Source organism: Prunus avium, chromosome 6 (assembly GCF_965620075.1).
Source record: "Prunus avium chromosome 6, drPruAviu1.hap1.1, whole genome shotgun sequence".
Lineage (NCBI taxonomy): Eukaryota > Viridiplantae > Streptophyta > Magnoliopsida > Rosales > Rosaceae > Prunus > Prunus avium.
The window spans coordinates 13,031,546-13,172,626 of record NC_142289.1 but is presented as its reverse complement, the minus strand read 5'-3'; the positions used below and the strand labels follow the sequence as shown (position 1 = coordinate 13,172,626).

The 141,081-nt window shown below is 37.3% G+C and overlaps 14 protein-coding genes, 2 long non-coding RNA genes, 2 other non-coding genes and 6 pseudogenes across 25 annotated transcripts in view; 11 read left to right on the top strand and 13 right to left on the bottom strand.

Moving 5' to 3' along the window:
* The window catches only part of LOC110745484 (ARM-repeat/Tetratricopeptide repeat (TPR)-like protein), a 5,161-nt gene extending 417 nt beyond the window's left edge, over positions 1-4,744 (top strand). Inside the window, exons 2-4 of one of the 2 annotated variants that reach the window (XM_021945584.2) lie at positions 820-1,860; positions 2,372-3,305; positions 4,291-4,744. In XM_021945584.2, the coding sequence (XP_021801276.1) occupies positions 868-1,860; positions 2,372-3,305; positions 4,291-4,304 (1,941 nt within the window). In that variant the 5' untranslated portion in view covers positions 820-867 and the 3' untranslated portion in view covers positions 4,305-4,744. Of the gene's footprint in view, positions 1-819; positions 1,861-2,371; positions 3,306-4,264 lie in introns of both variants that reach the window. The other variant, XM_021945583.2, reaches the window with a different exon arrangement.
* A 2,574-nt stretch (positions 4,745-7,318) lies between these two features.
* On the top strand, positions 7,319-7,994 carry LOC110745481 (protein CYSTEINE-RICH TRANSMEMBRANE MODULE 9 pseudogene; annotated as a pseudogene).
* A 1,054-nt stretch (positions 7,995-9,048) lies between these two features.
* Positions 9,049-9,667, top strand: LOC148293701 (protein CYSTEINE-RICH TRANSMEMBRANE MODULE 6-like). Its single transcript, XM_088254363.1, has one exon. The coding sequence runs from the start codon at positions 9,231-9,233 to the stop codon at positions 9,453-9,455; it is 225 nt and encodes a 74-aa protein (XP_088110489.1). The 5' UTR covers positions 9,049-9,230; the 3' UTR covers positions 9,456-9,667.
* A 2,094-nt stretch (positions 9,668-11,761) lies between these two features.
* Positions 11,762-12,382, top strand: LOC110774560 (protein CYSTEINE-RICH TRANSMEMBRANE MODULE 6-like). The gene has a single exon (XM_088254378.1). It carries the CDS (start codon positions 11,946-11,948, stop codon positions 12,168-12,170), a length of 225 nt encoding a protein of 74 aa, XP_088110504.1. The 5' UTR covers positions 11,762-11,945; the 3' UTR covers positions 12,171-12,382.
* A 2,372-nt stretch (positions 12,383-14,754) lies between these two features.
* On the top strand, positions 14,755-15,262 carry LOC148293700 (protein CYSTEINE-RICH TRANSMEMBRANE MODULE 9 pseudogene; annotated as a pseudogene).
* Positions 15,263-21,027: 5,765 nt separating this feature from the next.
* On the bottom strand, positions 21,028-28,494 carry LOC148293699 (uncharacterized). Its single transcript, XM_088254567.1, has 7 exons — positions 28,441-28,494; positions 27,010-27,250; positions 26,394-26,920; positions 23,381-24,311; positions 22,746-23,270; positions 21,794-22,260; positions 21,028-21,072 (listed from the first exon to the last, which is right to left on the bottom strand). The coding sequence occupies exons 1-7, from the start codon at positions 28,492-28,494 to the stop codon at positions 21,028-21,030; spliced, it is 2,790 nt and encodes a 929-aa protein (XP_088110693.1).
* Positions 28,495-33,864: 5,370 nt separating this feature from the next.
* On the top strand, positions 33,865-36,009 carry LOC148293698 (protein neprosin-like). Of its 5 annotated transcripts, none has more exons than XR_015836295.1 (5): positions 33,865-34,415; positions 34,793-34,913; positions 35,027-35,125; positions 35,234-35,320; positions 35,456-36,009. XR_015836295.1 is itself a non-coding variant. In XM_088254133.1 (4 exons), the coding sequence occupies exons 1-4, from the start codon at positions 34,324-34,326 to the stop codon at positions 35,663-35,665; spliced, it is 492 nt and encodes a 163-aa protein (XP_088110259.1). In that variant the 5' UTR covers positions 33,872-34,323; the 3' UTR covers positions 35,666-36,009. The 5 variants fall into 5 exon arrangements, 2 of the variants coding, with proteins under 2 accessions (XP_088110259.1, XP_088110258.1); XR_015836293.1 differs by having other exon boundaries at positions 33,874-34,415; positions 35,027-35,106; XM_088254133.1 differs by lacking the exon at positions 35,027-35,125 and having other exon boundaries at positions 33,872-34,397.
* Positions 36,010-43,201: 7,192 nt separating this feature from the next.
* Positions 43,202-43,819, top strand: LOC148293697 (protein CYSTEINE-RICH TRANSMEMBRANE MODULE 9 pseudogene; annotated as a pseudogene).
* Positions 43,820-44,145: 326 nt separating this feature from the next.
* On the bottom strand, positions 44,146-46,145 carry LOC110746870 (putative xyloglucan galactosyltransferase GT17). The gene has a single exon (XM_021947098.2). It carries the CDS (start codon positions 46,143-46,145, stop codon positions 44,460-44,462), a length of 1,686 nt encoding a protein of 561 aa, XP_021802790.2. The 3' UTR covers positions 44,146-44,459.
* Positions 46,146-53,757: 7,612 nt separating this feature from the next.
* LOC110774241 (putative xyloglucan galactosyltransferase GT17 pseudogene) lies at positions 53,758-55,463 on the bottom strand (annotated as a pseudogene).
* Positions 55,464-63,445: 7,982 nt separating this feature from the next.
* On the bottom strand, positions 63,446-65,148 carry LOC110746248 (putative xyloglucan galactosyltransferase GT17 pseudogene; annotated as a pseudogene).
* Positions 65,149-68,860: 3,712 nt separating this feature from the next.
* LOC148293696 (protein FAR1-RELATED SEQUENCE 5-like) lies at positions 68,861-70,601 on the bottom strand. Its single transcript, XM_088254566.1, has 3 exons — positions 70,251-70,601; positions 68,980-69,993; positions 68,861-68,896 (listed from the first exon to the last, which is right to left on the bottom strand). Exons 1-3 carry the CDS (start codon positions 70,599-70,601, stop codon positions 68,861-68,863), a joined length of 1,401 nt encoding a protein of 466 aa, XP_088110692.1.
* Positions 70,602-73,752: 3,151 nt separating this feature from the next.
* On the top strand, positions 73,753-74,473 carry LOC110746254 (nitric oxide synthase-interacting protein). The gene has a single exon (XM_021946464.2). The coding sequence runs from the start codon at positions 73,843-73,845 to the stop codon at positions 74,452-74,454; it is 612 nt and encodes a 203-aa protein (XP_021802156.1). The 5' UTR covers positions 73,753-73,842; the 3' UTR covers positions 74,455-74,473.
* Positions 74,474-74,663: 190 nt separating this feature from the next.
* Positions 74,664-77,492, bottom strand: LOC110746253 (Tetratricopeptide repeat (TPR)-like superfamily protein). Its single transcript, XM_021946462.2, has 2 exons — positions 75,333-77,492; positions 74,664-75,106 (listed from the first exon to the last, which is right to left on the bottom strand). The coding sequence occupies exon 1, from the start codon at positions 77,231-77,233 to the stop codon at positions 75,464-75,466; it is 1,770 nt and encodes a 589-aa protein (XP_021802154.1). The 5' UTR covers positions 77,234-77,492; the 3' UTR covers positions 74,664-75,106; positions 75,333-75,463.
* A 673-nt stretch (positions 77,493-78,165) lies between these two features.
* On the top strand, positions 78,166-80,347 carry LOC110746252 (hematological/neurological-like protein). The gene is made up of 4 exons (XM_021946461.2): positions 78,166-78,371; positions 78,468-78,541; positions 78,892-79,333; positions 79,762-80,347. Exons 1-4 carry the CDS (start codon positions 78,252-78,254, stop codon positions 80,032-80,034), a joined length of 909 nt encoding a protein of 302 aa, XP_021802153.1. The 5' UTR covers positions 78,166-78,251; the 3' UTR covers positions 80,035-80,347.
* Positions 80,348-81,878: 1,531 nt separating this feature from the next.
* LOC110746249 (annexin Gh1-like) lies at positions 81,879-84,411 on the bottom strand (annotated as a pseudogene). The gene is made up of 4 exons (XR_015836589.1): positions 84,336-84,411; positions 83,110-83,245; positions 82,782-83,000; positions 81,879-82,573 (listed from the first exon to the last, which is right to left on the bottom strand). The product of XR_015836589.1 is annotated as an annexin Gh1-like (transcript).
* Positions 84,412-84,593: 182 nt separating this feature from the next.
* On the bottom strand, positions 84,594-88,149 carry LOC148293695 (Pentatricopeptide repeat (PPR) superfamily protein). Of its 2 annotated transcripts, none has more exons than XM_088255023.1 (2): positions 87,815-88,149; positions 84,594-87,007 (listed from the first exon to the last, which is right to left on the bottom strand). In XM_088255023.1, exon 2 carries the CDS (start codon positions 86,803-86,805, stop codon positions 84,601-84,603), a length of 2,205 nt encoding a protein of 734 aa, XP_088111149.1. In that variant the 5' UTR covers positions 86,806-87,007; positions 87,815-88,149; the 3' UTR covers positions 84,594-84,600. The 2 variants fall into 2 exon arrangements, with proteins under 2 accessions (XP_088111149.1, XP_088111148.1); XM_088255022.1 differs by having other exon boundaries at positions 84,594-87,198; positions 87,815-88,148.
* An 855-nt stretch (positions 88,150-89,004) lies between these two features.
* On the bottom strand, positions 89,005-91,491 carry LOC110746250 (annexin Gh1). Its single transcript, XM_021946459.2, has 4 exons — positions 91,326-91,491; positions 90,277-90,422; positions 89,954-90,172; positions 89,005-89,745 (listed from the first exon to the last, which is right to left on the bottom strand). Exons 1-4 carry the CDS (start codon positions 91,399-91,401, stop codon positions 89,236-89,238), a joined length of 951 nt encoding a protein of 316 aa, XP_021802151.2. The 5' UTR covers positions 91,402-91,491; the 3' UTR covers positions 89,005-89,235.
* A 631-nt stretch (positions 91,492-92,122) lies between these two features.
* On the bottom strand, positions 92,123-92,195 carry TRNAR-ACG (transfer RNA arginine (anticodon ACG)). Its single transcript has one exon. It is a non-coding gene; the product is annotated as a tRNA-Arg (tRNA).
* Positions 92,196-92,441: 246 nt separating this feature from the next.
* Positions 92,442-96,458, top strand: LOC110747475 (TLD-domain containing nucleolar protein). Its single transcript, XM_088254195.1, has 8 exons — positions 92,442-92,912; positions 93,557-94,083; positions 94,197-94,269; positions 94,598-94,675; positions 94,763-94,826; positions 95,586-95,673; positions 95,812-95,896; positions 96,081-96,458. Exons 1-8 carry the CDS (start codon positions 92,793-92,795, stop codon positions 96,162-96,164), a joined length of 1,119 nt encoding a protein of 372 aa, XP_088110321.1. The 5' UTR covers positions 92,442-92,792; the 3' UTR covers positions 96,165-96,458.
* Positions 96,459-96,897: 439 nt separating this feature from the next.
* ASN2 (asparagine synthetase 2) lies at positions 96,898-105,035 on the bottom strand. The gene is made up of 14 exons (XM_021946460.2): positions 104,833-105,035; positions 104,540-104,678; positions 103,879-103,974; positions 102,935-103,076; positions 102,459-102,554; positions 101,891-101,985; positions 100,834-100,995; positions 100,180-100,260; positions 99,527-99,748; positions 99,227-99,361; positions 98,498-98,578; positions 98,143-98,229; positions 97,711-97,818; positions 96,898-97,425 (listed from the first exon to the last, which is right to left on the bottom strand). The coding sequence occupies exons 1-14, from the start codon at positions 104,910-104,912 to the stop codon at positions 97,195-97,197; spliced, it is 1,755 nt and encodes a 584-aa protein (XP_021802152.2). The 5' UTR covers positions 104,913-105,035; the 3' UTR covers positions 96,898-97,194.
* A 1,045-nt stretch (positions 105,036-106,080) lies between these two features.
* Positions 106,081-106,888, bottom strand: LOC148293694 (uncharacterized). Its single transcript, XR_015836262.1, has 3 exons — positions 106,749-106,888; positions 106,515-106,651; positions 106,081-106,237 (listed from the first exon to the last, which is right to left on the bottom strand). It is a non-coding gene; the product is annotated as an uncharacterized LOC148293694 (long non-coding RNA).
* A 5,689-nt stretch (positions 106,889-112,577) lies between these two features.
* Positions 112,578-112,686, bottom strand: LOC148293693 (small nucleolar RNA R71). The gene has a single exon (XR_015836906.1). It is a non-coding gene; the product is annotated as a small nucleolar RNA R71 (small nucleolar RNA).
* Positions 112,687-122,780: 10,094 nt separating this feature from the next.
* On the top strand, positions 122,781-124,487 carry LOC110749171 (uncharacterized). Its single transcript, XR_002525573.2, has 2 exons — positions 122,781-123,420; positions 124,261-124,487. It is a non-coding gene; the product is annotated as an uncharacterized LOC110749171 (long non-coding RNA).
* The last annotated feature ends 16,594 nt before the right edge of the window (positions 124,488-141,081 follow it).

Sequence of the window (141,081 nt, the reverse complement as noted above, 5' to 3'; positions counted from 1 at the left end):
AAGGCTGTACCTTTGCTGATTGTTTGTGCTGGAATTGTCACTCTGTAACTTGATTCTGAATCTGGACTTCGAAATTGATTACTTTAATAAGGCATAAAGTGGTTTACATTTACTTTTCAAGTACGACAAGCAAAGGCTATATAGGCTTTAGTAGCATGTTAATTATTGGTTTTCAGAGAGGCCTACAGGGCTAAGGGGTTTTAGGTTTAGTAGGATCAAGATTGAGTATATATCAAATATTTAAATGTCAGATTGGGAACATTGAGAAATGTGGAATTGATACTCACTACTCATTGCTAAAGATTGATTGCTTTTGGCATCTCAGATTGTTGTTGGATTTTATTTTATTATATATATTTTATTTTGTTGGCTTGGTATTGTGAGTTAATAAGAATGAGGGCGGTGAATGGTTAACAGGATGGGTGGAATAGAAGAGAGAGTGCAATGGTTAATGGTACAGTGGAATTCCTTAGAGTTGAAGTGCGATAGTCTTGTGGTTATGCTTTAGGGTTTAGGATTAAATGTGGGGTGGTAAATGGTTTGCAAAAGTTTAACCAAGATGCAAATTTTAATGAACAACAATATGGAGAAAGATGGACTTAGGAATTGGGAATCGAGATATTATTCCAATGGAAGTGAGATGAGGAAAAGTTATTTCAGATAGTTTGGTCATGTTTAACGAAGACTTAAAATGCACCAACCTGAACGAGTGAGTTATTTGACTGACACATCCTCTCCTCGCTGCTGCAGTAATTATTTTATGTATGTTTTTCGATCGATGCCAAGCTAACATGTTAATTATGTTCTCTGTTCGTGTAGTTAATTTGATTCAGCTAAGAGATGAAGAGTTGACCTGCCCTGCTTTGTATGATCTTAAGTTGTAATCCGAACATGGATAAAGTGTCTTCTGACTGTCCATACCCAGGATGCTTCTTTTGTGTCATGAAGGAAGGGAATCCAAGCAAGCGAAGAGCAAGCATTCTGAAGTTCTTTAGAGAGCTTCCTGCACAGGATGACGATGGACAAGTTCTCCCTATCAGTGGCCTTTGGAACACTGCCATGGCACATCCAAATGATCCTGAGTTCATCGAGCTTGGCATCTTTGAATGTATGGCTGCATTAATATGGAAGGGTCTAAAGAATCGTCGCTGGCTTTCTCATGACCAGAATATATACATTCCTTATTATGCAGCCCATATTATTGGGTCATACACCATGAACATGGAAGAATTTGCAGAAAGTGCTGTGCATGCTGGGGTAATCCCTCCCTTAGTTGAACTTTTGAGAGGAAGGTTAACTTGGGTTGAACAGAGAGTTGCAGTTCGAGCTTTAGGGCACTTGGCTACCTATGCCAGCACTTTTCCTGCTGTAGCAAGTCATGGTGAAATTCTTGAGCTTTCCATTCAACTAGCAATGAGCTCACTAGAAATCGTTTATTCTCATTTTTACCAGTATGTTGACAGAAGGTTAAGCTATCATTGTGATCTGCTCACCCGCGGTATGGGAGGTGTTGAAATGGAGTCCAGAAAGGCAGAAGAATGGGCAAGTCAGTTACAATGCTGGTCCCTCCAGCTTATTAACTGCTTTGCCTTTAAACCAGAGTTTCTTCCTACCATATGCAAGCCTGAATTCTTAACAAAACTACCTGGCATGTGGGGTGGGCTTGTTAATGAAAACTCACCAGCTGGTATTGGTTTATTAAGAACAATCTGCCATCATAAGTTGGGTAGAGGACCTGTTGCTAGCTGTCCTGGTATTATCGAATCATTGTGTAATATTGCTCGGTCATCAGATGATTGGCAGTATATGACTATTGATTGTCTTCTTTGGTTGCTTCAAGACCCTAGTACATGTCATAAGGTTAGTGGTTCTTCATCTGGTCCTGCATAGTGCATACACTACTGTTTCTTTTAGTTTTCTTATTATATGCACGTCATGATACTGGTATTCCATTGGTGAGCCCTTTTTGTAATGGAAAATCCAACTTCTCTGATTGATATTCCTTAATGTTATCCAATAATTTAACTTTTTTTTTTGTCATATCATATCAAGTGTTTTTTTTCCTTCACGAATGCTTTGATGCATCATATATATTACCACCGGTTCAGAGCAGAAGTTATGAAGATCTGCATTGTCCTGTTTAAGTTTTTGTAAATCTCATTGGTGGAAGAGATGTTCTCAGAGTTTCTCTCCAATTTCAGTAATTGTGATCATCTTCTTTGAAAAGAATTTGTAAATATTGCCCTATTACATTTTGTATGCACGAGTTCAGAATACTTCACTTCATAAACTAACCTATTATTGTAGTATATATATCTTGTATGACATCATAATGTATAACGTACCTAATGCTACTGAAACTATTATATAGGTGATTGATAAGGCTGTACCTGCACTTGTTGACCTTGCGGAGATTACAACTCTGGGTGATCACAAGAAGCTTGGAGATTCCATTGTTAATGTTCTTGAGGAATGTGTCCAGTCACAAGGGACAGGACGCAACTCTTTCAATAACCGAACGAAGGAATTGATTGAGGAACTGTTGAATTCCAGACAGAGATTGAAATGGGAAAAGAATATGCCTAAAGAGGATCTCCATATTAAACAGGCAGCAGCTCTAGTGGTCAAGCTTGAAGGAAATTCATTATTTTCATCAGGAAATATATCTGGAGCTGCATCAAAGTACTCAGAAGCGTTGGCATTGTGTCCAATGAGATCCAAAAAGGAGAGAGTTGTTCTTTACAGTAATCGAGCACAGTGTCATCTTCTGTTGCAACAGCCCTTGGCAGCTATTAGTGATGCTACTCGTGCACTTTGTCTTCACAACCCACTGAACCGTCATGCCAAAAGTCTTTGGAGAAGAGCACAGGCTTATGACATGCTTGGGCTTGCAAAAGAGAGTTTGTTAGATGCCATTCTGTTCATAAACGAGTGCTCTCAGTCAAATGATCCTGATCTCTCGTTGAGGCAAAATAAGGTTCCTGACTATGCGGAACGATTGGTTAAAAAGCAGATGCGTGCAGCTTGGTTATTTAGAGAGGCAGCTATCAAACATGGGGGTGTCCACTGTGAGGGTGATGCTGGTGACATCTATGGCCGAGAGACCGATGATTCCGAATGGGAGACAGCAAGTGAGAGCGATATAGGAAATGATGGAAGAGATGAAATGGGCAATGATGATGATGATGATGAGGATGATGATGATAGTGAATGGAAGAAAGATGATAGTGAATGGAAGAATGATGATCGTGAATGGAAGAATGATGATGAGAGGAAAGAGAAATATGATAAGTCTTCAATGAAAGGTATCATTAAACATATTCAATACTTGGTATAAACATTTAATCTGTTTTTGTATAGTATTGGTGGAATACAATTAGGTTGGAGTAAATATTCCACCACCTAACACCTTTATTTTATTAGTTCCTTCATTTCCCTGGTCCTGGTAATATATGGTTACATTCTTGCTTCATCCCTTCTGGTGGCTAGACCATCTCTTCAATGAAGCTTCCTTTACGCATTCAGTGATTTTTGTGTAGATGGTGTAATTGGCCGGCCAAATTGGTTAGTAAACTATACATGTGTATATCATATCCAACTCATACCCACATTGATTTTACCACTTGTAGGTGTGAGCTTAATATACATTGTTGACCCATTCTTTGACAGCTTAAGCTTTTGGAGCTACTGGTTGTCTGACAGTAGGAACCTCAATTTTTTCATATTATTTCTGAAGTACAAGTAAATCATGATTTCTCTCTTAGATTAAAGAAAATCGAAGGAGGACGAATTTCGTGTAATCTTGCTTGTAGGTGAATGGGAATTTGCAAGAGTGTTAGTTCTAGTTTGATAATTGTTTGTTCATATCTGTGTAATACTGGATGGATATTTGATAAAGTTTAGTCTTTGGGATTATGTCATGATAGAATATTATGTATAAATAGTTGTAAACTTATCAAAATTTGTATTTCCATATCCATTAATTGGTCAAACTTAAACCTGTTACTTAAAATTTTACGCTGTGAAAGAGTTCACCTTGGAGTCATAAAGTTCAGTCAATTCCTGATGGTATTGAGTTGTTTTCAACATTCCATTGCTTGCTGATCTTGAATCCCTATTGCGACTGTCATATACTCTTTTGTCAACCTTTTGTCTTTTCCTTCTTAAGCTTTAGTTAACATGTGCAAAACCCTCTTGTATTTTAATGCGGGCATATTAGATTGAACATCTAAACATTTTACGTGGAAACCTTGACTTGTTACAGACCTAAAGCATGGATACAATGTGCAGCTTGCGGAAGATGAGCCATGAATTTGGACGTGGTGATCACCAATCAAACGTGAGCACAATGCAGCGACAGCAACAGAATGGAAACTTGGACGAAGCTTTGATTGACGTGATTTCATTTTCAGGATCACCTAGCCTTACAGAGGTTTCAACAGCAATTTTCATCACCTGTCTTGAAAGAATGCCGAAAAAGGAAACATATTCTGGTCAATTTGTGTCAAATATTTAAGGTTGTTATGTGCTTATTTTAAATGTTACTCTCAATTTTTTTTGTGTGTAAAATTTCAAGTGTAGAAAAGATAAGGTTTTGAAGTCTAGAGAGAAAGTTGAGTTTAGAAAGTGTGGAGCTTTGAGTGATTTAAGAGGGTTGTGTATATAAAACTTCAGGGGTTTTTGTTTTGACTTTTGAACTACCATTCATCAGCATTTGAATGGCAATTGTGATTTTCTTCTGCTACCTCTTTATCCTACACCATTTTGAGTTAATCAAATGTTCAAAACCTTATTTTTTTGGTGTATTTTCATGTTAGTGTCCATATGCATCTATTCTAGGGAAAATTTTACCATGATACATTGTTCAACAAGAAGCATAGAAACAACTTTGTGTACGGTATTACAGAGACTTATTGGTGTCATCTGCATTATGGAAGTGGGAGTTTTAACTTTCAACTTTAGGAATGAGGAAACATTTGAACAAGCAGATCATTGGCCTCAGAAAGAAAAATACTCAACAATCTTCTTCTTCTAGTGTTCCGAGACTTCTGCAACTTGAGGGATAGACCCTTTATCATCAACATACCACCAATAAGGGCATCCTTGTTGAGTTTTAGCTTTTCTCACTCAAACTCATCATCATAAAAGTACATTTCCTTAGCTTTTGTTTTTAGGTTTTTTAACCGTGAAAAAAGTTTGGGGGTTGCCAATTTCTTTTCAGTCATTTTAAGTAATTTTTTTTTGGTCGAACATTTTAAGTAATTTATACAAGGATAAAATTGTAATTAAGAATTTTATTAATAAATAATTCAGAAAATTATTAATATGAATAATTAAAAAAATCAATTAAAAAACAATTTGAAATTAGATGAAGTAGTCCCTTCACTAATCACACCATCTCGTTTTTTTCACACGATAGAGTAAAATAGGAAGATTAATTACTGGATAGTGGCCTTTTTACTGGTTTTATGTGTACAAAAGTAATTCTAATATATGTATACGTGGGTTAGGTCAGTTGGTCAAGACAGTAAGTCCGCCTCTTGCACTAAAGTTAGAACCCTCAATTTCTGTATATTAAATTACTTTGCAGTAATTTAGATTCTCGATTGTATAACAAAATAAAGTAATTCTAGTACATACACACCCAAAAAAAAAAAAAAACCCAAAACAAAAAGAATACAAATAGTTATAGTAGTAGAATTCCTTGTCTAGTGGTACTTGAAATCTCGACTTACTTCTCCCCCAAGCAAGTAGACGCGTTAAAAGGCACCAATTCTCACCTCCTTTAATTCGTCTCTGTCTATAAATTCATCCCACCAATTACCCAATCACCCAGCAAGTTAATTAGTATTTTCCCAATATTCTTTCCATTGTTTTGATCAGATCAGACCTATCGGGTTTTGAAGAGCCTCTTCCTGGTTTTTAAAGATGAGTTCAAGTACTGCATCCACAGTAGCATACCCTGAACCTTCTTATTACAAGTGGGCAACACCACCAAAGCCTGTTTACTTGTGGGCTTCAAAACTACAACCTGCGCGTTGTCCCAAAACAGCAGCCTCAAATCCTCCTCCTCCTCCTCCTCATCGACCTACCGACACCAAGACGAAGGATGGCGGATTCTGGAAGCGTTGGTTTGCTGGCTTCTGTTGCTGCTGCTGTTTTTGAATCCCATCATTCACTCCAATATGTCATATACATCTGTCTTTCTTTCTTTCTCTCGTTTTTTCTGTTTTATTTTTGGGTTTTTAGGGTTTGGGATGATGCTCGTTAGACGCTACTGCTTGTCAAATTTTTTGTCGTTAGTGTGATTGTTTGTTCTTTATTTCACGAAAAAAATAGTTACAGAAGTACTTTACCTAGTTGTCAGCACCTTGCACTCATAGTACTCGATTCTTGTAATGCATATATGTCTAGTGCTTGAATTTTGACTTCATGGTTATATGGCGTTTGGATGAGAAATTTGAAAGTACGTACCAAGAAAATGTAGAGTTACAGAATTTGCAAAATTTCTTATTTGACTAACCTCTTAAGAATGATGGAATTGGAAGGAATCCACACAGTATTAACGAACATGAGACTCACCATTGATTTTTTAAAAAAAATCATGTGCATCTTCAGAATTCTAAGTTCTAGTGGATGTTCAATAATAATTAGGTACTAGACGTTGAAAATTACGGTTAAATTCTCAGAAAAGAATGTTTTTTTTTTGGTTCAAACAACATTAATGTTGATGTGTACAGTGTATGATAATGTTTGAGTAAGTATATTGGAGGTTTGTCATGGCAGTTCCCCCACTGTTTCGGATCTTTGGTGCAATGCTCAATTGTTATCATTGTCTTTGTTTATTTTTTAAGGTTTGGCTGCTAGAACACCCACCATAGTTCAGAGGTTGCCATGAAAGTCATGTGATAATTTTAACATGACGTTGTAAGTACACAACTCGAATTGAGCAATATGAAGTTGGTACGTATATGTTAGGGTTGATCTATACAGTACTTGACTAATAAGGATAATAAACTTGCCGAGCTAGTGTTAAACACAAATAATCCGGTTTAGATGCAACAAAGCTATTGTTAATATGTACTATTTTTATGTGGTTCAAATATGACTAGCTAGTATCATCACGCGGTGATATGATATTCGCGCTAAAGTATTTTTCGTGAGAATTCGAGTTGAGAGGCCAATCCGTTATAACATGGGTGAATTTGATTATAACATGTATGGGGTGGTGTCACGGAATTTCTCATACATCACCATCTCTTTTTATACCTAGAAATATAATTCAGATGGAGTCAAAAACGAAAGGAAATTTGGGGATTGTGGTCTTTGACTAGTTACAACTTACACATCGAAGCCCATTGAACAAAGCGGCAGTCCTTTGCCTTGTTGTAATCGTCCTATTATTTTTTGTTCCCTGTGTACGTACGCGTTGTTGCCGCCCGGTAAAAGCAACCAAAAATATTACCGCCGCCTTCTGAGTTCTAAGAAGCAATCCACTCCGATTCTCAGCTGCTTTAATGAATTTCTCTCTCTATATAAATTCATCATCTGCAATCTTCTCAATAACCCATTACCTGATTTATTAGTATTGACCTGTTCATTCTTTTCATCACTTTGATTTCTTCTCTCCGTCGTCTACTTTAGTGATAATGAGTTCAGCTACTACTCAGACCACAGTAGCACACCCTGCACCTTATTATGTGCAGGCCCCACCACCAGCTGGGTATCCCACAAGAGATGACCAAAATCCTCCTGCTGCTGCTCATGGACCTGTAGAAACCAAGTCCAAGGGTGATGGCTTCTGGAAGGGATGTGCTGCTGCCTTGTGTTGCTGCTGTCTGTTGGATGCTTGCTTTTGAACTTCATCTAAATGTAATTTGAGTTTCTATTTTACTATTACTTGGTTTTTCTTTTTTACGTGATGAATGGTTTCGAATTAATTCACCTTGCGGTCATATCAGTCCCTCAGTTGATGATGTTAATTTGATCTCCATTTCTTGGCCTATTTTGTCATATATTCTCTTTTAGTTAATTTGCTACCTTATCTCGGGTTGGATTCTAATAAGGTCTGATTCCTTTTATTTATCTTTCTATTATACTTTCTTTCGTACTAATAGTGGAACGCTCGCAACTAATACAACCTTTCGGCCTATTGCTAGGGGAATTTTGGGATAAACACTACTTTGAGGATAAATTGTAAGTTATGTGCGCATATCCTATCTTATCATAATGTAATGTAGATGATAATTAGGTGTTTATCTAATGGGTATGTTAAGGTACTGAAAATACTACAAGAGCTTTATTTGATGTAAGATGTACTAATAGCCCATAAGATGAGGTCTGATGAGACGGAAAGCACCCAGTGCTCATCAAGAGCTTCAATCTGAAGCATCATTCATCTTCAATTTTTCGTATGAACATAAGCCTAGAATTTGGTATTTTTAAATTCTTGCTGATCAAAATCTTCATCATGAGATTAGTGAGTGATTAACACTGTTGAGGAATGCTTTTCTTCCCACCTCATGAGCAACATTTGATTTCTACAACCAGGATTATATTAAAAAAATTACTTCCAGGATTATATTAAAAAAATTACTTCTAGAAAGTGCCACTTTCCCAGAGAAGATATTCCTTCTTATTGCAAATCATAGTTTGACACATATGCAAAAATAATTCATAAAAAACACAAAAAGAAAAACTTATACTGCCATTTAATATAAATGTCGAAACTTCTTCCTTCACTTACGGAGAATGGAGGGAAGTATTTTCTATAATATAATTGCTCTTTCCTACGTAGGTCGTCCACTCCAAAAGTAATTAAGAGAACAGAATAGAGCCCATTGCTTTTTGCTTAGTAGTCTTTTTTTTTTCTTTCCTTCTTTTTTCTTCTTTTTGGGGTATGAACTGCCCCACATAGGTACACCGTGTACACTGTAGCCACCCGCGTAAAAGACACTAATAAGATATCAAATATGTATCTTCCCAGAAACAACCACTCCAACAATTGTCATCTGCTTTTCTTGATCTATAAATTGAGCTTCATCTATCATCTACCCAACAAACCAAACCCAGCTAAGTGTTTCACTTTGTTTTCATTCCTTTCTGCTTCTAGCTCCATCCAATACTTTGGCAATAAACCAAACCCAATTTAGCATTTCTCTTTGTTTTCATTATTTTCTTCTTCTAGCTCCATAGTATACTTTGAAGGCCCTTAGAAATATTATTCAAAGATGAGTTCATCAACTAACTCTGGAGCAGCATACCCTCCCCCGCCTTGTTCTACAGCGCCAGGTCCTTATCATGTGCAGGCTCCACCACCTGCTGGTTATCCAACAAGAGATGCCCCAAATCCCCATGGACATGGAGCTGTAGAAACAAAGTCAAAAGGTGATGGCTTCTGGAAGGGATGTTGTGCTGCCTTGTGCTGCTGTTGCGTTTTGGATGCCTGTTTTTGAACATCATCCAGGAGATTCTTGAATTGAGAGCCCAATAATCACATATATCTTTCATTTGTGAATTCTATTTCACACATTTATTTCTGTTTTTACGTTGTTATACTTATATGAGGAAGAGGCCGTGTCGATTTCCCATTTAGTGATACTACCGATTGTCCAATTCTTTTATTGTATAATGATTCTTATAATAAAATTTCTTCATTTGCAACTAATATATGGAAATCAACTAATCTAAAATCAATTGACAATGACTATAAGATATTGTTTACTTCCACTTCCTCATGAATTATATTTATCTTGAACCGGGATCTTTTGACTCAACTTTATCCCAATTCCACTGAGCGACCAACCCCATTTTTCACTTTGAATTGGTCAAAATATGTGGAATTTTTTACTTTTTATGGAGGATATATTAGATCCCGTAACTGAAGGTCATGGCTGACCCACACCATCATTTAGCTATTGCAATTCTTTTTTCGTGGTAGCGGGTCACATGTATAGAACCAATTGGGGCATTGGTCATGGTATAAAAGATATTTTAGAGGCTTATATTCCTAATGTGGGACATATCGCTTAACCCAACAATCTTAACTACTATAATACAAAAAATAAAGACAATGACTGATGTTTCATTTCCTTAATATGTCATATGAATTCCAATGCGCAACAAATAAATAGAAAAGCTTTATGACGTTTTTTTTTTTGTTGAGAAAGAGAATTCATTCAAAGAACCAAAGACGTACAAGTGACATGATATAGTGGCCTCGTTAAAACCTTCGTAAGACAACCTCATGGGACAAACCCCAGGGGAGGAAAGAGTACCACACATGTCATGGACTAACAAGAGAGTCCAATTCAGGTCACTTTGAACCATTACAATAAAATAACAAATAAAAAATGAAAACTAACACAAAGAGCTCCAATGAGAACTGCAACTAGAGACCAACACAGTAGACTCATATGAGAGGACTGCAGAAACCCCAAATAGTAAACCGACAGGAGAGGACCACAGAACATCCCAACTATCAAAAGAAGCCTTCTATGAGCAAAATAATAGTCATTTGACACCCACACAAACTGCAAGGCATACCATAGCAGAAACCAAGAGAGAACACGGAGGAGGAACACAGAAATAACAGTAAAAGGACTCCTGAGAAGCACTCCACTTCAACTCAGAACCTGACAAAGAAAAACTCCTATGACCAAGCATAGTTCTTCAGTTGGCACAGAGTAGAGAAGAGCACCACATCCCAACAACTACCACCAGCGTCGCTGCTGCTGCCGTCGTTAAAACATAGACAAAATATTAGCCACTAGGCAACTCTCCTGATGAGAGACACAATCCAGCGTCACTACTGTCGCTGGCCGCCGTCGAGACAAAGACAACACCAGTCACTTAGAACACTGCAAAAACAACCAAACAAAACAAACAGACAAACAGACCTAGATCCAAACAGATCTAGACTATTTGGGGAGGGGAAGGGGATAAGAGGAAGAGAAAAGATGGGAGAAAAAGAAGGGGAGATGAGGAGATGATGGGGAAGATGGGCGAAGGGGAGGAGGGGCAGTGGTCACCTCCCCCTCTTAGCTTCCTTGCGGTTGGTTGAAGGGGACTAAGGTGCGGCTCATGACGTTAAAAACTTAAAATTAAAAATAACATTAATTAAATTCAATAGGAAAAAAAAATTCGACGGTCCAAGAAAAATAAAATACACTTTGACATTTTACCTCTCTAGTGGGAGAATGTAAATTTCAGTTGAAAATGCATATTTAACATCCCAAAATCGGGTATGAACTTGTAAATGACCCTATCAGTTGGGGGGTTTTATGTAGTTTGTACATATAATTATAATGAGAATCCTTGGTGTGTAAGGAAAGAAAGTCAATGGTCCATAAGTCACGCCAACAGACACATGTGCAAAAATAATTCATAGAAAACACAAAAAAAAAAAACTTCTACACACATATTAAACTGCCATTAATGTAAATGTCAAAACTTCTTCCTTTACTTACGGGGAATGGAGGGAAGTATTTTCCATAATATAATTCCTACGTAGGTCGTCCACTCCAAAAGTAATTATGAGAACAGAATAGGGCCCATTTGCCTTTTGCTTAATAGTTTTTTAAATCTTTCTTTCTTATTTCTTCTTTTTGGGGTGTGAACTACCCCACATAGTTACACCGTGTACACTGTAGCCACCCGCGTAAAAGACACTAGTAAGATATCAAATATGTATCTTCCCAGAAACAACCACTCCAACAATTGTCATCTGCTTTTCTTGATCTATAAATTGAGCTTCATCTATCATCTACCCAACAAAACCAAACCCAGCTAAGTGTTTCACTTTGTTTCCATTACTTTCTGCTTCTAGATCCATCCAATACTTTGGCAATAAACCAAACCCAATTTAGCATTTCTCTTTGTTTTCATTATTTTCTTCTTCTAGCTCCATAGAATACTTTGAAGGCCCTTAGAAATATTATTCGAAGATGAGTTCATCAACTAACTCTGGAGCAGCATACCCTCCCCCGCCTTGTTCTACAGCGCCGGGTCCTTATCATGTGCAGGCTCCACCACCTGCTGGTTATCCAACAAGAGATGCCCCAAATCCCCATGGACATGGAGCTGTAGAAACAAAGTCAAAAGGTGATGGCTTCTGGAAGGGATGTTGTGCTGCCTTGTGCTGCTGTTGCGTTTTGGATGCATGTTTTTGAACATCATCCAGGAGATTCTTGAATTGAGAGCCCAATAATCACATATATCTTTCATTTGTGAATTCTATTTCACACATTTATTTCTGTTTTTACCTTGTTATACTTATATAAGGAAGGGGCCATGTCGATTTCCCCATTTAGTGATATTCCGATTGTCCAATTCTTTTATTGTATAATGATTCTTATAATAAAATTTATTCATTTGCAGCTAATATATGGAAATCAACTAATCTAAAATCAATTGAAAATATAAGATATTGTTTACTTCCATTTTCTCATGAATTTATCTTGAATCGGGATCTTTTGGCTCAACTTTATCCCAGTTTATTGAAGGAGCAACACCATTTTTCACCTTGAATTAGTCAAAATATGTGGAATTTCTTACTTTTTATGGAGGATTAGATCCAGTAACTGGAAGTCATGGTTGACTCACACCATCATTTCAATTGGGGCATTGGTCATGGTATAAAAGATATTTTAGAGGCTTACATTCCCAATGTGGGACATATTGCTTAACCCAACAATCTTAACGGGTTAATCATTTTATTAATCCCTGAATTTAGACCTGATTTGCATTTGAGTCTCTCAATTTCCAAAATCGTTCCCGTGGTCCTTCAACTTCAGTTTCGTTAGGGTAAATGGTTCTCCCGTCAATTTTATTAACTTTTCTGTTAAATACAGGGGCAAAATGGTATTTTTGTATCAAAATTGATTAAAATATGAATAATAAATTAAAATTAAACACTCTCTCTCCCCCTCTATCCCGATTTCTACTCCCCAAAACTTGATTTTTCTTTCTTTTTCTGGTTGGTTTTTTTATTTGATTTGATTTTATTATTATTTTAAAGATATAATTTTTAATTTCATTTTTTTGGTTTTAATATAAAAATACGATTTTATCCCTACATTTAACAGAAAAAGTTAACAAAATTGATGGCAGGGCCATTTGTCCTAACGGAAGTGAAGTTAAAGGACCAAGGGAACTATTTTGGAAATTGAGGGACACAAATGCAAATCGGGTTGAAGTTCAAGGACTAATAAAACGATTAACCCAAAATAAAAACAATGGCTAATGTTTCATTTCCTTAATATGTCTTATGAATTCCAATGCAAAAAATAAATAGAAAAGCTTTATGACGTTAAAAAATTAAGGGAGTTGATTTTCCCTCTGCCCTTTTCTCCACTTACACTCCCTTTTTCTTTTTAATATCTTTTAATCAAATTTGTTCTTTTTTATCTTTCTCTTTCCTATTATACCATTATCCTAAATTAACCTTTTGATAACTAAAATAAAGAAAAGTTAAACAAAAAAAATTAAAAATTAAAAAAGAAGTCAGAGCGTGAATCCAAAGAAGTTGTCACTATAGCCATTTGTCATCTTCTTGTTCAGTTCAGCCACAGACACTTGTTGTTGTTGAAGACCATTGCAATACTCCTGGAACCTTGTAGCGATTGAAGAACCTTGTTTCCAACTTTGATCTTCACTCGATTTTGCCCACCTATTGGGCACATAATCCGCCTTCAACCTCACACAGTCTGCAATCCTTAAATCAATCCACCTGGAGCTTGACGCGATTTCCATGACACTGCCATTTATGTGTCATCTCATGGGATTGAAATCAGTTTTGATGTCACCCTTTATGCCATGGATACAAGCTATCGGTTAACTAGTAGCAGTGTTTCTTACTAAGATCTTATGCTTGATAGGCTTTTTTCCAGGTAGTAGTGGAAATTGGGGTTGTCATATAAGAATGGGAAATTTTCTGAGAGTTTATCATATTTTGTTTTTGTTTTTGAGTTAGTTTCTGTGTTGGGTAAAATAGGCAGTGACGTAGCCACCATGGGGTCTTGGAAGTCATGAAATGACTGCAGAGGTTATGCTGAGCTGCTGGTGCGACCCCTTGAAGGCGCCTACCAGCTGCTCGACCAACTTGACTAAGCCCTTGCTTGCACTAGTGTTATATAACTATAAAACGTGAATGAAATCATTGATGCAAATGTGACGGCAAAAAAAGAAACTAAAAAATTTAATATAAAAAGTTTTTATCCACGTGTGAAACGTAGTGTAATTTATTTGTAAAGGATAAATATCAAGTGACTGCAAGTTGTTTTGGCTTTAACCTACAAACAACGAAGTAGGTTACCATCTTGAGGAATACTTCTAGAAAGCGAGACGCGCAAAGCTTGGCTCTTTAAAACTAAGGAGTTCATTCTTAAAGCAAATGGGATTTTGACACTTGTCAAATTTCAAAACAAAAAAAATTAAAAGAACCTCAAAAATAATAAAAATGAAATGAAAATGACAAGTGTCAAAAACCAATTTATCTTGAGAAGGAGCCAAAGCTTTTTTACAAGCCAACTGTAATGGATATCCTCTCACGAGTTGGATATAATATATGATTTGCTCTTTCCTATGTACCTTCCACTGGCTAGTCCAAAAGTAAATGAGAACAAAACATTTTGTATTTTTCTTCTCCACATACGTAATAGGATTTGAACGCGGTGTAGTGTAGTCGCCCGCGTTAAGACACTAGAATTTTTAACCTTCTAGGAAACGAACATCTACTCCAATTCTCATCTGGTTTTCTTCATGTATATATAAAATGGGGCTTCATTCATCAAATCAAACCATCCAAGAAACCAAACCCAAACTACAAATAATCAGCTTAATTTTCAACTAAGATGAGTTCGTCGACTAATTCCGCAGCAGCATACCCTCCTCATCCCCAACCTTACTCGACGGCGCCCGGACCTTATTACGTGCAGGCTCCGCCACCTGCTGGTTATCCCAAAAGAGATGCTCCAAATCCTGCTTCTGCTCATCATGGACCTGTAGAAACCAAGTCCAAGGGTGATGGCTTCTGGAAGGGATGCTGTGCTGCCATGTGTTGTTGTTGTCTCTTGGATGCTTGTTTTTGAACATCGTCGTCCTATGGGATTCTTGAATTCAGCCCAGTAATCATACATTTCTTTATTCGTTTGTGAATTATGTTTTCCTCACTTTTTTATAACTTTTACGTTATTATTCGATTATGTAATTCTTGTTGTTGCGTAATTATTCGTATAGTAAAATTCTTAGACAGTTTTGGGTATTTCTCAGATTCTTTGCTTAAGACAAAAGCCTAAGGCTTATACGAGGATAGATAAAATCCCAACCATCTATGCGGCATATTGACCGACCATACAATAAAGTTAAAAAGTCAAACTAAACAAAAGAATATTTAAAAGAAGTCCTAAGTTCAAATCTCCTCCCGTATTGATTTAAAAAAGAAGTCCATATTCAGTTTCGATTGGTCATGATGGATGTGAATACTAATTGTATAAGTATTAAAGGAGATACTACTTTAAACTTACATACCGTCTATACACATGAGCAGCATTCCATTTGTACAAGGATAATATCTAACAAGAACACTTGTGTGTTATTTTGAGGAGGTGGTTCGTAATTGGCTACAATATCATTCCTATTTCCCATGTACCCTCCAATCCAAAAGCACTGAGAACAAGAAAAGTTATCGTAGCCTTATAAAAGGCAAAGCCTTTTATAACAGAAAGTGCTCGAGCTGATTTCATCCGAAAGTTGGGTCGATAAATAATTTATTTGTTTTTCTTTTTATTTTTGCACAATAGAATTCAAATTAAGAGGATAAGACATATCCTTTCAGTTTCAAGTTAAATTAGAACAGGTTTCTAACTGCTGTGTTTGAAGGGGTGCCTTCTAATTTTTGTGTTTAAAGAACAGTATTATATATACCCAATATCCAACCGTCCGAAAAACTAACTTTCAACGTAAGAATACAACTTCATATTTTTCTTGCATTCTTTTTGGAGAAGAAGCACATCTAAGTTCGCCAAAGATCAATGATCTGGTGCTGGATCCTTGATTTACAGATAGTTGAATGCTGGGAGATAGACGTCCATTGAACTTTAAGCACTAAAAAAGGGTGAAATTAAGACATTGCCAACACAAGCCTCAATTTGGAAATAAAGTCAATGTTCTCTTATTTACTGTATTATTTCATTCTTGCAGTTTGTACTATTTGTTGTTTTATATAAATATTGTTCACTGTGTTAATATATTGATCCTAAGCATATAAGTCATTTACTGATTGTTCCTAACAATCTAAAGACAGAAACCATTATGGGAGAATCTGTAAATGGTGTGAAGTCAATGGCGTCAAAGCTCATGTTAAGGATCCAGAGAAATTCAAAAAACAAAAAAAAAGGGAACCAGAGAAATTCAAAGGGGTTGGATTTCAAACGCTGGCAACAGAAAATGTTGTTTTACTTGACAACACTGAATTTGGCTCATGTAGTCAAAGAAGAAGTTCTTGTGGCAATAGAGAATATGATACCTTTAGATAAGTTGAATGCTATTGATGTTTGGAAACATTTCGAGTTTCTCTATAGGAATTATATTCTCAGTTCACTAAATGACACCTTGTATGATGTTTACTCTTCATATATACAAGAGCAAGGAACTGTGGGAGTCTCTGTAAAAGAAGTACATAACTGAAGTTGCTGGCACAAAGAATTTTGTCCGACAAAGACCCACCACAAAGTGACAGGACCCGACCCAAATTCCACTTTGGAATCTGCGCCGGACCCTGTGTGTGTCTGACACCTGGCGGGTGCTGGGCACACTAGACCAATGTGCCCTTCTAATGGAAACCAAAGTTCTTTAGGGTTTGGCCTTTGTTAAAAATTCGACAGTCTCCCATGTAAATTGAATTTTTCCCAAAAATTCTCTACCTGTTAAAACACAATTAATATCCCCAACTAGCAGCACGCACAAGTTAACCTTCAAGCAGTTTACAAACTAAGCCTCTGGCCTTCAATAATTCAAAACAGAACCACCGGCACAACACTTGAATCAAATAAGGAGATTTACAAGGCCAGTAATGAAACTCGAACTAAATCATGTATACCCACCGTAATTAACGTAAAATGACTCCTCAAATTCCATTATACAATGTTTAACAACCCAACACAATCAGAAGTACTTTAGTTCGCGGCTACACCTGGATGGGACTCCAAGCTACCTACGTACCTTTACTGAGGGGTCAAGCCACACGTAGTTCTTCCATCTTATTATATTGCCCTGGTATCTCATGACAATTGTCATACTTTATTGTGATTATAGATCAATCCAAGTTCTTATATTAGTGATATGTTCAATCACATTCACAGACTTTAAAGTAACACTTTCCAACTTTCCCAATTCTCCAAACAGTTTATTCTTGCACGTACATGGGCTACTCACTGAATTTCCTCTAGTTCATAAAGCAGTTTATATATTACTTGATTTAAGTTTCCATATATATATATATATATATATATATATATATATATATATATATATAAGTAAAAATAGAAATGAAAATAAAACAAACAAGTTCCGAAAATACTTTTAGCCTTTCTTTCTAAACTCTCATAAGGCTAATTTATAATGTATATATATACATATTTATATATTTAAATAAATATTTAATTAACTTATTACATATAATTAGGAAAATGGAAAATTTATTAAAATAGCATTAATTGCTTGAAATCTGAATGTCAACGTCTACAATTGAAATAGGCTATATTTCTATTTGTTTCTTACATTAATCCGTCAATTCCCTGTGTCTCATTCCTCACAGGCCTCGGTAACACAAAGTCAACTCGAGCCGCATTCCTCGCAAGCCTCGCTGACACAAGGTCAACTCGAGCCGCATTCCTCGCAGAACTAGGGGGACATGTAGTCAGCTCGAGATCGCACATCCTCGCTCCACACGGTTCATGCATCCCTGAAACTCGTGGGACATGAGTATAAACGACAAAACTGTACCAAGGCAACTGGGGGTATTCTTGTAGTGAAGTTGAAAACCATATTGGTATTTATACTCATACATGAACCCATGAGGCAAACCATGAAAAGATGGAAATCAAAGCATTACTATCTATACATGATCCATCTATTATGTGCAGCAAGACAATACATAATACTACATTAGATGCAAATTTGCCTAATTGCTCAGAATTCATTTATAGGTCAATTGGCTAATTCACGGCCAAATCATACACAGTATAAAACCATTATAACATAGGAACATTCATTCCAATTGAAATGCAATACTGCATGGTCCATTCACAATTGGCAATTTGGGGACCCGATAGGTGAACAACCATTCGAAAGCAACTAATACTATTTATGGTTTAGGATGAACAACCAATACTAATCACCTTCGTATGCGCAGAGAAACAATCAAGCTATTCAAAATATAATAAAACCCACGACAACAGACTTCATCATTATTATTTATAAAATAACCTTTTTATCCAGGAAGCAACATAAACAAAAAAAAAAACTTATAATCTACACATAATAAAAACAATTCACCACTAGCCAAGCCTTGTTTATACGGTCGTTCTAGCACTTCTCGAAGGGTGAAACTATCCCGGAAAACTCACGGTCAACCGAGGGTCAAACTTCCTAAATCAGGTCAACCGGGCCCGTGGGGACCACGACCTCCCATTTCCGATCTGAGAGTTCCTACGAATTCAATAAGGTTTACTATACCTGTCCTGCAAGTTTGGTCCAAATCGAACGGTCGGATTGCTCACGATCGTACGATCAGACAGTTATCATTTATTAAACTTTGAATTATTGAATCGGAACATCCGGGGCTCCGATTCAAGATCCGCGAAATCCTACACGATCCTAGGAGTGCCTAGATCAACATGTATAAAATTGGAAGCGATCCAACGGTTTGAACATATCAAACCCGGATAACGCACAATAGGTGAAGTCCATTCGAGGTTTAAACAATATCCGAATTGAAATCCGAGCACACCTACGCGTTCGTGACTACATAGGGATCATTTTAGGATTCAATGTCGGACCACCACATGGCCCACGCGCCGGTAGCGTGTGGGTGCCTAGATAAATTTCCGGCGGTCGAAAAACTTCCAAACCGCCGGCCAAGATTCCTACCACAGGTTCAAGACATCGATTGGAGCCACTTTTGTTCTTGTACCTACCCCAAAAAATGACCGGAAGTGGCCGGAATTTCAAAGTGAAAACCGGCCAAACTTTGGATTGTGATTTGATCTACCTAGGCTATTAATCGTTCCAATCCTACCCAACCATAAGCTAAAGCTAGAAAAATAGATGAAAATCCATACCTTGTTTGGCGGAAATGGTGGCCGAAGGAAGGAGAACGAACGGCTGTAAGTTTCTACAAAATCGGTGCAATTTTGGCGAATTCCGGCGGCTGGTGCGGTTGATGATGGCTGGGACTGGCCGAGGTGGGGAGAGGAGGCAGTGAAGGTTCGATCTTGGCCGGACCTATGGCCAGCCGTGAGCTGTGGCGGCGGTGGTGGCTTGAAAAGCCACTGGCTGTCCTAAAAAAAAAACGAAGGTGGAGGGCTCGTGACGAGAGAGAGAGAGAGAGAGAGAGAGAGAAGAATTCTGGTTTTTAAAACCAGTTTTGCAAAATTACGATTTTGCCCATACTTGAATTTTAATCGTATCTCTCTCGTTATAACTTGGATTTGAACCCACTACGTGTCTACCGACTCATCTCGATGTACTCTACGCAACGGTACAAATGGAATTTCCAAATTCCTTCCCGAACTTAAAATGACCTTTTTGCCCCTTTCTAATATTAAATAATATTTTAATTTTCAAAAACCTTAATTAATTCAAATCATTTTATTTTATTGTTCATTTCAATTTATTTCCTCTTATTTAAATTATTTTATTACGTTTTCGAACCGGATGTTACAGTTTCACCAAAATCTTCCCTGAACAAAGAGGTCAACACTAAAATGATTTAAATATTCCCGAGGTAAAATTGTCTTTTTCTTGAATAATGTACTATTTAACTATTAATTTAGGGCCGGGTTGTTACAATCTACCCCCCTTATAAAATTTCATCCTCAAAATTTCATGCTCGTCACTTGAAGGGAAATGGATACTGGGCCCGCACCTACTACTCGGATTCCCAAGTAACCTCCTCCACAACTTGATATGACGGGAACTTTAACTTCAAAACATTCCAAAAGCTGGCCTTTAAAACATGAATATCACCAAAATGCAAACTTAAATGTCGGGACTCTAGTACCTCTCACAACATTTGTTCGCTATTAAGGACTCTAATCCCCCGATCAAATCCTGGTGAAACCAAATTCGGGACCTGTTGCGTTCAAAAGAAAAGGCCAAGCAAGTGATCGGCATGAGGAAAATTATAGATTTTGCAATCAAATCATGATCTAATCAGGAAAGGGTACTGGTTCATGTTGTGAACATCCACCTCATGCAATACTATACACCCCCTATATAATCAGACAAAAGCTCACAACTCATTCATTTCTAGGTAACTTGTCCATTGACTTTCTCTGACAATTTCGCTCCCGTAATTTCTTTTATGAAATGAATTAACCTTTGAAAGCTCCTGGCAATTTTTATCTCATCTCAGCGGATTCAGTATTTCCAGTACTTCTCAGAGGGAAAACTGTTATTTTCCTCTTTCATTAGAATCGACAGACGACGTTAGCAACACAATTCTTCGAAAAGAATCTTTTATCGACTTGTAATCATCATCCATCTCACCATGTTTATAGGCAACTTTTACCCAACAAACATCTATTGAATAAAACAATTAAAGCACTTTCATAATCTACTACTTATATTAAAAGATGACATTCTTTGTTCACCAAAAATAAAAAGATGACATTCTTAAAATCTCGTTTCCATTTATTCATAGGTACCCCCCTTATCCACACACACACACACACACACACATATATATATATATATATATATATATATATATAATAGTAAAGACAAACTAAACATGTCTCAACCAATTTAACTTGATCCACTTGGATTTAATTTCCATATCTTCTTCAAAACCTACAAATGAGAAATAACGCATTCCAGATAGTCATGAAAGTTTTATCCTCCCAAAAATATCCTCATGATTTTCCGAATAAAATGAAAATAAATCAAGCATCTCTCAACACCCTTAGCTCAAACTAGTCTAGATCAACGAAGGCATGCCAGTATCTACCATATATTCACACCTCAGATGCAGCTTGATAAAACTCAAGACTCATCAGCTGTCTAAAATTTACGTATTTAAAGCTTGTCATTACCATCTAAATTGCGTCAATGATTTGGGTCGACCCATAAATAAAACGGACCACCCAATATTGCCATATGAATTTCAAGCATTTAAAAAGTCTTCCTCTACAAAGAGTTTAAAGATTTCAACACATACTGTGCATACTCCTCATCCCTTATGTGAACAATGGCTAATGTAAGAGGGTAAACTTCCAAAGCTTAATTTATCTCTATCTTCCAGACTATAATCAACCAAATAAAGTAAAAATGAACATAGAATAATGTCTGCAAGATATATCCGGGTGCTGGCTTGATTGAGGTCCCCCTTATTCTAATGATCACTAACAACGTTCTAATGCCCTTTTCTCAACACACTTACGTTTGATTAAATTAGATGGAATGAAAATGTATAGATACCAGAAGTTCGAAACAAGTTGGTACTTGGATTTAAATGGAAAGATATATATAACCCTTGCTTAGATGCATGCTGTCTTAATAGGGTGTCTAGTACTCTCAGAGCTTCTTGGGGATTCTCTGACTTTTGACTACACAGAGCATCTCCATTTACTTTCATGGGAATTTTTGCACTATAGCTAATCTCTACATTGAATGTTTTAGACTGATTTGGGCGCCTTAATCTCTTCCGATCATTCTCATTTGGACTCCCATGTCCATCCGGGATAGTGTTTCCACCATTTCTGTTCGATGGCATATCCTCAAGCACAACGGCAAATTCAAGTTTGTTTCGTGGAAGGGAACCAACAGTGAAGAGGCTCTTCTCCCCATCATAAGCAAAGTCCTTTCCACCTAACTCAGAGTGATAAGTCTCAAGCACCCTATCGACTATTCTTCTTCCAGCACCCTTGCCACCAAGAGGACGACCATCTTTATAGGGACCAGAAACACTGTAGTGGTAGTGGATGATGTAACCATCAATATTAATAACATTCACTTTGAAGTGATTAGTGACCAGAGAAACTAAGTTAAGGCTACAAATTAGGGATAAGAAATAACGCATGCAAACAATTGAAAAAACAAAGCATTGAAAGCAACAAACACTTTAACCATTGAAGGCCCCTATATCAAATTGAAACTAAGTTCAATAATCAAGCTCTTTCTAACCTGGTTTGTTCAAGCTTCCACTGCCTTCTCCTATGCTCTTTGTCATTTTGGTTGTGTAACCAGCTCCTTCAATCGATTAACTTTTACGCACATATGAGAAATTTTCAATTAAATCCCTAATTTATGTTTGAGGATTCGAGCCTTTGTGTTCTCTTTCTCTAGAGTAAGAAGAATGAGAATGTTGGGTTATTCCACTGTGGCACGAGTAAGAAGAATGAGAATGTTGGGTTATTCCACTGTGGCACGAGTAAGAAGAATGAGAATGTTGGGTTATCCCTCACGGAGCCAATGATCCTTCCAAAACAAAACATTATCACCCCGACCAAGCCTCCAACTCATACCTTGTCTAAGCAGCTGAGCACCATAAATAATACCTTTCCAAGTAGAAGAACCATCCTTCTTACATGGTAAGGAAGGATGAAGAATGGATTGGCCTTTTAAGTACTTGCCCTCAAACATCTTCACCCATAATCCCTTGTCTTTACTATGAATTCTCCAACCAATTTTGGCAAGTAGAGCTTGATTCAGACTGGTAGAATTCTTGAAGCCTAAACCACCCTTATTCTTAGGCCTGCAGACCAAATCCCACTGACAGAGATGAACCTTATGCTTCGCATCAGTTCCTCTCCAAAAGAAATTCCTATTAAGCTTGTCTAACTCCTCACAGGTACTCATAGGCAATTTAGCAGTTTGCATCGCATACATAGGCATAGCAGACATGACAGCTTGAATCAAAGTGGTACAACCAGCCAAAGACAACAATTTACTTTTCCAAGAAGCTAGTCTCTTATGCACCTTGTCCACAATACCAGTAAATGTACCTTTCGTAACTCTAGAGTGTAACAGGGGCATACCCAAATACCTCCCTAAATTAGTAGTCAAAGGGAACCACAAATATCACTTATTTCTCTAGCTAACTCCATACTAGTGTTGGGAGAGCAAAAGATAGCCGATTTATCAAAGTTAACCAATTGACCAGAAACTTGACAGAATAGATCAAGGCATCCCTTCATAACTCGAGCTTGATTAATACTAGCTTCAGCAAATAACACCAAATCATCAGCAAAAAATAAATGAGAAACTGTAGGCCCTGATTGAGAGGTCTTCACAGGCTTCCAACACTTTCTATTCACAGAGTCAAAGATGATATGCGATAATTTCTCAATGCACAACACAAACAAATAAGGGGAGAGAGGATCTACTTGCCGAATACCATTACTAGGCATAAAACCTTCAGTAAGCTCCCCATTAACACAAACTTGGTATCTTACGGAATTAACACAATCCATAATCAGCTTTCTACATTGGGCAGGCAACCTTATTTCCTCAAGAACATACTCAATAAACTTCCAGTTTAAACGATCATAAGCTTTAGAAAGGTTGATCTTCCACGCAATGAAAGCTTTCTTACCTTTAGAAACCCTAAACTTATACATCATCTCTTGAGCAATTAAAATATTGTCAGTTATGTGCCTCCCAGGCACAAAACTAACTTGGTTTGGACTGATCCATTGGGCCATGAAGGGTCTCAAACGACAAACAATAATTTTGGAGATAATTTTGTACAAAGTGCAACACAAACTGATAGGCCTAAACTGAAGCATGGATGAAGGATTTTCCACCTTAGGGACCAAAGAAATAAAGGTGTAATTCAATTCCTTAGGAATAAAACAATCCTGAAAAGCTTTCAGAACCATATCCACAATATCAGCAGCACAAATATCCCAATTATGTTGATAAAAACTAGCTGGAAAACCATTAGCTCCCGGAGCTTTTAAGCTACCAATATTAAATAAGCTAGTTTTGATCTCCTCAGCAGTAACACTTCTCAATAACCCATGCAAATCCAAAGAATCAACTCTAGGAAACAAATTAGGAATGGTAATATTAGTAGGCAAACAACTGGACTGAAAAAACAGGTTAGAAAAGTATCTTACTACCAAAGCTTTTATCTCAGCATCGTCTTCCACCTAAACCCCTTCCTCAGCAAAGCAATATCTCCACTCCAAATTACAAACTACTCGATCCAATCTTTCATGATGAGCACAAAATTAATACAAGTTTTATCCTTAAATTTATAGTTGTTAGTATTTTCTTTTGTTATATGTAAATCTATTAGAGTATTTATATTGTTTCATTCCAAATCTTGTTTTTATATTTAATAAGTGGTTATTTGTAGATATTAAGTGTCTTCCACCAATGCCAAATGGAAAGAAGAAGCAATCAATTTCATCTATGCTCTAGGACATGCATGCAAGCTTCCATCATTGAAGAAATAAAGAAAGAATGAATAAACAATGAAGGAGAAGTTCAAATTGACTACTTGCAACCAATGAATGCAAAGAAGAATGATGATGCTTGAGTTGTTATCTAGCTACAATTTGAACTAAGTTGCTGCAGTTTTTTATAAGATACGAGAGATGAGATGGAGCAAGTGGAGCAAGTGGAGCAATTGATAAGAAGACTCAAAGATCTTTGTGAAACCAAAGTAAAGGAAGTAGGCTAAAGATGAGAAAGATATTTGGAAAAGTAAGCTACTTGATTATTATATAATTCAAGACTCCCTTTCTTTGGCTATAAATACAAGTTTTGAGCAAAGATCAAAACATAGAGATATAGAGGAAGAAACACACGGCAAGAGATAGAGAGAAAGAGTGAGGAAGAAAGAGAACAATGATGGAAAGGAAAGAACCAAGAGCTAATAACTCTTTTAAACTTGTTCTTCCTTTCCTAGTTCTCATTTAATTTATGTATTTTAGTTTCTTTGTTTTGTTTTAAATATTAATTATGTCTATTTAAATTACCTAACTAAGGTTGGATGAAACACCATTACTAAATAAAGTTCTAGTTTTTATTTTCAATTCTCAAATATTGTGGTGTTCAATGATTATAATTTTCACTTCACATGATTAATAGATTAAACTTCTTTTCACCACTTCTATCATGTATTGTGAGATATAACATGTATTTGTGGTAGTTAAGAGTTTGGATTAATCTATTAATTCATCCTTGGTTTATATTTCTAATTTACAAATTTCTTTGATATTTTGTTATTCAAATGAACTTTTTCACATAGGACGCTTAGGAAACTTTGATCCTTTGTAGTTAAATAATTTTGTTTACATATTATGCTTAGAATTTGTACTTATGAAGGGAAGGAAAATTTACTTATGATCTAAATTACAAGCTTAATTGATAAATCTTGAGAAAGCATTAGATTGATTTCTAGATTGCTACTCCATGGGAATTGAAAGATAAATAATTAGAATCTTATGGAATGATGGTGTGGATTCTAATACCTCATGGTTCCGTAGGCTAGCTTTTAATATAAGTGTGTAATTTTTATTAGTTTGATCCAAACTTAAGCTTTAATGTGAATTTGTAGTATTTGTTCAAATGGAATTTGTAGTTTTCTTTTTAATTAATTGATGAATGTTTGATAATCTATTTCATGGGTTCAATCATGTTTTTCCCATAGTGTAGTAAAAACTTTCATGCTTTTAAAAGAGAAGAGAATTACTAAAGATTAATAGAATTTTGATGAAGATTATTTTTTGATAGTTTGTTGCCAATGGTACAAGTTATGCTTAGAATACTTCTAAAGGAAATTAAAAAGAGCTTTAATTATTTTGAACAACTACAATGGAAAATATTTTGTGGATCAAATTATTAAGAGTTGCATGTTTATGTTAAAAGTGGAAACCTAATACCTTAGTTATTTTTCTCATAAATGTAAATCTTGATTTCAGTTTATTGTCATTTCTATATTTGTTTTATGCTTTATTTTATTTTCTTTTTAAACAAACAAATCACCATTTGAATCAACTAGGTTGGCATTGAAATTAACTTGGGTGAAATTGGTTTTCTATCTTTACACGCAATCCCTTGGGTACGATCTCGCTCTTACACGCTTATGCTATATTCGATTCGTGCGCTTGCGAGTTTATAAATTTTAAAACACCTCTTTTGAGGCACAACATTTCAAACACTCTCCCATTAATCCAGGTGAATTTAGGGCCAGAAAAATCCAAATCCACCATCTCATTATTAAACAACCATTTCCTGAAACCCTTGAATCTTAAAGACTGACCACCTCCAAGCTTATCCTCAACTTGCAACATCTCATTGAAATTCCCAACAAGCACCCAAGGCATTTTGTGACAACTAGCAACAAAGGTCAAATAATCCCACAGTTTCTCCCTCTTGCAACTACAAGGCTTAGCATAAACAGCAGTCAACAACCAAGGAACTTGACCAGGCCATGAAACACAAGCTGTAATGGCCTGATCCATAGTGCCAAGTACCTCAACTTTAACTCTATCACCATGCCAAAGCAACCACAAGCCACCTGAAAATCCCACAGGATCCACAATTTCAAAGCAAGAGAACCCCAAAGATTTCACCATATCCATAGCCTTTTGGCCACTAATCCTAGGCTCACACAAAAACAGAATATCCATACGATGAGTGTGGATCAACTCCATCACATTAGTTCGAAATTTGGTGCAGGCGGCACCTCTCACATTCCAGCAAACAATATCCATAAACCCAATCAACAAGAAACAAAAATCTAAGGGCTAAACCCTTAAAAACCAAAACTCATACCTTCAGTGTTAGTGAAGGTATTATCCAGCAACTTCCCATTCGGAGATCTCACTTGACCTTCAAAAGTATCCATTTCTGTATGCACAAGAACACCCTCCTCTAGCACACTCACATGATCAATAGAACCAATAGAATTTGCATCACGATTAATCTCACCTTCATCCTCCTGGACACTCACGTTATTAACTATATTTGGTGGTTGATGCCCAAATATATAAATGCCCTTCCCACTTTGCACATCCTTGGAATTGACCCAATTAGCAACCTTATCCGGCAAAGATTGTGAGCTTGTTTGTGCCTAATAAATCACGGCCATGAGCTGGCCGAAGGAGCCCCTTTTCTCGGCCCTGGCACTTGCTCGTAAAACTGAAACGCAGCGTTTCAACAGGGTGCTTTGCCTTCCTGAAGACAAAAGAAAAATGCTAAGGCATGATCATCTCGGCCTCGAGTGCAGGCCGAGGCCGAGGCCGAGCAAAATCACGGCCAAAAGCATTAAAGGCGAATCATCACGTGACGACAGGGTCCCAGGCTTCATTTAATGAAGTAGTGCCTCTGTTTATTGCAGCAAACCCACTGACCACGAATAAGCATTTAATGCACGAGGGAAGGTGGGAAGTGATTGAAGTCAGGATTTGGTGATGAGAATTAGAGTGATTAGACGTAGACATTCTCACAATAATTCTGACAGCTTGAGATATTAGGTCACCAGCTATCAAGGCCATAAATGCGTCTCCACGGCCGGAAGCGCAGAGTCCATGATCGGGGCGGCGGCCGAGATTCACCAGGATTTATGGGGTTACACCACCATACTTCACGATCCCAAATGTCAATTGGACTACCCACTTGCTCTAATCAGGCTCCACCATGCAGATTTTCAGCCTCGATTACTCCTCCAGGAACTCTTCCTATAAATACAAGGCTCAAGCTACATTCAAAGGGTTCAAACACCAAACCAAAGCCTCCCACGGAGCAACTTATTTTTTCCTGTAATGCACTTTCAATATCTTTACTTGCTTTGCTAGGAGTAGTGTTAGACTGTAAGGAAAATTCATTCATCAATATATCATACGACCCTTGATTTTCAAGGTGCCGGAGCACCATCCCTGTTGTTCGTTCACTCACCCCATATATCATACGACCGTCGCTCCCTGAGCGACGCGCCGGAGCATTGCCCAAAACCCACCACCAACACCATCACTCAACGGCCTTGTAGTTCAGGCCGTGAACCTAACAGCCGAGACTAGTTCCTCTCTCGGCTACAATCGTTTGATTAGAAGACGAGTTCAAACAGGCGCACCACTTATCCATCCAACACTCATCAACATCTCGACGCACGGTAGACCGTGCTGGCACGCCCGCGCACAACCGCATCGCACTCAAAAGCAAGAAGCCGCGTGTCAATGCATATCCCCTCGGCCCGGAACTCCAGACCGTGAGATTTGCGCGGCAAACAGAGCTCTCCACCCTTTTTCCACCAATTACCATCTTGTCTCTAGCAATTAAGCCCCAAAACCCGTGCTATTGTACCCTCCCTCTTTTCGGGCAGCAGCCGCCAAATGCGTTTTATCCTGCTGAGGCATATTAGAAATATCCTTCAAAGCGGTTTGAATATCTGACTTAACAACCTTCGATTTGGTCCACACTTTCTTACCCAAGCCTTCATATCTTATAGATGGTTCACCTTTCCCATAAACACTGTGCCCAACAACGCCATTAACAAACAACTCTTCTTGGCCAAAATTTTCACTTACACCATGCAGGGCATCAAATCTTGAGCCTTTAGCTCTAACCCCATTATTTCTACCTCCCTGATCCTTATGCACTACTTTAGGCCTTCTCCTTGCTGGAACATTCATCCAAGGGCCTCGTAAATTTTTCAAACAATCTTCACTATTCATAACAACATCAACTTCCAAAACATCCTCAGCAACTGAACTTTGTCCTTCCCCAAGCACAGCTGCAGGAACATAATTCCTCTTTTCACAGTGCTCTCTCTTGTGACCATACCGCCCACATAAATAACAAATATCAGGTAGGGCCTCGTACTCAATATTATACCACTCCTGATTAATCTTGACAAAAGCTTCAAGAGGCTTTGTAAGATCCAATTCAACACACAGTCTTGCAAACTTGCCCCTATTCTGAGACGTAGTTAGAGCATCAATCTTTAACAGCTTACCCAACAAATTGCCAATTCGCTTCAACGCCCACACATCAAAACACTCCAATTGAATTGCCGAAACATGAATCCACGCAGCCATTCGAGTAATATGAGCAGTGGCAGGACAAAACCCAGGCCTCCATTTCTGAAACACCAAGTATTGTCCCGCAATTGTCCAAGGCCCTCTAGTGAGGACAAACTCCAGATCTTCCTCAAGCTCAAACTTAGCAACAAAATAGTCGTTCACCAAATCCACGAGTTTCCAACCTCCTTTCAAACTCCATTTCTGTTGTAACCTATCATGGAGGTAATTGTAAGTATGAGAACGACCCAGGAGCTTAACTATTAGTGCATTTTCCCGAGGTTGGCAAAGCCGAGACATATCCTTCTCAGAGAACTAGATACTGGGTCCCCTATCCACTCTAGAAATCACTACATCCTCATCATCGTTCAACTCATCATAATCAGTATCCAAACTATTAACATCAATGCAAATATTTTTCACCAGATGTACCTTATTCATGAGTTTATCCCTAAAACTCGCACCATCAATCCCAGATTTCACACCTGCAATTCCCATGGAATCCATCACAAGGTTAAGATTCTGACCTGAGTTCGAATCATGAGCCACCATCGGAGCCAGAGTTGCATTGGAGACGAACGCATCTTAACGACCCAACTCGGCGCGACTCCGCTTTAATAATCGATAATCCTTAAGGAAAACACCTAAAGACCCCTCTTCCATTGTGGAGAGAGATTCAAAACCTCAATAGCACCAAGGAGATCGAAAAACGACCTGGAAACCACCATAGAAGGTAGTTTCCAATGAGACGGAAGAAGTAAATCTGAAATCCGAAAAATCATGTGCGTGGAGCAAACAAGTTGGTACTTGGATTTAAATGGAAAGATATATATAACCCTTGCTTAGATGCATGTTGTCTTAATAGGGTGTCCAGTACTCTCAGAGCTTCTTGGGGATTCTCTGACTTTTGACTACACAGAGCATCCCCATTTACTTTCATGGGAATTTTTGCACTATAGCTAATCTCTACATTGAATGTTTTAGACCGATTTGGGCTCCTTAATCTCTTCTGGTCACTCTCATTTGGACTCCCATGTCCATCCAGGATAGTGTTTCCACCATTTCAGTTCGATGGCATATCCTCAAGCACAACGGCAAATTCAAGTTTGTTTCGTGGAAGGGAACCAACAGTGAAGAGGCTCTTCTCCCTATCATAAGCAAAGTCCTTTCCACCTAACTCAGAGTGATAAGTCTCAGGCACCCTATCGACTATTCTTCTTCCAACACCCTTGCCACCAAGAGGACGACCATCTTTATAGGGACTAGAAACATTGTAGTGGATGAAGTAACCATCAATATTAATAACATTCACTTTGAAGTGATTAGTGACCAGAGGTATCTTTGTCCCCTGATTTCATTTGGATATATGCATAACAACTGTCCATAGTTCACATCCACATCAGCACATATTCCTAAAATTTAATCTAGTCATTCCAAACCATCTTCATGACAATCTTGCAATCAATTCTATTTGAATCATTGAAAATTTAGGGGCTGGCTCAAGTGGACAAATGGTCGGACAAGATTAAACCTACACTATAATTCCTCCCAAACCGTTTATTCCCACATGTATACTACATTTTCACATGAAAACCTCAACAAAATTTTCAAACACGTCTTGATGCCTTTTACTCAGCCATGCCAACAAGGCAAGACAACATGAAGAAACGTCAACAATTTACTAGAACAAGGATGCACACAAGGTGCCGAGTCTACATGAATTTAACCTAATGCTCTTATACCAAGTTGACAGGACCCGACCCAAATTCCACTTTGAAATCTGCGCTGGACCCTATGTGTGTCCGACACTTGGCGGGTGCCGAGCACACTTGACCAATGTGCCCTTCTAATGGAAACCAAAGTTTTTTAGGGTATGGCCTTTGCTGAAAATTCGGCAAAGTCTCCCCTATAAATTGGACTTTTCCCAAAAATTCTCAACCTGTTAAAACACAATTAATATCCCCAACTAGCAGCAATTTATCGAATGATTTAAATTTGGATCGGGATGTTACAATCAGTGTCTTCTTCAGTACTCTCTTCTTCACCATTTTCTTCTTCATTACCCTTTTCATTGATGACATTCCTAGCTAGCTCTACAGGAACCTCTACAGTTCCTATATTAGGCACTTGTTCTACATATCCTTGGGTCAACTATGGCTCATAATTTAAAACCTCGTCAAAAAATGCATCTGGAATGTCATCAAATGCTGCATTATAAAGCAATTGGGGTGGCCAAACATGTGGAAAATTTTTAGCATAACCTTATAAGAACAAAAATGCAAACCATGCATATTGAATACTTTATGCAAATATATAGGACACTATTCTTCCTAAAGCCTTTGGTAGTGAAAACATGCACGGGACCATTGCCTTTACTTCCTATTCCAACAAAAAAAACCTTTACTTCCTAAAGTCTTTACTTTTCCACCAACTATTCCACTAAGAGACAAACTCAACCCAGTACAAAAGGCTACAAATCAGGGATAAGAAATAACACTTGCAGACAATCGAAAAAACAAAGCATTGAAAGCAACAAACACTTTAACCATTGAAAGCCCCTACATCAAATTGAACCTAAGTTAAGGCTACAAATCAAGGATAAGAAATAACACATGCAAACAATCGAAAAAACAAAGCATTGAAAGCAACAAACACTTTAACCATTGAAAGCCCCTGTATCAAATTGAAACTAAGTTAAATAATCAAGCTCTTGCTAACCTGGTTTGTTCAAGCTTCCACAGCCTTCTCCTATGCTGCTCTTTGTCATTTTGGTTGTGTAACTAGCTCCTTCAATCGATTAACTTTTACGCACATATGAGAAATTTTCAATCAAACCCTAAAAGGCCCAAAAGAAATCCCTAATTTCTGTTTGAGGATTCGAGCCTTTGTGTTCTCTTTCTCTGGAGTAAGAAGAATGATTATTCCACTGTGGCACGAGTGCTATGAATTACATGGGATTTTACCTTAATGCCCCTCCCCTTATTCAATAACTAACTGCAACAACTGATGCCCTAACAGAACTAAAAGGAATGTGACGGAAATTGAGAAGTGTCCTCGAATTACTTGGAATTTTAAACCATAGTGGCAAAAGTGACGAAATTGAAACCACAGGGACCTTAGTGGTAAAAGTTGGAAACCACAGGGACTACAAGTGTCGTTTAGCCTTTTATTTACTATTGTTCTTGTAAAGCAAAATGGGGTAGTGGACTCCTTACGGAGAAATTCTCTTTGGCTATCTTTGTTGGATTTTTAGCTATTTAAGGTTTTATTTCTTTTATTGTATTTTTTGTGATATTTAATAAGTATGATTTTTTTTTTTTTTTTAAAAACGGCCATTTAGAAAAATACAATTACAAATAATAATAATAATAACTAGTCTCTCCGCACGCACTTCCGCGCCTGCGAGAGGCTTTTTTTTTATAAATTTATTTTAGAATTAGAAAAGATAATGGGTAGTTGTGTTCCATAAAAATAGGATCCATTATTTGATTTTTCTTTTAATTTTAATTTTTTTTAAATATGAAAAAGTGTGAATTTACCATATTATCCTCATTTAGTTAATAATTTTAATTCTTAATCCTTGCATTAACTAAGGCCATATTCTGGTATTTTGAATGTTTCACCATTCTCTTCCTTTTGCTTTATATAATAACTAGCCTCTCCACACGCGCTTCCGCGCCTGCGAGAGGCTTTTTTTAAAAAAATTTAAATTTATTTTAGAATTAAAAAAGATAATGGGTAGTTGTGTTCCATAAAAATAGGATTCATTATATGATTTTTCTTTTAATTTTAATTTTTTTATATGGATAAGTGTGAATTTACCATATTATCCTCATTTAATTAATAATCTCAATTCTTAATGTTTGCATTAATCAAGGGCATTTTCTGGTATTTTGAATGTTTCACCATTCTCTGCCTTTTGCTTTATATATATAGATAATAATAATAATAATAATAATAATAATAATAAACTTTTTAAGGGGCTAGTATGGGTAAAAGATAAATGAACAAAAAGCAGCTGAGTTAACTTCTCTCTGTAGTCTATACACATAAGAACAAAGCAATTCATGAGACAAGGATCATATCTTCCGTAAAAAATAATTCTAGAAATCCTAGAAGTTTGGTTATTCTCATGAGTTGGTAATCGGAAATATTGATTTTCTATAGGTATATGTTCCATTTGTTCTCTATGGTTTTAGGTCACAGCAAGGTAGCTGATGCGTTGGGTTCCTTGAGACTAAGGAAAACTAACTGTACTAGGAAGCATATGTAATTTATAGGTTTGTAATTTTTCTTGTTCTAGGCCCAACATTTTTTTTTTTTTTGAAGCCGAAGCAATTAATTATCAGGAAAGGGTTACCACCAAATCATCATGAAGATGAGCCTCCTCCTCCCAAATAGTAATATCGTTACACCTCAAAGCAAAGCCAGCAAGAGTAATTTGTTTTGTATCATAAAAAAATTAAAATAGTCTAGTAGAGACCGTGGTCAGCTTTGTGCTAATCGATCGTCTATTTCTTGTTACCTACGTACGATAAAATCAATGACCGAAAACTGCTAATTAAGTATTTGATTTGTCAGTCTTTCCATAATCTTCATATTCTTCTTCTTCTCCATCGCATACTTCTGGTTTAGCATATATACTGCGGATCGGTACTTTTTAAAGAGGCTTTAGTATTCATAGCTTGTTCAAAGATGAGTTACAGAGAAGCATACCGTCCTCTACATTCCACGGCACTGGAACTGGAGCCACCACCGCCTAGTACTGATGAGTTATTCTGGAAAACTTGCTGCGCATCCCTTTTCGGGCTGCTGATGCTTGCATACATGTCATATCCAGACAATCCTTCATTCTCGAACCCATTTGTATCATTATTTATGCTTTGTTATTTCCTAACTTTGATTTCTCATTCAGTTGTGAAGTACAGACTGCGTTGGAACTGGCGTCTCCTGACCCACCGACGTGATCCTCCTTATCCTGTACCAGACTGGTTCATCTGGAAGGCATTTTGTTTCACGGTTGCGAATTTGCTGTCTGCTTTATGTGCGCTATGTTGGTTGTTAGGCATAGATGTTCCATTCCTCACCCCAACCACGACACTATGGTGCCATTATTTCTTCTCCACCGTTGGCATGTTTTGCGATGTTAGTATTGCGGAGGAGGTCATAACCGGATACTTATGATATTTTTTTCTTTTTTCTTTTTCTTCTGTTTAAAGGGAGATTGGATGTTACTGGTTGTCTGTTGCAAGTGACTAGGATGTCCTATAAATAATTAGCTAATGGATAGACCTGGCAAAATCCCACACGACACGATAACACGACACGAATTCGCACGAAAAATTCAGTATTCGGGTTGGAGTTATCGTGTCGTGTTGCTATCGTGTTGACCCGTTAACCACCCGTTAAGCTAACGGGTCGTTTCGGTGTCCATTCGCGAATACACGAACCAACCCGTTAAGCGGGGGTAATTTTGTAATTTTCTATTCTAAAAAAAAAATACCTTAACTTAACCCTAGCATCTCTTCATTTTGCCGCAGCTTTCTTTTCTTTCTCTGCAGTTTTCTTTCTCTCTCTCAAGTCCTCATCTTCTCCTTCTTCTTGCGATCTCTCCTCTCTCTGTCTTTGAAGATCTTCTCTGCTGCCAAATCCTCTCTTAAGGTAAATTTATTTAATTTTCAGTTTGGAAATTATATATTTATGTGGACTTTGGAAATTATATATTGATGTACTGGGAGTCTGGGACTTGGGATTTGCTGTTTGGATGACAACAGAAGAAGACAATACCAACAACGTACACAACAACAACAACAAACAGATTCAACAAAAGCAACAAAACAAGAAAACTTCTCAGGCATGGCTTGTTGTAGCTGGTCTAAGATTTCCCCAATCATTCCCATTCTTGTTTGCTTCCTTCTTGTTGCTTCTTCAATCTGTTTTTGACTTAAAATGTGTTGTGTTCTTGTTTGCTGTTGCTGCAGAGTCCAGATGGGGATCTCATAGATTGTGTTCTATCTCATCGTCAACCAGCTTTTGATCATCCTCTATTAAAAGGGAAGAAGCCATTGGTATTAACTTAACCTCTTCTATGAGCTCATTCATATTTTTCATGGGGTTCTTAGAAATTGTAATTCTAAGCAGAGCAAGTAAAGGAGAAGTCTTTAGAAGTTTACAACTTTTTCTCTTTGAACTTGAATTTTCAGGATCCACCTGAGAGACCCAAAGGCCAAAACCCTCCTCCTGGTATGGTCACTGAGAATTTTCAGCGATGGACCATGTCTGGTACTCTCTGCCCAGAAGGAACAATTCCAATTAGAAGAACAAGAGAGCAAGATATGATGAGAGCTAGCTCTGTTAAAAGATTTGGAAGAAAATTGAGAAGGCATGTCAGAAGAGATTCAGAAGAAAATTGAAAGATTTGTTGGAATGATTTTGATTTTTTGGGCATGTAAAAATATAGGTTTTTTAAATTTTTATTAAAAAAATTTATTTTCTTAACGGGTGAAACGGGTCGTGTCGTGTGATTCGCGAATTAGAGCGGGTCGTGTTCGTGTTTGATATTTCTCACCCGTTTTCTTATCGTGTCGTGTCGTGTCAAAACGGGTTGACACGAAAACGACACGAATACTGATAACACGACACGAATGCCAGGTCTACTAATGGACATTGTATTTATGTAAGTTGTACAGATTAGTTTGAATATATTCAATTGCCTACAAATACAAGGCCTAATGAGAAAGAATATATTCTATCAGAACGTCTTGCTTTTGTTCTTGTTCTTGATACACACTTTGATATTTTGGTATACTGTGACCTTTGCGCCGGCGGCTATTCAGACATAGATATACGGTGTACCCTAATAAAGTAAACATACGTCTAATAAGGTAAGTCAATGTCCTTTTTTCCCTCCCTTGAAACCTAAATAATTATAAAACATGAATGAAATAAATTACTGATTAAAAAAAACCTTAAAAAATTAATATAAATTTTATATAATATCTTGGATATCGTCTCACGAGTTGACTATATAATGTGATTTGCTCTTTCCTATGTAGCTTCCATTCCACCCTACCCTACCCCAAGTCCAAGTAACGTTCCGACCAAAAAACAAAAAAAAAGTCCAAGTAACGAGAACAAAGAACATTATTTTATATTTTTCTTCTCCACATGCATAGGATTTGACGCGGTGTAGCCACCCGGTTTAAGACACACTAGAATAGGGCTTCATTCATCAAACTAAACCAAACCCAAACTAGAATTACTTATCTTATTTTTCAACTAAGATGGGATCGTCGACTAATTCACCAGCAGTAGCATACCCTCCTCCTCCCCAACCTTATTCGACAGCACCGGCACCGGGACCTTCTTACATGCAGGCTCCTCCACCTGTCGGTTATCCCACAAGAGATGCATCAAATCCTGCTTCTGCTCATCATGGACCTGTAGAAACCAAGTCCAAGGGTGATGGCTTCTGGGAGGAATGCTGTGCTGCCTTGTGTTGTTGTTGTTATTGTTCTTGCTTGGATGGCAGTTCTTAAGTATAGCTGATCTCTTGAATTCAGTCCAATAATCATATATTTCCTTATTCGTTTGTTATTATCCTTAATTTGTTCAAATAAAAAGAGATACTTGAAGTTTTATTAAGTGTTAAATAGCTCCGCGCATTCCTGTATTCAGTTGATGAATGGTTCAAATTGGTATAAGCTAGCTGTATGGCGAGTACATATATATTGTCATGAGTTGATTATACCACAATTGATAAACAAACACAAATAGAACATCAAAGTGCTGAGAATTAATTTTGAATTAAAATTTCTAGAAAAGACATCTGCTATGGTAATGTTGGTGGAGGAAGTTGTATGCCTTGCTTAAATATGAGCTTTTGTATCTGGCTTGTGTAAGAGTATCAATGATGATGATATTGCCAAGTGTCAACAAATCAATGAGTAAGCTGTTAGAATGTGGTTAGAGTTGTTAGACTCTAGTTAGAATGTGCTTAGTGCCCTCTGTCTGTTCGATCAATTGTCTCACTGTTCTTTCTTCTTTTCAATCTTGAATTTTTCTTGCTCAATTGCGATAATGGTGAATGCTACCCAACTTCAGATTCTCCAATCTCCGATTACCTACCTCTCTCATTACCTCTGTTTCTTCATGACTTTCTCCTCTCCTCCTCTTTCTTCAATTTTATTCTTTCTTGCAAGTTTAAACAATAGTTTTGCCTATCGACTATTTGCTAAATTGCTCCAGTGAAATCATCTCCAAAATTGACCTGTCAATTTACTCAAATCTTGAAATCTAGCACAATTACAATTGAACTCTTACTCCGAAGTAAGGCACGATGGTGAAATTCGATTGGAACCTTACATTCCTCTGTTTTTTTTTTTTGCTTTCTCTGACATTTGAGCTGCAATTCTTGCAATTATGGTTAAAGAACGATCATTTCTAGCCCACGACTGTAATTGCTCAGGTTATCTTCTTCAATCTACTCTTCTGGGTGTTTTCTTGGATTGCATCTCAGTTATTGGTTGGTGTGAGTAAAGATTCCTTTCTTGGTCCAAATATGTTGACTGCCTCTCAGTTAGTGATTCCTCACTCTTCTGTTGCATCACTGGTTCCTATGCTTTCTACAGTCCATGTCAAGTTGGATGATACTAATTACTTGCAATGGCACTTCCAAATGAACTCAATCCTGGAATGTCATGGCATACTTGGTTTTGTGACTGGTTCCCATCCATGTCCACCTCAGTTTGTTGTTGGTTCTAATTCTGAGGAAACTGAAGCATATAAGGTCTGGCAGTTACATGACAAAGCATTGATGCTATTAATCTCTACTACTTTGTCTGCCTCTGCTATTTCTTGTGTAATTGGTAGTACCAATGCTAGAGAGATGTGGTTAACTTTGAAAGAAAGGTTTGCCATTATTACCAAGACTAGTATTTTTCTTCTGAAGACTTGTCTCTACAATATGAAGAAGGGTTCAGATTCTATAGCTCAATATCTTAATCGTATTAAGGATTCAAGAGATCAGCTATCCTGTGTTGGCGTGCACTTTGCTGATGAAGACATTATCATCTTGGCTCTCAATGGTTTACCTGCAGAATACAACACTTTTAGGTGTGTTATGCAATGCCGAGAAAGCATGCTCTCATTCAAGGAGTTTCAATGTCAATTGCTTGCTGAAGAAATAATGCTTGCTACTGAACAAGAAGAAATAATGCTTGTTCATTCTGGTCGTGCTTGCTACAGAGGTTCAAAATATCACAGTCAAGGTAGAGCTGCATCCTATTATCCTCAGGAATCAAGATCTTGAAATGCTACAGTCCCACAGTCGATAGGTCAACAAGAGTTTTTGTTTCCTACCTCCCCATCAACTGTTCCACCGTTACCAATCAAGACAGTCTTTAGTCTTCATGCATTTGCTGAAGAGGAAGCCACTGTGTCTCCAATTGGTTTTCCAATTTCTAAACTCCAACTTTCAGATGAAATAATTGCTCCTGCAGATGTTGTGCTGCCTCAGATAGCCACGCGCTCTATAGTCAGCCCTTTTGTGGGCCATGCATATGGTGCTGATTCCATTACATTGTTTCAGGCAACGAACTTACATGATGGCAAGGCCTCTGGTTCTCATGATGAGGGTGAAACTAGCAAGACTGTTATCTCTGGAAAGGACAAGGTTGCTCCTTTGGTGACGCCAAAATTGCACTTCGATGGCATTTCGTTTTTTGATCTCAACGTAGTTCCAGATGTACAACACTGTGTGCTAGCCAGTGATATTGATTACAATGCCACGGTCCTGCTAGTATAGTTCCATCAACCATTGTTAGTTTCATTTTGGCGTTGGCTGGTGGTTTTCAATGGAAACTCAAACACATGGCTCAATCTCCTGGTTTTGCAGAAACTCTATATCTTGTTTGTGCACTCTGGTTTTCCGCATTTCGGATATTGCTTGCTCCTATTCTTTCTGTTACATAGTTCTTCACTGTTCCAAATTCTTGTGCTCATGCAGTTTGTTACTCAGCCATGCTTGCATCTGCAGCATGTTTCCTCTGCCGAACAGTTTGCAGATATTCTTACGAACGGCCTCATTGGCCTTTTTTTCTTTCTTTTCCAGATCACTGTTCCAATCTTATACTGGCTCCTCCAAGCATGAGATTGAGGGGGGATGTAAGAGTATCAATGATGATGATATTGCCAAGTGTCAACAAATCAATGAGTAAGCTGTTAGAATGTGGTTAGAGTTGTTAGCAAAGTGAGTAGCCAGCTAAGACTGTAGTTAGGCTGATATAAAGATTGTAATATGCTCAGTTAGAGCTTAACGAAATACAGAAACCTACAATTCCTTCTCTGAAATTCTCTGTGCTTCTACAGTGTCTTTATTACGTTCTTTAGTTTTTCTTCATCTTAATAGCTTGAAGTAGGTAAAAACAAAACAGAATTTGTAACCAAAAGTAGCATTGTAATCAGCGTCCAGTTAAGGGGGGCCCAATTTTTTTTAAATATTATATATGTACATATATATTATACCAGCATCCAACTTTTAAAAAAAACGAAATTAAATGAGGAAACACGCTTCCTCTTTTCCCAACGCCTACTCCTAGTTTCTCCATGGAAGAATATACTCTCTATTTAATCCACCAAGCTCTTAATCCACCATCATATTATTTTATGTTTTCTCAATCTCTCTTCAATCCATCCATTATTTTCAGTTTCTCTCATCCCTCTTATCTCATATTGTAACCCTAAGAATCGATCTCTCACTGAAAGGCTCACAATTTTTCTTTTTTGATATTTGTCTTTGAGATTAATGGTGACCAAGAGGAGAGGAACATGAGAATTTGAAAAGGTAATCATATTTATGAATTTCTCTTTATATTTTTTCCTATCCAGCAAACTATTTTTTCTCACCCTAAACCCTATCTGCTGGTCTATGTTGAGTTTTGTTCTTGCTTTTTGTTGTTGGTGCTTGGCCTCTATTTTTTGTTAGGTGGTTTGTTGATTCTCTTTATTGGTTTAATTAGCACCTTTCGGCCCAAAAAAAAAAGATACTTGAGAATTTATTGTCAAAGAATAGGTTGTTTTGTTGAATATTATCTAACTATACATGGACCTAAATATGATTTTTGTTTTTTATGATTCATGTACTTTTGCTTTGTTAGAATGATCATTACTATGTTTAAATAAAAATGAATGAATGAGCAAAAATAAAATAAAATCCTTTTGTATTAAGCTTTATTGTATACTAAGGAAGGGGCCTCATTTAATTTATCGCCACCCAAAAGTCAGGGTCGACCCTGATACTTCTACCGTGCACTTACTTAGATATCTTTCTTTTTTTCTTTATGAAACAGGGGGGAAAACACTTACTTAGGCCTTCTCCAACTCATTTGGTCATAAATCCAAAATTTTCCCCTTAAAAAAGATTGTACTCATCCTTCACAATCATGTTGTGCAAAATTATACATGTCATCATGATTGAGTGGAGGTTATCCTTGCACCACATACGTGCAGGGCCCCAAAAAATAGTTCATCGAGCCTGTAGTATTCCAAATGCTCTTTCAACATCCTTCATGTACGCTTCTTGCATTTGTACAAAAAGTCTCTTCTTTGGGTTATCAGGAGAAGAGATGGTCTTCACAAAAGTAGCCCAACGGTGGTAGTTCTCATATGCCAAATAGTAGCCCAAATGGTATTGATTTCTATTGACAATACATTCAACCTGGGAAGCACTCCATGCACCACCACATCATTGAACAATGGAGAACGAGCTAAAATTTTGATATCATTGTTGGATCCAGCAACTCCAAAAAAGGCATGCTGTATCCATGTTTCGTATAAGGCCAAGGCCTCTAGCACAACAGTGGGCTTTTTTTTGTGACCGGTAAACTGGCCTGCCCAAGCATCATGCGCAGTTCTTCCATTCCAAGAGCCTGTAATGGTCAACTGGATTTGGAGACTTGAGGTACCATACATGGCAACATAACCTAACTTATGGAGTGATTCAAGAGCTGTGCTTTCACCCAATCTACAGTACTCATTTGTTGCGTCAGCCAAGCATCCCCATGTGAGCATACGAAAGACAGCAGTTAACTTATGCTCAGGGGATAACGGCCAAGCCCGTCTTTTTTCTAGCGAAAGTATGGCTAGTGGTTGACAACATCATTCAAGATGCGGTAAAACAACTCTTTTCGCATTCGGAACCGCCTACGAAAGTCCGTAGTATTAAAATGTGGCCTTTCAACAAAGTAGTCGGACATGAGATTGCAATGGTGATCTTCCCTCTCATGGTTCTTGTACTCACGACTGACTACCAACGCACCATGTTTAGGGAGGTGATCGGCTTCATTCTCCAGTGAAGTATGGTGGAGAATAGCTTGTATCACTCTGTGATGATGTTCCTCATCATCTAAATCATCATCAAACATAAGGAAAAAGATGGCCTTGCAACGGTTATCCATTGAGATGAAAAGTATGAGAATGAAGAAGATGATGTGTTTGAAAACCAGTGGACTCTTCTTTAATAGATTTTGTGGACATTTTCAATAAGAATGAGGAGATTAATGAAATTGAGAAAGGAAAAATAAATTGAGAAATAAAAAAAATATTTTTGGTAGATTGTTTGAGAAATAGGCGGGTATTTATAGAGTTTGGACTAAGTTTTTGGAGTTGGATCTGATTTAGATTAATTAAAAATATTATTTTGATTGTTGGATTTAAATTTCAATCGTTGAATCTTTTTTTAGTGTTAAATTTCAGTTGTTGGATTGTTTGAGAAATGCGACAGCTTTTGCAACACAGCAGTGGCAGGCCCCATTGTTTCCTCCTTGAACATGGGCTGCATAATGTCTCAGTGGGCTCCACCAAAAAAAATTCCAGTCCAGGCAATAGCTAGACTGGTATTCCACCCCAATTTTGAGTTTTCCCAAATTTTAGCCTTTTACTTTTATTGGGTTGGGAGAGAAATTGAGCTCAAATTTAGAATTTTTTAAGTTTAACTTGCTAGGTTGGAGATGGCCTTAAATATCTTTTTGATATTTATGAGATTCTTTTCTTAAGAGAAAAGCCTGAGACTTATACAATGATAGATAAATTCGCAACCACCTATGTGGCATATTGATGGACCATAGAATAAAGTCAGAAATACAAACTGAACAAATGAATTAAATCACAAAAAGAAGAGATTTAATTCAAACACCATTTTTTCAATGTTCTCAAAGTTGGAAAAAGTCCTAAGTTGGAATCTCCTCCCCATTGATTGAAAAATAGCCCCTATTCAGTTTCGTGTGGGTCGTCATGGATGTGGATCGACTAGCACTACACCTTAAAACTAGAGCATGCATACTTTTGAGTGTGGTTTGAAAATCTGCTAACCGTATAAGTGGTAAAGTAGTAGGTATCATATGATATCTAATAAAAATGCTTGTGTCAAACCCCAATTTTCATTATTTTGAAGAGTTGGTACCTATTTGGACAAGAATATAGTTGTGGTAGCTTTATAATAAAGCCCTTTGCCTTGTCTCAAATTGATCAAATCAATGTCAAAACTTGTGTATGAAATATAGTGCCAGGATCCGTTTTTGTTCTCCGAAAGTATCCGTCCTTGATCAATTCCGATCGGCGTAGACGTCGACGACTTAAAACTAGGGCTGCAGTGCAGACATATCAAAGAAGAATTCTTGTGTTAATTAAGCCCATTATTATTTGGTTACTCTGAGGAATCGGTAATATGTTTCCTCTTTCCTACGTAGGTGCCTTGACCTTCCTGTCCAAAAGGCAAATGAGAACAAAGAATACTTCTAGAAGCCAAACTTGTAGGCTTTTGCCGTGTGCCAATCTTGTGCTGTGATTTTTCTTCGCCACATAAACAAAGCTTACGCCGTGTCAACCGAGCTTCTAAGAAACAACCACTCCAACAATTCTCATCTGCTTTTCTTTCTATATAAACTGCGCTTCTTCTCATCAACTATCCATCCAAAATAACCAAAACCCAAATACTTCTCTTAGCTTAATTTCATTACTTTCTTCTCTCTCTGATCGGTTGTTTTTTTAAAGAGCCTTGGAATATTAATATTCAAAGATCATGAGTTCATCAGCTAATAACTCCGGCGCAGCATACCCTCCCCCACCTCATTCCACAGCTCGAGGTCCTTATTATGTGCAGGCCCCACCACCTGCTGGTTATCCAACAAGAGATGGCCCAAACCCCCACGGACATGGAGCCGTAGAAACTAAGTCAAAAGGTGATGGCTTCTGGAAGGGATGCTGTGCTGCCTTGTGCTGCTGTTGCGTTTTGGATGCATGTTTTTGAACATCATCCAGGACATTCTTCAGAGCCCAATAATCCACATATATATATATATATATATTTCTTTCATTTGTGAATTATATTTTACACACGTTTTTCGATTTCCCACTTTAGTTTATTATATGTGGAAGGGAGGGGCCGCGTTTGTCGCCGCCCATTATTCTTCTTATTTTGTATGATAAAATAGAGATCCTAGCTACTGTCCAATTCTTTGTCGTATAACTATTTTGTTATAATAAAATACCTTCATTTGTTGCCTCGTGTATTTCACTTGATTCCCTTACTAATTTTTTAACAGTTTCACATACTCTTTCCCGATAAGCAAATATTCTTTTTTTTTTTCAAATCAAATTTCTTCATAGGTAGACTCATTTATGGAATTTGAATCACTACTTTCTTCTTCGATCAAAATGTAAGTACATACTAAATGCTAATAGACTCATTGTGTTCAAGAAAAATACATTCAGACACTCAACTTCTAAACAAAAACAACGAATGCAAAAGGTTTGTAGCTCAAGAAAAAAACATTCAAACACTCGAAGCCGTGTCATCAAATTCTTCATTAAAATTGTACTTCAACAATATAATCGCTTGATCAAGCTTTAAAATTGTACTTCAACAATATAATCGGTTGACGAGAAACTATTGTGTCTCAATCAATACAAATATGTGACTAGTTATAAAAAAAAAAAAAATCATTATAGAAATGTTCTTTACAAAATAAGAAAAAGACGGCGAGTGATGGAGAACTGGAGTGTCGGCAGGCTAAAAAGGAAAGGTCTAATGGTCCAACTCATAAAGCAATTAATTCGTTGAACCTCCACCATCTACGTCCCAATACTGTTCATCTCTCCCAAACTCAACACACAAATAATCCAATTCGCAGCTCCAAAAATTTAATTGAATTAATTAATCATTTTGCTCACGTGGTTGGCCAGCGACGCAAGCGCCACGTCGACCGCGTCTCCGAACCCAACATCGGTGGCGTTCGGATGCGCGTAAGTAAGACTTGGGATCAAATCCACGAGCTTCTCGCGCATCGCCTTCACCTTCTCGCCCGATATCTTCAACAACTCGTCCTCTATCTTTCTACTCGCGGGGCTCTTCTCGTCGATATAAACCGAGTACGTTTTTACCTCCTCCGGTAAAAACCATTTATACTGCGTGTACGCCGTGTGCGGCGAAAAGAACACCGGTATGCAGCCCGCCAGTACCGAGTCAAACGTTGACCGACGAGTGAAAGAGTCGCCGGGGGCCTGCAGGCAGAACGTCGACTCGGTCATAACCTTCAAGACCTCGCTCGGCTCGTGGCACTTGCTGGCCCCACTGAGCCCACAGTTCATGAGCAAGCACCGAGTCGACTCGCCGCATTGCCGTACGAACTCGTTTCGGATCGCCGCCTTCTCCAACCCCTTGCGGGGCCCGCCAATGAAGGAGAACAGGTTGGGCCGCTTCATCTCCCGCACTTTGTTTTGCCACGTCAGCATCTCCTGCCACGTGGAGGGGTGGAAGTAGGAAGGGTAGGGTAAGCCGTGCTGGTTTGAGCCTTGCCAGGGGTGACGCTCCACGGTCAGCACCGACATGTTTTTGACAGCTGGCAAGTTGAGGAGGGAGTTGGCGCCGAAATCTGGACCGTCGGTGGCCCTCATGAAATCCCACGCGGTCCTCCCCAGGGCGATGAAGTGGTCCCTACCGCTGTTCCTCCCCCACCAGGGCTGCGCCTGGAGGTGGTCAACGAGGTCAACGGCAAGCTCGTCGCGGACCGTGAGGTTGGCCTCCTTGAACATGCTGGAGGCGTGGAGGCCGCCGTAGAAGGGGACGTAGAAGAGGGTGGCACGTGCGGGGTCGAGGGTGCGACAGGGGTGGTTCTCCACACGTGCGTGGAAGATCATCTCGGCGATGAACTGGTGGGTGGCGAACCAGGCGGCGGGGGAGCCAAGCTTGGGAAGGGGCTGGCCGAGCCCGCGGTTGGCCACGTGGGGGCACATGTCGGTGTACACGTTCAGGGTTTTGCAATGGCTCAAGAGCTCGGTGTTGAACTTGGGCGGCAGAGGGTACACGTAGACTGCGACGCTTGGGTCGCACGTGGGAACCTTGAACAGCGATTTTGTGGCGGCGGCGGCGGTGAGATTGATGGTTTCGGGGTTTTGGGTTTCGTGAGCGAGATGGAGAACAGCGACATTGTTTGTGGTTTTGGGTGGGAACCAAAAGAGAAGAAGAAGAAGCCAAGAAGATAGGAAGATAAAAACTAAGGCAGCAAACTTTAAATTGGGATTGTTGAGGTAGAATTGGGTTTCTTTATATTTTGAATAATAGTACTTGTCTTTCCCCTCCTCCAATGGAGTATTTGGAGGCGAGATTTGCTTTCTTGAAAACATGGAGAAGAAGAAGAAGAAGGTATGGCAATACTTAGAATTATAGAGAGAGAAAGAGACTTGGTGAATGCTAAGTAGCAGTGAGAGAGAAAGAGACTTGGTGAATGCTAAGTAGCAGTGAGAGAGAGAAGAGACTGCGTTTCTGTAAAATAAAAGGAAAAGGAAAAGGAAAAAAAGAAGGAGAAGCAACAAAGATATGTGATTGGCTTGATGCATGGGCACAAAGTGGCGAAGTGGTCAGCAATCTTGGTGAGAAATTTAACAAGAAATTAATTAAGAATGGTCAAGTGGTGGGGCCAACCGACAATGAAGGTTTCTCTGTTGTTCCGTTTTTGTCAGAGAGAAAGACACATATAATTTGTTGCGTACACCCGCAAACTTTGGCACTATTAATTCAGTACAAATTTTACCCTTCTTGGGAAAACGCCTTCATTCATAGTAAAACAATTCTTTTATTTTCGTGATTGTTTACTGTCACAATACATGTGTTCTAATATCTCCCAATATTTTCTCACCAAGAAGTACCACCATGGCACAAAGAAATTCGTACGGTAATATTGACCAAACACTCCACCAATGTTGGCTATAAAAATTTCTAAATTTTGTCGATCATTTCAAATTGGTATCCGAACTTATACAATGACTCGAAAATTCGGGTTATTATTTATTTATTTTCTTTTTTAAGAATCACTCTTCAAACAATTTTGTGTGTTTTTTTTTCAAGGACCAGGCGACCAGCAAGATTTTGTACTTTCTATTATTTTCGGTTTGTCGTGGTGCAAGGGCATTTATGTCCTATCGCAATAGAAGAAATTTAAGAAGCTGTGGTGTGGCAGCAACAAATGTATATATTTCTGTGAATTATATAACGCACCAACTTGAATGAGACAAAAGGCAACGACTTAAAAAGCACATGCATGCGTCCACGTGTCGTAATCTTGTGAGATCGGTTACTCGTAATAAACATACATTGTGGTGACAACTATAACTTGACGAAATAAAGAAAAAAGGTAGGTGGGGCTGGGGCAGGAGGAATATGATTTTAAAAAGAGTTTTCGTGGAACATGTTGTGCAAGTTGTCTTTGATTGGGAAATAATTGTAAATGGAATGATTGATATTCTTTTGTTCAATACAAATAAAGACATCATAAACAAAAAAACATAACATAACAGGCCACCTGCAGGAAGCTTGAATGGGCAAAATATACTATTTTCTTAAATATGTTAGGTGTTCCAACCAATTTTTTATTTATTTTTTAAATGACCTTGTTTAAAAACGGCTCTCTTTGGTGTATTTCTGCAAACACTCGCTCTCGGCTCCCCCACCAAGCCTTGAATGGATCAAGATCGGAGCTTCCATGGAAGATTCCGGGAGTTTACGGGGTCGAGCGACATCATTTGTCACTCTGTGGATTCGACTATGTTTTTCATTTATAATGTGTAATCTTACATATGGTTAAAAAATTTATCGTCTCATGAACATAAATAATTGTGACAGTAAGTGAATATAACCCAAATTTTTCTATGGAACATATACTCTAAAATACTCATGGATGAACATCCTTTCCAAAATAACTTACATACTAATGCTCATAAATTTAATTCTCATTCATCATGCAATTGTTTATACCTGATTTTTTTCCCTTTGGCCCCACAAAATGAAATGACATGGCAACCTAAGCTCTAGACAATGTAGCTTCACTATCACAATACAAAGAAATTGATGACATTGGTTGTGGCCACAACTCTATATCAAACAACAAGTTTTTCATCCATTCGGCTTCTTTGCATGTTGCTGCTAATGCTATAAACTCAGATTCCGTCGTGGAGTGTGATATAATTGTTTGTTTTTTTATGCCCAAGAAACTGCACCTCCTCCAATTGTGAATATCCACCCTAACGTAGACTTATTGTCACTACCACCAGTAATCCAATACTAGCATCTGAGTAGCCCTCTAATATAGCTAGAAATTTAGAGTAAAATAGACCCAATTTAATGCAGGGTAAAGGTAGAATAGGAAAGAGAAATAACAAAGAAGAACAAAATTGATTAAAAAGTATTTTTTTAAAAAGGAGTGTAAGTGGACAAATGGGGAGAGGAAAAATCAACTCCCTAAAAAATTATAAATAAAAATAAGAAAACAAGAAATTTTAAATAAATAAAAAATCAGGAAACCCAATCTTCTTCTCTCATTTCGCCACCACTATCCGATTCTATGTACATTTTCTTTTGGCTTAAATACTAAAATAGTCCTTGTGTTTAATCACATCGGCTAATTTAGTCAATGTGTTTTCAATTTGGCCAATTTAGTCATTGTGTTTACCACTATTAGCCAATGTAGCCTGTTCATACCAAAATAAACAGCCAATAAGAACAAGACATGTGGACGGAATCGGGCCTGGTTACAGTTGCCTTCGGCACCTACCCTACCATTCCGACCATTAGGACAACACCCTCCCTGGGACACGTGGGATGCTCACAATCGACGTCTACAGTCTCACATCGAAATTCTAAACAAATGGCACACCTCCCAAGGCCTATAAAGGAAGGCAAATATCCCAAAATGGAGGTAATTAGAACTAACGGCATACAAGCCTATTGATCTGTCAGTTTAATTTACTAAATCCGAACTTACTTAAGCATCGGAGAGCCTTCGGCTGGTACCACACCGGTGCCCTAGGTCTTACCGAGCGTTTTCTCATATTGCAGATCACACTCCCTACCGAGGCCATAAGGATACCGAAGGCCCAAAATCACTGAGTTGAGCTTAAGAGTGCTGAACCACTTTTTCGCGTCAACAGTTTGGCGCCATCCATGGGAAGCGATAAACAATCGACCTTTTATCCCTACAATATGGGAACCACATCAAAAACTACGTTCTTACCACAAGAGGGATTGCCGTTCGGCAAGCCAGGCGGAGCTAGCCCAGCACCGCCCCCTTACACGCCAGCAACCAACTCCCCTGTAATCCAAACCACCGCCGAGACTGAGCTTCTAGCTCAAACCACGACTCTTCGGCAGGACATGGCTAAGTTACAGGAACACAACAATCTCCTCTCGTAAAAAGTAGATGAAACACAACAATTGCTTAATTACCAGCAAACACAAAATAATCAGAATTAACGGCATACAAGCCTATTGATCTGTCAGTTTAATTTACTAAATCCGAACTTACTTAAGCATCGGAGAGCATTCGGCCGGTACCACACCGGTGCCCTAAGTCTTACCGAGCGTTTTCTCATATTGCAGATCACACTCCCTACCGAGACCATAAGGATACCGAAGACCCAAAATCACTAAGTTGAGCTTAAGAGTGCTGAACCACTTTTTCGCGTCAACATAGCCCATTACGTTAAAATTGCTGATAAATAAACATGAAAATCCTTTTTTGTTTCTTGTTCTTGTGAAAACTTATAAAAAAATTTAAAATTAATTTTAAAACATATTTAAACTTCATCAGAACTAAAACATAACATTAGAAAAAAGGAAGAAAAAAAAAAGTGCGTGGTAGGGAGAGGAGGGGCTACTTAGCGATGAGGGAAAAGGGAGTGGGGCAACAACCACGTGGTAGAGTGCACGAGAAGATCCAAGGCCATCCCCAATCACGGTGTTAAATGTAGTCCAGGGCTAAAAATTTAGCCTTTTAAAATATTAATTTTTTAAAGAATAGTGCCGGGCTAAATTTTTCCATCTCCAGCCATGCATGGCTATATTTTAGGGCCCTTCATATTTTATTATTTTGAAAAAAGCTATGGTACAACACTGATATATTTCACAACTATGTATTGTTTAATTTAATTAAACTACGATTTAGAGACAATATTTTTTAATTTATATATATATTTTAAAACAAAATGAATTTAAAACATTAAAAAAGGTTTTAAATAAATAAATCAATAATAACTTTTCAATCAATGATTCTAACCTCCAACCAAATATATATATATATATATATATATATATTTTTAAAACCAAAACTAATTTAAAAAGGTTATTAAAAATAAAAATAAAACCTAACAGCTAGTTGACATCAACACGTCTTTAATATTGGTTGTTGGTTTTGCAGTTGAACGAGATGTTTCGTGCTCTTACCCACACGTGATACTTTCTCCTCTTAGAAAGCACATGCCTTGCGCCCACAAAAAAATTTGGCCTAGGCCAAAGTTGGGCTACATTTGGCCTAGTTGGAGGGCTAAAGAGCCAAATTTGGTCAAAAAATTTTTTTAGCCCATGGCTGAATATGGGTTTTGCATTAAATCTTAGGGTTTAGGGTGATAATGTCCTTTGGTTTTAAATTTCTTTTAGCTTTTAAATCTTATTTTTATTTTAAAATTATTTATTTTTAAAAACTGAATTCAAATATTTTATATTTTTTCTTAATATTTTAACAGAAGTTTAATAGATTGGATATCACATTGGCTAACGGTGCTAAATATAGGGACCAAATTGGCCAAATTGAAAACACAAAGACTAAATTGTCCAACTAGTAAAACGGAGGGATCATTTTACAATTTAAGCCTTTTCTTTTAATCTATTAATCATTATGGTGTTAAAACTGATCTTTTATTTTTAAATTGAAATTTTATGTTTCTTAAATAATTAGAGATTTTTTATTAGTTTAAATAATGTTTAGAAATTCTTTCACTATCGGCATTCATTATTGAACGTTGCACTCCGTTCACTACTTAGAGCATCTCCAGCCTTGGCACAAGACTGGGCAAAAGGCCCCCCAAGGCAGCCCAAAGATGCTCCAGCGGAAGAAAAATGGCCCGGGCAAATGATGGGTCCCATCAAACTGGGCAAGCCCACGGGCGGATCTTGCTTGGGCAGCAGCCCAAAGGCGCTGACGTCAGGCGTGACGTCATGCAGACGTCAGCGAGCGATAAGTTCAAATTTTTTTACCGTTGGCGCGTGAATTTCACGCGCTAACGGTAAAAAAATTTGACTTTCGTTCGCTGACATCAGCGCCTGACAGGGACCAACGGAAAAATGCCACGTGGCGCTTCTTGGGCGCTGCGATGGCTTTTTTCACAGAAATCTGACGGCCCTCTTTTTTTTGGCCAAAAAAATTCCAAAAAAAGTTAAATTTTTTTTTAAAAAAAACCAAAAAATACTGTATTTTTTCCCTATAAATACCTATCAATTTTACTCACTTTCCACACCAAATATTCATACACACTCTTCTCCTTCAAATATTTTTTACATTTCACTCACATTTTTCTACTAGTTTCCATTTGTATCAAAAAACAAATGGCCTCTTCTGTCGAAGCCGGAGGCTCTTGGACTACTGTGGAAGATATTGTGTTGTGTGAGTCTTGGGTGAAAGTTAGTCATTATCCTATAACAGGCAATGAGATGAAGTTTTCTCATATGTGGAGAAAAATTCATGAAGAATTTGCAGCTAGATCCGGTTCGACTCGGACGGAAATGGCCTTGCAATCCAGGTGGAAAATTTTGAATAAAGAGTTAGGGAAATGGAGGGATGCCTTGATAAAAGCGAGGGACAACATGAGAAGCGGTCAAAATCTTATCGATGAGGTAAAATATTTATAATTCTCGTTTTATTCAATTGAACATAACTTTTTTTTTCTTGCATATTAAATTTATATTTTCTTGCATTTCTAATTTATTTATATTTTGTTGCATAATAATTTTTTTGCATGCATTTGTAAATTGTTTAGATTGTCTTACATATTTATTTTTTTGTTGTATAATCATTTTAGTTCTTGCATTTCTAAATTGTTTATATTTTGTTGCATATTCATTTTTTGGTTGCATTTCCAATTATTTATTTTGAATAGATCATACAAGCACAAATGTGGTTCGGTGCCACGGGACAAGGCAAAAAAAGTTTCCAAAGTCACCAATGTTGGGAAATTGTGAAGAATTGTTCGAGATTCAAAATCATTTGCACTGTTCTGGAGGTTGTGTTGAATGAGACGCCGCTCCACGATTCATCGACAACCGATTCGCCATTGGACTCCCCAATGGATCAAGACTCATCACTCCCACGTGCGCCAAGACCTAGGATAAATTCCGTCGGCAAAGTAGTACGCACCAGAGTATACAGTGTTGTTGATTTGGTACGTGATCTGGGGGGAATGACCTCGCAATACATCGTTGAATACTGGGGATTGACCAAGCACATTGAGGTCATTCTGAGATCCGGCAACTCCGAAGAATGCATGCCAAACCCAAGTGTCGAATGAAGCTACGACCTCCAGAATTATACTTTTTTGGCCCTTTCGATTCCCATAGTCTCCTTGCCAGGCAGTTGGGCAATTCTTCCACTGCCAGTGCATGCAATCGATACTTCCAATCATTCCTGGGAAACCTCGAGTATCAGCTTTTTTTAGAAGCCTTTGTAGGTCCGCAGGAGAAGGTCTGCGAAGGTACTCCCTCGTGTAGAGATTTTCTACGACATCACAAAATCTCACCAAGCATTCTAGGATAGTTGATTTTCCCATCCTTGCAATCTCATCCACCTGCTCTACAGATGCCCCATAAGCAAGCATCCGCAAAGCAGCTGTAAGTTTTTGCTCTCGGAGAAGACCCAAAACTCCACAAGCATCATACTTCTGAATGAAGTATGTGTCGTAATTAAAAATATCATGCATGATTTTTTGGAACAAATGTGGCTGCATTCTATATCTCTCTCGAAACTTAGAAACAGGATATAAGAAATTTGGGATAAAGTAATCTTCCATGAGATTCTTACTACGAGACTGCCTACGTCTATCCACATTCTGGGCACGACGACGATGGTGTTGCCATGATTCATTAAGCATAGCAAAGGCTACAAGCATTTCCTCCTCTTCTTCATCGGCCTCCCGATCTTCCTTAGCACGTCTCCTCCGGATTTCTTCCTCTTCTCTCTCTTGCCTCTCCAACACCCTCCTCAAGTTTGACATTGAGAGTAAAATATGTTTTGTAAAATCTGAGAATTGAAGGAATAGATAAGATGTGGTGTGAGATGTTTGAGTTGATGGTGTAGTTTTATAGAGGGATTGAGAAGATAGAGATGACACGTGGCGCAATTTTAGAGGGTGAAAATCTTATCTGAAATCTGAGATTATAATTTTTTAAAAAAATATGAAAATCTTATCTGACATGGGACACGTGGCGTAATTTTATAGGGTGAAAATCTCATCTGAAATATGAGATTATAAATTTAAAAAAAAAATCTTAAAATCTTATCTGACATGGACATGTGGCAACCAAATATCTTATCCGAAAATTTTATCCGAAAATGTTATCTGAAATTTGAGGTGATAATTTTATAATAAATAGTGACACGTGGCAACCGAAAATATTATCTGAAAAGCTTATCAAAATTAATGGTAAGTATAAAAAAATAGAAAATAAAGTACAATGAATAGTATTTGCCCGGGCAAGCCTTCCAAGGGTGGAACCAACTAAGGCAAGGCTGGCACTATTCACGTGAATAGTACCAGCCCTTGCCTTGCCTTAGCCTACATGGGTGGAGATGCTCTTAATGGCTGTACAAGAGAGAGAGAGAGAGAGAGAGAGAGAGAGAGAGAGAGAGAGAGAGATTGCTGGTGGTGGTTGTTGTGGTGGCAACGGCATGGGAATAGAAGATGACATAGAGGTTGTTGGGTTTCTAGATTTTTTTATTTAAATTTTGTAATTTTGTAATTTTATTTGTAAACTGAACTTAATAATAATAAAAAAAATTAATGGTTGTTTGACAGAATGGACAATATTGGCTAACGGAATAAAACACAAGAACTCAATTGGCCAAATTGAAAACATGGGGACTAAATTGGCCAAATGAGTAAAATACCGAGACTATTTTAACATTTAAGCCAAAATTAATATAGAAATGAAAACTACACCCCTGAAACTTTAAAATAAATCCCCAATATTTTGACAAAAAAGAAAACTTTAAAATAAATCTAAAACAACTAGGAGGAGGGGTATTGATTCTTTCCCAGAAACAATTTGGAAAAATAAAATTAAAAAGAAATGTTTTATTATATCTCATCCAACCAAACCAATGCCTCTCCCATAAAAAAATTCAATAAACAAAAAAACAAAGAATTAGTTAATGATTTTGTTGACCTGCTTGGCCAATGATACAAGTGCAACATCAACCGCGTCCCCAATCCCAGAATTAGTCGCATTGGGGTGGGCGTAAGTAAGACTTGGGATCAAACCTAGAAGCTTTTCACGCATCATCTTAACCTTTTTACTCGAAATCTTCATGAGCTCCTCCTCTATTCTCTCACTTGCTTTGCTTTTCTGATCTATGAACACCGAGTAACTGCTTCTCTCTCCAGGTAAATACCACCCATACTGAGTGTAAGCCGAGTGGGGTGAAAAAAACACCGGTATGCAACCCGCAAGCACCGAGTCAAACGTTGACCGCCGAGTAAACGAGTCACCGGGCGCCTGCAGGCAAAACCGAGATTCGGTCATAACCTTCAGCACCTCACTCGGCTCGCCGCACTTGCTGTGGCCGTCAGGCGTCCTGCAGTTCAGGAGCTTGCACCGAGTTGACTCGCCGCATTGCCTTATGAACTCGTTCCTGATAGCCGCCTTCCTTCTGGGGGCGCCAATGAAGGAGAACAAGTAGGGCCGCCGGACTTTCCTCATCTTGTTCTGCCACCACGCCATCTCCTGACTCGTGGACGGGTGGAAGTACGAAGGGTAAGGGATGCCGTACTGGTTCTTTCCTTGCCATGGATGTCTCTCTATGATCAACACTGACATGTTCTTCACTGCGGGAAGGTTTAGGAGGCGGCCGGCTCCGTAGTCGCGGTCGTTCGGCTTTCGGATGAAATCTCGTACGACCCTCCCCAGGGCCACAAAGTGGTCCTTACCATTGTGCTTGTTCCACCAAGGCTGCGCTTGGATAAAGTCAACCAGGCTGACGTCCAGCTCATCACGAGCGGTCAGGTTACGTTCGCGGAACTTGTTTGAAACGTGGAAGCCGCCGTAGTAGGGCACGTAGAAGAGGGAGGCAAGCGCGGGATCCCGCGTGCGGCAGGGATGGTTCTCCACACGTGCGTGGAAGATCATCTCCGCGGTGAACTGGTTGGTGGCGAACCAGCCGCCGCTGGAAATTGGCTGGCCGAGACCGGAGTTGGCGACGTGTGGACACATGTCGGTGTGCACGTTGAGGTTGTGGCAGTGGCGAAGGAGGCCGAGGTTGAACTTGGCCGGCAGAGGGTATACATAGACTGACATGTTTTTGTCGCAAGTGGCGGCTGCGGATGGTGATTCGTTGACTTCACTGTCGTGTTGGGTTTTGTTAAGAAGAGGATGTTCATGTTGTTGTTGTTGGATAACGTTAATGTCAGTGAACGGGTACCAAAAGACGAGCCAAGCAGCCGATACAAAGAGGACAAGGAAGCCACCGCGCCTGGTTAGAGAGGGAGGTCTTTGCTTTTCGGAAAACATGAAGAACAGAAACAGCAAGAGAGAAGAGAGACAAGAAGACAATTTTTGTGAGAAACAGAAATTCTCAGTCGTTTGATGCAGCTGCAAGGCACATCGATGATTGATCCGCTATGGTTTGAAAATTGAAAATTGAAATGTTACTGTACGTTTGGGATTCTAATTGGTCCAACTTAATATAATAAAATAGAATAGAGCTAATAAGACCACAAGTGGTGAGGAGGGTTTACTGAGGGAGGCTGGACACACCGTTTTACTTGTTGCGTACACCGCAGATTTTGGCATTATTATTATGTTATATATATTGAAAAAGCATATCCATAGTCCAAAATGGCAGACGACTCTTTTTGGAATCATGAAATGAATTAAATGAAGGGAGAAAATTATGGCATGATGGATGGATATTGATGAATAATGGTGAAATTGAGTAGAGGTAATTGAGGCTTGATGGAGTTGACCAAAGGCATGATTAGTATATGATTAGCAAGGTGAGCCACACATATGTACTTGGACCATTATACTTGACATATCAAGGGCTCAATCTAGGTCCCTAGATATGGAGACAGCTTCCGCGTGGCTTTATAATTTAGAGCCCAAAATGCATGTGAGGGATGCCTTTTCGACATTGAGCTCCGTATTCAAGAGCTTTAGGGTGGTTGAGCCCTATATAGGGAACCCCTTGGCGATGGCCTGATGATAACAACACCCTTTGAAATCAATAAAGAAAAAATGCAGACTGAAAAGAAACAAAATCTATAGTGAGAAAGAGAGTTTGTTCGAGGAACATGTTGTATTGATTGGAGAGTGAATCATATTGTTGGTTAAAAACAAGTCCATAACATGCCTACAAGTACTGTTGGAAGACCCATATACCATTATTAGATGCCTCATTGTTGTTATTTTTTGTGGGTCATTTTTTGCGTGCGTTGAAATTCGGAGTTGGTCCTATTGGCGGATTCAGAAATTTTCAATATGTAAAAGCTTTAAAAAACAAATTTCAGACAAAAAAAACCAGTAAAAATGAAACACTGTATTTCATAATTCTTGAAAAAAAAAACATTACAATTATTTGTCATGTTAATCCGAATAAGAAACCAATACTATTGTTACAATTTTTATTGTATTTGGGATCATAATCAACTTTATTCGAATTCACCATGATTTACAAACAAAATTTCTCTTAGGAAGTTTTTCTCTTTATTCTTATTTGGCTTGCAAATAAAATAAGAAAATTGTTATGAATATGAAAGCCTATAAACCAATAGTAACACTGTTGCCTTCATTTTCAGTTTTACTTGAGAAATGATGTCATAAAAAGAGATGATAATATATCATATTAAGGGTCCATGAAAATTCATTTTTGACTTTATGCACCACCAAGTACATAGTATTGGGAGGGGGTGTGTGGTTACAGTTTGGGGCCAGGGAATTTATTTGAGTTTATTTGAGAGATAGATTGACTAGGGCTCGTCAATGGGCCGGGCCGGGCTAGCCCGGCCCAAATTTCATGGGCTTGGGCCGGGCCGGGCCGGGCTTTAAAGAGGAGAGAGAAAATATCGGGCCGGGTTTTTTTAGAAAATTCAAAGCCCAAGCCCATCTCATGAGTCGGGCTTGAAAAAGCCCATCGGGCCGGGCCGGGCTAAGCCCAACGGGCCGGGCCGAAATGGGCCTAAAAAATAATGTGTAAAAAAAAAATAAAAAATTATGCTACAACAAAATTGAAAATTTAAATTTATGTATGCATTTTCATGTTTTTGTATGTAATCACATTTTCACGTTGTCTTGAGCATATTTCCTTGATAGATTTACATAAAACAAAAGAAAATACTCTAATAGATTTACATAAAACAAAAGAAAATACTAAAAACTATAAATTTAAGGATAAAACTTGTATTAATTTTGTGCTCATCATTTGGTGATGTGTTAAAGAAAAATATGATTATATTTGGTGGTATGATTATGTTTGGTGATATGATATGTTGTTTGTCTTATTTATATATATATATATATATATATATATATATATATAATTGTTGTATTAATAAATGACACAAATTAATGTGCTAATCATCCAATTATAAACTAGGAATGAGTAGAATTCAATGGAAACAAACACAATTTTTATAACAAGTAACACACAAAAAAAAATTAAAGAGGGAGATTTGTCATTCAAGTGATGTAATCCTAATTCTAAACCCTTATTTATACATAATTATATATGTATGCGGGCCTAACGGGCCGGGTTTTTGTGGGCGGGCCGGGCCGGGCTTTCATGGGCTTAATCGGGCCGGGCCTATGGGCCGGGCCGGGCTTCAAACACCTAAGCCCAAGCCCGGCCCAAGCCCAAGCGGGCCGGGCCCTCTCAAAGCCCATAACGGGCCGGGCCGGGCTTTTTTTCAATGGGCCGGGCGGGCCCCCGTAAGCCCATGAGCCCGCGGGCCAAATGATGAGGCCTAAGATTGACTTTCAAAATGATTTTGGGGGTTAGTGGGCTATAGCTTCCTTTTTTTCATCTTTTTGCCTAGGTTTTAAAAAAATAAAAATATAACCAGCATTTGGCCAAGTCATTAAAAAAAAAAAAGGGTTAGGTCATTAAGAAACAAAGGGTTTAGGGTTTAGTGTAAAGTTGGTGTTTCTTTTCTTCTCTTACCTTGTTGGTAACTGAGGATTGGGCTCTAGCTACTAATCATTTGTTCAAATAATAGGAGAAGGATTAATGATTTGAATCCCTTCAATGAGATTGGTTATTGCTTTTCTCGAGCGCGCATGAGAAGAAGCTGCAAAACGGTTGAGTTTCTCAAGAGTTTATCTTTCAAGGGAAGTAATCTGCTTTCTCTCTTAACCTTATGTTTAGCTCTTTTATAGCTTCTATTTGATTCCAACATGTGTTTAGGGAGGCAAACTTCACTGTGAACTGGGCCATGGGCTCTCATCGCAAGTTAGTTGGGAGCTTGGGCTTCCTTTGTCAATCTGTTCCCCTTTTTATTTTGACCTCTTTGTGCTTTCTTGTCCTAGGAGTTTTGTTTTGTAATTTCAATTTTCGCATACAAATAAATAAATAAAATTTAAAAACAAAAGACTTGCAGCCCTGAATCGTATATATGAATTACATTTACAAATCTCACTATTGACAACATTATTGTGCATATGTTACAAAGGTTTAGGATCCACTTTAGTTATGGCATATAGGCTTAATTATTGATATCCCTTGAAACTTAATTCGAATCTTTGTGCCTTTAAAACTCATTTGCCTCACTTTATCTTCCCGGAACACGAATCTCAATTTGCCTATTTCTACTAACTCCATTAAAAAATTAATTTGTTTATTTTATGTGAGAGTTTTATTTGTATTATTATGACTTGTTTTTTTTTTTTTTTCAAGTTTTATCATTTTGTTTTTGTCATAATAAGCTTTTTTTTTTTTTTTTTTGGTTCTGAGTTTGCACTCTTAGTTGGAATGCCTATGCCAGAGTGTCTTCGATCGTGAGTGATCGTTAGTGGAGAAGCCCTATATTGTCTTAATTTTTATGTTAGATCATTTCATTATTGTAACTGACAAGACCCGACCCAAATTCCACTTTGGAATCTGAGCCGAACCCTGTGCGTGTCCAACACCTGGCAGGTGCCGGCACACTTGACCAAATTGCCCTTCTAATTAAGATTCAAAATTCTTTTACTGTTTGATTTCTGCCGAAAATTCAGCAGAGTCTCCCCTGTAATTCGCTCATTTCCCAAATAGCTTCACCTGTATAAAACACAATTCTATAGTCCCAAACGTTCAGCATACAAGAATTTGATCCATACTTAATTCAATAGTGGTTCACAACATAAATAAAGCAATGGCATTCACCTTATTATAAACGAGAATTAACGGTAATCCATATTTTGCTCAATTACAATGGGTTACAACTAGACCCATTCAAAACATAGTTCAACGGTTTATTTTGCGGTTGCACGTAGGTTAACCTAGGTTGCCTACGTACCCTTACCGAGGGATCAAGCCACACGTAGTTCTTTCATACTTCCCTCACCAAAAGCTTCAACTTTAATTAATCCTATGAAATCGTACAAAATATTTTGATTTAAGAATAATCTTCCACCTAATCTGAAATTGGTACTTAGGTGACGAGGGGTAAATTTTACGACACTTAAACAAAACACAACAATCTTCATACACTTTAGACCTAGACCAAATACACTTATGACTAGTCAACTGCTAGTCATGAACAACCACAATCAAGAACATACACAGAGCATATCAATATGTACCTGCAAGCCTAGAGAATTACTGGGGACAACCTAGGCACTCAGAAGGACCCGTCAATCTAGGCATCCCATGTGCTAGCAACAACTATGGTGAAAGTGTGTGAAAGCATCATAATCAAGTAAGCATCAGAGAGCAGAAAAAGATGACTAGTCAACTGCAAGAACACGAACCCAGAAATACATGTGATGACTAGTCAACTGTCAAGAACACAAACCCAGAATTACATGTGATGACTAGTCAACCATCAAGAACACAAAAACAGAAATACATGTGATAACTAGTCAACTATCAAGAACACAAACCCAGAAAATTCAGATATGCAAACCAGAAATTTGTTCACCCAGAAACCCACCATTGGGAAAAACTGGGGGTCATCAACCGACCAGGCAATCCACTAAGTAGAAAAAGATTCTTACAAAGGAACACAAGAGCTCAAGAAAAACCTAGATCTATTTAGGAAGATGAGCTATACCTCCTTCATGCAATCTTCTTCTCCAACTTAGCAAAGCTTCAAGCTCAGTTCTTCATGGCAATGGCCGCTCCTTCACCAGCTCTTTCATCTCATGGCACTAGCTTGCAAGCTCTAACTCAGACTGAAACCAAAATTTGGATTCAAAGGAGAATGACCAATTTCTTCAAGAAACCATCTCTTGAAGAAATCAGTCTTGAATCTGACCTAGATATAAATGAGAGAGTGTTTTAATGAGCTAGATGCAGATTCGAATTTCAAATGCAGTTTTTCAAAAAGAAATCAATTTGGAAAAACTCATAGATGAAAATAAGATGGTTCTCTCATGAAGAAGAAGAAGAGAAAGAGCAAGCAAAACTTTCCAAAACTTCCACCCCAAAAGAGACGCAGCCAAATGAAGAATTCTTTGGCCTTTACACACCAAAATTCCCTATGTCAGAATCGACACATGTCAACAGAGAGAGAAGAGAGAATAGGACAAAAAGGTTCGTTATCTAGTTGGAAATCCTACATAGCAAGGATGACTAGTCATATGAGAAAACAGATGACTAGTCATCATTTTATGAAATCAATTTAATGGAATGTGATGCAATGCACAATTTACCTTTGTCAATTTGCTTGAACCTCCATAGGATAGATATTAGTAAAGAAGACCTGCTATTCTTAATCTAAACTTGAGCTTGATAAATACAATAAAAATCCTATTACAAAATTGTCAAGGGAAGCCAAAAGAAATACTCAAAATGTATACATTAACATAATCACATATGCGCATAAACAACACTGACATGTGTGAAAATGAGAAAGTTATTAAAATGACTTTTGGTGACGTGAAGCCTTAATATCATTGTCAACAGTTTAAATAAAACATGCTTCTATCATCCACAGATAATAACTGACTCATCACTAAAGAGAATAGATATGAATTGTAGACAAATCCTTAAAACTTGGAAACCTTCAATCCTTGTCTCGTAAAATCAGAAAATAGGTATTAAAACTTTTACTCAAAATACCAAGATAAAATAATCCATTAAGTTTAAACATCTTAAAACCCAAATACTCTCCACCTAGGCGTACCCTCATTCATATTCTATCAATTCCTTTAATATACCATCAATTTTGATAATATTCCGTCAATACCAAGTATCATGTCTGTTACCTCCTCGTAGGCCTCGGAAACACAAAGTCAACCCGAGCCGCATTCCTTGCAGGCCTTGGGAACACAAAGTCAACCTGAGCCGCATTCCTCGCAGAACTCGGGGGACATTTAGTCAGCCCGAGAACGCATATCCTCGCACCACATGGTTCAGGCATCCCCGAAACTTGTAAGCATTAACATAAATGACAAAACTGTTTCAAGGCAACTGAGGGGTACTCCTGTGGCGGGTTTGAAAACCATATTTCAATTCTTTTCTCAACTTTCCAAAAAGCGTTTCAACTACCTTTGAATTTACACCACATACTGTTGAGAACTAGTGTCCATAATTCATCATTTTCAAACTACTGAGTATAGACATGTACTTAGATGTTTAATTAATTTATTATTTACGTCGAAATCCAATTACATAGTGATTCATAAATATTAGATCATTCAATAACACTCAGTTAGATACTTTAATGATCATAATAATAATAATAATAGATAAATAGATAAATAGATAAATAATTAATTAAATAATTAAATAATAAATAGCCCTTAGAGATCCCATCACTTCTAATGATGCCTAATCTTCGAATATCATGAATGACATCCAGGAACACCATAAAATACTATAATATAATCTCAAAATCCAACCATAATGAAAATAATTCACAAACAGTCAAGCCTCGTTTATAGGATAGTTCTTGCACTTCTTAAAGTGTAAAACTACCTCGGAAGACTCACGGTTAATCGATGGTCAAACTTTCTAAAATGGGTCAACCGGGCCCGTGAGGCTCGCGACCTCCATTCCGATCCGAGAGTTCCTACGTGTTCAACAAGGTTTACTATACCTGTCCTGTAGGTTTGGTCCGAATCGAACGGTCGGATCGCTCACGATTGGATGGTTATCATTTATCGAAACTTTGAATTATTGAATCGGAGTATCTGGGACTCTGATTCTTGATTCGCGAACTCCTATACGATCCTAGAAGTACCTAGATCAACATATTTGAAAATGAAGTCGTTCCAAGGGTCTGAACATATCGAACTCGGATAACGCCTAATATGCGATATCAGATCAACAATCAAACGATAACCAAATTGGAATTCGTGCATACCGTCGTGCTTGGGACAATATGAGGATTATTTTAGGACCAAGAGGGACACCCAAACAGTACCCACGCATGGGTGTCCAAAGCGATTCCGATGGTTGGAAAATCTCCAAACCGATGGTCAAGACCTATACCTACATGATCAGAACAATGAATGGAACAACTTTTGTTCTTGGATCAACCCCAAAAAGTAACCGGAAGTGGTTGGAATCGGGGGCCAAAATTGGCCAAAACTTTCATATCTTATTTTCCTCTCAAAACGTAAAAATTTCTCATAAATTACACAACCAGCAGCTAGAACACATTGAGAAGATGAAAAGGCATACCTAGATCGCAAAATTTGGTTACTGGAAACATTTGAAACGATCAATGGAAAAATGGGTCAATTTCGGCTGGATTTTTGCAGTTTGCTGGTGATATCGGCGGTTATAGCGGCGGGGGAAGGTCGGGATGGAGAGAGGAGAGTGGTCCGGTTCGTTTAGTACCGGCCTTGTGGCCGGCGGTGGTTGGAAACAACGACGGTGGCACAAAAGGTCGTCGGTTGTACTGTTTTGGAGGGGGGGTAGGGGGGTTGTTGCGCAAGTTGAAGGGGAAGGGGGCTCGGGAGAGAGAGAGAGAGAGAGAGAGAGAGAGAGAGAGAGAGAGAGAGAGAGAGGGAGGGAGGGAGGGAGAGAAAGAAAAATCTGGATTTTTTTTATAATCCCTTTTTGATATAATTACAATTTTGCCACTGGACTATTTTTTATCGTAACTTCCTCGTTACAACTCCGATTTGAGCCCACTACGTGTCTATGGACTCATCTCGATGTGCTTTACACAACGGTACTACTAAAATCCCTATATTCTTTCCCAAACAAAAAGTCAACTTTTAAACCATTAAAATATTCTCGGGCTAAAATCGTCTTTTACTTGAATAAATTAATAATTAAATATTAATTTAGGACCGGGTTATTACAGTAATGGCCTTTTGTGGTTAGTGACTTTTTTGACTGAATTATTAATGCAATTTCAGAATTTCTAAAAATAAAATAAAATAATTCATTGAATATATTGATGTGGCACAAATAGGGCCCACTTATTTAATGATGGGCTAGCCAAATAGCCGCCAAAACTTGATAACGAATAACAATCTATATAATAAAAAAAATATAGGAGTGATGAAAAATATATATTCTATCAATATGTCCTACATTATTTTATTATTGCTTGTAAGGTACCAATTGAAAATTAAATAATTAATTGGAATTAATTAATTCACCAATGTGCTTGGCCAATGATGCAAGTGCAACATCCACAGCATCCCCAAACCCAAAATCAGTGGCATTCGGATGCGCATAAGTGAGACTTGGCATCAAATCTATAATTTCTTCACGCATCATCTTCACCTTCTCGCTCGAAATCTTCAACAGCTCCTCTTCTATTCTTCTACTCGCATTGCTCTTCTCGTCTATGTAAACCGAGTACCTGCTTGCATCTCCAGGCAAATACCATGCATACTGACTGTAAGCCGTGTGACGTGAGAAGAAAACAGGCACGCAACCAGCAAGCACCGAGTCAAACGTTGACCGCCTCGTCGGTGTGTCGCCGGGCGCTTGCAAGCAGAACTGAGAACGCGTCATCACCCTCATGATCTCCCTCGGCTGCAAACACTTTCTTGCCCCGTCGGGCCCCTCGCAGTTCAAGAGCTTGCACCGAGTTGACTCACCGCATTGCCTTATGAACTCGTTCCTTATGGCCGCCTTGTTCTTTCTGCGTGCACCAACGAAAGAGAACAGATGGGGCCTCTCCATCAACCTCATCATCCTCTGCCACGCCACCATCTCCCGCCACGTGGACGGATGGAAATAGGAAGGGTAGGGGATGCCGTGTTGGTTTGGTTGCCAAGGATGTCTCTCTATGATCAGCACCGACATGTTTTCGGCGGCGGGTAGGTTTAGGAGGGTACCGGGCGTACGAACTTTGGAGGAGGAGGAGGAGGAGGAGGCACTGGCGTTGTTCATGGTTCGCATGAAATCCCATACGACCGTCCCCAGGGCCATAAAGTGGTCCTTACCATGGTTCCTCTGCCACCAAGGTTGAGCCTGTATGTAGTCAACCAAGCTAAACGTCAGCTCGTCACGGGCCGTATGGTTGGATTCACGGTACTTGTTTAGAGCGTCGAAGCCGCCGTAGAAGGGGACGTAGAAGAGGGAGGCGCGTGCGGGATCCTGCACGCGACACGGGTGGTTCTGTAGTCGCGCGTGGAATATGATCTCCGCCGTGTACTGGTGGGTGGTGTACCAGCTACTAGTGACAGTAGAGTGCCCTATGCGGGAATAATTAAGCGGCTGGCCGAGGCCGGAATTGGCAACGGCGGGACACATGTTGGCCTTTATGCTTAGGTTGTTGCATTGGCTAAGGAGTCCGAGGTTGAACTGGGGCGGCAAAGTGTATACATAGACTGACATGTTTTTGTAGCACGTGGGGATTTTGAATGGCGATTGTGGTTCAGCAACTTGAGCTTGTTCTCTGACGACATCGTTTGAAGAAGTGTTGGTTGTTGTGGGCGGGAAGCAAAAGAGGAGAAGGAGAAGCCAAGAAGCGGATAGAAAGAGAAAAAGGAGAGCACAGCATCTGACGAGGACGTAGGGAATAGTGTTTAGGGTGAAGAAGTAGTATAATATTTCTTTGAATTTGGAGTTGTTGCTGCTGTATTTCTCTCCCTCCGTCCATGGAAAACTAGGAGGTGTCTGCTTTCGCGAAGACATGAAAAACAACGACAAAGAAGAAGAAGAAGAAGCAGCAGTAGATTGGATAGTAGAAAGAAGAATTAAACTCTGTGTCCCTTAGTTTTGGATTTGATGGCTACAAATAATATTATGCGGTGAAGAAATTCATCATCAAGATTGAAAGCTCAAGTGTGGGGTAGGTTCGCTATCTTTCCCCTGAAAACGATTGACATGATATGAAGCTTTCTTTCTATATTGTTCTACTGTCACTAGCGGCCGGATGTACAAGTTTTCACTCTAATTAATTACGTGGCCAAATTTTTCCTTTCTTGGAGGAAAAGCTCCACATATGGTGCATTATAATTTTTACTTTATATGCTCCATACAGTGCCCTTCTTGTTTCCTTTCTGTTAAAAAGCAAAACTTAATCATGCCCACATATAGTGCATTTAAATTCAGCGATCTACATTATGGAGAGGGGGAGGGGCTCAATTACCATCATTGGTGTTCGAGCGGATACCACTGAGATAAACCCTATTGACGATACGCTTTTGTTCTTTGTTTAAGTTCTTTCTAAACATTCTTTATTATGATCATTTTTAAAATGATTTGCCCGCCCACTGAGATAAACCGCGTGGCCACAGCAAAAAAAAAAAAGTGTTTATACCAGCAAATTAACCCGCCAACTTATGGCGCACCAACTTTTTTTATAGTTTTTTTTGGGTAAATAGAATGCAGTGAACCAAAACTAAAAGCAAAAGTCGAGACGCGAAGCAACAACAACCAGGACAAGGACAAAGCCTGTATCCTAATATGGTGGTGGCAGCAGCTAATAAGTTACCCAACAACCAAACCATTTTCAACCTTTCGTATTGCAAAATTTCACAAAAACATGAATTGCTTACAATATTCGCAACAAGCCCAGTTTCTTGTGTTTTTTTCATTGTCTTTTATTTAATTTATTTTCTTTCAGCAAAAGTATCATCAATAGATTTTTAAATTTTTTAATAATATAATTGGTTCTTATTATGTGCTTCATATCTTAGCCTCCTTTCCCTCTCAATGTCTACATATATGGACTTTGATTTGGTGGCTTCCTCTTCCAACAAATCATAAATTTTCATATTAAATAAATACTACAATAAATCCTCAATTTTTAGTCTCATATTAAATCCTCAATAAATAAATAAATACTATAATAACTCCTTAATTTTTAATCCCATATTACATATAAGAAAGGTATGAATATATATATATTGGTGTAAAGTTAATATGGTAACATGAGTTTTTTTTAAGAGAAAGAAAAAGAAATTCAAATTAAATAGGACGGCACGAATATGGCCCATTTTAATGTGGACTTGGGTTTTGGGCTGGAATCAATGGGGGCGGATCTGTGGCACCATGTTTTTGAGTCTTGACACAAGTTTTGACACAAATTTTCAACCATTAAATTAGAATGGATTGAATGGTCGAGATTATGTTTCATTAATTACTTAAATTAAATTAAATCTCTAATGCCAAGTAAATTTCATTTTTATTTGTTAGTTATGATAATCTCGAAAATCACTCAATTATCTTTCCCCCCTTTTGTTTTCTTATCATTTTCTCTCTTCTCAATTCATAACCTGCGAAACCTCACTATTACCTTCCCCTTGCCATTGTCATCTACACCAACCGAGCATTCTTCTACGACATAGAAAATCTGTCTCAAGCTACCAATATTGAAGAGAAAATAAGATATTAATATTTAACCAAAAAAGAAAAAGCCCATATTTGTTGCAATATTTCTTCTCTACCGTTTGGTTGATCTAACTCTGTGTTTCTCTCTCTCTCTCTCTCTCTGTTTTTTTTTCCTAACATCTTAATGGCTTACAAGCTTTTATTCATTATGATTAATAATAACATTAAAAAAAATATATGGCAAAAGACAGTTTGCTGTGCAGTTCATTGTGTGTGTGTGGGTGTGTTATCTCCAAGCCTTTACTTCGAGAGTCATAATCTATGTATAACTGTAAGAACCCAAAAAATAAGCAGTAAAAAAAAGCCAAAAACCAAGTTAGGGATAGAGAAGAAAAAGAATCAGAAACCTATAAAGCTTTAGAAGAAAGAAGAGGATGGGAAAGTCATTAACTGAAGAATTCTAGAGGATAGAGAACGACGAAATAGGAAGATTTTATAAAACATTGATTGAGGATAGAGAAATAAGAAAGAGAAAGTCAATTAAAAATTATTTTTAATATATATTTTTCTTTAAAATATATAATTAGTTTAGTTAATCTTAACCATTCAATCCATTCAATCCATTTCAATCTAATGGTTGAAAACTTGTGTCAAAATTTGCGTCAAAAATATAGTGCCATGGATCCACCCCTATATATATATATATATATTGGTAGGGGCTTTCTCTATTGCGAACTGCAAGTGTGCGGAGTGGATGCGGACTTCTATTTGTCACCGTTAGATTCCTTGTACGCTGTAGATTTAAAACATCATTGAGAACTTCTATTTCTATCAGACCTTTTCAGTCTTTTGGTAAGAGCCAAAATTCCCGCGCTTACTCCTCCAATCTACTAACCCCTGTTTCTTTCTTCCACCACAACACCTTCTCTTCTTTGTGCCTTCATCTGATGCTTTCATCAATTGCTATTTGTGACTCTGTATATGCAATACGTCATTTCCCTTCTTCTCCACATTGATTTTCTATTTCTTTTTATAGGGATATCCTCGCTGATTTGGGTTTGGGTTCTACTTGGTCTTCGTATGAACTTGGCTCACTTTTGTTTCATTTTGAGTTTGGTGAGGTGTTGTACTACTGGGCGGGATTTTTTTATACGACCTTGGCTGATCTGTTGTTTAATTATACTCTGTATTTACCTGATGTTTACAATTACTAACTATATTTCATTTGCAGATGGGGATATTGAAGCTAACTATGATCTCCTGATATGATTCGAAGAGTCATGCCTTCTTTGGATGATTTGCAAAGTTTGTATACAGATATCTTCAGAAGTTTAGAAAAGATATAAACAGATAAATGATTGAAATAGATGGTCCCAAGACTCCATTACAAGACAAAGGAATTGAAGCTACAACAATAATTGACGTTGTGTGTACAAGTACAAAATTTCAGCTTCATACAAAATTATAGCTTGAACAATAATGAACTAATCCAGCCACAACTACATTCAAAGTTCAATTTCCACAAGCATCGACTATTACTTCACAAAACCATTATTGATATCGGGTGAAATATTTTCTGCATCCTTGCACAAAGAGGACCTGCATAAGAAATAAGAAATTATATATTTAAGATAAAATAATCGAATAAATCGAAATAAAAAATTCAACTCAGTTTCTTACTGATTAATGTGAGTTGTACAAGTTCTTCTGTCATGTCCTGTTTGTCCACACCCATGGCAATGACGTTTACTCTTATTCATTGCTTTCTCTTTTCCTCCCTTCAATCTTTTACCGCAGCCCTTCGCCCTTACTTGAAGAGGGTCATTCAAATGTGGTGAAAGATAACTACTAGTTGCATTTTCATTATTGCTTCCACATATATTGTTACTACCACGCACCACAAAATTTATCTTTTCTCGCATACCTTCAAAACTTTCTAGTAGAACTTTACTTGCCTCTTGAGATACCAAGGCACCATCAATAAGCTCAAAGGCAAGTTTAGACAATCTTGTTTGCCTCATTAATAATGAATTCTCACCACATTCAGTTATTTCCCTTCCACCTTCTTCCACAACTATGTCAGATTTTGCGGCCCTTGTCCACCTCTTTAATATATATTTATTTGACAAATACTCAGTTTGTTTCATTTTCATGTATGCCAACACATGCCTGCATAAGATTCCTTCAAATTCAAATTTCTTACATATACATGAAGCATATTCTGCAACTTTGTCAACCATGACTTCTCGCACCTTCAACTTGAAGCTACCATCTTTTTTCCTCTCCATTACCTTATAAAAGCATAAATTGTCATCCTCTCTTGCAAGTTGAAGTACACATGCCAAACATTTCCACAATTCTTTTTGAAACTTGTAGAAAATTTTACGAGTATAACTGGCAGCCATTTGCTTCTCCATTATCAATGGAGATTTTAGCATAGGCTGCTCATTGATATCAACATGATCAGCAATTATCTCTTCATGACGTTGCTGGGCAAGCGCTCTATTAAACCGTAGTATGAAATCCATTAAAGAATTTCTTTTTGAAATATAGAGCTTGAAAAATGCATGAACACCCTCTACTCGTTGGCTATTTGACATTCCTGCTGAAAAAATATCTTTCACATATGCTGGCACCCATCTTGAACGTATTCTATAGATTGAAGATAGCCACTCATCATCATTTAGTTTACCTTTGTGGACCACATCCATCCACTTTGACTCAAATTCTTCCTTTGTGTCTGATTCCCACACACAACTTTGAAGTTCTCTACTTTCATCCTTATAAATGCAAGTGTTTATCTTTTGAGAAAACTTATCCAGAATGTGCCAAATGCAATATCTATGAAACACACCTGGAAAAGCTTGTGAAATAGCATTTCCCATCGCTGGATCCTGATCTGTAATAATTATTTTGGGTGGACCAGCAGGCATAGCTTTCTTAAACTGCTCAAACAACCAAAGAAAAGACTCAGTGGTCTCATTGCTCAAGAACCCACAACCAAAAAGAATAGTTTGACCATGGTTATTAACCCCTACTAATGGGGCAAATACCATACCATACCGATTAGTATTGTAAGTGGTATCAAATACAACCACATCACCATAAAACTTATAAGCTCTTCTAGATGTTGGATCAGCCCAAAAACAATGTTTAAGCCTATCATCATCATCAGCCTCTATCATAAGAAAGAAAGATTCATTTTTTGCTTGCTCACCAATAAAATGCTCACTCAACATCTGTGCATCATGCCCCTTCATCTTTCTCTGCAATTGTCTTTTGTAGTTATATAAATCTTTCTTTGTATATCCAATGTTTTGCATCCCTCCTGCTTGCACTTCAAGAAGACTAAATTGTTGATGTGTTGGGATATTAACATCACCAAATCGTTGTGCCAATGCTTTATATTAACTTCAGAAATTTTGCGATGCGATCTCAACAAATGTACCATTTGAGGGGCTGTCAAAGCATGATTGTGGCCCTCCACAAAGTTAGAAATTATGTATTTTGTTCCTTCTCTTACCTTCATAAACGCAATCTTAGCCTTACACCCACTTCGTACTACACCTCGCCGCCTTTCACTTCCATTAGAAACTTCTTTGGAATATACTCCCTCTTTGTAGCACACATATTCTTTTCTCAAGATCTCATTAGAAGTTTTACTCCTTTTCTGACAATAACTTCGAACACTAAATCCCGCTTGTTTTGCATAGTTGTTATAAAAGTTATAGGCATCCTCAAGTGATTCAAACTCTTGACCAATTTTTGGTACATGCTGATCTTCTACTTGAGGATTGAAAACTAAATCTGAATTATTTTCATTAGTATCTTCCATAAATTCATATGTCCCGAGTCCTTCTTGTGGGCTTCCCATCTCTAAAGTTTCATCTATTAAAGCAAAAAATAACAAAAATATTGGACAATGGGACATTGGTAAACAATAGCAAAGAATACTGTAGCAATGCTTAAACCAAAAGCCAAACTCGTAAGTGCATATAAAAAACAAAGACCAATTAGTAGCCAAATACATATAACCCATACATCAATGCTGTCTGTTTTTCCGATTCCAACCTTCATCATTTCCAACAAAACCCAAATATTTTTAGTAAACAATCCCATACCATAAGAAAATCAGAAAACTTTGTATAAGCAAAATGGAAAATATCCATATATCATAAAGCAAAAAAAAAAAAACAAAGAAGAAATAAAAATATTCTAACCTGGAGGAGCAGTTGTGATATTGCTAGGGATGAGAGCACACTAAAGAGAAGGTGTTGAAAAGAAGAAATAAAAATATTATAACCCGGAGGAGCAGCTGTGATATTGCCAGGGATGATAGCACAGGGTAAGGTGTTGTGGTGGAAGAAAGAAACAGAGGTTAGTATATTAGAGGATTAAGCGGGAAATTTTGGCTCTTACCAAAAGACTGAAAAGGTCTGATAGAAATAGATGTTCTCAATGATGTTTTAAATCTACAGCGTACAAGGAATCCAACGGTGACAAATAGAAGTCCGCATCCACTCCGCACACTTGCAGTTCGCAATAGAGAAAGCCCCTATATTGGTATAAAGTTAATATGGTAACATTTTAAGAGAAAGAAAAAGAAATTCAAGTTAAATAGGACGACACGAATATGACCCATTTTAATGTGGACTTAGGCTTTGGGCCGGAATCAATTGTTTTGATAAATGGACAAGCATAGTACAAACCGATTAATTAAATGAGCCGACCTGATCCAAATAACTTAGTGGCACAAATTAAAATGAGCCGGCATGGCACTGCAAGACTTGTTGGATACCTTTACTAAGGAGTGTTAGGCCTTGAGTTGGGAGATTTTACTTGTAAATTAGGCTTGGTGGGTGAGTTCAAAATACAAGACTTTCTTCAAGGAAAGGAAATTTTAGAGGCCTAGATTGGATTTGATTTAGGAAAGGAAAAGTACCATAGATTGAGTTAATCCAATATGAAGATGAAGATAAACCCAAGATGGATATTGATAAGTTAAGAACCATAACTATCATTTTCCTACGTGTGAGCCATATTCTCTCCCTCCAACACTCCATCCATTGATCGCCATGGCAATTTCCCCATATTTTAAAATCCAAAGGATCAAGAACTCAAATCTCCTTTATGCAAAGCTCCTATTATTATATAACAAAAGTAAAGTGGGGATCGTGGTCAGGATTTTCAAGGGAATGCAGTCCTTCCCGTCAAGCCTTTTGCGTTGTAAAGTAAAATCTTCTTGCCCTTTAGGATACTAGATTTTCCCAAGGTTTTATTTGTCCACTTCAAGTTCTTCTTATTGTGCTTTATTATTCTCAACTTGTACAACTAACAAATGGTCCAACAAAGTAGATACGTTTATAGAAGTATTTAGTTAGCACTATCAGTTCTCGGTGGCAATCCAAGCCAGTTGGCTAGACAATCTCAGGCGATCTTTGAAGTTGTCCAAAGCCAATGATAAGAGACTAGAATGAATTCTTAGTATTATTTTTATAAGAGACTAGCATGAATATTGATGTGTGAGTTTAAGCACAATTACTTGAATTATGTGTGTGTGTGCGGGGCAAGTTCTCTTTTGAGATTATTTGACATGTTGTGGTTGCCATACAATCATTAACTAAATAGACTTTTGTGATTATTTGACATGTTGTGTTGTCATACAATCGTTAACTAAATAGACTTTTGTTTCCACGTACGATTCAAATTGAATATGGTAATTTTTATTTTATTTTATGGAATGTGGTAAATTTTAATATAGAAAAGCACTTATGATCAAGTTTTTTTTTTCCTTTGAAGGATATAGCACTTATGATCGAGTTCTGTATTGGAATTATTCATTTTCCTAATTTTCACTGTGTCAACTAACACATGGGTATTAGGGTGTAATTCATGCTTCCTCGTTTACACCACATATAAGCAGCAAAAATTATGTGAGTTCTACTCATATTGCGAGGAGTCAGATTAATTAGGGTGGAGTAGTTGATCTCGAACTTATTCCTTCTCTTCCATATTCCTAACTTTCTCAATTCATAACTTCATCCATTATAAGCAAGTAAGCATATATCATAAGTCTAGTAAGTTAGTGTTTCTTATCCAAAATAAAAGGTAATAAAAAGACACTCACTTCTTGTTGCCCTGCCCCCACGAAAGAGATCACCAACTGCATTGCACGGGTATAATCTGACAACAAAAGATGATGTTGATAAACCGTGAATTTAGATCACGTTGGTAATTACCCGAATGTCCAGTCCAGATTCTTAGTTGTAATGGTTGTGATACTCTCATCCATTATTCATATACATCTCTCCATCCTTATCTCACTGCATTGCTATCATTTTATGATACAAAACAAAATTTGGAGTACAGCTGAGGGATAATATTTGAGGAACACTTTGTGGAGTCAACTCTCCAATCCAATGAATGAAGTCAATTGATGAAATGAGAAATAATATAGATGTAAAAGTGACTGGGTAGGGGGTTAAAGAGCTCTTATAGGTGAAGGTGAAATAGCTCAACCAATTGAGCTATACTCCACTAGCCGAAATCAGAAATTAGATAAACAGACTAGCACAATGCTTTTAATTTGGCTGAAATAATCACCATAATAAGATAATTCTTTTTTTTTTCTTTTTTTGTTGTTGTTGTAAAGATGATCTTGCAAGATCCGTCCAAGATATTAAAAGGATCTTGCAGTGGAAGAACAACCCACATAGCACTCCATAATTTATATGCACTGTAGGCCAACACTAGTGTTTCAACTTGCAAGGGTCGTTTTTATGAATATATCCAGCTCTTGGAGAATCTCAAGGGGCTTATAATAAGTCATCAAAATCTTCCACTCAATCTCTCATTGATCCCCCAATATGAACCATATAACACTATAATAATACCATTCTGATCTTGCTCACTCATCATAATATACTCTAATCACACTAGTAATTTAATGGATAAAAGCAGCTTCCTCAAAAAGCAATTCCACCTTCCTTCCAATATCACTATATATAACCAACCAGCCACATTACTTCTCTTCACCAAAGAATCCATCAATCCTCTCTCTTTCTCTCTCTACCTCTATCTCTATCTATCTACAGCTACTCTCAAACACATACATAATGAGTTCATCACAGTTTTCTTCTCTCAGCTGTGAGTTGAGGATCATACAAGCCAAAAACATTGAGTTCAAGACCACAGGAAATCTGTTTGTTAGATACTATATTTCAGCAGGAAACAAGGGAAGAATTAGGCTCAACACTAGAGAAATCTCTGCCAAGTCTAACCATGTTTGGAACGAGTCCATCTCGTTGGAGTGCTCTGGAAGCGAGACAGATGCCATGGACAGCTGCCTAAAGCAAGAAAGCATAGTTTTCGAGCTCCGCTGGAGGAGCACTGTGCCGGTTTTTGGCAGAATTGGGGGGTCACAACTCTTGGGGAGGGCAGAGGTTCAATGGAAGGAAGTCCTTGAGTCACCAAACATGGAGTTGAACCAGTGGGTCTCAGTGGTTTCAACAAGTGGGCATGCTCTTGAAGGCGTCAAACCACCTAAACTACAAGTAGGGATCAAGGTTCGAGTTCAAGCAGACCATGTGGAATTAGAGAAAAGAAGACAGAGAAACAGAAGGATGAAGAAGTGGGATGAGTGTGGTTGTGAAAAGGGTCATGGTCACGGTTGCACTTGTTCAGATTACGAAATATTTGCACTAGCAGCTGTCCTGGAGGCTTTTTAGGCACAAAGAGAACAGACAAAATTTTTCACTTCTTTTTGTTTTCCTATTCGTATCACACTGACCCACTTTCTTCTAGGACTGAAATGTTGCTGGAAATTTTCTCTCAAAAGAGACTGTAACCATAACCAGTTTGTTTGAAACCATTCACTATTTATTTGTTTGGCATATCAGTAATGAGAAGGACAATGACTTAAACATTTCCCAGTTCATAAGCTACCAATTCTAACTTTTTTTCCCTTTCCTTTCTATATATTATCTAATGAGTAAAAAGATACAGAAATTTCAATAACCTATAAACGCTGCACCATGTAGCTAGGATTTATAGCTTGTGCTTCACACATGCCAAACCAGAAGCCCCCCGCGTATGTCATTTTAAACCTGCAAGATGATGGATTCTGAAACGGCTTGGTCATGTTCAGCACTTCCGTACAATTCCCAATTCATCCATCCACTTTGTCACATATGATGTTGAAGGCACCCATTCTTCATACTTTGATGCTCAGCCTACACCTCAACTCGATGCATTGCAACACTTCAAGCCAATTGCCACACTCATGCAAGGATGTACATTTCCACGGAGTCTAACCACAGCCCAAAATGGCTTCTCTTAGATAGTAATTCAAACACCCAATCCATAGTAGACCAGAGCACTCTGCTTAGTGGTGTTCATGCCATGACAAACCAAAAGCAAAATCAGTATTTCCGCCTAGTTACTCCAGACCATGTAGGGTTATTCCAATAGATAAACAAGCATTACAAGATAGTTACCTGATCGGAATCCCACTAAAAAATTTACGACTAAACTTTCCTGGTTATCAACAAGTGAAAAACATAAACACCAGACATGACCAGCAAAACTACTCTGTTAAAGCACTTACCATTGTCTCTTAGCTTCTCCAGGAGTGCATGTGCATTTGAATTACCCAGGTCTATAACAGTCTCCAACACCTTTCAAGACAGGCGGAGAGGTTTGTGCTATAGCATGAAAAGATACATCTGTGACGTTCATTTACGTTTGCTGCATTTCCTTAATAATAACATTTTTTGACATTAGGCCTCTCTCAACCATATGATCCCAAAATAGACGTATGATGTCATTATCACTGGCATAAGATGCATTGAAACATCTATAGATCTTGCGTGTGACCATCAACCTCCTCTTGTACATTTCATCTAACATCACTGAAACTACACTTGACTTTCCTGCTTTCAAGTAAGCATATGCTAGACTAGTATATATAACACTGTCTCCTGATATACCCTTCTCTTCCATAAAACTGAAAATCTTTTCAGCACTATCCACCCTTTCTCGTTTACATAACCTTCTTATTAATGCCCTGTACAGTGAGACATCAACACAAATACCTTTTTTAACAAACTCATCTGGCAGTCGTATAACTGCTTCCTCATTCTCTTTGTTGCAGTAACCATCTACAATCCATGTATAGGTGCAATAACTAGGGGAAAATCCAGCGTCAAGCATGCTAAATAAAAGATCTTTAGCACTTTCCATCTCTAGCACCTTGCAAAATCCATGAATGAGTGCTTTATATGTAAACTCATCCAGCTTCAATCCAGCTGCCAACATTCTGTCTTTCACTTTCACAGCAGACCTCATATCTCCTATCTTAGAATAAGCATTAACCAATGTGTTACATGTGACATTGTCAGGTTCGACTTTCCTTTCACTCATCTCATTCAAAAGTTTATTTGCATCCCGCATCCTGCCATCTTCGCACAACTTGCGGAGAATTGAATTATAAGTAACAACTCCAGGATACAACCCCTTGGCCTTCATTACCTCGCACAATCTTAAAGCTTCTTCCAGGTCATGAACTCTACAATAGCCATCAATTAATGTCGTGTACGTAACATGGTTAGGAGTAGCACCTTTGATTTCGCGGAAAAGTTTTACAGCTTCTCTCATCCTACCTTCTCTACAAAATGCATAAATAAGAGAATTGTAAGTCACCATATCAGGACTAACTCCTGCTCTTTCCATTCTATCTTGAACAGACAAAGCTTCATAGTGCATACCCCTTTTGGAATACAGAGATATCAACGTATTATATGTGAAAAGATCAGGAAAGATGCACTTCAATTCCATCTCACCAACCAAACTGTCTGCCTTCTCTGTATCCCCAGATTTGCAGCAAGCATGAATCAACACATTGTATATGTGAACATTCGGCACAACCCCGGCCTGGATCATATTCTTGTAAACTTTCCATACCATATTGGTCAACCTATCTTTAACCAAAGAGTTCAACAAGGCAGAACAAGCATGCAAGTGGGGCTTAAACCCATGTACCCTCATGTGCTCAAAAACCTGAATTGCATCTTGGTTCATCTTAGAATTTGCATAAAATATCACAAGCCAGCTCAAAACATGTGAATTCACTTCTGGGTCATCTTGGATTGGAACTAAAGCATTCAAAACCATCGGTGAAGACAAGAAATCCTTAAGAGCAATTTTTTCAAGCAGTTGCTGTGCAGGTTTGAAGTGTTTGTGCTCAGTGAGAATGTGAATCATGGTCCAGTAGCATTGCAAGGAGTGCTTGTAAGTGGGAATTGATTCAACCCATTTGAAGAAAGCCCAAGAAGGAGAAGGGCCATAGCCATGGAGTGAGAGTTGCAGAAGTACCTGATGAATGTTTGCTGAGCTGAGGCTAGAACCAATCTTGGGTTTCAAGATGTTGTTCCAATGACCCTTTACGACAACTGCACAGAGACTGTGAATGAACTGGGTCTCGCCAGTCAATGAAACTAGAACAGCCATGAGAAGTGAGTTTTTGCTCAAAGTTGTGGCATCTGTGGGTTTGGGTCTAAAATGAATTTTCGATTTTACAGTCAGCTGTACATCTGCGTTCGTTCATCCGGGAAGAAAAGAGAAAAAACTTAACAGTGCGTTTAGATGGAAGAGAAGAGACGGAATCAAACAAAAACACAACAAAGCTGCTAAAAGAAAAGTTTACAAAGCCCAAAACATAAATTGAGAATCCAACCCAGTCCAAAACGACTAGTGGAAGTTTCGGTTTGGCGGAAAGGCTAGAATGAGGAGGTTGAGTGAGGAGGTTATTTGAGGAGGTGAAATCTCACCATCAACAACAAAAAACAAAGCACATGGGGGGTGCATTGGGGGGTCCACACCCCTTTTGATGGTGAGATGGGCCTCCTCAAATAAACTCCTCAAATAGCATCCTCATTATAGAAGCTCCCTCGATTTGGTTTGGAACTTTGGGCCAGTCTCGATCCTTTTTATTGGGGGTGATCTTTTCAGAAACTAAATCAATCCAAATTCGCGAAAAAGAAAATTAGGGCAAAATAATGACCAAATTGGGAAAAATGTGCTTAATGCAATCCAGAGTCTCTAGTGCATGCATTTGAGCTAGTTCAGCCCGACCCAAATGGTAAAGCTCATTCGGGAGTATTTTGGCTAAATTAAGAATTCAATCTCAAAATTTCTCAACCGAAAAAAGAGAAAGTATTTGTAATCTTTTTAGAAGTAATTCCAAACGAGTCCATGGAGCAAGTTCAACTGAAGTCAATGTCATTGCTCCAGGGGATGGACCCCCCCATGTAGTGTGTACGTATATTAACCGTAGATTACTGCAATACGTATTCTTTAAACCTAGTGGGTCTTCTCTTTGTTTCGAAAATGACAATATGGGATTTTACTTTACTATTTATTTATTTCCTCGTTCATTCAAAATTTAAAAAATTATCTCAAAACCAATCCAAAGAAGAAAGAAAAAGAAAGCACAAAACAGAAGACAGAGAGCACAGAGAGACTAACAATGGAGAGAAGCACACCAGTGAGGAAGCCTCGCAGAGACACTCCCGATATGCTGACGTGGAAAGAGGTCCCACAGTCCGACTCTCCCGCCACCGCCCCCTCCGGTCACCGCTCTCATCAGGTTACTACTTTCACTTGAAAACACTTTATCAGTCAATTTTTTGTCTTTCTTTTTCTTTCTTGGCAAATTAAGGAAGCTTACGTGGAATATTTTCAGCCGTCAGATGGAATCAGCAAGGTGCTCCATGGAGGTCAGATCACTGATGAAGAAGCTCAGAGCCTCAACAAACAGTAAGATCTGTTTTGTGAAGTCAGATCTAGTAATGCATGTTTCATTGCTAAGAATTTCTGCAAAGACCCCATATAGCCTGTGCAAGCTGCTCAACCAAAGCTACAAGCTTTCTGTTTTTCTGATCAGAAAAATGTTGACTTTGATTATTCAGTGTTCATGTGTTCTTAATTTAGCATGTCTATAAATACATGCATTGCAAATTTTGCAACCCAAAATTTGTTTTTCAAATTCCCAAGTTTGCCCATCTTAGATCCAGAAATTATTTATAAAAAAGATCAGTACTTTTTTTTAACTACAGGGTTATTGATTAAGATTTGTACATCTAAAACTCAGATGAAATGTGATTCAGGAAGCCTTGTTCAGGCTATAAATTGAAGGAGATTACTGGTAATGGCATATTTGCTGCTGGTTCAGGCAACAATGCTGCACCAGAATCTAATGATGCTAGTAACAAAACAGGGCTTCGTATTTACCAGCAAGCACTCAATGGAGTTAGTCAAATATCATTCAGTGTTGATGAACATGTCACACCCAAGAAGCCGATCACCATTCCTGAGGTTGCAAAGCAGCGTGAATTGAGTGGGACATTGCAATCAGACTCGGATTCGAAATCCAACAAGCATATATCAAATGCCAAGTCCAAGGAGCTCACTGGAAATGACATCTTTGGTCCTCCTCCTGAAACTGTGCCTCGATCTGTGGCTGCCGTGCACACCCTGGAAACTAGAGAAACCAGAGAAATGGGGGAACCTGCACCCCGAAATCTACGCACGTCTGTCAAAGTTTCAAATGTGAGTTTATTATTTCTTTGGATGAATTTTCTTCATTCATGTCTTCATGTTGCAGGTCCAGTTATGATAGTTTGGATAATTAGAGATTACAAAACTAAATCAGACTTCCATAATTATAGTATTGAGCTATGCAATTGAGTGTTCTCCGTTCTCCTTTCATATGTTATATTGTTAGATTCTCAATCTGGATCACTTTCAAACAATTTTGTCAAATAGCCTGGCATGTTAGTTTGTCAAACCGTTAATTTGGACCGGGCGGCCTAACAAGAATCCATTAGATCAATGGTTCGAAGTGATAGCCTACTGGTGAACATTTTCATGTAATCGAAGTTGATATTACTCTGCCGAATAATGCTAGGCTAATCGGCAAATTAACATTATTAACATTTTCCTTAAATTTAGTATTGAACTTCATTTCTGTAACGCAGCCTGCTGGAGGTCAGAGTAATATCATGTTCAGTGAGGAACCTGTTGTCAAGACTTCAAGGAAAATACATAACCAGAAGTTTGCTGAGCTGACAGGAAATAATATATTTAAGGGAGATGTTCCTCCAGGATCTGCTGAAAAGCCCCTCAGCACAGCTAAGCTGAGAGAGATGAATGGTAGCAACATCTTTGCTGATGGAAAGGCATCATCCAGAGACTATCTGGGTGGTGTTCGCAAGCCCCCTGGTGGAGAGAGCAGCATTGCCTTGGTGTAACTCATAATCTCTGACTTGTTTACTCTGCTTTATCATCAAATAAAAGTTGGTCGCGTCATATCCTAGTGTGAACTCTGTGTTCTGACATTTAAACCCTTCTTGCCATTTTGGGTTCTGAAGTGGTGGGTGTGAGACTGAGTGGTAGCCATACATTTATATACATCGTTAGGGCATGAAATGTAGTCAGAAAAATGCAGGAGGTTCGGCTAGTTGGGTTATTACAAACATGTTTATGTAGCTTGGTTGTTTCAAGTTTGTGTTTACTTTGTTCCAGCACCCATTTTATTTATAAATTAGATGATAATTTAGGGAACTTGCACTTTTCTTCTATCTTTGTGGTCCTTTGATGCCAAGAAAAATCTGGATCAAATCTTGATTTTGAAATGGATTTTATTTTTGAGTGGTGATTTCCCCACTCCAATTTTATTTTTTGGTCTGAAGATTTTGATATTGGTTGAAAAAGGTGAATAAGAGATATCTCAGTAAATTAGGTCCCTTTTGATAACCATTTTAGTTTGCATTTGTAAAAAGTTGAAACCAAGAAACTTGTTTGGTAACTATTCTCAGTTTCCAAATAATTTTTTATTTATAAATTGTTTAGTTTTTAGTTTTTGTTATCCTTTGGTATGTTTACTAATCAGGAATTGGAATTCGAATTAGGAATTGAATCCAATTATGAGAATTCATTTGTTTACTTCACATGAATTCAATTCTTTTTGGGTGGGAGGTGATATTCTAATTCATGGAGAATTAACTCATTTGGAATTCATTTTTTTTACCCATTATATCCTCACACAATTTTAAAATTTTAAAATGTGTCACCTATTTTAACCCAACAACAAAAACATTTTAGCAATTAATGCCACTCCTATCCCAATTCCATATGATTAGTAAACAACTTCAATAGGAATTCGGAATCTGACTCTTCTCAATTTATATGATTTAATAAACAACTTCAATAGGAATCAAGAATCTAATTCTTCTCAATCCAACTCCTCCTCAATTTAATTCATCCTCAATTCAATTCCTCCTAATCCGATTACGGATTAGTAAACATGCCAGTGTCATATGCGTGAATTTGAAAGTCATTGCAGTGTCCTTGATGGGTAACAAAGTGGGCCACTTGCTCAAGGTGGTGAGTCTCATATCATAATTTCATTTTTGAGCTTATTGAATGAAAGTGCATGTTATAAAGTCTCTAGATTTTTTTTGGAGTTGGAATGAACTAGAGGTGAATTTAGGGTATAGAGGTCCCAATGCCGTTTCAAGGGTCCCGGAATTTGGACTAGGTCCAAGGTTGAACGCCAAAGTTGAGCTGTTTGGTCAAAGTTGAGAGGTCCTAGATCTGGGTTTTGGGATTGGAGTGTGATGCGTGTGTGGTTATGTAGAGCTGGTGAATGAAACGAAAATGAGGATTAAAAAAAGATTGAAAACCTCAGCAGTTTCCACACATAGCTGTGCACCAACCATGGGTGCTGTTATCTTCTCAGAGAGTGGTTTAATTGAGAATATTATTGTGCTTGAAAAGCTCAGAGCAGCATCAGGTTGTGTCAAGACTCAAGACCTTGTTATGAGCCAGGATGTTATCTTCATCATTGATGATGTTTCATGGCTTCAACCCAACCTCAATGCCTAAGGTGCTAGTTTTTGAAAGAGATTTTGGTTTTGCACCTTAACCTCAATGCAGGGTTAAGAAAGAAAGCATTTACCATAGAGGCCACTTGAGAGAGCTTCTTGTTCACTTGGTCAAAAGGTGTAATTTAAGCAAAATCAAATATGAAAAGGAAAAAGAAGGTAAAAAAAGAAGTCCAACATTATCATGTAAAGAACACAAGAACAACTCCTTTTGCCAAAAACAACTCCTTTTGCAAAAACACAAAAGAAGATGCAAAAATTATATAAAATAAGTCCATCCATACTTTACTCACAAGCACTAGCAAGATTTATTGAACAAAGTCACACAAAACCATAAAATGAAGAAGAATCCTGAAGGAAAGATAACAACTCATGGAAGAAATCATTGTGGGATTCAAGAATCACCATGTCCAACCAGTTCCACAAGAAACTTCTCATAGTCTCCAGAAGTGTCTTTGACAATTGCTTGGTCCAAAGGAACACTGATCCTGCGATGGTATTCTTGTTTAAAGCTATGCAAGTCAACCTCTGCACGGGTGGTAACAACCCTAGTAAGAGCCCCTTCGTCAGTCCCAAGCTTGTTGATAGCCAGGCACAGAACCTTCTCAAAGTTTTTTTCAGGGACAGTCAAGCTTGTAATTGTTTGCCTCAGTAACAGGAGGAGCTCATCGTCTTTATCAGCCTTCAAATCCTTGTTAATGGCATTGCCAAACTCATTGTTGTAGTGATTCAAGGTTGCATTCAGCTGTGCTTTACTCCTGGTAGAGAGGATCCTGATGAGCTCCACATCATCGTAGGCTTTGTCTGAGATTTTCTCATGAAGTATCTTAGCCTCTTTCTTTGCCAAGAGCACGCTGATCTCATCTCCCTCGTATTGGTAAGTGCTCAAAAGAGGAACCAAAAGCTATGACAGAGTCAACAATCAGGGCAAAGCAAGAAAAAAGAAAATCTAGGCAGCAATGTAGTTGAAAATGTTTGAACAAAGCACTTCCAATTCAATTCAAGAAATTGGATACCAATACAAGATCAAGAAGATACGGTTTCAACTAGCCAACTTGACATTTGAGAGCCCAATCAGATTAAGAATGAGTTTGGAGGTTGAAGGTTTGTACCTTGAGCAAGTCTCCAGATGTATGGTATGCAACATCTTCTTCAAGGGATTTCTTGTAACGCACATGATACGCCTGCTTTACCAGCAACAGATCATGAGAAGACCTAGTAGTAGCTATTTCCAAGAGCAATTTATTGCTTGAACTGAACCTCTTTGTAGCTTCATTAGCTAAAAATGCATCACGCTCAGCAGGGACCAGTGTCCACAGCAGCACAGCCCTCTGATTATGCAGCAAAATAGGAAATTCGAGCAGTAAACCTTTGAAAACAAAATTCAAAGTAAAACCAAACCAGTATTCAACTGAAAGATATAATGCATCTAAATCTGACCTCAAAAACACTTGAGAGATCTTTGTCCAGTGACTTCTTCCCCATAAATTTCTGCATGTCTGCTGAATTAATTTTCTCTGAGCTGCATTCCTGTGAGTCAATATCGATATGATCAACGCCTCATTTGTCCCCCATCCTGCACACAAATTACAAAAATCAAGTTGATAATACAGAAGATAACCATAAAAGTGCCTTGATGCAACAAATCTTCAACCTCTATCTCTAATATGAGAAGTTTTGGTTAAATGCCTCAATGTGCAGCTAGATGCCAAGTATTCAAATTGCTCTATGACATCAAGCATTGGTTTTCTTCTTCATCTTATGTTCTCCCAACTCTTTTTCATTGATGACCCCTTTCATGTAAATGGAATTTTGTGCAAATTCCATATAAAAGAATTGGACCTAATGAAAAGCTTTAGGATGGATGTCAACGAATCAGATAAGGATTTCAACTACCAGGTCTTGTCTCTTTTATATTAGCAATAAATTCCAGAGCGCATGAACTAGTCAAGATTAAAGTAGTTTACTTTAGCACCAAGGCCTTGTAATTGCTCATAATGATTGGAGTAAATAAACAAGAATATTAGTTGAAGTATTTGTTACTTTTTGCTAGTCAATGGTGAAACTCAAACTGACACAAGAAGATAATTTAAAAAATATATATAGATCTAATACTCTGATCCAACAAAAATGATCCCAAGAAATTCAAACAATAATCAAAGAGAAGGAAACAAATACTTAAAAAAAAAACCCAGAAAACAGATACATACAAAGTAAGAGAACATGAAAGCAGATCAAACTTTAGATGATCAAACATATCAGATTATAAGAAGACATGTTAAAAATCAAATACTTGCTAGTCAATAGTGAATTTCTAACTGGCTCAACAAGATAATCATTCAACAGATCTAGATCTAAACTTTCATTCAACAAAACTGATTCTAACTTACTAATTGAAGAAAAAATCACAGAGAAAGAAACACATCCTGTTCATTATCACATTATAAGAACCCATAGAACACATACTTACAAAGTAGAACAATATGGAAGCAGATGGATCAAACTAACTTTAGATGATCAGCCACATCAGAAAACAAAGTCATGTCAAACACCAAATTATCAAATTTCATTTGCTCCAAAGAAAACACCAAAAGAAAAAAGCCAGTCTATTTAGAATGATTGCGTTAATTTAGTCTGAGTCTTAGAAGATGCGATCAGTGAAAGACCTTCAAAAGCTTTCCGAAGTTGTTCAGCATCTTCCACTGGAGAAGGAACCACATATGGTACTCTAAGGGTCGCCATTCTTTCTCTCTCTGTCTCTTAAGTGTGTGATCCCACAAAATTTTGGATGTTGATTTTTTGAGGTGGAGCTGATGAAGCACCTTCAATCTGCCAATATCCATTGGATGGAATTGAACTCCTTTTTGAAAGTTTAAATTGCTATCCTCTCAGCACAATCCGTCAAACTTTAATTTGAATGTCAAAAACATATTAAGATTCTGCGATCCAACTATCTGAATTTAATGTCTCCAGAGTCTCTCCAACTACAAAAGCATGCACCTGGTCCTGAACCTGAACCCAACTGCAAGCACGGTTCTTCTTCACTCCTCTTGATTTCATCAGTTCCCTCACCCTGTTTACCTCATCCCATCTCCCAGCTTCTGCATACATGTTTGAAAGAAGTATATAGTACCCACAATGCTCAGGGTTCAACCTGAACAAATGGTCTGCTGCCCAACTAGCCAACTCTACGTTCCCATGGATTCGGCATGCTCCAAGCAAGGCACCCCAAATATTGGCATCTGGTACAGTGGGCATGCCTTTAATAAGCTCTACTGCTTCTTCCATAAGGCCAGCTCGGCCAAGGAGATCAACCATGCAAGCATAGTGCTTTTCTGTCGGCTCTATATTCAGTGCCTGCATTCCCTCAAAATATTTTTTCCCCTTCTCAACCAGCCCTCCATGACTACAAGATGACAAAACTGCAATATAGGAAACTGAATCATATTCTACACCGTCTTCCCTCATTGCTTCAAAAAGACTGATTGCAGTGTTAAGCTCACCTAGCATTCCATACCCCAAAATCATAGTATTCCAAGAGGCTACATCCTTGCTTGGAATGCGATCAAAGACCTTAGCAGCAAGATCAATTCGTCCACATTTGGTATAAAAATCCAAAAGTGAGTTTGCAACAAATAGATGAGTATGGAAAAGCTTTCTTACTAACGACCCATGAATCTCTTTGCCTTGCTTGATTGCAGTTACATTTGCACAAGCAGATAAAACTCCCACAAAGGAAACAATGTCATGAATCATTCCCACAAGCTTCATTTCAGAAAACAAATTCAGAGACTCTAAGCAATCCGTAGTTTGAGAATAGCCAATTATTAGTATATTATAAGACACCTCATCCCTAAGGGAGATGTTAAATACATTCCGAGCAACATCTAGCCGGCCACATTTTGCGTACATGTCTGTCAGAGCATTGGAGACAAACAAATCGGAGGCATATAGCATGCGGACTGTCCTTGCATGGATTTCTTTTCCATGACGAAGGGAACCCAACCGAGTACACGCTGGAAGAAGATTTGTGAAGGTGACAGAGTTGGGAATTTCACCATGACCTTGCATTTGTCTCACAAGTCCAATGGCTTCCAACTCAAGCCTGTTTTGACCAAAATTAGCAATCATAGCATTCCAGGAAACAATATTCCTTTTATCCATCTCTTGGAAAACATTGGATGCCACATTTGAACGGCCTGATTTTGCATACATATCAATTAGTGAGTTGGCAATGAAGACATCCGATTCAATACCCATTCTTATACTGAAACCATGGAGTTCTTTGCCAACTCTAAAAAATGCAAGTTCAACCAACACTGGTAGCATGCTAGAAATTGTGACAGAGTTTGGTTTCACCCCTACATCAATCATCCATCTAAATGTAGCCAAGGCTTCCATGTTATGCCCCATGTAAGAGAGACTAGTGATAGCAGCATTCCAAGAAACCTCATTCTTCTGAATCATCTCACCAAAAACTTGTTTTGAAGCGTTCACATTCCCACATTTCCCATACACATCAACCAATGCATTTCCAGTAGTGACCAGAAGATCCAAACCAGCCTTCACAATATAGCAATGAATCTGGATTGCCATCCGCTCATCTTCCAACTCTGCACAAACCGGCAACACACTAATGACACTAACAAGATTTGGCTTAAACCCAATTCCCAAATTCATCTCTCTATAATAATGAAGTGCCTGCACGAAAAACCCATTGGCTGTAAACACTCCAATAATCGTATTCCATGAGACAACATCCCTTTCACGCATTTCATCAAACACCCTCTTTGCATCTCTCATATCCCCACAACTACCATATAACATTAAAAGTGTATTTCCAACGAAAACATCAAAATCAAAGCCCACTTTAAACACAACCCCATGAATCTCCATCCCTTTTTTTACCTCCAAAAGGTCTGAACATGCTTTGAGAACGAAAGGAAAAGTATGATCATCGAGTCCAACACCGCTTCGAACCATTCGATTGTAAGTCTGAAAATTATCATTAACTTGAGCAATGGAATAAGCCCGTATGAGGCTGTTCCACAAGAATGCAGTGCAACAACGATGAACTGTTTGTTCGAAGAGATGGTGAGAGGTTTCCGGGCATTTGAAAGTGGCGTAACTGAGCATGAGGGAGGCGCAGAGAGAGACACTGTGGGGAAGTAAACCATTGAGGAGAGCAGAAGCATGGACTTGCTTGGTTTGGTGAAGGGTTTGGACATTGGAGCTGAGTGTGAGGAGGTCGGTATGAGGGTAAGTTGGTGAGGCATGTGTGCACGGCGTTGTGGTGGTAGAGAAAGACAAGATCTGGCTTGGAGTGTAATAATGTTTTCTGCATGAGAGTAGCGGAACCAAATGAAAGTGCCTTAGTGCATGGTGGAGATGGTTTAACATAGAAAGAAGCAAGGAGTTGATGTCTTAGAAGAACAATGTTATATAGTTTGTAAGAAGATATTATAGACTATAGTAGCTTCTCTATTCTTTGGCCATCAGTGGTCTACACTCTCACTATTCTTCATTACACTGAAATGTTAGAAAACAATATGTAAGCTATAAGGCAACTGCGGTTGCCAACAAATATGGGGTTAATTTTTTCGATACGCGGTAACTGATAAACATAAAGTTCGAAACAATGAAAAACATAGGATATATAATTCAGAATCTCATGGAAGCAACAAATCAATTGCAGCAAAGTATATTTGGTCTGGCATTTAACAAAACAAATTCAATTTCTAAATTATTTACAGAAAAATGCAAGCTACAAAGCTTAGTAAGAAATCGTGGTCAGTGCCAGTAGTAAAATACAGGAGGCTCTATACCAAAATAGAAATGTTGTTCCTTTTTATACGAAACTAAAATGAGTAAGTTCTTCACATCTTCTGTTCTCTTTCTTTTTTTTTTTTCCAGGAATTAATCCTATCCAGATGGGTGTATCTAGGAGACATTTTAAAAGTTAAACAAACACATATATAACAGTGAAATTGGGGAAAAAGAAAAAAGATAGAACATGATTTTTAAGCAGGAAGTACAAACTCAGGTTTGCTTGAGAAAATCACAAGCAAAATGTGTGACAATTAATCTGAAATTACAACCTGGCGAAGAAGACAATGCCTACTTTGATGGTGCGTAATTTTCTTACCTTACAATTCCCAGATTTCATCAGCTTCCTGAATCCGATTCTTCAAATCAGATGCAAATCGTTCCCAAATTCCTCAATCAGATTCTTCACATCTGCATTGTCCGAATCCATCAACACCTTCAATTCGTCGATCGGCCACCCAAAATGGTTCACCTCCTTCTGCAACCTCGTTTTTGAACCTTCTTCGCGCGACTGAGCTTAGGTTCGGTGTTCAATACTTTTTTTTCGCCAACATTGCTTAGTACTCTCTTCATATTTGGTGGGTTTTAATGGGCTTAGATGGCCAATTATTTAAAAACTTTCTCCTATGGGCCAATATAAAGATTATCCAACAAACAAAAACTCTTTAAACTCATACCCAGCTAATATAATATATATATATATATATATATATATATATATATATATATACAGACATAATAAATTACATGGAAAGCTTTGAATTAATAAACTATATATGGTATATGAAATTGAAGTATGAACATTAATATTTTATTTTTTATTAATATCTATAGATATTATTATAAAAAATTTCTTTTTAAATGCCATGTCCGATTTTAGTTTTTTGAGATTTGTTGTTTCTCATGTTCTAGATTGGTTTAGGAGTGTACAAGATTCAATCCAATTCATCCAAATTAACTGATTTAATCCAATCTAATTCAATTTCAATCAATTTTGATGATTTGATGGATTGAATTCGATTCGTAATTTTCAAAATTGACATGATTGGATCGGATGACTGATATACTTATGAGAATCCAATCCAATCATATCTAGTTAGCTTTAAGTTTATTTTGCTTTTGTAGGTATTTATAGTTGAAAAAGTTATTAATATTTTAAGTTATTTAATGAAGTAATATTTAATATATTATATAATCAAAACAATTTTTTATGGTATTTTATTTATATTTTACATTTACGTTTATTAATATGTTTGATTAGATTAAACTTAAGAATAAATATTTAATATTTTATTATTATCCTTTTTCATTAAACTGATCATCCAATCCAATCCAATTCAATATTAATTTAATTGGATTGAATTGCATTGAAACATCTAATATGATTGTATCGGATTAAATAAATCACAATTCAATTTATATTGAATCGGATGCAAATGGACTAAATTGTATTAGTTTCCAACCCACGTACACCCCTAAATTGATCAAAATAAAATAAGAAAGGGAAAAGGGAAAAAGAGAAGTCCAACATTATCATATATATAATAGAACACAAAACACAACTCCTTTAGCAAAAATACAAAAGAAGATGCACATAAATTATATAAAATAAGTCCATCCATAATCTTTACTCACCGCACTAGCAAGATTTATTGAACAAAGTCCACACAAAACCAGAAAAGAAGAAGAAGCAACCAATGAAGGAAAGATAACAACTCATGGAAGAAAACATCGTGGGATTCAAGCATCTCCATGTCCAACCAGTTCCACAAGAAACTTCTCATAGTCTCCAGAAGTGTCTTTGACAATTGCTTGGTCCAAAGGAACACTGTTCCTGCGATGATATTCTTGTTTAATGCGATGCAAGTCAACCTCCGCCCGGGTGGTGACAACCCTAGTAAGAGCCCCTTCGTCCGTCCCGAGCTTGTTGATAGCCAGGCGCAGAACCTTCTCAAAGTATTTTTCAGGGACGGTCAAGCTTTTAATTGTTTGCCTCAGTAACAGGAGGAACTCATCATCTTTATCAGCCTTCAAATCCTTGTTAATGGCATTGCCAAACTCATTGTTGTAGTGATTCAAGGTTGCATTCAGCTGTGCTTTACTCCTGGTAGAGAGGATCCTGATGAGCTCCTCATCATTGTAGGCTTTGTCTGAGATTTTCTCATGAAGTATCTTAGCCTCTTTCTTTGCCAAGGGCACGCTGATCTCATCTCCCTCGTATCGGTAAGTGCTCAAAAGAGGAACCAAAAGCTGTGACAGAGTCAACAATCAGAGCAAAAGGAAGAAAAAAGAAATTCTAGGCAGCAATATAGTTGAAGCTGCTTGAACAAATTACTTCCAATTCAATACAAGAAATTGGACACAATAGAAGATCAAGACTATACGGTTTCAACTAGCCAACTTGGCATTTGAGAGCATAATCAGATTACGAATGAGTTTGGAGGTTGAAGGTTTGTACCTTGCGCAAGTCTCCAGATGTATGGTATGCAACATCTTCTTCAAGGGATTTCTTGTAACGCACATGATACGCCTGCTTTACCAGCAACAGGTCATGGGAAGACCTAGTAGTAGCTATTTCCAAGAGCACTTTGTTGCTTGAAGTGAACCTCTTTGTAGCTTCATTAGCCAAAAATGCATCACGCTCAGCAGGGACCAGTGTCCACAGCAGCACAGCCCTCTGGTTATGCAGCAAAATAGGAAATTCAAGCAGTAAACCTTTGAAAACAAAATTAAAAGTAAAACCAGTATTCAACTGAGAGATATAATGCATCCAAATCTGACCTCAAATTCACTTGAGAGCTCTTTGTCCAGTGACTTAAGCAGCTCTTCCCCATAAGTTTCTGCATATGCCTGCTGAATTAATTTTCTCTGAGCTGCATTCCTGTGAGTCAATATCGATATGATCAACGCCTCATTTGTCCCCCATCCTGCACGCAGATTACGAAAATCAAGTTGATGATTCAGAATACAACCATAAAAGTGCCTTGATAATGCAACAAATCTTCAACCTCTATCCCTAATTAATATGAGCAGTTTTGGTTAAATGCCTCAATGTGCAGCTAGATGCCAAGTATTCAAATTGGTCTATGACATCAAGCATCAGTTTTCTTCATCATCTTCTGTTCTCCCAACTCTGTTTTCATTGATGATCCCTTTCAAGTAAATGGAGTTTTATGCAAATTCCATATAAAAGAAAGCATGAACTAGTCAAGATTAAAATTTTATAAAAAAATTGGTTAAAGTATTTTAAAAAAGATGTAGATCTAATACTCTGATCCAACAAAAATGATCCCAAGAAATTTAAAATCAAAGAGAGAGAAACAAGTACTTACAAAAGAACCCAGAAAACAGATACTTACAAAGTAAGAGAACATGAAAGCAGATCAAACTTTAGATGATCAACCATATCAGATTATAAGAAAGACATCAAATACTTGCTAGTCAATAGTTGAACCTCAAACTGGCTCAACAAGACAATCATTAGAAAGATCTAGATCTAAAGATTGATTCAGCAAAACTGATGCTAACTTACTAATTGAAAGAAAAGATCACAGAGAAAGAAACACATCCTGATCATTATCACATTAACATAAGAACCCATAAAACACATATGTACTAAGTAGAACAATATGGAAGCAGACGGATCAAACCAACTTAGGTCTTTAGATGATCAACCACATCAGAAAACAAAGTCATGTCAAACACCAAATGATCAAATTTCATTTGCTCCAAAGAAAACACCAAAAAAGAAAAAGAAAAAAGAAGTCAGTCTATTTAGAATGATTGCATTAATTTAGTCTGAGTCTTAGAAGATGCGATCAGTAAAAGACCTTCAAAAGCCTTGCGGAGTTGTTCAGCATCTTCCACTGGAGAAGGAACCACATCTGGTACTCTAAGAGTCGCCATTCTCTCTCCCTCTCTCTCTCTCTCTCTCTTAATTGTGTGTATGTAAGAAGAGTAAGAGGGCAATGATAAAAGAGAGTGAGAAGCGTGGTCCTTTTATAGAATTGAATTGACATGAAATCTCCATTTTATTACCAACGTATAAGTTGTAACGGTGGTTTTTTTATTATAATTCAAGTGGATAAGAGTATTTTTTTCATGCTAGGTTTGATTTTGTTCCTCAATATCGCTTGCATAAATAAATTAAAAATTATAAAAATAAAAAGAAAAAAGAGTGCCGCCCATAATTTTTTGTCTTTAATTATTAAGGCAATGATGATGTTTGGTAGTGGTAGTGGCAGTGGCAGTGACAGGGATAATGTACACGTACACTACTCAGTCCACATGCAATACAAGTTACAATTTACACAACTTACAATGTGCTACCTCAGCTCAGTTCGTGTTTTCACTATCCCAGGAGCTACACGTACTTTTTTCCTAAATTTTGAGGCAATCTTCCTGTCCTGGCTGGCGCAGTGTATGGCTGAGGACTGAGCTGTAAAAGTAGGGGCACCGTATATATCCATCCATCTCCTTCCTTATTTGGGCTCCGCGTTTTCCTTTTGCCTACTGCCGCGTAGCAGTAGCTGTCTGCCACGTGGGGCCAGAAGATGATGCGTCAATCAACGAAAAGCCGCGTTTGTAAACCAAAAAAGAGAAAAGGAAAAATTGAATAAAGCAAGATCGACTTCACTGGGGATCGAACCCAGAATCTCTGGTTCCGTAGACCAGCGCCTTATCCATTGGGCCATGAAGTCCTGGTTTGTTGTTGAAAAGTCTCACCTTCTATAAATATCTAAAAGTAATGTTTTTTTTTAATTGAGAACCATCACTTCACCTCTATCGACTCACCGAGTTTTCCGAGTTAGGAGGAGGCTCACCAAATGCTAAAACCTCGTTGCTTTTGCAACAAGACGTGGTTAAAATCATTTCCCCAATATGGTTTTGGAAATTTTTTTTGTTTTTTATTTTTTTGGGTCAGTGCTAAAACTTGGTGCTAACAAACTGCTAGGTGACACCTGACCAGTGACCCCAACAAAGTTTGAAAAGAAAATAGCTTTGACCTCACTCTTTCTTCCATCTTTTATTAATCCAAAAACCCTTTCTCTCTTCCAAAGAAAGCTTCCTTCTTTTTTCGGCTGAGACTTGGACGAACTGGCCGGAGAAGAAAGAGAACGTTTGGTTTGGTTTTATAAAAGCCAAAACAACAAAATCAATAAAGTGGGAATATTTAGTTAGAATCAATCAATCAAGTCCAGAGAAAATGAGCTGAAGGGTTAGGTTGGGACGACTGATGAGTGGTGGGAAATTGGGATTTGATCTTGATTGGTGATACATAGAGTGCAAATTTGGAAATGGGTAGACCACGGTCTTTTCGGAGCAAGGCAGTCCACTTTGTATCTGATCTCACCACTGTCTTGCTCAATCCCATTTCTGACAAACCCTCCAAAACCTCTCCTCCTCCTCCTCATGCTGTAAGTTTTTTCTGTCTATTTATTCTTTATTCTTTTTGGTTCTGTCTTGAAATGCTTTCTGGGTTATTTTGTTTATTGGTTTTTGTTTTATGATGTAATTGGTCTGGTGTTTCTTTAAGGTCTGGTGTTTCTTTAAGTTCTGGTAATTAGTATTCTGTTCATTGGGTGCAAACCCTATTCATGCTGTATGTCTGTCTTGAGCTTAGTATCTGGGTTTTCCTGGATTTTTTATGTTCTGGAGCTCTATGTGCTTGTTCAGGGAGTTCTGCTCTTGGAGTTTTTTTTTTGTGGAACTTTTGTTTTTTTGTTTTTTTTGTTTTTGTTTTTGTCCGATTTTGCTTTGATTGAATTTTGCACTTAGAACTGAAATTCATTACTAATGGTTAGAACTTTTAGATACATGAAAATTTTAGTTCAGTTTATAGTTAGGATCACTGATTGGCTTTTGTGTTCCTATATTTGTGATTCAGTTTGGAATAATATGGAGGCATTTTATTATTTATTGGAAAACATCAGGTTGTGAGTTTGCATAACTAATATAGATGAATATATTTTTTGTTCACATCTATTGAACTAGATCATGTTAGATTTAGACTTTACAAGAAGTTCTCCGAACCCTGACTATGTAATTCTCGTTTCCACAGGAAGACGAGGATGAGTCCAAAGGAAGTCAAAATGAATCAAGTAGCAAAGAGAGTCCCATTAATGTAGTTGATGGGCCTGACACTTCTTCCTTTAGTGCATTCCTCTACTCTCTATTGTCATCAGAGTCTGAAGATACTAATACAAATGCAGATGAGCAAATTGATAATCAAATGGATAGGAGTAACCCATCATCTGATTCTGCAATCAAAGGAAATGGTGGAAAGAGAAGTTTACTTTCTAAGGGGAAACAGTCACTTAGTAAAGTTATCTATCAAGCTGCGAGATTTGGTGGATATCGGAGTCAAGAGCGCAAGGGTAACCCTGACATGAAAGTTGATGATAGGAATGACTTGGAATTTACTGGAGTTGAGATGAGGCATATGCAGAAATCCGAAAAGCCTATGGCTTTGGTTGATCTCCCAGACATCTCTGAACCTTCTTTACTTCTTACAGAAATAACTAGAACTGCTCTTTATGCTTCAATGCCAGCGCTTGTTCAAGGACGGAAATGGTTGCTACTGTATAGGTGCAGACACATGAATTTTCATTTGCACAATTACAATTAGATCATTTGAAAGTTCTAATTAATCTTTACTACACAATTCTTTTACCATCCAATGTATTCCTTGTGTCCGGCAGTACATGGAGGCATGGCATATCATTGTCAAGCCTATACAGAAGAAGTATGCTTTGGCCTGGCCCCAGTTTGCTGGTAATTGTTAACCAGACTATTAGCAGCAATTATTTCAACAAATGGTCAGATCAACCTTTTAGACCAACTTATTTATTTTATAATTGTATATGATATAAATCATGTAATCAGCAAGAGAATGTGACACAAAGCAAACAATTTGTAACTAAAATCCTTGAGCTCTGTTGTTTTGAAAAGTATATCAAATAATTTCCTTGATTTATTTATTTTTATTTTTTGCATTGTGTCATTAACTCATTATCAAATTCTTAGACTTGTTATGCTTTAGTTCATACAGAAGCATATAATCCAAAATATTTTTTTTCACTTATTTTAAATATTTGTTCAGGTTGTTGGAGACCGTAAAGGTGCAGTTTTTGGTGCCTTGGTAGAGGCACCTCTAAGACCAACCAACAAGAAGTATCAGGTCCTGCTGAAACTCATACTGGTTTTTCAGTTCGTCTACAATTATTTCCTTCTATGTATATTGTATTCATGCCAACTTTTTAAACAGGGAACAAATGATACATTTGTTTTCACAACTACACCTGGAAATCCTGTTATATTTCGCCCTACAGGTACTAATTTATCCTTTTTGCTTCCAGTTTCTGAACTTATGTAGGTGGCAGGCTTGGTCTTTTTCATGCCTTAAAAAATGGTTTTGATATTTATAAAAGATAGAGAAAAAAAATTTCATACTTTTTGCTTGCAGGAAATATTCTTGGAAGGAGTAATTGAAAAATGTCATCTGGTTAAATGTATTAAAAATGTGTATTTCCCACCTCCATATTGTTTGGAAATTAGGGTAAAATTTATTGTTAGTACTTCAGCTTTGATTAGAGTAAAGGACGTGTTCCTGTGAAGTAGTAGTAGAGCATTTTGAACGAATGCAATCTTCATGAAACATCTATTAGGTTAAGATTTGCATTACATTGTAATAAATGTACTATAAAATTTTCATTTTATTGCTTTCATTCATTTGATGTAGCAGTTGTATTGTGTGATTTCTTTCTTTAACTATGGTATTCTTAGTTTTATGCGTCATATCTGGTCCAGATCCTAATGGCCAATAATGATCCTGACACTTTGGTTCTAAAAGCAGTTGCACATAACCCATTGTACAGAACATGCTAAAGGCTAAGTTTCCAACTATACCATTTCAAATACCACATGATGCTTGTCTTCTTTCTGTTGGGGGAGACTTGAATAAATATGCATTTGAATTATGCATATGGTTGCCATCTTAAGAGAGGGAACCTCTGTGTAAATATTATGTTTTCTTGTCTTTTTTAAAAATACCTGGAAGATACTTAACTAAATATGCTGGAATTAAGCAGGTGCAAATCGCTATTTCACATTGTGCTCAACTGACTTTTTAGCAGTTGGTGGTGGTGGTCATTTTGCACTCTATTTGGACAGTGATCTGTGAGAATTTTGCCTCTTAATTTTTTTTTAAAAATCTATTTTTTCCTTAGATATTTTATATTCAGCGAGCCCTCTGTTAAAAGAGGGAAACTTGGTGCGTTTGTAACTTTGTTCAATGTTTCTTTTATGGTCTATAAGATTGAGTGGATCAAGTTCATTCTCGGAAACCTATGGGAATCCTTGTCTTGCACACTCAAAAGACTTTGAGGTGAAAGAAGTTGAGGTGTGCATCTCTCTCTCTCTCTCTCTCTCTCTCTCTCTCTCTCTCTCTCTCTCGCACGTATGCACATCTACACACACTATATGCCCATACACATGGTCCCTCGGGTACACATTTTTCACAATGACTTCTCTCTGTTTCCAAATGAAAAGAGATGAAATGTGATGAATATTTTTGTGCAATGCAGCTGTGGGGCTTTGTATATGCTACTAAGTATGAGGAAGTACTTGCTCTAAGCCGTACGGAGGCACCTGGGATTTGCCGATGGTGAATGCTTTATTTAGACCTCATTTTACTATGGTGGTTAGCATCATCACCTTAGCTGAGGCTAAATGTTGTAGCTGGAGCCGGATGCCAACCTAGTTAACAACTGATGACTAGTCTTTTGTATATGTGAACCAATTTCCTATTACGTTTGTATAGACAGGTCCCTCCATGTACATAAACAACACCTAAGCATTGTACAACCTTTTTGATTAGATAGTGATTGTAAATACCAAATACTATACTGGTTGGTAATAAATCTGTACAAGAAGATGCACTCTTGGATCATGTTTGCTTATAATTCGCGCCAATTAGCATTCTAGCATTCTAGACTCTGCCGACGAGTAGCTTCTTTCCCATCATGCCAGCGGCCATTAGACTGGAGAATCAATGTGACTTTGGACGTAGAAGTATAAGTGAGAAATAGAAAGTGTTTCTAATGCCAAGACTCTTGGGATTGAATCTCATGCTACGGATATTCTCCCCCTTTTCTATTTTTTTTTTATTTTCCTCTTTTTGTTGGTTAAGGATTTCCTACTACTTCAAGGATGTTTCCTCTTAGTTTTCAATGAATTTTCTACTCCTTTTTTTTTATTTCCTACTTCCCTAATTGTTTGTAAGTTATAACTTTTTTAATGTCAAAAAAACAAAACTTACGAGGACCCTCTAAAAACCCTGATATAGACATGTAGATCCAAAAACATAACCACTAACACTACTACTGGAATACACATCTAAAATACGAATGTCAAAATATACGATCTTATAGAATTATACTTAAAAGATATAACTATTTAACAAGAAAATTGAACTAATCCGCATGTATGAAAAGAGACCGCACCAGTTAACTAGTTAATCTGTAATCTACAAAAGAGGCCTGAGAAAGGACAGGAACGAACACTGATGGGAAATGAACTACATACCAACACCACCCAAGAAAAGTAAAAATTAACAATGCCTTATAGCTAAAGATGTTAACTAGAACAAAGTCCGGTCGTGTGTTCATGTGCGGTGTAACAAACTTGATAGAGTTCGATTCAAACAACTGCAGCAGCTTTCTCTCCAACCCCGTGTAATTTTTTAGGAGAGCCACTCAGCGAACTTTTATTCTTTGCAGCCACTGCTTCTTCATATGCAGCTGAGTGAATACCAAGTGCAGCACGGCCAGATGGATCGGGATTTTTTGACCATGCCGCATCCCATTCCACAGCTTTTGCTGTACTACATGCCACACTTGGACCGCCTGGAACTGTTGATCTAGCAGCATTCTGTTCAGAAATGGCAAATTGATCATACTCACATAAATAAACAATGTTCCATTTTAATCAAGTTAGATTTATATGACATGAGAGCAAAGCAAGTGGCATGCCCATCATAGTTTCATCAGATACTATTCGCCTTCTAGTACTAGAAAAGAGCGTGTAGAGAAATCATTCGCCTACTCCATAATAAATAAAGAAATGCAAGAAAGCTAAAATGATAACGTGAGTGAATATATTTCTTTCATGTAGCCAGGTCCCCTTCCTTCGCTTCTTGCAGAACTTGTATCTTACCTTTGGAAAGAACTTCTCAAATATAGTCCTATAGTAGTATGCTTCTTTTGTGGTAGGCGTATTTTCAGGGTAAATGAAGCTAGCATGCGTCAGCATGGAATCTGTTACCTGTTCAGATACAAGCAAACAAAGATAATTATATGCAGATAAAGAAGCATCTCTAATGTTTGATGCCATGGGTTGTTGAACAAAGTACAGTTAGAACTCTAAACTGAATTATTGCAACATGAAATAAGCCAGAAATAAATTAATTTTCTCTTGCAAGAGGTTTGACATGTTATGTTGTCAAACTGTCAATTTGGAACGCACATTCAGATAGGAGCTACCTAATCAATAGTCTAAATTGACAGTATGGTAACATAACATGCCACACTCTCTAGCAAGAGAACATTTCCCTCCAAAATCATTACTCTGAGTTAAGGTGATGCATACTTGTTTGTTTGCATGATCTTTCAAACCATCAATCCAGCTGTAACCAACACCATCACTAAACTGTTCCTTCTGCCTGTACAATATGTGCTATAACCCAAAAAATACAAGGTAAAAATAAAGTTAGGTATATATTGCACAAATAGGGCATGGAACTCCACACTGCAGACTGAGAGACCACTCGACTGACAATACATAGCCAAGCACCAGGCCTCTCGCTATCTGCACTGGAACATTTCCAAATTGTGTATGCAAGTTGAATACACGACACCTTACTGAAACTCTTCCAAGAAAAAAAAAGTAACAAAATATGCAAAACGATAACCATGTAAGGCATAAAAGCAAGAAAGTTACAAACCTTCGGCAAATATGGCTTCTGAACATCATCAAATGCATTGCGTAAGACCCACTTCTCAATTCTCCCAAGATCAGGCCTGATCTGCAGTTACAAATGCCAGTGCTTAGATGTAGGAACTCAATAAGAACTTTCAGTTTGATATGATAAATTGGCAAAAGCTAAAATAACAATCAACACAATCCCAATAATTTCATGGCAGTGACTCTGTGATCTTATAATCCAAAACACTGGCCAGAGATCATAAGTCTATCATCACTGCATGTGATCACAATATCATCAACATAGAGGAGAAAATAAATTGTATGACCCCCGAATTGGTGAACGAACAGAGATGAATCAACCAAACTCTGAACAAAGCCAAAATCTGTGTTGCATACACTGAAACAAATAACAAACATCAAGATGCCTGTCTCACCTAAGAATGAATATAAAATGGGTGCATAAATGACAGAACACCCATAATACAAATGCAAAGGTCATGGCGCTTAAGAAATAAATATGAATAGGGAAAACAAGGACCTGTACTGTGTTGGGAAAATTGATGTGTATTTTATTAATACTATGAAAAAAAAACCAGGTAGTAGGTCATTTCCTTGAGCCATGACACTGAATTTTATGGATGGGCAGCAGTACGCCAAAGACCTCCAATTATATATAATATTACATGAGCTTCTAGCACATATAAAATTAGGGAATAGGGGGAAACACCAACGTTAATAAGTGCTATACCATTTTCCATTCTGGATCAATGCTCATGGCAGTATTGATGAATTCTTTATCTAAAAAGGGCACTCGAGCCTCAACACCCCAAGCTGAAGTTGATTTGTTGGCCCTCAGACAGTCATAGAGATGAAGAGCTTTAATCTGTTGAGTAGTCACAATAGTTAAATACGAAAAATAAAAATAAAAACAAAAGTCATAATTGCTGCAAATGAGTAGAACAAAAATCCAGCAATATTAAAAGTACATAACCATTTCCCTCAAATAAAACAGAAAAGAAACAGTCAGAGGGAGAGTTTTGAGGGATACCTTCTGACATGTTTCTTGGTGAAATTCCTCCTTGTTTGGTGCCTTGTGAAAATACAAGTAACCTCCAAAAATTTCATCTGAACCTTCCCCAGAAAGAACCATTTTCACTCCCAAAGATTTAATTTTCCGAGACATAAGAAACATGGGAGTACTAGCCCTGATAGTCGTCACATCATATGTTTCAATATGGTAAATAACTTCCTCAAGTGCATCTATTCCTTCCTGAAACATTAAAGAAAAGAAACAAATTATCAGTATGATTCTTGGGATGAATGTAGATCTTTGTTTCTGTCCTGGGATTACTAATGTAGGACAATGTTTCCTCGAGCCCATTGATGTTGAAATCAAAAAATAGAAGAAAAGCAAGAGAAAGACAGGAGTTTAGGGAAGAAGTAGAATGAGGGGATAGACGAGGTAAATGCAATTGTGTTTATAATCAATACACCAGTAGTCTGAAGCCTATTACAAGCAATCCTAAATCATTAAATACCTAAAGATAATAAAATTTTGGAACGGTAATTAAACACAGTGCAATTCCTCAATTTTAATAATTAAAGACTAAATAGATTACATGATTTTTAAATGTAAGAAATAAACCTAATATATACCCTTGAGCCTACGTACGAAAGTTCCTCTCTTGCATCCTTAATTACCTGTACAATAAAGTGAAACTCATGATGACGAGTCCCAAGATAATCTGCAACTTCTCTTGCTGCTTTCAAATCTGGAGAGCTCTGAAGATTGAAAATGTATCATTTGAATGTAGAGAAAAAATTTCAGAAAAGATAAAATCCAGTAAAAGATTGATTCCAGGAAAACACATCAAAAGCTGTCCAGTGCCAAAATTTGCATCAAAAAGGTAATTGAACATCTATAAGAAGGGCATTCATTTATTTATTTAAACTTGTCACGCTCTCTGCCTTCATCACACAGGATGTACAACTTTTTATCAGTGACATTTTGATGTCATTTGGCATAAGCAACAGAAGAAGCCCACCCATGTATGATTCTTTTACTAGAAGGTGTAATATATACTTGTTCAAACAGGAAATCCATGTCTACAAGTTTACAAACCAATAGAAAACAAATTGGCAACCTGCGGTTCAAGAACTATGTTAATAGACATCTCTTGTTCACAAAGTGAAGACATGTTGTAGTTAGCATCATCCAGACAAGCACTATTAAAGAAAAATAGAAAGGGGGAGGAGGACTTGCAAAGCATCACAATTGGCTATCTAAACAAGATATTAGCACTACATTGAGTAAGCACTAAGTTTGGCTATCTAAAGAGAGACAAGTGTTTCGACCTCCAAGCCAATGCAAAAGGTGTGTAACTGTGATCCCCACTGACATGCAGCTTCTGATTCGGCTAAATAGCGACAAGTCACAGCAGCAACAAGTGATGAGTCCAGTCCTCCAGACAAAAGAACACCAAATGGTACATCTGTCATAAGTCTCTTAAACACAGCCTGCATGATGTCAAGAAAAAATAAATAAGGGATATGAAGTTAGAAATTCTAAACATTAAACGTGCTATAAGAGTGTGATTCAGAGGTCACTTTGTCCTACAACCTGGTTGTTGAATCCATATGAACAAATCACATATCTGAATGCCATTCCTAGCCTTAAATTTTAATTTGAGACTAATGCTGGCATCTTTTTCATTATAAATACTTGCACATTAGTATGTGACAAAAATTTCTATAACCGAAACAGACAAAATAAAAACAAAAAGTTAATAAAAAAGAAGGGAAGAGAGAGAGAGAGGGGGGGGGGTATGTCTTCCAGCTTCCAGTCAAATCATTTATATGTTAGTCTCATTATTTTTAAAAATAAGAAAATCATATTTCTATTTTCAGCTAGCTGACCAACGACATAGTTTCTCTTGTATGGGACAATTAGGCTGCTAATGCAAATGAAGGATTACCCATTCTATTACATTTTGCACTGAGCTTGTACGCAAGTTTAATTTCTGATTCTGATTTCACAAATCCAGTTGCCAAAGTGGCTAACCATGAAAAGAGGACTAGAGAAAAATGTCAAAGGAGCCCAATGTTACCTACCCTTCCTCAATGTTCAAACGCAAACAAGTTCCTCAAGTCAGCACCCAATTGACAGAGTCACACATCAAGTTAGCAACTCCCCAGACTTAAGATTAGGAATGGGAAAAACTGGCATAAATCAACATCTCATTTTTTAGATTCATCTCAACCCACCCAGTATTAACATAAACAACCAAATGCACAGTTCTCAAATGACAAAAATGCAAAAATGGAGTTTGATTTATTACAAACTAATTGCAGCTACCTGATTAAGGGTAATAATTAAAACATAAATGCAAACAAGTATAGGTTCAGTGCATACCTTCTCAAAAGCCTTACGTAAAACTATTGGATCATAAGAACTTGATGGTGTCTGTTCCAAAAACCATGGCGGGTTGTACCATCTTCTAAGCCCTCCTGAAGACATATAATTTTGTGGATAAATAAAATTACAGTGGATACAACATCTAAAAAGTTTAAGGCACAAAACTTCATGATTTTTAAATTCAAGTTACCGAATATAAAAAGACAACACTTAGTTTATAAGTTCTTAAATTTTGAAGATAATTACTTATCCAAAAGTTTACAAGTTCTTAACTTTCTGAAGGTAATTACTTATCCAAAACAAATATACAAAAAGAAACAATAAAGATAAAGATATGTCAAAACCCTTGTTATTTTTCAAAATACCTTTAGTTGCTGAAGTATAATAGAATCATTTCTTCTCCTTTTTTTCTCTTTTTAAAATGGGAAAAAAGACATTACATGAGGAAGCTGTATGCAGATTTGACATGATTTTTATCAAAACGTTGATGACTAACAAAGCCATCACTTTCTTAATTTCATAAGTAGAAATATTTAATGCTAACAAGAGCTCACCATATACATACCTTGCTTGCTAGAGTAAATATGCCCAGGAGGAAAAGATATGAATCTTTCACAATCATCACTTAAAGCTTTCATTTCTGAAGCAAACCAAATTGATCCTGTAAAGAAATCAGTTCTCATTAAATATCTGTCTGCAGAGTACTCAACGCTTAAACATAATAATGATTGAAAGTTAAATGTGTATGATGAAGGCTTAAATGTGAACTGTGACTGAGAACACAATATAACAAGAAAAACACAAAGTCTTTGTCCAATGCAAAGAAATATATAAAGCAACAGTCAAGCAAATAACATTTTTTTGGTCGGTACAGTCAAGTAAATTTGGGTAAATCAAAGCTAATTTGTGTTTGCTTTGAGAAACAAAGCTTTTTTTTTTTTCAACAAGAGGAACGAAAAATCAAAGCAACAGTCAAAAATTTTGGTAAACTAAACATTAAAGTTAAATTTTGTTTCTTTTAGAAACTGACATAGTCCATACCATCAAGACCCCAGCCCATGTAAAGTGGGGTGATACCAATTGCATCTCGAGCAGCGATATAACTGTTGTCTTTTGTGTCAAGGAGGACGAAAGAAAACATGCCATCCAACATGTCCACAAACTCTTCCCCATGTTCTTCATACTGTCAAAGATAAATGTTCAAGTGATGCAGGACGACAAGAACATATAGGAAGAAAAAAGAGATCCAGACTCAGACTGGCTTTTGGCATCGCACCAAAGGTGTCCAGTAGAAATTAGAAAAATTCCGGCATCACACCAACGGGACCTTGGAACCACTCCAAAGCTTACAAAGTATAGCCCCTTTTGTAGGCTAATTGCTACATGAATCTCAAAAGATCCAATTTAATTCACTTAAGAATTCTAAAGGCATCTTGGGACACTTAATACATCAATCATGTGAGAGAGACTCAAAGACAATAAGCCTTCAGAAAATTGCATTTATTACATAGGAAACTAGAAGGACTCTCTTTACTAAAATGTGAACTTTTCTCATGCATCATCATAGCAAAATATAATTAGAATATACAGACAATACGAACAGACATTCACAATAACTTTTTCTTTCACAAACTCTGATTTTAATACCTTACAAAGTAGCCCCTTTTATAGGATAATAGCTAAATGAATCTCGAAAGATCCAAAGTAAGACACTTATGAATTCTGAAGGCATCTTATGACTCTTAATACATCAACCATGTCAAAGAGATTCAAAGACAATAAGCCTTCAGAAAATTGAATTTATTACATACGAAACTAGAAAGACACATTACTAAAATTTGAACTTTGCTCATGCATCATCATGACAAAATATAAAAATAATACAGAAAATGCAAAATATACAACCATTTTTGTTCTAATTCCGATCAAAAGAAAGCCATTTAAGGATGGATTACCAAATCTCAAGTAAGAGTTCAATTACTTACAAGATGCGCAATCACTTCACAGTCACTGCCAGTTCGGAACTGATGCGACTTCAGCTGTTCTCTCAATTGCTTATGGTTATATATCTCACCATTAACCTAAAGGCACAGCTCCCATAACAATTGAGAAGAAGTTTAAGTCAACGTAGTTAGATAAAAGCAAAAATATACAACAAAAAAATAAGATCACAAAAATAAAGAAAAACCAAAAATTTGAACTGTGAATGGCACGCTAAAAACCACTGAAAGGAAAGCTGTCATGGGTATTTAAAGTAATCAGTATTTACAGATTTATGGTTGCGGCCCATTCAAGATTGAAATAAAAGGGTTGTGACTAGAACATGTAATACTTTAAATTTCCCTAAACCAACAACCAAGAATATTATAAAAGGGGTTCTAGAACAATCAAACTTATTTTGTGTTTGGTTCTGGAACAGAATGAGAATTTGTAGTTAGGGAAGAATGCCCATTTCTACTCTATCTATTACAAGGTCCTTCATTCCAATGTACCAAGGTGCAAATTTCAATCTTTCATCCTATCCAAAAATCCCATTAATTGAATTGCAGTGAAGTTTCATAAAGCAGAATGCAAAGCAAGCTGTATCAATAAGTTCACCGACAACACAATGAGAGAGAGAGAGAGAGAGAGAGAGAGAGAGAATACAGTGACAATAACAGTCTTGTCTTCGTTGTAAAGTGGCTGATCTCCTGAAGCAGGGTCTACAATAGCCAATCGTTGATGAGCCAGATAGCAATTTTCATGGCAGTGCAACCCACTCCAATCAGGCCCTCGATGCCTCAACCTAAACAAAACGCATGCAAACAATTCTCACGCAGAAAAAAAGAAGAAGAAAAAAACCAACATCTAAATCGAAAATGCACAGATAATTGAGAAAATATAATCATAAAAATGAATGAAAAAAATAAAATTAAAACAAACAAAAAGAAATGCTGTGCCTGCGAGAGAGCTCGATGATGCGGGAGCGCTTGGCCTGAGAGTTATCAATGCAACCAAACACTGCGAGAATCCCACACATGGCGTCGTCGTCGATGGAGCGAAGAAGGAAGAGGAAAGGAAATGGAAAGGCAGAGTGTGAAAGTTGAGGCTGCGGAAAGAAAGTTGGACTGGCGTGATCTTATGAAGTACTGGAACTTTGATCACGGCCGTTGATTCTGACGAGCTGACTACTTTTCAAAGAGATTCCACCTTTTTCTGATTTTTTTTAATTTATAAATTTTAGGGTTTCAGCTGACACTTCACAACTGTCCTATCTAAGATTCTAGTGCAGTCTGATAAAATTAAATTAAATTAAAAGAAAGATTCTAGTGCAGTAAGAATCTTTATCTTTTAAAACGTGGTTATAAATTTGCTGACGGCAGATTCAAATTCTTCGGCGTGATTTGTTCATTAGATTCTAGACGATTAGATGCGAAATGCCAGATTTTCCAACATTAGAAACACAAAGAGCTTATGTCACACCTGAACTTATACACCATCTTCATTTTATTATCTTTAAAAAAATTAAGGTAGATGTCTTTTCAAAGTGACCTCAACGTGATATGTTTGGTGTGAATAGAAAACTCGTTTTTTTTACACAATAGAAAGACTTTTTTTTTTAAATGCTGCTAAATGAACTCTAAATTTAATCAGATTTTTCTCTTTTTTTTAACATAATAATGCACATGATAGTAGTAATAATAATAAAGAAGGCTTATTATCACAAAACGTCCCTGACGTTTGCAAAACTATCACATTGCATCCTTAAAGTTTTTTTGTATCACTCATGGTCCCTAATGTTAATATAGGTGCTCTTAAATAGTCCCTCTGTCAAAAAAATTATTAAATCCAAAGATATAATCTTCAAATCAATCCAAAATTATAATATATATATATATATATATGTATATATATATATATATATATTTTTTTTTTCCTTCCCTTCCTCTTTCTTTTCTTCTTCTTCTTCTTCTTTCTCTGCGCCCCATTCTTTTATTCTCTTCTTCTCTCTCTCTGTTTCTCTTTTTTTTTTTCTTTCTTTTTTTCTTCTCTTTCTCCTTTTCTCTCTTTCCTCCCCTCTGTTTCTAATTATCCTTTTAAGATTATTCTTTTGAGCTATGTCCATCACACAAGGCCAGTACTCACTTGCTTTCGCATGAATCTCCTTTGAAGACCACAAAAACTCAACTCCGAATTCATCCCAGCAGCCCTCCATATCTCTATCAGGTAGCGCCCAACAGTCTCTATCTTTTTCAAATCACCCCCCATCTTATTGTTTAGCATTGCAAACCAATCTGCAATCCATATTTTCACTCTGCAGCCAGCAGAGGTCATCTTGTTCACATTTATCGTCTTCATAACTCCCTACACAACAGCACATTTGAACCACAATGATATAATGAAAACATGCCCTTAAGTTTCTTACTACAATTATTCTTTCAAAACACAAGAAAGTCCGTTGCAATCCAAATAATCAATACACGAGAATAACACACTGCAGAATCTCAATTTGAATATCTTCTCTCCATAAAAAGTATCAATTCTTGTTCAAAATCAACTATTGAAATTTACATATATATATAATCAACATCAATTATGTGTTATGAATTTTATGATTGTTAAAGAAAATTTGAAAAAACACCTGAGCAATATGCATTCGACCGGAGGGTTCAAACCCATCATTCGGACTTATGAGCCAGCAAATTCCGAAGCTCGTCCTCTTGAATACATTCCTCTGCCACGCTCCTCAACATCTAGTACTTCTCCTCCAAACTCATTCTTCACCAAATCACACCCACAAGTTTGAAGTAAGTTCAGATCAACGGAAAAAATTGGAAACGATAAGAAAATGATAAGAAAAGTGAGAGAAGCTTACTGGATGGTTGGATTTGAAGAGCTGGATGGTGAAGCCTCGGAAATTGAAAGAGATTGGACTCCATCGGCTTGGGAGGCTTGCTCTGGTGCTTCAGTCGCCATTGGAGAGGTTAAGTGTGAAGCTTTCCCAAAGAAGGAAACATGAAGAAAAAGAGAAAAAAGGAGCAGCGAAGGAAAAGAAGAAGAAAATAGGAGGAAAGAGAGAAAGGGAGAAAAAGAAGAAAAAAAAAAAGAAAAAAAAGAGAAACATAGAGAGAAGAAGAGAAGAAAAGAACGGGGCCGGAGAGAAAGAAGAAGAAGAAAAGAAATAGAGAAGGGAAGGAAATAAAATATATATATATATATATTTTAATTTTGGATTGATTTGATGATTATATCCCTTGATTTAACAATTTTTTTGGACAGAAGGACTATTTAAGAGTACCTATATTAACGTTAGGGACTATGAGTGATACAAAAAAACTTTAAGAATGCAATGTGATAGTTTCGCAAACGTCAGGACGTTTTGTGATAATAAGCCTAAAGAAAATTAGGCATATGAAAATTAGGTATATGAAATAAAATTAAAAAACAAATTTGAGCATAGCATGTGGACCCTAATAAAGAAAAGCTTAACCATCAAATGCTTTTTTTTTTATTAGGAATGCTGGTTACCTTTTTTTTATATATAACTTTTTTCTTTATTTTGCTCATTCCACTCAAAATTGTTCATTCTCTAAGTCACTTTTTAAATGTCATACTTACAACAAAAATAAAAATAAACCATATCGAGAATCATCTAGCTATCTAGATTTAATAAAATAAATAGAAAAAACTAGTGTTTTAATTAAACATTGAATGTTAAAAATTGAAGGTAAAATTAGTTCCAATTCCAACCCAAGTGCCAAAGTCAAGTTGAATTCAGTAGATTGCTGCTCGGTGACACATTTTACATATTCAATAGTAACCATCATTTAGCAAAGGGTTCATAGTCCAAGTGGTTAATAAAATTTACCCTCGCACCCGATGTCCTATATTCAATTTCACCCTCCCCCAATATTGCTTTTATTATAAATAAAAAAAATTGCAACCATTATTTCTTTGATTTGTTCAATGTGTGTGTGTGGGGGGGGGGGGGGGGGGTTGTGTTCATAATCCAGCCGCCCTCGCATTTTCCATCAAGTTATCAGCCAGTTGAGATGCAGAAATTGCTCCCACTTGCTTGTAAGCAACAAAACAAACCATAATTTTTTTTCTATAAATACCTAGCCATGTTCTTCACTTCCCACACCAAAACTCCATAAAAATTCCTCTTCTCATATCTCATATGAATAGTGGTTGCTCTTGGGTTAACATGGCAATGGGTTGAAATGCATCAAAAAAATTGCAAGGGCAAGCACTATTCACATGAATAGTAACTGACCTTGCCTCTTCTTGCCTTTTGCCATGGCAAGTGGGTGGGATTCGGATTCGGATCCTTTGCTATGATTTTCTCTGCTATGATCTGCTTAACTTTTATTCTCTACATGACACCTCATTTATATTTCATCTAAGGGCTAAATCAATCACAACACATATTTATTAAATTTTAAAAAGCTGGAAACAAATTGAACACCATTTTTTTCTTCTCTTCTTCTCCTTCTCCTGACTTCTATGGGTCTTATACTTTAACGTTTAATTATACTAGAAAAAAATATTATTTTGTTCTTAAAAGATATTGGGCAGCATATGCGTATGGAGTAAAAACAAAATTGATCAACCTTATACTACATATGAGCAAACGCCCTGCCTAACCCAAATTTTTTTATAAAAAGAAGTAAGCAATTAGCTAACCTCCTCTTTGGCTCTCATATTCTCAAATTGTCATTGTTTAATGCTTAGTCATTACTAAAAAGGTTTAAAATCAATGAAATTGCAGAATGATGTTGAAAACTACGCTAAGGCTCATGATAAGTGTATATATATATATTGTACCTCTATTACCTACTTATTTGTTGTTATCCTAGATTTAAATTGTTTGTTTAATTTGTTTTGAGAGATTTGTGAAGGATTTGTGGAATAGGAGAAATTGAGCTAAAATGGGGCAAGAAGATGAAGATTGAAGATTAATTGGAAAGAAGCCAAGTAATTCCTTTCATCACAAGGAATGTTGTCAAATTTCCTAGTTTAAGATGGTTCAAGTCTTACCAAGTCAAACAAGGAGAAATCAAGAAGACCCTAGATTAGTAGGAATCCTATTTTTATAATAATTGTAATTATACCTTAGATAGGTAGGATTTCTAGGAGTACTATATATAGGATGCTTTGGCCACTATTAGAGAGAACGCCACGCCATCAAATTCCTACACACTCATACTCATAGCCCAAGCACCCGATGGAGAATACGAAGAGAGCTTGCGCACCCTTGGCCTTCAACTTGGAGAATTCGGTGCCTTTCATGTTGTCATCAACCATCATGTTTCTCAATAAGTCCTTTATGAACTAATTTCTTTTATTAGGGCTACGATGTAGCCTAGCTATGAATACTCAAATTCTTCGATATTGTTAATTTTATTTATCTATACATGTTGAGTGCTTGTCACTGTTCCTAATGCTTTCAATTAGTTGGCCACTAATTGCAGGATTGGGAGAATTAGGTTGAGACCGGAAGGAGATTCATAATAAAGAGCTTCTTGTAACAAGTACCGTAAATTACGTAGCCACTCGGAAGAGTAGGTATATGATTTGTGTAATCATTAGTGTTTTCCACAAATTTAATGGGTTCTTAGCCATCCAAAATTCATAACTAGAAATAGAGTGGGCTGATGGTAAGGAACACAACTAATATAACTCAGAAGAGTGTATTGGTTAGGTAAGGGAAAACAATTATCAATATATTAGGTAAATTAGGATTAACAAGCTAGGTGAAATCAGTGTCCTAGTGATTATTTCATCTTTTACATTGTTTAAATGTTCTTATTTTACTTTCTTATTTAGATTTTAATCATCATAATTCTCTTATCGTTTAATTCAAATATAATTAGGAATAAATCACTCTTGTATTTAATATATTAACTTGATCCCTATTGGAACGATACTCTATTTACCACTATATTAATTTGAGTTATATTGTCTACTTGCTATTAATCACATCAAATTTTGGCGCCATTGCCGGGGACCGACTTAGTCTGTTTATATTAGTTCGATTTATTTTCTAGTTGTACTTTGAATATTTAATTCATTTTTATTTTATTTTTTTATTTCAAGTACTTCTTTATCTCAAATTGATTTCGTAAATATAAATTAATAAATAAATAAATAAATAAGAGGACGTGAGGACGTGAGGACTCAACTTTAGACCACAAACAACACCAAAAGAAACAAAAAGCAAAAAGGAAACAACGCGTGGAAAAGAAAGAAGAAAGAAGGTACAACAACTTAATTTCTGAGCATACGGTGAATGACTGGTACCCACTCTTCAATTAGCCAACTAGTTGAATTGGAACATGAGATTGAACAAAAGCTTTGAGCAATTCGTAGGAGACAACGAGAAGACAGAAAAAAGAAGAATCAACAAGGGGAAGAAGAGATGGCTCTCGTACCAAATGAAACAATGTGAGACATGGATATCCCAACAATTCCGACGTCACCCTCAAGCATCGTTCTCCCTGTAGCTGCTAGGAATTATGAATTATTATCCACTTTAATATGATGCCTTCTTTCCATGGATTAAGTTCTAAACATCTTTTAGCTCATATTAAAGATATTTTAAACATGGTTCCTAACATGGCTTTGACATATGGAGTCATTGAAGAACATCTTAGGATGAAAGTCTTTCCCTACACAGTGAATGTGAGAATTTGTATTCTTAAAGGTTATTTAAGAAGGTTAAATATTTTATTTTTAATTACTTTGATAAGTATTAAATTATAGTAATTATATATATAAATAATAGTTGCTTTCTTAGTTCACTTGGTTGACATTCGTATGGCACATGTATATATGTTTTAATTGATTATATATCTATTTGATTAATTGTTACAGTATTACATTGAGCTTTGTTAGATATTTTTAAATTTTAGTTTATATATATATATATAGTTGTTCTACTTTTATAAATGGAATTTATGTTTATAATATTTAATTACTTTGTTATTTTCTTTATTAATTTTTTTTTAATGGGTGCATTGATAAATTTTGGTTTGGTAAGTAAATAAAAGATAAAGTGAGTCTCTACTTTTTGAAAGAAGTTGAAAGTATTATGGATTCATTTGATACATGTATATTCATCTTTGTCCAAGTCGTCGGGTGGAAATTGAAGTCTTCCAATAGTTAATATATTTCTTTTGATGTCAAAACATGTGTTGCCTGCATATAATTGTTGGTTAGACTGTGTTTGAATTAAGTGTGGGCAGCAAGTAAGTTGGCGTGACATTTTACTAAGTGTGGCGTCATGTAAGTTGGAGGTGGCACATTAGTTTTTCATCCTATTGACACCTCTACTTACATGTAATTGTTTAAACGTAAGGTTTGATAGATATTTAGGTTTTGCTTGGACAATAAATATGTATGTTATTATCCTTTAGTAGCCGTCAATTACATCATCCAATAGGAATGAAGTAGTAGCCGACATTCCTTTAGTATAGATAAGAGTGCAATTGTTTCATTTTGAAAAGCACAGCGTGCATGGTTTACATGAGAAAACAATAAGAGAGAAAGAAAGGGAGGGAAATACTAGAGAAAGAGAGTTTAAGTATGAATGCGTTGGAAATTAAGGAGTTGTCTTACAATTCTAGCAAAAGCTTTAGTGTCAAGGCAGAGATTGATTTATTTAAATTTCATGAGCATTGTGTTATGCGTTATATTACAATTTGGTTGATATTCTTTGTTACTGGGTGTTTACTTGTTGTTAATTATTTGATCAATATAGGTGTGGTTATATTTTAATACATGAGATAAATGAAAGGCATATTTATATCATGTCATGGAAATTATGGGGAGTTATTGGGTTGAGGAACTAATGATGGAAAATAGGGTAATGGAATAGTCTTTTGTGTAGTTAAGTCCAACTTATGGTAGATACCAGATCTCAGGGATCCCACAGTGCACATGATTTTTATTGGGTGATGCAGGGTTTGTGATAGGGAGTTAGACAATATGACTAACAAAAGGTGAATTATATATGGGATGATTGAGATGGGGTTTAGTTCATATAATGGGCATTCGGGACCAAGTGGTATAAGCATGGAATAGGACGTTCAAGTTTGATTGTCCAATTATATGAATTAACGGGAGTAGATGAAGAGCATTCATGCATTATTATTATTGATGTGATAATTGACTAAGTGATTGCATGTCACTTAATTTAGTTATATCAATTTACCATGAAAAGGTTTATGTCCCTACTGAGTTGTGGTTTCGCTCACCCTCTAAAATTTTTTGCAAGTATGGAACCTGAAATCTAGGATTTGAGATGAACTTGGCTTGTCTATAGAGTGTTTCGTGTACATAACTTGTGATTGAATAATGAGCTACTCTTTTAGTAGACTCTTGAGTAGTTCTAACTTGTATAATATTGTAGTGGTGTAAGTTTTTTTAGTAATGTTGTTACTTCCGCTAAAAGGTTCAATGTGAAATATTCATTTATTTATTTTAGTGTTCTTCACATTTTTGTTATAATTTTTCTTAAATTCTATAATTAAGGTGTGAATCACGTCTTAATCCAAGTTTACGTTAACCCCTAGGTTAAGGCGTGACAATGAAAGATAAAGCAAAGATGTGGTTGAACTCCTTGAGGCTTGGATTATTGACTAGCTAGATGGAGATTCAAAACAAGTCCTTGGAAAAGTTCTTTTCGACTCAGAAAACTGATGCACTAAGGGATAAAATTGTGCAATTCATTCAATAAACAGATGAGAGTCATCTTCTAAGGCATGGGAACGGTTCAATAATTTGTTAATACAATGTTTTCACCATGGTTTGCCTATTCTAGTTCTCATGCGTATTTTTTATAAGGCACTAACCATTTCAAATAAGGTTGCAGTGAACAATTATGTAGGTGGATCTATTAAGAACAAGACACCAACTGAATGTCAAACTTTGTTTGATATTCTAGCTATCGAGACACAGAATTCTAATGCGAGAGGTAATTCTAATGTTTTTGCTTCTAAATAGCAGGTTGATGCTATTACCAATAAATTGGATGCGTTGCTTCCTATGAATGAGAGAGTTTCAACACAAGAGATTTACTCCATCAATGATGTTCTTGGTCACGCCACTAGAATTTTTTCAAGAACAAGTAAACATGGTGAATACCTATCAACGTCTTGTTAATGATCCTTTCTCCAACACTTATAATCAGGGATGGCAAAGGCACCCTAATTTTTCTTGGAGCAATAATTAGAATGTGCAAAAACCACCACCGAGTTTTCAACCGCAAGAAAAAAAAAGGTATCATTGGAGGATGTTCTTGCTTAATTTATAACTAAAACCGAGACCACTTTGCAAAATCAATCTGCATCCGTCCAAAATCTTGAAGTGCAAGTAGGCCAATTGGCCAACATATTATCGGGAAGACGACAAGGCTCCTTGCCCAGTACCACCAAAACAAATCCAAAGGAGAAAGTGAATCTAATCACACTTAGAAGTGGAAAACCCATCAAGATAGTTATGGACTTAGAAGCTAAGGCGAAAAAAGTGCAAGTATTAACTTAATGTCTCTCTATCTCTCTCTCTCTCTCTCTCTCTCTCTCTCTCTCTCTCTCTGTTTAGGAACTTAGGCTTGGGAGAACCAAAAGCAACCACAGTTTCTTTGCAATTAGGGGATAGATCGATTAAATATCGAAGGGGTATAGTCAAAGATGTTTTGATCAACGTTGACAAATTTATATTTCTTGCGGATTTCCTTGTCTTGGATATAGAGGAAGCACGTCCCAAACACTATTGCTGCACCAACCCTCACTTTGAAGGCATACTTGGAAGCAAATTTCAATCTACAAAAGGAGACCTTCGCTCTCCCTTCAAAAATTCGGGTTGCGGACTGTTGTGTTTATACAGCTGCACCAAAATGGATTAAGCTGCATCCTCAACTTGTGATACTCGCAAGTGCACGAACCGTTGGTAGTATAGCATATGTAAGTGCGAGGTCGATTCCACAGGGATTGGTGATTGAATGATCCAATTTAGTTTCCCTACACAAAATAGAAACAAAAACAAAGAACATAAAACAAGGAAGAAAGAAATAGGTAACTCAAGCAAATAAGTTCCCAAGTTCAATTTAGATTAATGGATTGATTCTAGCTAAAGTATGATTAAGCCATGGTGTGTGGTCATAACCTTGTGTTCCTAATTCCCTAATTTGATCATTTGTTGTCTAACCTAAAATTAAGCATTAGGAACCCATTAAGCATAGAAGAACATTTTAAACAACCAAGTATGTATCTAATCCTTGTTGTCGAATGTCCATACATACTCTTCCTATTCATAGTTCAATTCGAATTAAAGCATGGTGTATACTCTTAATTCAAACCAAGATAGCTAACATGCAAGCCTAAATGGTGATCAATCATTCAAACTAGCATATTAACTTATAAGCATAATGAATAAGAACAAAAACCATAATTGAAACTTGGAAACTAATTCAACTTGAAAACTTAAGAAAAGAATTTACATAACAAAGAAAAATAAATTACAACTAAGAAAACATTAAGGAAACTAAGAGAACTTTGAGGAAGAAAGGAAGTGTTTGAGAACTTTGAGGAGGGAGAAGAAAGTGTTTGGGAACTTTAGAGAATTTTGGAAGAACATGTGTTTGAGAGCTTTGAGGATTTTGGAAGGGAATGTGTTTAAGACATGGGGAATTTGGAAGAGAGTGTTTGAGAACTTGGAGGATTTGGAGAAGAAAGTAGAGAGGTGTTTTGAGAGCTTTGTGGATTTTGGAAGAGAGTGTTTAGGAACTTTGAGAATTTGGAAGAGAGTGGTTGAGAACTTGGAGGATGTTTGTGAACTTGGAGACTTTGGGAACTTAGGGAGTGGAGAGAAAGGTGTTTGTGAAGTGTTTGAGACATGGAGACTTTTGGAAGAGAAGGGAAATGTGTTTGGGAAATTTGGAGAAGGGAGGAGAAGTGTTTGGAGAACTTTAGAGATGGGAGAAGTGTTTGAGAGATTTGGAGAAGAAAATTTAGTAGAATGATCTTATTACAACAATTGAGAACTACAAAGGAAACTAAGAGAATTTGAGGGAGAGAAGGGAAGGGAGCTCTAGAGAAGTGTTTGAGAGCTCCCCCCCTTGGGGTGTGTTTACAAGCTTGGGAAACCTCACTATATATAGGCCTAAGGAAGCTGAAAATCTGAATTAAGTATGGCTAATGCATACAACACTTGTTTTATAAAATCTGAAATGGTTGATGCACTTGTATTAGAAAATCTGAAATGGGTGATGCACTTCACCACTAAATCCCACCAGCAGCCCTAGCTCATCTTCATGTCACCATGACCAAGCTTCCAACCAGAAATGATAGCTCATACCTAGCTCACCATGACCAAGCATCCAACCAGCACATGCTGAGGTCAGCATGACCAGCAACTTCAAGGGCTTACAACTTGGGCTTCTCTTAATCAAATTAGGACTTTAAGCACTCTAAATTGAAGTTCAGAATGTCTTCTTTCCAGCCATATGTTATTTGGGCCAATCCAAGGTCGGAGGAAGAAGTTAAGGCCAAAACAAATTGCTAACTCATTTTCCGCGCTGATAAGATCCATCCTGAGCATGGTTCTGTGTTTGCTAGGTAACAGACTCCATATTTATCCAATGGGGCTGAATTTTGGATATGTTATATTACACACCCATTGGAACAACTTTCATGAAGAATGTGGCCTCATCCGAGCTATGTAGGTTGCTGAAACAAAGCTTGCAATATGACCTACGAAACTGGGCTGGCAGGGGACTGTAGCCAAAATTGAGTTTGTCTTTAAGCTCTTCATCCATTCATCCAAATTAGGCCCTAACATGCATGAATTGCATGAATTATGTTCTCCAAAGCCATCATTGTTACCTAAAGCTCAATTAACTGAAAGATAAACACAAAAAGGATTAAAAGCACAAGTTTAACTCAAAAACATAACCAAATCATAAGCTAGAAGGGTAAGAAATAATATACAATTTTGAACCGATCAAATACCCCCAAACCTAGATTTTGCTAGTCCTCGAGCAAAACAACACAAAACAAAGTTAAAAACAAAACTAGAAGTTAACTAAACCACTTTCGTAGGTAACTCGATTGCATTTAGCATATGCAACAAGCCTTTAAACCTCTAGGCATCCCTAGTAGGAGGAGTTGTGTCTCCTGAGGGTTTAACAGATACGATACCCACAAACGTTTTACTGACTCTGTAAAACAAAGTAATTAGAAAACTTAAAGATTGTTAGTCCTTAAGCAAAACCAAAAACAAAAACAAACACAAAAACACAAAGAACTTAAAACAATTTTTCCGAACATTTTATGAAGAGAAATGACTCATGCACATGACTTAAACGTTTTAACAATAAAAGCTCAATTTTTAGACATTATTTACAAAGCGGCAAAGTTCTAAACACAATATGCTAAAAGTGTAGTAGTGTGATAGCCAAATGCAACAAATTCCCCAATCTTAGTTTTCACACAATTTCAAAAATCATACAAAGCATAAGTTCAACTTCAAATCTCACCAAAGTTGTCCTCTCACAAATGAATCACTCAGAAGAGGGCTATAATGCACACTCAGTTATAAACATGAGAATAGAGTTAAACCATAAGGGACTTAACTCGCAATAGAAATATGAAGAACTTGCATTAATATGATCTCAAGAAGGATGTCAAACACTTAAAAGTAGAAAAATGAATGCAATTCAACCACATGACATTTAAGATCAATTTAGGTCTTTAACATGGGTTGTAATGGGGCCAAGGGTGTAAGGTGAGTAAGAAATGAAGGGTATGGATAATACAAAGTCCAAGGAACTCACAATGTAAGAGCATAAAAAAAATTGTTTACAAGACTTCGAATCATCACGATTAGATTTTTTTTTCTTTTACATGATCAAAACTCCTTATACCTTCATTTACAATGATTTAAACTCCTTTCCAAACACCAATGAAACCCAAAAACAAAATTTCATTCAACTACCATTTAATCATAACTTTTTTCTTTTCTTTCACCAATTGTGTGATTTTTTTTTTTTTCTTCGAAATTCCCAAACTTAGTATGAAAAACACATCCCAATTAAAGCTCATGAGTTCTTTAGAAAGGTAAATATTTGTTTTTCAGGCTAAGGCGAGGAAATATAATTGGTTAAATGAAAGAAAAGGTTTACATGTAGGCTCAAAATGGTTAACAATGGAAAATCATGCTTAAGCATGCATAAGGTTAGCTTGAAAGGCACAAACGATCCAAAGAGGGCCTTAATATCACTTCTTAAATGTCGTGAAGTCAAATTGCATAAGAATGAATGACTTTTAAGTGTTCAACCAAATCAATAAATAATGAGATCAAACAACAACTTTGATGACAAGAAAATAAGAGTATGTATATAACACTCATGAATTGAAGTACAAGGCTCAAAAGCTCACTTTATATGGTTATATAAGTCTAATTTGTGCTTGATACAATTCTTTGGGTCATGCAAATCCTTTAATTGGAAAATTATGAAACAAATGGCAAGTGTAAAGAAGGTTTCGAACATATCATGCTAGAACGATGCCAAATTAATCAATTAATTAAATTTTTTTTTTTTTACAATAAAAATTTACAAGGAAAAAAAATAAAAAATAAATAAAATTCAATTTTCATTTAAGTCATGCAAACATTTATCACAATCTCATCAAATGTGTTCGGAAAGTGAATAAAATCAAAATCAAAATAAAAGCAAGACTTAACAAAATAAAATAAAAATAAAAACAAGCAAATAAAAAAAAAATTAAATAAAATTAAGGAAAAACCAATTTTACATGCTAAACTCCAATACCCCCAAACCTAGAAATGAACATTGTCCTCAATGTTTAAAAATTAGGAACAAGCAATGTCATAATAAGAAATGAAAGGTACTAAAGTAAATATAAACCACACAAAAAAAAAAAAAAAAAAAAAACACAAATAAAATAATTACAAAAATAAAAATTACAAAACAAACAAACAAATAAACAAAAAAGAAAAAAAATGAAACAGTAAAACACTCGAAACAGAAAGCCCTAAACAGACAGTCTTACGCAAACCAAAACCCAAACAATTGAAAGCCCAACCCAAAAGAAAGTTAACCCACCTTGAAACCTAAACAACGGTGAAAACCCGACCCACAATGAAATCCGAAGCCCACACGTTTTTTTATTATTATTTTTTATTTTTAAGAGAACATGGGTCATGATGTCTCGGTTCAGTGTAAGGGACCAACTGACAGGGTGAGACACGTGTTGACGCGTAGAGGTGCCGCAGACTCCACAAGCAAAAATTACGGGCTCATGGAAAGGCGCGAAGACTTTACTGAACGCGTTCGTTCAGAAAAGACACGTCGTGATAAATGAGTTGGGTATGGTTGGAAGGCGAGAAGGTTGTGGGACTCAAGGAATGCTGGAGATTCAGAAAATGCTCAGATGTTGTAATGGCTAGGGTTTGTCAAAGACTAAGTCTATAAGAAAGGGTGAAAAAAAACGCAAACTCAGAAACACACAAAAGAGAAAAGAAAGAAAGAAGAAAAGAGAGTGAGAAATCAAATGGCCTCTAACTACCCATTTTCGTTGGATCTCAACCTAGCTCCACCGACTCAGACACGAGGCCAAGCAGCGGCACCAGTATGGATGCCCTACTTTGCTTCCGCACGGGGGCCTGTGACAGTAACTGACTCAATACTCCTGGACAACGATGTTGCCATTGGAGTGGCTAGAAATTTAGTGACCCCTAAAGATATACGTGTTCTGGGGACAAGGGATGACAACCGGGTCGTGAGCGATGCCCTGGCACTGAGCGTGCAGAGTACGGCAACAGTCGCAAGTTTGGGTCATCGCCTACTTGCGAAGTCCCATGAGGTAGAGGTGCTGAAAGGTCAGTTGGCGGCGGAGCGAAGTATGGTTGAGGAGTGTCAGACTGCTATAAAAAGCTTGAAAAGGGAGAGGTCAAGGATAGTGGAGGTGAATCGACACCAGCTAGAAGTATTGCGGGACGAGAATAAAAACCTATCAAAAATGGTAGAGTTGTACTCTCGCGACATGCGAAAACAGCTGGAAGACCTAGACCGACCGGGTAAACGCAAACAAGCAGATCGCGAGAGTAGTTACGCTCAAGCTAAGATTGCGATCTTTGGGAGCTCAAGTGATGAGCCCCAAGAAGCTGTGCGTGAAGCCCCGGAAGAGGACAGCCAGAGGGCCAAACTCAAAGCTCCAATGGTCGAGACACCAAGCACCGAGAAGAAATGATTTCCTACTGCATTATTGTTGTTTTTATTTTATTTTGTTGTTTTTGTATTTTCGTTATTTTGTTTCGGAAATAAAAGAGTAAGGTTGCAGAAAGAAAAAGAAAAAGAAAACACACTTCCCAACTAAAATAAAACAAAGACGACAAACGGAAAAGAAAACACATTTCCCTAACTAAAATAAACTAAAGATGATAGCCGAAAGGGAAAAGCAAAAACACAAAGCTCTAGAAAATGAAAGTAACGGGCAAAAATATTAAACACCAGAAAACACGGAGGAAAAAAAGTAAAGTAAAGTAAAGGTGCTCCCCCTTGAAGCGATTAGGTCGAGCATGCCCGGGAAATCCGAAATGGTGTTGGCTCTCTCTCATCAGCATATGTCTATTTAAACCACACTTCTGCAAGCGGATGATACCCAGCATTTCTTCCTGCAAACTCAAGGAAAAACATCAAAAAATTCAGAAGCAAAACAAATGGCATCCTCATGCACTCACCTTGATGATCTCAACCTTGAGCTCTCACTTGCACCACCAAATGCCCAGACAAGGGCTCCTCCAACTCCTGTCTTCCCAAACTCCACATATCATCACGGTACGGCCTCAAACTTTGCTGAGATAATACCGAACTTTTCTGAGGCAATGCCGAACAGAGCAGCGCTGCTGGGAGGCATGATTAGCAGCAAGCTCACTCCAACAGATCATCTGCATGTGGCACAGAGGTCTGACAAGGCAGCGGTAGAGGAGTCCCACAATTTAACTGTGCTCCACGCGGTCTCCGCTACCAATTTGGGTATGCGATTGCTGGCGAGAACACGGGAGTGTGCCGCGATGAGCGAGGAAATAACTTCCTTGAAGGCTATGGTGGCGGACTTGCAGAAGCGGCTCTACTGTGCCAATCAGCACGTGGAAGCACTGCAGAGGAAAAATGAGGACCATGTCGAGCTGCTGCAGATTCTGCAAGTAAGAGAAAATAGAGGCAAGCCATGATGATGAAGATGAAGATGAAGAAGTTGTTTTTATTTTTAATTTACTTGAATGTTTTTTTTGTTTTTTGTTTTTTTTGTTTTTTTTTTGTTTTACTTTTTTTTTTCTTTGTTTGTAATGTTTGAAATGAAATAAAAATGTGTTTTTAACACTCAGAAATAAACTAACTAACCACACCACGTAAATAAATAAACTAACCTAACAAAACAAAAAAAAGAACATAAAAGAAAACAAAGAACTTCCAAATTGATTTTTTTTTTTTAATTTATTATTATTTACAACTAACTGACCACACAAAGAAAAAAAAAATAACAAAGAAGTTCCAAATTGCAATTTACAAGGAAAATTAAATAAAAACTCAAATTTCAATTTTTTTTTAAACTTTTTAATTTTTTAATTTTTTAATTTTTGTTTTGTTTTTTTTTTTTTTTTGAAAAAAAACACACAAATATACAAGCAACTCATGGATGACCAGTTAAGGGCCTCAGAAAACACAGCCAGGGGATCCGGGAAGGTTGGAGGGGTCACAAAGGTCCCACTTAAAACCCAAACTTCTTAGACACCGAAGGTGTCGCCTAAAGAACTCCTAGACACTGTATTGACGGAGACGCTCACTGGAGTTACCACGAGTCAGCTAATATAAAAAATCTTTTTTAATTTTTTTTTAATAAAAGAAATAGAAAATTAAAATTACTGAAGTAATAACAAAACAACTAAAGAGAAAGGATTGGAATACTCCCCCTTGAAGCGATTAGGTCGAGCATGATGCATTTGGAGGTCGCGACTTCTCCCACTGCTCCACACTCCCCATTCTTATGATTGAGGTTGCCATCTCTCTCCATTTTTATTAAGCTATCATAAATTGCTAAAACGAACACAAAAAACTTGAAACAGAATTAAAGGATTACGAAATATAAAAAAAAAAACTAAAAATGAAAAGGAAAAATCAACACATGTCCAATTCCATGCTTCAAAGCAACAAGCACCAATGGGTTGTGTAAGCTGGGACTTAAACCCAGTTCTCTTGCTTGTTGGGCAATTGTCCTTTTCTGTTGGACTACAAACACAACTTATCCATTAACGTCATTAACTTTAAAACTTGAAATTGTCTAGAAAAACATGAAAATGAAAAATAAAAATAAAACAAGTAGGGAAAAGAAATAGAACCAAACTAAGTTGCCAATCCCCGGCAACGGCGCCAAAAACTTGTTGTGTTTATACAGCTGCACCAAAATGGATTAAGCTGCATCCTCAACTTGTGATACTCGCAAGTGCACGAACCGTTGGTAGTATAGCATATGTAAGTGCGAGGTCGATTCCACAGGGATTGGTGATTGAATGATCCAATTTAGTTTCCCTACACAAAATAGAAACAAAAACAAAGAACATAAAACAAGGAAGAAAGAAATAGGTAACTCAAGCAAATAAGTTCCCAAGTTCAATTTAGATTAATGGATTGATTCTAGCTAAAGTATGATTAAGCCATGGTGTGTGGTCATAACCTTGTGTTCCTAATTCCCTAATTTGATCATTTGTTGTCTAACCTAAAATTAAGCATTAGGAACCCATTAAGCATAGAAGAACATTTTAAACAACCAAGTATGTATCTAATCCTTGTTGTCGAATGTCCATACATACTCTTCCTATTCATAGTTCAATTCGAATTAAAGCATGGTGTATACTCTTAATTCAAACCAAGATAGCTAACATGCAAGCCTAAATGGTGATCAATCATTCAAACTAGCATATTAACTTATAAGCATAATGAATAAGAACAAAAACCATAATTGAAACTTGGAAACTAATTCAACTTGAAAACTTAAGAAAAGAATTTACATAACAAAGAAAAATAAATTACAACTAAGAAAACATTAAGGAAACTAAGAGAACTTTGAGGAAGAAAGGAAGTGTTTGAGAACTTTGAGGAGGGAGAAGAAAGTGTTTGGGAACTTTAGAGAATTTTGGAAGAACATGTGTTTGAGAGCTTTGAGGATTTTGGAAGGGAATGTGTTTAAGACATGGGGAATTTGGAAGAGAGTGTTTGAGAACTTGGAGGATTTGGAGAAGAAAGTAGAGAGGTGTTTTGAGAGCTTTGTGGATTTTGGAAGAGAGTGTTTAGGAACTTTGAGAATTTGGAAGAGAGTGGTTGAGAACTTGGAGGATGTTTGTGAACTTGGAGACTTTGGGAACTTAGGGAGTGGAGAGAAAGGTGTTTGTGAAGTGTTTGAGACATGGAGACTTTTGGAAGAGAAGGGAAATGTGTTTGGGAAATTTGGAGAAGGGAGGAGAAGTGTTTGGAGAACTTTAGAGATGGGAGAAGTGTTTGAGAGATTTGGAGAAGAAAATTTAGTAGAATGATCTTATTACAACAATTGAGAACTACAAAGGAAACTAAGAGAATTTGAGGGAGAGAAGGGAAGGGAGCTCTAGAGAAGTGTTTGAGAGCTCCCCCCCTTGGGGTGTGTTTACAAGCTTGGGAAACCTCACTATATATAGGCCTAAGGAAGCTGAAAATCTGAATTAAGTATGGCTAATGCATACAACACTTGTTTTATAAAATCTGAAATGGTTGATGCACTTGTATTAGAAAATCTGAAATGGGTGATGCACTTCACCACTAAATCCCACCAGCTAGGGGTGGGCATAAAAACCGATAAACCGAATGAACCGACCGAACCAAACCAAACCGAACCGAAAAATGAGGTTTTTTTGACCAAACCGAAAAAGTCAACACTAAACCTGACCCGAACCGAAGTCAACGGTTCGGCCTTCGGTTCAAAAAAATTTGGAACCGGAAAACCTGACCCGAACCGAGCATTAATCAATAATATATAAATATACCACGTGGCCTCTGTTTATTGGGTAAAAGAAGAGCTTTACCTTGAGGATGCTTGCACTAGATCACAACCACAACTAAACCTAGCTCCTTCACCTTTCTCTTTCATTTCACTCTCTCAAATTCAATCGCCGCCTCTCTCACCCTCTACCTCTATCGTCTCTCTCCCGACCTCACCCTCACCGTCATCGATCTCTCTCTCTCTCTCCTCTCATCTCCTGTCTCTTTCGACCTCATCCTCTCTCTCTCGACCTCATCCTATCTCATCTTCTGGTTTTTATTTTGTTCTTTTTGCAGGCAGAGAAGCTTAGTGGCAGTTGTTGGCGGCACTGGAGAAGGGAAGACATCGCTTGTATTAGCCATGCTTGGAGCGCTGCCTCCCAGAGCAAATTCTGGTGTTGTAATCAGGGGGACTGTTGCTTATGTTCCCCAAGTTTCATGGATTTTCAATGCTACTGTGAGTCGCAGCATCTCTTCTTTGAATGCCTACAATGTTCAATCTGTTATTTGTCTTTTTTTCTTCATTAGTTTTATGATTAAGTTCTTTCAAACGTTTTCAACTATTTCTGACAAATAAATATGAGTTGATATGGGTGAATAAAGCTGTATGGGTGTGTATTTCAACTTTCAAATAACCTATTTGATGGGTTTATGGGTTTTTGTTTATTTATTTAGTTTCCCTGCGTATATACACTTGTTATCAGTCTGTAGTTTTCAGGTATTTGATTTTACTTGGTTGATTTTGCTTCAAAATTTGACTGAAACCCGCGAAGCTTCAGGTATTTGAATATGTAGTTTTCTGGGTGATAGTAAATGAATGCATTACTACTAGAATGAAACATCAGAAATCCCCCATTTTCAAAGCTTTTCATCAGTTGATATAAGCCATAAGGCCACTCCTCATGACAACCTGGATCAATATAAAACATTTTCGTCCAAGACTTTTCTTCACCACAATCTTTCATTACCCACACATTCAGAGGATATATAAAAGCAACTTCACATACACACCTGTAATGTTCATTAATTAATTTACTCATTCTTTCATTTTGGATGAATCTAGTTTGCTTTGGAACAGAGCTTATAAGATGTTTTGAATGATAACTAATTGAGAAGTGTTTTTATCTGTGTATTTGAGTCGATTGAGGTGCTATAACTTGTTTTGATCAGTTTAAATGATTTCAGACAGAAACTGCAAACACTTTTTTTTTGGGTGAAATTAACTATCGAGTTGGAGTATGATTCTGGTTGTTTGGTGAGTGATTTTAAACTGATACAAGTGTATTTTTTTTTGCAGCTCCCTTAACTGATACAATCATACGAGTGAATCTGTTTGGTATTTAAAATTTAATTTGGTGTTTTACTTGTATTTTTTGTCATGGGTTGTAAAATATAATTTGGTACTTTACTTGTATTTTTTGTCATGGGATGTAAGAAACAACTAATTTGATAGTTGGGTGATGCTTGTGATTGTGATTTAGTTTAGAAACTAAAAAAAAACAGGTTATAATTTAGTTGAATTTACAGGATTTGGTTTAGGAAAAATGAAGTGGGCTTTAATGGATGGCCTGTTTGAAAAATTGGCATTGTGGAAAAAACTTGGGCTTTTGAATAAATAAGCCAATTAGGTTTTGGCAATTTGACCCAAAAAATAAAGATTTTGGCCCAAAAAAGTGATTTGGGCTTAAAAATAACTAGTAGTGGGCTAAAGCCCAAAACCGACCAAAAAGCCTGAACCGAACCGGAGCCTATCGGGTCGACCGGTTCGGCCCATTTTCGGCTTTCAATTTGGAGCCGATCCGACCCGAGAACCGATATCTTACTCGGTTCGGCCCACGGGTCACTCAAAATTCAACCCGACCCGAACCGTGCCCAGGCCTACCACCAGCAGCCCTAGCTCATCTTCATGTCACCATGACCAAGCTTCCAACCAGAAATGATAGCTCATACCTAGCTCACCATGACCAAGCATCCAACCAGCACATGCTGAGGTCAGCATGACCAGCAACTTCAAGGGCTTACAACTTGGGCTTCTCTTAATCAAATTAGGACTTTAAGCACTCTAAATTGAAGTTCAGAATGTCTTCTTTCCAGCCATATGTTATTTGGGCCAATCCAAGGTCGGAGGAAGAAGTTAAGGCCAAAACAAATTGCTAACTCATTTTCCGCGCTGATAAGATCCATCCTGAGCATGGTTCTGTGTTTGCTAGGTAACAGACTCCATATTTATCCAATGGGGCTGAATTTTGGATATGTTATATTACACACCCATTGGAACAACTTTCATGAAGAATGTGGCCTCATCCGAGCTATGTAGGTTGCTGAAACAAAGCTTGCAATATGACCTACGAAACTGGGCTGGCAGGGGACTGTAGCCAAAATTGAGTTTGTCTTTAAGCTCTTCATCCATTCATCCAAATTAGGCCCTAACATGCATGAATTGCATGAATTATGTTCTCCAAAGCCATCATTGTTACCTAAAGCTCAATTAACTGAAAGATAAACACAAAAAGGATTAAAAGCACAAGTTTAACTCAAAAACATAACCAAATCATAAGCTAGAAGGGTAAGAAATAATATACAATTTTGAACCGATCACGGACTATAAACTAAGCGCTTGTTGGGAGGCAACCCAACTAGGTACCTTCATTCCTTTCTTTTTGTTTTTATTTCTTTATTTCTATCCCTCTATGCCTCTACTACTCTTTACATGCATCTAATTTCAAAATTGAGGACAATGCTTAATTTAGGTTTTGGGGTAAGAAATTTTGTTGTTTTTGTTTTTGTTTAAGTTTTGAGTCATAAAGAAAAAAAAAAAAAAAAAAAAGATTTTGTGTTCCAAAGAAAAGATTTTATGTTTCAAATAACATTTCTCGACTTTTTCTAACCCAAAGATGATTGCAACATGTTCCATATGTATTACAAAAGTTGTTTTGATCATTAGATGACTTTAAAACCCAGAAAATAGCAAAAGAGCTTATTATGTTCTTATTTTGGCCAAAATCAGATTTTCTGTCTATTTTTTTGTTGTTGATGTTTTTCGGGTAAATTTGAAGCCACCATCATGTTTAGAATGGTTATTATGATTATTTAACTCAGGTTTGGGGGTCTCAGGTGGTTTACATGATGTTTTAGGAAGATTTGAAGCTAAACAAAAGTGGCCTAAAACCTACCAACAAAAAAACAAAAAAAACAAAAAAAAACAAACTGGTGTTTGCCCAGAAATTTGAAGATTTTTTTATTACAAAAGGGTTTTAGCGACGACTTTTTATCAAATTTTTCATCACTAAAAGTCAATTTTTCAGATTTTTCGTATTTCAGGTCCAGATCAATTCAAATCAATTCTATTTATGATTAGAGATTTCTAGGAGCTATTCCAGGTGTGTTGTCTTCCTTTGATGAACTTTCTTTATTCTTAAGCAATGAAGACTTATAAATTTATACATGTTTGTTTGCAAAATCACAAAATTCCTTTAACTTTTGAAAAATAAAATATAAAAGTAAAAATTTGCTAGAGCTTTAACTTTCTCTTACTAATGGTGATTGTTAATAGGTGATTTAGCATGTGCTTTAGAGGATATTGACAATCTCACACATTACACATATATAGAGTGGTTCACCCATGAATAGGGCTACGTCCGCTGTAGAGCTTGATGTTTATGATGGATGAGTATTACATTATAAATAGAGAGTTTTGAGAGCCCGAATATAATAGGAAGAGGGAGAGCTTGGGCGTCTTCGGATATGCCCATGGAGAGGAGAATTGGAGAGAGCCTTATTAGATAGGGGTCTTTTCCCTTATATAGGCAAGAGATGAGGGCCACTTGCCATTATTTAATGCAAGCTGCAGAGGCATGGGTCATCCTCAAAGGAGTATGAGCTGGGCACATGGGGAAGGCATAGGCCTATCAGGACCAGTGACTTATCATATAGCGATAGAGGATAGTGGACTGGTGAAATATCAGGACACACATGGTGATCTGCTGTCAACGGCATGTGTGGTGGTCAACACGTGGCGGAAGCATTAAGAGTCGACTAGCACATAATGGTCGGTTAGCACATATTGCTTGGGTATGCAATATTGGTCGGGTTTGACATTTCGGCTAGGCCATATTGGCTAGGCTATATTGAAACGATTAGGATACCTCAAGTTGGATATTTCGGCTAGGCCATCAGGTATAGGCGAGGCCATTTGGTGCCAACTATTTATGTATAACAATAAGCCCCCAAGTTCCTAATTGAGAACAAGTTCTTGACTGGGAACTTTCAAGTTTATCACGTTGAACGAGTCGAAAAGCTTATTGTGAGTCATGAACCTTTGGTGCAAATGGTTGGTGATTAGACAAACTATCAACTTTTGATGGTGAGTTGAGTCATGGAGATTCGAGCCTTGGTTAATCTTGATGGCAAGCCAAGTTGTGTCAGTCTCGGTTGGCGAGCGTCTATAGGTCTGAAAACATCTCATCAAATAGGCTTGAAAACCCTTGGTGGAGTCGAAGGCAATAATGAATCGGGTGATGCCTTATGGTGTTCTAGCACATAGTGAATTGGGTGGTGTCTTTTGGTCTGCCAGTACCTAGTGAATCTGAAATATGCTAGTCTGGAGAAGTCACTACGTGAAACATAACGACCCAAGCTAAATAGGCACTTGGTGCCGACCAGGTACCTATATCAATAAGGCCCCAAGTTCTTGGTTGAGAATGAGTTCTTGACTGGAAACTTCCAAGGCAATCATGTTGGCCAAGTTGAATGTCTTGTTGTGACTCATGAGCTTTTAATACAAATTTTTGGTGATCAAGCAAAGCTATACAACTTCTGATGGCGAGTCGAGCCTTGATAAGTCTCTGTGGCGAGGCGAACCTTAATGGAGTTCACACATGCGATATCACATTTATAATATAATGAATATGTATGTAATTATGACATGGTGAGGATGTATGTGATGATGACATGATGATGGTGTATGTAATGATAGTGTGAGGATGATGTATGTTATGTGACACACTACATACTAATTTATCGGAGATATACCCTTTTCGGTATCACTCTAATCATGGCAAGACTTCGTTGTCTATTTTTAACTATGGTGGGAGAGGTTGGAGGTGGTACTGAGGCGAGCCAACATACATTGTGTCTCCCAAGCCCCCAAGTTCTTAGTAGAGAACTAGTTTAATTAGGAACTTTAAGTAAAATCATTGTGGGCAGAGGTGATCAACCTGTATTTTGGAGGGGGGAAGCTTTTGTTCCTTGGAGAATCAACCACACGAGGTGATTGGGTCCACATGCGTCGTGGAGATTGAGCATGCGAGGTACTAGGATCTGCTACAACGTGAAGATTGAGCATACGAGGTGCGCGGATCAGCTACGATGTGAAGACTGAGCATGTGAGGTGCTTGGCCCAGCATGCGACGTACAGTCAAGCATGTGAAGTGGTGTTTGACCCATCATGTGACTTGGGGATTGAGCATGCAAAGTGCTTGGGTCGACTATGACACAGAGATTGAGCATGCGAGGTGCTCTGCTTGGCATGCAATGCATGGTCAAGCATGTGAGATGGTGTTCAACTTATCATGCGACGTGCTCAGGTCGGTTACGACGTGGAGATTAAGCATGCGAGGTGCTCGGGTTGGCTAGAACGTGGAGACTAAGCATGAGAGGTGCTCGGCTCAACATGCGATGTATAGTCAAGCATGCGAGGTGGTGTTCACCCATAATGCGACTTGGAGATTGAGCATGCGAGTGCTTGGTTCGGCTACAACGTGGAGATTTAGCATGCGGGGTGCTCGACTCGGCATACTACGTATGGTCAAGCATGCGAAGTGGTGTTTGACCCATCATGCGACTGCTCGGGTCGGCATGCGACGTGCGGTCAAGCATGCATAGTGGTCAGCTCGGTCATACTTGCAAGGTAATCATATGTCTCATCTAGTTACAGATCCAGAAATCTTGTCTCTTGAGGTCATAGTATAAAACAATATAATCAAGCCATATATTCAATTTCAATTCAAAAGGGCACACACACATCAGGTGGTGGACATAGCTGTGGCAGGCAGGCAATGAAGAAGAGGAGATGGGGGTTAAGGGTTTAGGGGGAGGGGGGAGAGAGATTCGGGGTTAAGGTTTGGAGGGTTTGGGATTGGCTAAGTATACTATTGGGTTAAGGGTTTTATTTTAGTAGGGGGATGAGAGGAGATACTTATGAGTGTTTTTTTTAAACACCTGGACCAAAACGGCGTCGTTTTGGCCAAGTTATTTAAACAAAATTATTGGGCCAAAATGATGCCATTTTAACTAGGAGTTCTTAAAAAAAAGTAAGTGCTTCTTCTACTTCTTCATGCCGTGCAGCACTCCTCCTCTCAGGCAAATGATTGAGCAGCTAGAGGGTGTCACATGGGTTTACACAATTGGCTCAGGTGGACCTCTAATGTTGCTTTGGTCTTTGGTGGAGGAGAGATGTTGTGTAGATACAGCTTCACCAAAATGGATTCAGTTGCATCCTCAACTTGTGATACTCGCAAGTGCACGAACCGTTCGGTAGTATAGCGTATGTAAGTGCGAGGTCGATCCCACGAGGATTGGTGATTGAATGATTCAATTCATTTTCCCTACACAAAACAGAAATGAAAAAGAAGGGAAATAAATAAAACAAGGAAGAAAGAAAATAACTAACTCAAGCAGATAAGTTCCCAAGTTCAATTAGATTAACGGATTGATTCTAGCTAATGTATGATTAAGCCATGGTGTGTGGTCATAACCTTGTGTTCCTAATTCCCTAATTTGATCATTTGTTGTCTAACCTAAAATTAAGCATTAGGAACCCATTAAGCATAGAAGAACAATTTAAACAACCAAGCATGTATCTAATCCCTGTTGTCGAATGTCCATACATACTCTTCCTATTCATAGTTCAATTCGAATTAAAGTATGGTGTCTACTCTTAATTCAAACCAAGATAGCTAACATGCAAGCCTAAATGGTGATCAATCATTCAAACTAGCATATTAACTTATAAGCATAATGAATAAGAACAAAAATCATAATTGAAACTTGGAAACTAATCAAACTTGAAACTAAAGAAAAGAATTTACATAACAATGAAAATTAAAGTAGAACTTGGAAAGACTTAAAGGAAAATTTCAGCACAAAGATCTCATTATAACAATTGAAAACTAGAAAGAGAAACTAAGAGAATTTGAGGGAGAGAAGGGAAGGGAGCTCTAGAGAAGTGTTTGAGAGCTCCCCTCCTTGGGGTGTGTTTACAAGCTTGGGAAACCTCACTATATATAGGCCTAAGGAAGCTGAAAATCTGAATTAAGTATGGCTAATGCATACAACACTTGTTTTAGAAAATCTGAAATGGTTGATGCACTTCACTAATGCATACAACACTTCCATTATAAAATCTGAAATGGTTGATGCACTTGTATTAGAAAATCTTGAATTGGTTGATGCACCAATAGATCCCACCAGCAGCCCTAGCTCATCTTCATGTCACCATGACCAAGCTTCCAACCAGAAATGATAGCTCATACCTAGCTCACCATGACCAAGCATCCAACCAGCACATGCTGAGGTCAGCATGACCAGCAACTTCAAGGGCTTACAACTTGGGCTTCTTTTAATCAAATTAGGACTTTAAGCACTCACACTTGAAGTTCAGAATGTCTTCTTTCCAGCCATATATCATTTGGGCCAATCCAAGGTCGGAGGAGGAAGTTAAGGCCAAAACAAATTGCTAACTCATTTTGCGCGCTGATAAAATCCATCCTGAGCATGGCTCTGTGTTTGCTAGGTAATAGACTCCATATTTATCCAATGGGGCTGAATTTTGGATATGTTATATTACACACCCATTGGAACAACTTTCATGAAGAATGTGGCCTCATCCGAGCTATGTAGGTTGCTGAAACAAAGCTTGCAATATGACCTACGAAACTGGGCTGGCAGGGGACTGTAGCCAAAATTGAGTTTGTCTTTAAGCTCTTCATCCATTCATCCAAATTAGGCCCTAACATGCATGGATTGCATCATTTACTATCCAAAGCCCTCATTATTACCTAAAGCTCAATGAACTGAAAGATAAACACAAAAAGGATTAAAAGCACAAGTTTAACTCAAAAACATAACCAAATCATAAGCTAGAAGGGTACAAAATGATATGTAAATATGCACCGATCAAATACCCCCAAACCTAGATTTTGCTAGTCCTCGAGCAAAACAAAAGGAAAACAAAGATAAAAACAAACAAGAAGTTAACTAGACCACTTTCGTAGGTAACTCGATTGCATTGAGCATATGCAACAAGCCTTTAAACCTCTAGGCATCCCTAGTAGGAGGAGTTGTGTCTCCTGAGGGTTTAACAGATACGATACCCACAAATGTTTTACTGACTCTGTAAAACAAGGTAATTAGAAAACTTAAAAGATTGTTAGTCCTTAAGCAAAAGAAAAAACAAAACAAAAAAAAAAAAAATTACATTAATAAAAACAAAACAAAAAAAACAAAACAAAAAAAATTACAAAAATAAAAAGAACTCAAAACAATCTTTCCGAACATTTTCTGAAGAGAAATGACTCATGCACATGACTCAAAAGTTTTAACAACAAAAGCTCAATTTTAAACATTATTCACAAAGCGGCAAAGTTCAAAACATAATATGCTCAAAGTGTGGTAGTGTGATAGCCAAATGCAACAAATTCCCCAATCTTAGTTTTCACACAATTTCAAAAATCATACAAAGCACAAGTTCAACTTCAAATCTCACCAAAGTTGTCCTCTCACAAATGAATTACTCGGAAGAGGGCTATAATGCAACACTCAGTTATAAACATGAGATTAGAGTTAAACCATAAAGACTTAACTCGAAATAGAAAGATGAAGAACTTGCATTAATATGATCTCAAGAAGGATGCCAAACACTTAAAAGTAGAAAAATGAATGCAATTCAACCACATGACATTTAAGATCAATTTAGGTCTTTAACATAGGTTGTAATGGGGCCAAGGGTGTAAGGTGAGTAAGAAATGAAAGGTATGGATAAAACAAAGTCCAAGGAACTCAAAATATAAGAGCATAAAACAATTGTTTACAAGACTTCGAATCATCACAATGAGAATTTATTTTTCTTTTACATGATCAAAACTCCTTATACCTTCATTTACATTGATTCACTCCTTTCCTGAACAACCACCAATTTATTTTGAAGGCCCAAAAATGAAACCCAAAAATGAAATTTCATTCAACCACCACTTAATCACAATTTTTCTCTTTTCTTTTCTTTTCTTTCACCAATTGAGTGATTTTTTTTTTTCTTTATGTAATATCCCTTCCCAAACTTAGCATGAAAAACACATCCGAATTAGAGCTCATGAGTTCCTTAGAAAGGTAAATTCTTGTTTTTCGGGCTAAGGAGAGGAAATATAATTGGTAAAATGAAAGAAAAGGTTTACATGTAGGCTCAAAATGGTTAACAATGGAAAATCATGCTTAAGCATGCATAAGGTTAGCTTGAAAGGCACAAACGATCCAAAGAGGGCCTTAATATCACTTCTTAAATGTCATGAAATCAAATTGCATAAGAATGAATGACTTTTAAGTGTTCAACCAAATCAATGAATAATGAGATCAAACAACAACTTTGATGACAAGAAAATAAGAGTATGTATATAACACTCATGAATTGAAGTACAAGGCTCAAAAGCTCACATTATATGGTTATATAAGTCTAATTTATGCTTGATACAATTCTTTGGGTCATGCAAATCCTTTAATTGGAAAATTATGAAACAAATGGCAAGTGCAAAGAAGGTTTCGAACATATCATGCTAGAACGATGCCAAATTAATTAATTAATGAATTATTTTATTTTTTTTATTTTACAAGAAGAATTTACAAGGAACACAAAAAAATAAATAAATAAAATTCAATTTTCATTTAAGTCATGCAAACATTTATCACAATCTCATCAAATGTGTTCGGAAAGTGACTCAAAACAAAACAAGACTCAAAATATAGAAAAAGAAAAAAAAACAAGCAAGAAATATATATATATTTTTTTTAATAAGAGAAACTAAATTTACTTGGTAAACTCCAATACCCCCAAACCTAGATATGAACATTGTCCTCAATGTTTAAAAATTAGGAACAAGCAATGTCATAACAAGAAATGAAAGGTACTAAAGTAAATATAAAATCACAAAACACACAAGAATTGAAATAAAATAATTACAAAATAAAAATTACAAACAAACAAAAAAAATAAAAATAAAAAAACGAAACAGTAAAACACTCGAAACAGAAAACAAACAGTCTTACACAAACCAAAACCCAAACTATTGAAAGCCCAACCCAAAAGAAGTTAACACACTTTGAAACCAAAACAATGGTGAAAACCCGACCCACAATGAAATCCAAAGCCCACACGTTTTAATTTTAATTTTTTCTTAAAAAGATAAAACGTGAATTATGAGCGCAAAGCGGGATTTCTAAAAAGAGGGAATGTGGTCCCTGATGTCGTCTCATGGATAGTCATGGGCAGACTGAGCGAGACACGTGTTGACAGATAGAAGCGCCGCAGATTTCACAAGCAGAAATTACAGGCTCATGGAAAGGCGCGAAGGCTTTACTGAACGCGTCCGTTCAGAAAAGACATGTCGTGATAAATGAGTTGGGTATGGTTGGAAAGCGAGAAGGTTGTGGGACTCGAGGAATGCTGGAGATTCAGAAATGCTTAGACGCTGCAATGGCTAGGGTTTGTCAAAGACTATGTATATAAGAAGGAAAAAGATGGGGATAAAAACAAAACCACAAACTCAGAAACACAAAAGAGAAAAGAAGAAAAAAAAAAATCAGAAATCAAATGGCCTCATCCTACCCATTTTCGTTGGATCTCAACCTAGCTCCACCGACTCAGACATTGGGCCAAGCAGCGGCACCAGTATGGATGCCCTACTTTGGCTCCTCCCGGGGGCCTGTGTCTGTCAATGACTCAATACTCCTAGACAACGATGTTTCTATTGGAGTTGGCAGAAATTTAGTGACTCCCAAAGATATACGTGTGTTCGGGACAAGGGATGACAACCGGGTCACGAGTGATGCCCTGACACTGAGCGTGCAGAGTACAGCATGTGTCGCAAGTTTGGGTCATCGCCTACTTGCGAAGTCCCATGAGGTGGAGGTGCTCAAAGCTCAGTTGGCGGCGGAGCGAAGTATGGTTGAAGAGTGTCAGACTGCTATAAAAAGCTTGAAAAGGGAGAGGTCAAGGATAGTGGAGGTGAATCGACACCAGCTAGAAGTATTGCGGGACGAGAATAAAAACCTATCAAAGATGGTAGAGTTGTATTCTCGCGACATGCGAAAGCAGCTGGAGGACCTAGACCGACCGGGTAAACGCAAGAAAGCAGATCACGAGAGTAGTTACGCTCAAGCTAAGATTGCGATCTTTGGGAGCTCAAGTGATGAGCCCCAAGAGGCTGTGCGTGAAGACCCAGAAGTGGACATCCAGACGGCCAAACTAAAAGCTCCTATGGTCGAGACACCGAGCGCCAAGAAGAAATGATTTCAGTTTTTATTTATTTATTTATTTTTAAAGTTTTTTTTTTTTATATATAAAAATGTTATGCTATCTCAAAGAGACGATTGACCCTAAATTTAAAGAATGACAATCAAACAAAAACACGAAAACCCAAACATGAAATTTTTATTAGTTAAGTAAACACACAAATAGCTGCTTCTTCTTTTAAGAGAAAAACTTAAGGATGACCAGTTAAGGGCCTCAGAAAACACAGCCAGGGGTTCCGGGAAGGTTGGAGGGGTCACAATGGTCCCGCTTAAAACCCGAACTTCTTAGACACCGAAGGTGCCGCCTAAAGAACTCCTAGACACTGTATAGACTGCGGTTGCTCACTGGAGTTACCAAAAATTTAGCTCCTTCAAAGAATATCCTATGAGTTTTAAATTATAAAACCTAATAAAAACAAAATAAATAAATAAATAAATAAAAACTGAAATAAACACGCAATTCAAACAAGAATTAAAAGAAGAGATGGGATTCTTGCACCAGGTGTCCAAGATGCATCTTTAATTTTGTCTCTTCTTCCAACTAAATTCTTGAGAAACCTGACAAACAAGAAGAAAACAATTGAAAAAAAAATAAAATAAAATAACAACTGAAAAAAGCAAAAACACAAACATCAGAAAACAGGGAGGCAAAAGTAAGTGAAAGTGTAAGCATGCTCCCTTTTAAAAAAAAACGTGCTCGCAATTTGCGCCGGAAATGAAGGGATCCGAGAGAAAAGAGCACAGGATAGCACCCTCGAGATCCGAAGTGCTTTCGGCTCCCTCGTCTGTATAAGTCTATTTAAACTCATCTCGGTGAAGTAGAAGAGCACCCCGCATTTCTTCTTGCAAATTCAGAGAAAAACATCAAAAAATCCAAAAACAAAACAATGGCATCCTCATGCACTCACCTTGATGATCTTAACCTTGAATTGTCCATTGCGCCACCGAATGCGCAGATAAGGGTTCCTCCAAACCATGTCTTTCCAAACTCTTCATATCATCACGGCACGGCCTCAAACTTTGCTGAGGCAATGCTGAACAGAGCAGCGCTGCTGGGAGGCATGATTGGTAATAAGCTCACACCGACAGATCAGCTGCATGTGGCACAGAGGTCTGACAAGGCAGCGGTGGAGGAGTCCCACAATTTAACTGTACTCCACGCGGTCTCGGCTACCAATTTGGGCATGCGATTGCTGGCGAGAACACGGGAGTGTGCCGCGATGAGCGAGGAAATAGCTTCCTTGAAGGCTATGGTGGCGGACTTGCAGAAGCGACTCTATTGTGCCAATCAGCACGTGGAAGCACTGCAGAGAAAAAATGAGGACCATGTGGAGCTGCTGCAGATTCTGCAAGTAAGAGAAAACAGAGGCATGCCATGAAGATGAAGATGAAGATGAAGAAGTTGTTTTTATTTTTAATTTACTTGAATGTTTTTTTGTTTTTTTGTTTTAAACTTTTTATCTTTTTGAATGCAATGTTTGAATAAAAATGTGTTTTTAACACTCAGAAATAAACTAACTAACCACACCACGTAAATAAATACATAAACTAACTTAACAAAACAAAAACAAAAACAAAACAAAAACAAAGACTTAACAGAAAAGAAAACAAAGAAAATAAAAATAAAAATAAAAATAAAAAAAAACTTAATTTAAAAACACACGAATATACAAGAAACTCATGGATGACCAGTTAAGGGCCTCAGAAAACACAGCCAGGGGATCCGGGAAGGTTGGAGGGGTCACAATGGTCCCGCTTAAAACCCAAACTTCTTAGACACCGAAGGTGTCGCCTAAAGAACTCCTAGACACTGTATTAACGGAAGTGCTCACTAGGGTTACCATAAGTCAGCTCATATGAAAAATCTTTTTTTAAAAATTTTTAAGATAGAAAAAAAACAAATTAAGATAAAATGAAACAACAAACCATAAACAAAAATGAACTAAGTACTGTAAACAAATTCAAACAAACAACATAAATTGTTGTACTAAAAGAAACAAACCAAGAAACCAAAGAAAAAAAAAACAAACAGCACTTTCTATCACCCGTTTATCACCATTTGGACAGATTCGTTTCTATGTTTTTCAGCTTCGACCTCTATTCAGTTTTTAGGCTATAACTTTCCAACCGTAAGTCCAAATTTTACGTTCTTTATATGGTTGGATTCAGCATAGAAAAACAAAGAACTCTTCACGGACCAAAAGGCAAAAACAACTACGGAAATAAACAGAATTCAAAGAAGAGAAAGGATTGAAATGCTCCCCCTTGAAGCGATTAGGTCGAGCATGGATGCACTTGGAGGTCGCGACTTCTCCCACTGCTCCACACTTCCTATCTTTGAAGTTGCCATCTCTCTCCATTTTTATTGAGCTATTTACATTGCTAAAACAAACACATACAAAAACTTGAAACGGAATTAAAGGATTACGAAATATATAAAAAAAACTAAAAATGAAAGGGAAAAATCAACACAAGTCCAATTCCATGCTTCAAAGCAACAAGCACCAATGGGTTGTGTAAGCTGGGACTTAAACCCAGTTCTCTTGCTTGTTGGGCAATTGTCCTTTTCTATCGGACTACAAACACAACTTGTCCATTAACGTCATTAACTTTAAAACTTGAAATTGTCTAGTTAAGAAAAAAAAAATAAAGTAGGAAAGCCAAATAGAATCCAACAATGTTACCGATCCCCGGCAACGGCGCCAAAAACTTGTTGCGTAGATACAGCTTCACCAAAATGGATTCAGTTGCATCCTCAACTTGTGATACTCGCAAGTGCACGAACCGTTCGGTAGTATAGCGTATGTAAGTGCGAGGTCGATCCCACGAGGATTGGTGATTGAATGATTCAATTCATTTTCCCTATACAAAACAGAAATGAAAAAGAAGGGAAATAAATAAAACAAGGAAGAAAGAAAATAACTAACTCAAGCAGATAAGTTCCCAAGTTCAATTAGATTAACGGATTGATTCTAGCTAATGTATGATTAAGCCATGGTGTGTGGTCATAACCTTGTGTTCCTAATTCCCTAATTTGATCATTTGTTGTCTAACCTAAAATTAAGCATTAGGAACCCATTAAGCATAGAAGAACAATTTAAACAACCAAGCATGTATCTAATCCCTGTTGTCGAATGTCCATACATACTCTTCCTATTCATAGTTCAATTCGAATTAAAGTATGGTGTCTACTCTTAATTCAAACCAAGATAGCTAACATGCAAGCCTAAATGGTGATCAATCATTCAAACTAGCATATTAACTTATAAGCATAATGAATAAGAACAAAAATCATAATTGAAACTTGGAAACTAATCAAACTTGAAACTAAAGAAAAGAATTTACATAACAATGAAAATTAAAGTAGAACTTGGAAAGACTTAAAGGAAAATTTCAGCACAAAGATCTCATTATAACAATTGAAAACTAGAAAGAGAAACTAAGAGAATTTGAGGGAGAGAAGGGAAGGGAGCTCTAGAGAAGTGTTTGAGAGCTCCCCCCCTTGGGGTGTGTTTACAAGCTTGGGAAACCTCACTATATATAGGCCTAAGGAAGCTGAAAATCTGAATTAAGTATGGCTAATGCATACAACACTTGTTTTAGAAAATCTGAAATGGTTGATGCACTTCACTAATGCATACAACACTTCCATTATAAAATCTGAAATGGTTGATGCACTTGTATTAGAAAATCTTGAATTGGTTGATGCACCAATAGATCCCACCAGCTGCCCTAGCTCATCTTCATGTCACCATGACCAAGCTTCCAACCAGAAATGATAGCTCATACCTAGCTCACCATGACCAAGCATCCAACCAGCACATGCTGAGGTCAGCATGACCAGCAACTTCAAGGGCTTACAACTTGGGCTTCTCTTAATCAAATTAGGACTTTAAGCACTCAAACTTGAAGTTCAGAATGTCTTCTTTCCAGCCATATATCATTTGGGCCAATTGTTGCGTAGATACAGCTGCACCAAAATGGATTCAGTTGCATCCTCAACTTGTGATACTCGCAAGTGCACGAGCCGTTTGGTAGTATAGCATACGTAAGTGCGAGGTCGATCCCACGAGGATTGGTGATTGAATGATCCAATTCATTTTCCCTACACAAAACAGAAATGAAAAAGAAAGGAAATAAATAAAACAAGGAAGAAAGAAAATAACTAACTCAAGCAGATAAGTTCCCAAGTTCAATTAGATTAACGGATTGATTCTAGCTAATGTATGATTAAGCCATGGTGTGTGGTCATAACCTTGTGTTCCTAATTCCCTAATTTGATCATTTGTTGTCTAACCTAAAATTAAGCATTAGGAACCCATTAAGCATAGAAGAACAATTTAAACAACCAAGTATGTATCTAATCCCTGTTGTCGAATGTCCATACATACTCTTCCTATTCATAGTTCAATTCGAATTAAAGCATGGTGTATACTCTTAATTCAAACCAAGATAGCTAACATGCAAGCCTAAATGGTGATCAATCATTCAAACTAGCATATTAACTTATAAGCATAATGAATAAGAACATGAACCATAATTGAAACTTGGAAACTAATTCAACTTGAAAACTTAAGAAAAGAATTTACATTACAAAGAAAAATAAACTACAACTAAGAAGCAAAAGGAAAGCTAGAATTGAGAACTAGAAAGCAAAATTAAGAGAATTTGAGGGAGAGAAGGGAAGGGAGCTCTAGAGAAGTGTTTGAGAGCTCCCCCCCTTGGGGTGTGTTTACAAGCTTGGGAAACCTCACTATATATAGGCCTAAGGAAGCTGAAAATCTGAATTAAGTATGGCTAATGCATACAACACTTTGTTTAATAAAATCTGAAATGGTTGATGCACTTCACTAATAAATCCCACCAGCAGCCCTAGCTCATCTTCATGTCACCATGACCAAGCTTCCAACCAGAAATAATAGCTCATCCTGAGGTCAGCATGACCAGCAACTTCAAGGGCTTACGAATTGGGCTTCCCTTAAGCAAATTAAGACTTTAAGCACTCAAACTTGAAGTTCAGAATGTCTTCTTTCCAGCCATATATCATTTGGGCCAATCCAAGGTCGGAGGAGGAAGTTAAGGCCAAAACAAATTGCTAACTCATTTTGCGCGCTGATAAAATCCATCCTGAGCATGGCTCTGTGTTTGCTAGGTAACAGACTCCATATTTATCCAATGGGGCTGAATTTTGGATATGTTATATTACACACCCATTGGAACAACTTTCATGAAGAATGTGGCCTCATCCGAGCTATGGAGGTTGCTGAAACAAAGCTTGCAATATGACCTACGAAACTGGGCTGGCAGGGGACTGTAGCCAAAATTGAGTTTGTCTTTAAGCTCTTCATCCATTCATCCAAATTAGGCCCTAACATGCATGGATTGCATCATTTACTATCCAAAGCCCTCATTATTACCTAAAGCTCAATGAACTGAAAGATAAACACAAAAAGGATTAAAAGCACAAGTTTAACTCAAAAACATAACCAAATCATAAGCTAGAAGGGTACAAAATGATATGTAAATATGCACCGATCAAGAGACGCCTAGGACTTGCATGTCTTTGATGTTTAAGATAAATGACTTTTCTGTCATTTTGAAAATATTTTGGGTGTGTTTGAGATGAACTTGTTGAGTTTTTTACTAAATTTCCACAATATTAAATGTCCACTTCTAACTTTCTCTTCCCTTTTTTTTTCTTTCTCTTTCCCTCAAACCAACAAATGAAATAATTTTCTTTTTTATTTTCTTTTTCAATGAGAAGCACATCACTTCATTCGACACCCTGAAGCTTTTCTTCCTTCTTTCTTCTCTCTTTTTCCTCTTTCGTTTTTCTCCTTGCCCTCTATTTAAAGACCATGAAACTCTAAGACAACAAAAACTCTTCCGAAGTGGGTTGTGTGTTGTATTTTTGGCCCACACAGAGAAAAAATTATGGATCGACTATTGCTCTCACTTATTCTTTTATACATTGTGTTCATGTGCTCAATGACACTATACATTTAATTGGTTGAGATTGAATATATAACAAAATACAGTATTTTGGGATTTTTTTTTTGTTGAAATAGTAAAATTTCATTTAACTATCCAATGGTACAGACTCGAGGGGACAAACGTTGCCTCATCAAAATTTTACCTAAGAAAACCTAGTGAGAAAAACCGTAGACGAAAGAAAAAAATATCACACACACCATAAAAGGCTACAAACAAAAAACTCAAAACAATATCAAAATATCTGTGTTAACTTGAAGAGACACTTTGTTATTTTGGGACATTTTGTTAAGACTAGCACTCTTCTTTCCATATATACCAAAGTGGACAATCAATCTCAAAAAGAGCAAAACAGGACAAAGTCAATTTTTCTTGTGTTTCTTAAAAGGTTGGATGTCACTTGACTTGGACATTAGAGTCTTCGGTGAAATACGCCTCTTCTTTCCCCTTGCTTCGTTGTGGATTGCATTTGCATCCGCCATCTCCACATCCACCTCTGGGGTGCGGTGTCGGTGGAAACAGACTCACTACTGGTGGTGGGAGAAACGGCAGTTGGTGGGGGAGTCAC

Coding starts and splice junctions, on each gene's coding strand:
- LOC148293695 (XM_088255022.1), bottom strand. CDS start 87,069: ATGTTAAACCATCTCCACCATGCACTAAGGCACTTTCATTTGGTTCCG.
- LOC148293696 (XM_088254566.1), bottom strand. CDS start 70,601: ATGGGAAGCCCACAAGAAGGACTCGGGACATATGAATTTATGGAAGAT. Junction 69,994..70,250: donor CTAAGATTGCGTTTATGAAG/GTAAGAGAAGGA, acceptor AGACAATTGCAG/AGAAAGATGAAGGGGCATGA. Junction 68,897..68,979: donor ATGGTAGCTTCAAGTTGAAG/GTGCGAGAAGTC, acceptor AATCTTATGCAG/GCATGTGTTGGCATACATGA.
- LOC148293701 (XM_088254363.1), top strand. CDS start 9,231: ATGAGTTCATCAACTAACTCTGGAGCAGCATACCCTCCCCCGCCTTGT.
- LOC110746250 (XM_021946459.2), bottom strand. CDS start 91,401: ATGGCGACTCTTAGAGTACCAGATGTGGTTCCTTCTCCAGTGGAAGAT. Junction 90,173..90,276: donor AGCTCTCAAGTGAATTTGAG/GTCAGATTTGGA, acceptor CTGCATAACCAG/AGGGCTGTGCTGCTGTGGAC. Junction 89,746..89,953: donor CATCTGGAGACTTGCGCAAG/GTACAAACCTTC, acceptor ACTCTGTCACAG/CTTTTGGTTCCTCTTTTGAG.
- LOC110746252 (XM_021946461.2), top strand. CDS start 78,252: ATGGAGAGAAGCACACCAGTGAGGAAGCCTCGCAGAGACACTCCCGAT. Junction 78,372..78,467: donor CCGGTCACCGCTCTCATCAG/GTTACTACTTTC, acceptor GAATATTTTCAG/CCGTCAGATGGAATCAGCAA. Junction 79,334..79,761: donor CGTCTGTCAAAGTTTCAAAT/GTGAGTTTATTA, acceptor TCTGTAACGCAG/CCTGCTGGAGGTCAGAGTAA.
- LOC110774560 (XM_088254378.1), top strand. CDS start 11,946: ATGAGTTCATCAACTAACTCTGGAGCAGCATACCCTCCCCCGCCTTGT.
- LOC110746870 (XM_021947098.2), bottom strand. CDS start 46,145: ATGCATCAAGCCAATCACATATCTTTGTTGCTTCTCCTTCTTTTTTTC.
- ASN2 (XM_021946460.2), bottom strand. CDS start 104,912: ATGTGTGGGATTCTCGCAGTGTTTGGTTGCATTGATAACTCTCAGGCC. Junction 102,555..102,934: donor CATGGGCTGGGGTCTTGATG/GTATGGACTATG, acceptor ATTTCTTTACAG/GATCAATTTGGTTTGCTTCA. Junction 99,749..100,179: donor AGTTTCACTTTATTGTACAG/GTAATTAAGGAT, acceptor TTAATGTTTCAG/GAAGGAATAGATGCACTTGA.
- LOC148293699 (XM_088254567.1), bottom strand. CDS start 28,494: ATGGTAATTGGTGGAAAAAGGGTGGAGAGCTCTGTTTGCCGCGCAAAT. Junction 26,921..27,009: donor TACCTTCACTAACACTGAAG/GTATGAGTTTTG, acceptor GGAATGTGAGAG/GTGCCGCCTGCACCAAATTT. Junction 24,312..26,393: donor TCACCTGGATTAATGGGAGA/GTGTTTGAAATG, acceptor CTGTTTTTTCAG/TCCAGTTGTTTGCCTACTAA.
- LOC148293698 (XM_088254132.1), top strand. CDS start 34,324: ATGTTCCATTCCTCACCCCAACCACGACACTATGGTGCCATTATTTCT. Junction 34,914..35,233: donor CTGCCAAATCCTCTCTTAAG/GTAAATTTATTT, acceptor CTGTTGCTGCAG/AGTCCAGATGGGGATCTCAT. Junction 35,321..35,455: donor TAAAAGGGAAGAAGCCATTG/GTATTAACTTAA, acceptor TTGAATTTTCAG/GATCCACCTGAGAGACCCAA.
- LOC110746254 (XM_021946464.2), top strand. CDS start 73,843: ATGAGTTCATCACAGTTTTCTTCTCTCAGCTGTGAGTTGAGGATCATA.
- LOC110746253 (XM_021946462.2), bottom strand. CDS start 77,233: ATGGCTGTTCTAGTTTCATTGACTGGCGAGACCCAGTTCATTCACAGT.
- LOC110747475 (XM_088254195.1), top strand. CDS start 92,793: ATGGGTAGACCACGGTCTTTTCGGAGCAAGGCAGTCCACTTTGTATCT. Junction 94,084..94,196: donor AAATGGTTGCTACTGTATAG/GTGCAGACACAT, acceptor TGTGTCCGGCAG/TACATGGAGGCATGGCATAT. Junction 94,676..94,762: donor CAACCAACAAGAAGTATCAG/GTCCTGCTGAAA, acceptor CTTTTTAAACAG/GGAACAAATGATACATTTGT.